The sequence below is a fragment of the Anguilla rostrata genome, chromosome 8 (assembly GCF_018555375.3).
Source record: "Anguilla rostrata isolate EN2019 chromosome 8, ASM1855537v3, whole genome shotgun sequence".
Taxonomy (NCBI): Eukaryota; Metazoa; Chordata; class Actinopteri; order Anguilliformes; family Anguillidae; genus Anguilla; species Anguilla rostrata.
In genome coordinates, this window is record NC_057940.1 from 35447165 (window position 1) to 35586259 (window position 139095).

Below are 139095 nucleotides of genomic sequence, written 5' to 3' on the forward strand. Positions count from 1 at the left end.
GCGCATCTTGAACAATGCCTCTCATCTTCGCTTTGCAAAATTCTATTTCATTAATGTGAGACACTTGCAGTGGGCGGCTGAGGATATAATGAAGAAATGGATTTTTCCCATTACCTGTATTATAAGTTGACATATTTTTGTGAAAATTGCTAGGTGCAGTGAGTTTTTTTTAAAACCCAGTATGTGTTAAAATGAGTCAACAGAATGGCAAGAAAAACTGGTTTTCCAGTGTGTAGTGCATGCAGTTTCACAAGCAGGACATGCATTTGAGCAAGAAGCCAGCTTTCAGCCACCGGTCTTGGCTCTGTTAGCATATTTGGTTACTGTTCTTCAGAATAGCCACATTTACAGCACAAGTACATTTTCAGTTAATTTTGAAGGATGGCAAGCCTGGCTTGTGTGTACCTGTGCAACCAATGGGAACGTGGCGTTGCTTGCTCTGCAGGTCTCGATGCTCTTGCATTTGCCTGATCTAGTTTGAAGCTACCTTTAAATAGACTAGCGGGATTTGCTGCAATTGAACCAGATCACACTTGGCACACACCTATTTTTGATGGAGCCCTCATTTAGTCCTTATAAATATGTATTCCTCGTGCCCAGGGCAATTTTGTTTTTCTTTTCAACACAATGTTTTTTTTTTTCCAGATTTAATAAGATATTCTTACATATGTGGGATGCCCAGGCCAATGTAGTGCTGAGAATGTGTAACGATTTAAATGTTCCCCCGTGTTTAAACTTGTAATGTTTGGTCCTAGTCCGTTAACTCCACCTCGGTCATTAGTTTCAAACCCCTCCCCCCCGCCTCACAGGATAGATAATGTGTAAAGGCTATTGCATTGATGCTGTGAAAACAGGATGATGAGGGACAGAAGGGGAGAATAAGTGATCATTGAAGATGTCTGCTATAATGGAACTGTACAATCTACATGCCTCAGAACTTTCAATGTAAACATTATGCAACATCACACGTTATCTCTCACTCACACATGCGCACACACACACACACACACATATCACACCCGCTCACATGCGCAGACACTCACACTCACACAGACAGACACACACACACACACACAAAATGCGCAACATGCTGCTAAAACAGTATTATATAACACATTTTTTCCAAATCCGTTGGTGTAGACACTGAGGTCTCTGCGTGGGTTGAATTGTACACTGTAGACTAATTACGAAACTTAATATTCATAAATAAACATTGTTAAATAATTGGATGAGCGTGTATTGTCTGGCTCGATGGCTGTGAAGTCAGCAGTTTTAAGAGTTAGACTTCATTTTCTTTGTCTCTCATCTCTCTCCCCATGTCCCCCCAAGTCTGTGTTTATTAGGTGACTTTGTTTAATTTGTGTTGTCAGTTGCACTATAGGACATGACATGAAATCAATAACAAAAAACCTCAACATCCATTTACTTTGTTTGAAAACATCTGCCTGAAGCATGTTAAATGAAAATTTAAAAAATAAACTTTATATGTAGAGAAAATGGTGTAAAATGGTTGGTAATTTTCTCTAGACCACAAAGGGCCCAAAGAAATCTGAACACAACCAGCAGATGACCTGCTGAGTACATTATGTTTCAGTTTTCTTTCAGTAAGAGGCACCTTACACTCCAAAAACCCTCCCCACTCCCACCCCACCCACTCTATACATGCTCACTATGGGTAAGGATGCATGTGGTTAATATTTACACACACATCACATCGTGTGATTTGCTGCATGTATATGAAGGCATTTGAATGACTTATAGAATATAGTTCATTTCAGAGCTTGGAGTTAAAATAAAGCACACTGACAAAACAAAACGACTGGCATGTGTTACAGAACCAGCTAAAAGAAGAAAATAACCGATGAACTACATTTTCCCCACTCCTGGCAAATGTCAATCCATTTTCCCTTTTCCCTTTTCCCTTTTCCCTTTGCACGTCCTTGTTATTTATAACCTCGTCCATCTTTCTTTTCTCCAAACACCCCCTGGCTCTGTTCTGAAGGACAGAGTGTCGGTTGTTCTCTGCGCTAATCTCATTAAACTCAGCCGTTTACTCGCGGATTATCTCCCATACCGTCGTCTCTCCGTGCGGGAACTTCACCTCGAATTACCATCAGTCTTTTTTATGGCCTACCTTATAAAGCCAATTACGCCCAACACTCCCCTCTTCCACCCTGGCTACCGAACATGTAGCGTGAAAGTGCATGACCAGACATGGGAGAAGGGCTGTGGGCTAGCTTATGCCAAAAGGCTTCCTGGCACATGTACACTGGTTTTCCCTACAGTCTGTCCTGATTTACTATATCACGACCTGCCCTGAATGTAATGACTTTATATGGCAATTTTCATGCAGTAAACACACAGCTCTTTCTAATGGAGGAGAGCAGTAGAGATGGGTCAAAAGCATTTGATTGTGCAAATAAATACCTAATATAAAGATGTCAAAGAGAGTGTACTGATTTAGTTCAGCTAACGGTATACTCAGATGGAAGGAAGGCCTTTATAAGCTGGGTGTTTGTTCCTGTCTGTGTGCTGACGTTGATTTTCACCAGGCTTGCTACTCAGCTGGTTCAGTCACATGCGTCTAATTACCTCATCTGGCTAATTAGGTGATGTACCTCTGAGGAAACACTGTCACTAGATGATATCATGATCTGTCATTTATAATTTAATTAATCTAATTTGCTATAATGCATTGAATACATACTTTTTTAATCTGAGATGCCCTATGGCGGAGAGAAAACTTTTAATTTTGCCATTTACCTAATTTTTAAAGATTCTGTGCCACCAAGTCATTTGTGTGCTGCTTAATACCCATAGGGTAACTCAGACTAAAATATATTCAGCTGCATTGGCAACCTTTTCCATTTGTAAAGCTGAATGAAAACAACCAACCTGATACTTTTCAACCAATAACTGCTCTGAAACCAGGTAAAATATTTATAATTACAGGGAATATATCAGCTGTGAAACTGAAGACAGTTCATTTTTTTTCTATGAACTGTAATCTAATCCATACTAAAGGCATTGAGCAATAATGCACCTTCCCAGTACCAGAGATCATACCATTTGAAGATTGTAACAGACACTGCACATTTGCATTACTCCTAATAACACTATAGGCTGGTGGCACTGAACTGTGCTGATGCATTATATTTGACAGGGAAATCCAAGAGATTGTTAAAAATGATACTACAGGAAGACTGGCGTCATTAGCCTGAATCACCTAAAGTCCTGACTCCCCGTTTCAGTACACCAAAAATGGTAGAGCCACAAAGGCAAATTCATCCCATTGGCAATGATGTGTCCCCACAGTACATTCTGTCTCAGGGACTGACCATGTTGTCCATGTTGCAGAGAAATGAAGAGACTGGTGTTGTTACCCCTCTCCCACCCTCCCCTTTTTTAAACGACTAAAACAGAACCGTATAATTTCCTCCCTGTCAGTGCCACTGCATCGCTCTCCCTAATTTTCCAGTCTCCTTGATCCGTTCCTCCTCCCTCCCTCCCTATTACTTGGCTTCTTCCTGTGACTCATGCCCCCACCCCTCCCCCTTCTCTCACACCCCCCCTCTCGTTTCCCTCCCCTGCCTTCTCTCCCTCTCTCTGTCTCACACATTCTCTCGCTTGCCCTGCAAGGCTGAAGGCAAATACAGCAGGTAATGATGGAAAAGCTGATCTTTTTCTTGCTTTCTCTCTCCTCAGCTTTTCTCCATCTTCCAATTTGTCTGCATTTCCTTTCCACTCATTGCCCAGTGTCTGCTGATTTTATGCATCATTTCAGGTATCGTAAGGAATTATGTATGTGTCTGTGTGTGGATGCTCATTAATGTGGGTCTGAGTGTGCTTGCGAGTATTTAAATGCAACTTTGTGTGTATGTGTACGTGCAAGCGCACGCGTGTTAATGCAGTTATATATGTGTCAGTGAATATTTAATCACTACTGCCGGTGTGCGTTTTGCAGTCGATGCGTCAGAAAGTGTATGTGTGTGTCCATGTAATGTGTCTGTGTCAGCGTGTCTGAGCATCTGCTCTCTTTCCTCAGAAATCCAACACATTCTGCTACTCTCCTTCCATTCCCGTTTTTTTATCTGTCCATATATCTGTCTTTTTTTCTTCTGCCTGTCTCAATATTCTCTTTTTCAGTCTAAAGGGGGGTTTAATAATTTATGTCACTCTCCCCATTACTTCTATTCCTCCTTCTCTCACGCTCTATTTTACACTATTGCGATATTTATATAGGCAGTCTACTGCAATGAGCAGAGCCTGTGCCTGTGCTTAATGTACGTTTAAATATTGAATTATGGCACTGTGCTATATAGAATAAACTAGCTGCCATATATCCTGTTCTTAATTTTAGCATATCTGTCGCTGTCAGCTTATTTAAACTGTGGCTATCCTTCCTGCGAGTGTCAGTCACTCTGTGGTGCCTGCTGTGGTCCGGTGTGTTAGCAGCCCTGCGGACCATGATGCCCGAAGGCTTAATATGTGCCTTTGTCCATGTAACCGATACCCACGTAATGCCACGAGAAGTCCTTTCCAAATGCAATTCGGCTGCTGAAATTAAATCAGGAATACGAGAGTCGGAATTTATATGGTTCCGCATTTGCTAGCTCTTATCCAGGGCAACGTACATTCTCTGTGATTTATCCATTAATATTACTGGATGCCTCTGAGAGCAAATGAGGTTAAGCGCCTCGCTCAAGGGTACAGCAGCACCACCTGGGGACTGAACATGCGTTGTTCTGGTTTGGAGCCCAGATCCTTAAAGTACCCCGGGGACAGGCTCACTCGAATGCGTGTCCTCTCACACAGGATGTCCATAGTGAACATTGTGGCCAGGGAGATCCTCGACTCCAGAGGAAACCCCACTGTGGAGGTGGACCTGCACACTGAGAAAGGTGACCGGCTAGCCGCTAGTACACTGTCGGTCACTGGTTTATGTGTAAGTGCGTAAGCTTCAGGGTGACTGCGGGAGCCTTTTTCATAGCAGTGATGTGTCCTCATTTTGTGCTCACTTATTGTGTCTCAGACTTCCTGTGGAGCTGTCAGGAATATTGCTTTCTAATGATGTGTGCCAATGCCAAAACCTCAGGCATGTTTCTGTGTGGTGTACGGGATGATGGAAAAAAAAATGGAAACTAGAATCTATGCAAAGAATTAAAAAATGCATCCTGCTTATCAAAACTGACTTCAGAAGGAATAGTGTAAAGCAACATGAAAAATTTAACAGCAAGAAACCTCAAATTTTAGCGTGACATTACATTTTGGCATTCATCAGACACTTATCCAGCATGACTTACACAGATTACATTTGAACATACAGTCTATTTATACCAATGGGTATTTACCAAAGCCATCTAGTACCTTGCTCAAGGGTACAACAGCACTGCCTCAGCATGGAGTCAAACCCGCACAACTTTTGAGTTACACCAAATTTCCCGATTTGAGATATCAAAATTACTGTGACAATGTATTATTGACATACCCAGAATCACAGCATGTTTACCGGTGTGGGTACACTGATTGTACTATACTACAAAAATAGGCCATCATTTTTTGTTAAACTGCCTCTTTCCCCTCTGTCTTTTTCAACCCCCCCTCCCCCCTCGGCCCCCCCCTTGTGGCCCAGGTGTGTTCAGGGCAGCTGTCCCAAGTGGAGCATCCACAGGCATCTATGAGGCTCTGGAACTGAGAGATGGGGATGCAAGTCGATACAAAGGAAAAGGTGAGAGATTTACCAAACGTTACAAAAATAGGATCCACTTCTTGAATGATACCAAATATGTATTCATTCAGAGAGTTGTGTATATTGGCCTGCAATAGGAAGGCTTGGGGTTTATGGAATTGAAATATTCTGTGTAAAATGATAAATGGCAAGATTGTAAAGTGTTATTTTAAAAGTATTGCACGGAAGGAAGTTGGCCTCCAAGGGTGGGTGGGGAGAAGGACAGGATGCAGGGATGCAGGGTACAACAGATTTTTTTAAATAAAAGGTGTAAAATCTGTTTGCTTGTTAAGCACTGTTTAAATAGTTTTCTTTGCTAATAGAAAGGAGAAAAGAGATCAATGGACCACACAAAGATTATCAACTGATATATTATCAAGTCATAGTGCATTAGTGCTATACATTATACAAATCTAGACTCTTTAAACAAGATTTTGGGTAAATGTTGCATATACATTTGTGAAATTAATACAGTTTTTTTTATTATTGTTGGCAACGGTCTTCCAAGTACTATATTCCAAGAACATTTGTTTTGAGGTGGGTGAGATGTGGGCAGTTTATTTGTACTATTTACTTGTGTCATTTTTTTTTTTTAAACAAGCAAAGAAACAATCCGATGTATTAAAGTGGTAGGATACTTAAAAGCACACAAACGTCACAGGATGACAGGCTTATGAAAAAAGAGACAATTTTTGTTCTCACAAAATCTCAGCTTTGAAAGTAATTACATTGTTCAAGAGCAGCTTCTGAAGAACATGCTTACACAAGCAGTTTCTTCTATTACCAAATAATTATTAGTAATGTTTTACTGTTTTTGTCGGAATATTCATGAGAGCAGATCCATTAATGGCTGTAAGAAAAACAAGTTTTGCATTATCTTTCCGCACAGATGAGGATTTGAAAGCTAGAGGCAATTACATTTTCATCTCTCTCTTTCTCTCGCACATTCTCCCTCTCTCTTCTCTCTCTCTCTTGCATTCTCTCTCTCTCTCGCTCCCTCTTCTCTCTCTCTCACACACACATTCTTTCGCTTTCTCTCTCACTCTCTCTCTCTTTCTTACTCTCCTTTCCCCCAGGTGTGCTCAAGGCAGTGGCTAATATCAATGACACTATCCGCCCAGCTCTCATCCAGTCTGTGAGTTATACGCCCCAAGCTGTTTCTGAACTCCTTGTGAACCCCTTGTGTTGCTGGCTGCTGTGACTGAGCAGTAGAATGGAGGCCTCGCTCCTGCGAGGGAATCTCTGGACAATGGCAAACCCAGCTTAGGCTTGTAGAACCCAGTGCCAGGCCTCAATATGATTAGCTACCCACTGGATTTGAAATGTACTTCCAACAATGAGGAGAAAGACCTCCTTCTGCTAGACTGAGGTGGACCCAGTGGGAGGTCCATCTACTTGAAAAATAACCCCTTAGCCACTGGAGACATTTGGCCAGCTGACAAATGTGAACACTTGTGAATGTAGATTATATATGACGAAGTCAGAAGTGTGTATGAAGGGAGTTATATTATTACACTGCCTGCACAAGTATACAGTTCTGAATTGTTTTACGTGCAGGGGATCAGTGTGGTGGAGCAGGAGCAGCTGGACAACATGATGATTGAGATGGATGGCACGGAGAACAAGTGTGAGTCACATGATCCATCATGAATTCCTCATATACTAAACTTCTCAGGCAATCTCCAGTACACATTTCAGCACATCAATATGCAAAACCAAAACCATTTCACATAATTAATTACCAGCTTCTACACAGGCAGATCGGAAAAAGCTACACAAACTGTATGTGTCAGTAATCAGAGGGAAACAAGTTAAGTTTTCGTTTTAAATAAAGCACTATTTAATGCATGTTACTTGATCTGTATAATCGATATCTGACAAGTCAATGAATATTAAAAGTACATTCATAGAATTCATAGTCCATTCACATGCTTCAAACTTTTGTGATTTTCTCTTGCTTATTGGCAGTTCTTTTGCAGTCATTGTGTATGTGATGTAAACTTTACACACTCTTTCTCTGTCTCTTTTTCTCCAGCTCAGTTCGGTGCCAACGCAATCCTGGGTGTTTCTCTCGCTATATGCAAGGCTGGTGCGGCAGAGAAAGGCGTTCCCCTGTACCGCCATATCGCTGACCTGGCAGGAAACACAGAGCTGGTGCTGCCGGTTCCTGTAAGACAAGATTAATATCAATCCTGCGACTTTTGAATGAATAAAAAGTAGCAGTATAGTCTGTCTGCTAAAGTAGTACAGTAACAGGTATAGCAGAAGTGCTGTATAGATCAGGAATCTCTGAGATTACCAGCAGTCCCTGAAGGATTCCTAGCAGGCAAAAGGAAAGACACTCTTCTTTTTAAAGCATATTTTGTTTAAATTCCAATTTTGCAAAAGGTAGATGTTTCATTACATACATTACATACATACATAAACATTGTCTAATTTATACGTCTTGATGACACGATTATTGTTATCATCTTATGTTTATATTGTGCTAAATATCCACATAGCTATGTAGATTCATAATAAAATCACTAATTAGCCATGTTTCCATGTAGTAGTGTGTTGCATAACCTCTGCATTACAGACTGTAATAGGCATTGAGTGAAGGTCAGTAGTTTTTTGTCATTTTATTGACCATGAGATGGTCATTTTAGGACAGTCTTCAGGTAAAGTAGTTTGGGAATCCCTGAGGTAGATGAGTGGGAGGAACCCTTGGAACTGCAGTGAATCCATTAAAAGATTTTAGTTAGTCTGGAAAAAAACTAACAACTACAGCATCTCAGTGGGTTCTTTGCTGTATTTTATTTTTTTAATTCAGTACAGAAGGATATGATGATTATTTTTATAATTGTTGTTAACCATCTGTTTTTTTGTTTCCTTTCTGTCAGGCTTTCAACGTGATCAATGGAGGGTCTCACGCCGGGAACAAGCTGGCCATGCAGGAGTTCATGGTGCTCCCGGTGGGGGCTGAGTCATTTCGGGAGGCGCTGCGTGTGGGCGCTGAGCTCTACCACACCCTGCGGGGGGTCATTCGTGACAAGTACGGCCAGGATGCCACAAACGTGGGGGACGAGGGCGGGTTCGCGCCCAATATCCTGGAGAACAGTGAAGGTACTCAAGAAGGCCTGCCATTTTTCTCCATTATCATTGTTCTGCACTATTGTTCTTATGACTGACTGTTATATGAGTCTGACACTCTCTTGTCTCACCTTCACTTTATTCAGTCTGCCCCTGTTCTCTTTGTGAATCAGATGTCAGATCACTGAGTCAGACCAGTTATCTCGTGGCAGCTTATTCTCTGTTGTAATCAATATTATAATCTAGATTCAGCAGGGAGATGGGCTAGTAAGTTTATGGGTGTGTATTCACAGTGCCTCTCTCACCCAGCCTTTCTTCTGCCCTCAGCTCTGGAGCTGTTGAAAACAGCCATAGAGAAAGCAGGCTTCACGGACAAAGTGGTGGTTGGGATGGATGTTGCAGCGTCAGAGTTTTACCGTGATGGAAAGTATGACCTCGACTTCAAATCCCCCCCTGACCCCGACAGACACATCAGTGCAGAGGAGCTGTCTGAGATTTACCAGAGCTTCGTCAGCAATTACCCAGGTGAGGCTGTGTGTACCTCTGTTTACCTGTGTGCCTGTCTGTGCAGTCCTTGCATCTCAGCTCTGTCATGTTTGGGTCTGAGTGCTTGTTGGAATTCATAAATAAGGCACTGTGTTCCCTGCTTTCACTAGGGCTTATTAATAAAAGGAGAAGCCCCTTGAATGCTTTAACTTGGCTTAACAGCAAAAGATACGTAAAAGGGCGTTAGGGTCAGGTTACTCTCATAGCCCAAATGGTATATGCTTTAGTGAATTTAGCAATGTGTACTGCAACATTCATCTTTAGTGCATAACAGAAATGACAGGGCCATTAAACGACTCACACATACTGACCCCCAGCAACCTTCTCTGTTCCAGTTGTGTCCATAGAGGACCCATTCGACCAGGATGACTGGCCTGCCTGGTCACAGCTGACAGCTTCCATGGGGATCCAGATAGTTGGGGACGACCTGACAGTGACCAACCCCCGGCGGATTGAGAAGGCCGCTGAGGAGAGGGCCTGCAACTGCCTGCTGCTCAAAGTCAACCAGATCGGCTCGGTCACCGAGGCCATCCAGGCGTAATGATTCTGTCCTCACTACTCACCTGCATCCTGTTGGATCTACAGTAGATCCCTGTTCATAAACTTTTCCATTTTTCTGCCTGTCATAGATTTATAAATGCAATTAGCTGTTCCCATAATGACCATAGATACTGGCAAAAATTATTCCTGGAGTACTTAGTTATGGTGTAAATCAGGGGTGTGAAACTCTAGTCCTGGCAGGCCAAGGTGTCTGCTGGTTTTCAGTTTGTTTCACCACAAATTATTAATTTAAGTCATTGATTGGCTTAATAGTCCACACACCTTGTTCTTGAGGCCTTAATTGGCTGCTGCTTGAAATGAAACACAAATACCTGCAGACACTGTGGCCCTCCAGGACTGGAGTTTGACACTGCTAATGTAAATGCAAATTATGTTTAAAATCTATAGTAAAAAAATGTCCCCTTTGACTGTGCTAATGCCGCTGAGGAATAGTGTTCTGCACAGCCAGTGTAAACACACAGTGTTAATTCTCTGTGTCAGGTGCAAACTGGCCCAGGCAAATGGCTGGGGAGTGATGGTCAGCCACCGCTCCGGGGAGACAGAGGACACTTTCATCGCTGACCTTGTGGTGGGGCTTTGCACTGGACAGGTAAGCACAGCGCCTGGATGTCACACACACCTGTAAACGCATGGAAATTTCTTTTGCACACGGTCTGTTTCTTACTGCACAATTGATTCCCAACATCTCTGTCTTTCTTGCTCTCTCTCTTTCTCCCTCTCCCTTCTTCTGTGTTCCCCTATGTGCTTTCCCCCAATTAGATTAAGACTGGAGCTCCCTGTAGATCAGAACGCCTGGCCAAATACAACCAGCTGATGAGGTCAGTGTTAATCATTTCTGGCCACTGCAGTCAATTTACTGTGTAATGGTGTCAAATCCAGCCGTTCAGTGTTTACAGTGTAAGAGCGATCAGGCTCTTTGATATAATTAGCCTACAAAAGATAATTACCATACCCCCTCTGCTCACCCATGCAGTGCACTGATGTCTGTTCAAACTCCTGGATCCTGTGTGAGACAAAAAAATGGAGTATTAATGCTCTCTTCCAGCATGTACTGTAGATAATTTTACTAGAATAGTGATTAAACTATTATAACTGGTTGATCATCTTTTAAATCATTTGAACAGATTATTCTACAAAAATCATATCAGTGGTTACCTACCTACCTACCTCTCTCTCTCTCTCTCTCTCTCAGGATCGAAGAAGAGCTGGGTGATCAAGCTCGTTTTGCTGGGCATAATTTCAGAAATCCCAGCGCTCTCTGAGACTTGCATAGACAGCAAAATTGCTCAGGCACACTGAACCACTTTGATATTCACGAAGACTGACAGGCAGACATGAACAGACAGAGGCCGGCACAGGCCGAAACACACTCACAGAACAAAAATCTAATAGCAAATAACTGGCACTCACCGACAAGTACGGACTGTCGGATGCTCTGATTGGCTGTTTCGTTGCATGGTTGATGAACACTAGAAGACTGACTGCTTCACTATAAAATAGAGAAAAATAATCACAAACAGTGTTTAGCACAGTCTCGCGCTACATTTGTGACAGAATTGCACTTCCTCTCTTTTCTGCCTTTCTCCTCTTTGCTTGCTCTGTATTTCCTTCTAATTACTGCTGCATTTTATTTTCTGTCTCTGAAGCTTTCATGGTTCCTTTACTGGTCTGATCTTTCCTTCCTAATCAGCCACGGTTTTCCCCTTCCTGTATTCTCTGTCCCTCTTTCCTAATGTGAGCTGAATTACTGAATTGAAATTAAATGCATCATAGATATATTCAATAAAATAAAGAGAACTATTTATGATGGTTACATAAACCACAGCTACTGTGTCTGTGCATTCTGTGCATTGTGCATGGATGTGATTCAGGTCATCTCAGGATCTCAGCATCTTCAAAAACTGGCAATAAAAACATGCAAACTGAACTCCCTTCAGTTGGAAACAACACAGCAATCAGCTGCATGCTATGCATGCATTTGAGTATTTCTAAGGCTGGTTATCAGGGGAAGACACCACACTGTAGCTCTGCCACACTAGTGTACAGTTGCCATGTACTTAAGTCTTATTGCCTACATTTAAATGATATGCTACTCTGTTGGCTACTATGCAAAAGACAAGTGAATATAGTAATGCAAGTAAAAGGAACATCATAAGATTTCTTTGCAATATAGCTGAATGTGCTGTGTTTCAGAAGCGTGTAGATAATGCTTTATCAGGCGTCTATTCAGGGCAAAACATGGAGAATATGTGGGAAAAAAGGCAAGCTTGGGAATTGGTAGTGTATTTAGGTCATAATAATACACATTCGACTGTTGTGCACCAAAGTTTCAGTTGTTACACGTTCATTTTAAAGAATTACAGAAGGCAGCTAATAAAATTAAGACTTCTCCAGTAGGTTTCCTTTGTGAAAAGCATTTGAGGGGATGCTGTTTTCTTACTTTTCTACATATGTTTGTAGTCTTTACTTTAAGGATCATGAAATGCAAATAATGTACTTTGGCTAACATAGCATACAATGGCAACACTGGTACTGAGATATTTCAGCAACAACAGCATATCATATTGCAACAAGCAATTGTAAAGGAGTTTTACACATTGTAGTGTCCCTGTATAAAATAAGCATACATGCTAAGATATTGTTCATAGACTAAATTGTGCATTTATAATATGGAAACTGGAAAATGGAAAATGGAAAATTGCCCTGAAAATGGGACAAATATGTGTGAGATATTTATGAGAGTATTATCAGGCTGCCTGTGAGGTCATGCAGATGATCATTTTCTCACAGCCTTATTATTCTTTAATAGCTACTCATCTGTCAGCAGTGCATGCCTCTCTATGTTTAGCTCGTAAGCTATGGACAGATGTCCACTTCTGCTTCATTAGCAAATTCATTCTCATTTTTTTCTGTATTTGATATACAGCATGTAAAAATGGCACTATATATACAGTGAGCACCATAAAGTTGACACAAGACAGTTTTTTTCTTGATTTGGCTCTGTACTCCACAATTTTAGTATGTCATCGAACAATTCATGTGTGGTTAAGTGCAGATTTTCTACTTTCATTAAAGGGTATTTTTATAGATTTTGGTTTCACCATGTAGAAATAACGGCACTTTTTATACATAGCCCCCCCCCCCTTCAATTTCAGGGCACGATAACGATAAAGATTGGGACCAATGACTTCACAGGTGTTTTTGTTTCGTCAGGAGTGTTCAATTGCTTCCTTAGGACAGGTATATGTGAGAGAGAGTGTGAATGTACATTACTGAGAAACGCAGAGCTGGAGCACATCTGATTGTTGGAGCACTTGCCCTTTCGATTATCAGCGTAATTTCATGTTATGCAAGGGCTTCAGGTTGAATCCCACAACAGCCCCCCTCATGATGCACATGTCCCACTGACAGTATCTTCATGTAACCTTTGTTATGAGAGCTTGGCTCGTAGCATGTTCTCATATCTGTGAACAAATCTGAAAACATATATGTATACTGTATATAGCCAGCCATCTGTTGTGCAGTATGCTACTCTACAGCTGAAACAATTACATACATTGTTTACATGTGTGCTATTGACTAAACTAATTAGATATTTAAATTGTACAGTAGTGTTCATCAACTACCTCGCCCTGGGAGCCAGATTATTTTTTTAAAAATGTGTGTATAAACAGTTTCCACATGCAATTATGTTTCTATTTTTTTATTTTTTTATTTGGCTCTGTACACCAGTTTTATATTTGTAATCAAGCAATTCACTGGTTTTATTAAAGGATTTTTATTCACTTCACCATGTAGGTTTCACCATGTAGAAATTTTTTGAGGCATATTTTATCCATAACCCCTTCCCCATTTCAGAGCACATGTTACGTAAATGAAAGTTGAGAACATTGTCGCATATCCATTGCTTGCAAGCACTACTTGACAAATGAGTCAGAACCTGTGGCAACCATACATACCCAAACCATAACACCCCCACCATGTTTCACAGATGAGGGGGGGTGCTTTAGAATCTGGCCAGTTCCTTCCTCTGTAATGTACATTCACGCCCTCTTTCACATTGTTGACCTTGGCTTCATTTATTATTGGGCATTATCTGTGGCTCTTGGTTAGCTTACCTAGCTAAAGTGCTGGTTAATGAATCAGTGATGGGCCCATTGGTTCAAAATCTTGGACTTTCTCCAGAAGCCTGACCATGTCATGCTGGGAGCTCTGTGGATCAATACACAGTTTATTTAGGGATGGAGGGGGTTAGTTGGCAGGGTGTTCCTGTAAACACTTGCGGTCTGACCATACCAGTGGCGCATGAAGTGCAGTCCTTCAGTGCAATGGCTGTGCAGCTTAGCTTAGCAGCTTAGCTGGTGCATAAGAACGAAGTACATAAGACAAGCCTGTGCTCTCCTAGACTCAGGGTATTGAAATGGGATGGACTTGAGGAGTAAAGAAAAATGACAAAAAGTTTCTAAATAATCACCACTATCCTTATTTAACCTTTTATCTTGTCTAATGATAACAATGTAAGTTTCACAGGTCATCTCACTCTTCTCAGGCTTCAAGGTTTCCTGAAACATCCTCACTTCAGGTCTGTTAATTGGACAAATTGTTACTGTTTAGAGTCAACAATTGATGAACAATTTCTGCAGGCGTTGAACCTTGAATGTCTTAGTTTCAGCTTTGATCAATGGAGCAATAGTTTGAGAAACCTTCTGAGTCAGCCGTAATTATCAAACATGAAAAACAGACCCTGAATGTCTACAGCAAAAAAACACATAAATTTAAACATATGTGTGTGTAATCATTGTTTAGTTGTGCCATTATTTTTATTGTGTTCGTTAGCTACAGTACTTTCTTTAAAATCATACAGATCTTTTCAGTAACAGCTTTGTGTTTCAGTTTTTTCTGTATCCATGATCGATAAACGAGGCCTTGGAAGGACAATTTATTTTGGCAGTTATTTTTTGTCCTTTTATCAGCTCCCGTCGATATCATAAAAAATAGTTTCACTAATAATGTGCAATACATTTTTAAATCAATACTCATGTTGAAAAACTATGCTGTGTCTCAACAGATTGCAAATGCATACACAATTTCTGAAAGTGGTATCACTGAAGATGGAACAGCTACAAATAGGTTTTTGTTTTCAATAAATCCATTTATTTAAATGATTTCAGAATTTTACAGACACATGTGATCTGCAGGTGCTAATGCATCTGTCCTACAGTACTTTGCCCTATCAGCTAAAGGACCTTATCTTACCTGTGCATTCTTGGAGGCCAGTGTGCATTCTGTAAATTAGCTGCTGAGCAGTGAGCCTTTGGAAGGCAATGGAAGGTTGCGAGTAACTGTTTTACTGACGTCAGTGGGCAGCACAAGCTGTCCACTGAGGCCCTGGACATGAAAATGGAGGGACACTTGCAATGGGATATTAGGGGAGAGGCACAGATGGACACCAGCAGTAGATCAGTGGGGGGATGGGCAGGGGTAGAGGGAGATCCTGAGGATACATTGTATATTAGATGCCATGAATTCAGTTAAAGGAATGTCAAGTTACGAAAGCGAAGAGTAAATAATTAAATTGTTTAAAAAATGTAAAACATGATGATTTTTATACTCCAATCATATATCATTTTCTTTCACTTTTGCAATTCTGGAAATGTTAATTTATGCCCTGAATGAGCTTTTTTATATGAATTTTGATATAGAAATAAAAACATGTAGAATTTTTTTTGTGATCACCAAAATTAATGAGCCAGATAATTGTGAATGAGAAGAAACACTCATAATTATTTTGACAAATGTTGATTCTACCAAGGCCTATATCAGCTTAGTACATTAGAATGTTTACTTCACAATCTCAGTATATTATACATATGAAATGGCACTGTATACTACATGTATGTGTGAGAGAGAAAGAGCGTGAAAGAGAGAGGGGAAAGAGTGAGATAGAGAGAAAGAGGCAAACAGAAAGACCTCAAGACAGACATTTCACATTGATAAGTTAAGGACAAAATGGAAAGGGTTGGATCTGTAGGTATTATAACTGTAGCACTTGTAGTGGTGGAAAAGAGATTTTCCTTGTAGCAAAACTACATTTAATCTATTTCCATGCAAACAGTGTCCCCTACTGGACCAGCAAGCGTGTCAACAGAGATCTGAGTTGCACAGAAGCACGATTTACTGTAGCCGTTTTTAGCAAACTATTAGGCAAATATTAATACTCAAAAATATTAATAGAGTTGTCAGTTGTGCCCTAAAGTGCCATTTGAATATTCTTTTCTTAAAAATGTAACTGTTCATATGGATTCAGAAATATAATGATGAATAATGAAATGCCATTAACTATACAACATGCACACATTCAGCTAGATTATTACAGTGCTGTGAAAAAATATTTGCCTGGTTTCCTCTGTTATTGGATGTTTGTCACACTGAATGCTTTTAAAGCTTTAAACAAAATACAATATTAGACAAAGGGAACCTGAGTAAACAAAAAACGCATTTTAAAAAAATATTATTTAATTTATTTAATGAAAAAGACATCAAACACCCATTTCACCAATATGAGAAAATTGCCCCCTTAAACTTTAACTGGTTGCACCACCTTTAACAGCAACAACTACAACCAACCTATAAATTGATATCAGTCTTTGCTGTGGAGGGATTTTAGTCCACTCTTTACAGAAGTGCTTTCAGATAAATTGTTAGGTTTTCAAGCATGAACCACATTTCAGGCCACAGCATCTCTCTTGGGTTCAAGTCAGGACTTTGACTAGACCACTCCAAAACTTTAATTTGGTTTCTTTTTAGCAATTCAGTCGTGGACTTGCTTTTTTGTTTTGGATCATTGTCTTGCTGCATAAGCAAATTACACTTCAGCTTCAGCTCACGAACAGATGACCAGACATTCTCCTTTAAAATTTCCTAGTACAAAGCAAAATTCATGTTTCCTTCAATAATGGTGACTCCAGGTCCCAAGGCAGAAAAGCATCCCTACACCATTACACTACCACCACCATGACTGTTGGTATGATTTTTGCACTTTGAAATGTTGCATTTGCTTTACTCTAGACATATTGGGACCCATATCATCCAAAAGGTTCCACTTTTAACTTATTTGTCCATAGAACATTATCCCAAAAGGCTTGGGGATTATCTAGTTGCTTTTTTGCAAATGTGAGATGAGGATTTATGTTTCTTTTGGTTAGCAGTGGTTTTTGCCTTGCTATTCTGCCATGAATCCCATTTTTGTTTAGTCTCCTTCTTATTTTGGAGTCATGAACACTGACCTAAGCTGAAGCTAGAGAGACCTGCAATTCTTTAAGATGTTCTTCTGGGAACTTTTGTGACCTCTTGGATGAGTGGTCAATTTTGGCACGGCCAGCCCCTCCTGGGAAGCTTTACCGTGGTTCCAAGTATTCTCCATTTGGAGATAATGGCTCTCACTGTAGTCTGGTGGAGTCTCTGGTGGACCCTTAGAAACGGCTTTCCAGACTGATATTTCAACAGACTTTCCTTTGATCATGGCATAGTGTGCTTGTAGAAACAATGTTCTGACTACTTCACTCTGGCGGTAAGGTTCAGTATGTGTTAGGTTTAGATTCAACAGGGTTAGCTGCAATCATGCTTGGCTGTGTAAAATCAGCTGAAAATAATTATCAATTACATTGGCTGATTGAGTAACTAAGGAGGCAATTACTTTTTTCACATGGGTGATATGGGCATTTGATAACTTTTTATTAAAATGTGTTTTGTGTTTACTCAGGTTCCCCTTGTCTAATATTACATCTGGTCTAAAGATCTGAAACCATTCTGTGTGATACATATGCAATAATAGAGGAAGAGGAATCAGGAAGGGGCAAATACTTTTTCATGGCACTGTACGCGTATTCTCTTTGCAGTGTCCTCTTCACATGCGGCGGGTAATTAGCGAATGCATATGGAGAAGCAGAAGAAAAACGTGGTCATGTTCGGCTTTTTTGACACTGGAACTGCTGGGTGCAGATTTCAAGCAGGCGCTCAAATTGCTAGTTGTCATGATGTACTTAAGCTCCATTGTGCAAATTTTGAAAACGACTTCTCTTGAAAAATCCCATGCACTGCGCTGAACACTTTCCAAGCATTTCCTCATTAATGTTCAAAAGAGTCCATAATCTCACTCATGGTCGTCTGTAGCTTTGCATTGTTGCTTTGTGTTGTTCCCCACATTCAAGCCCTGAAGGACCAGGATTAGTACAAGTGGAAGTGATAGGACTCAATGGTGTAATCACGTTTGAGACCACAAATATTCATCATTAAATGAAAGGAACCCACAAAAGTACAGAAAGCAAATGGCAAAAGGGTCCAATGCCAAAGAAGGGCTAGACACAAGTCTGTCTCAAAGAAGGCTGAAGATGTGCAAGGAAATAAGGACAAATTCAGCCTGTCAATTTGTTCACTTAGTCCTTTATTTTCTATTAAGAGGTACAGTCTGGGGCATGATTGATAAACTGTAAGGAATCCTCTTTATGCCTTAAGCATCAGCACTATAGTTACACACAAAAGCCACTTAAGGATATTCAACAGTAAGTGACAACACACAAAACTGGTAAACCTAAAACATAAGTGTGCACATTTTACATGCTCAGTGTTGTTTTATCAAGTGCAATTCTTGTTTTATAACAGATTAGGGTGTGAAAATTATACACTCATTGTGTTCAGTATACCTACAGTAAGGTGCAGTACAGTGTGAGATACCTGTCATTTAGAATGGAAATATTAAAGGAAGTGACATCACATATAATCCCTGGTCAAATGGAGGCGGGGGGGGTTGGAATGACTAGTGATGTGCAGGGCTGTACTTGGTCATTTGACAGAAATGGCTGCCGTAGGTGTTCTTTCCTGCGTTTTATGCACGCGCATTGATTATGTTGACAAACTCCGGCTTCAGGGAGGCTCCGCCCACCAGGAAACCATCCACATCATGCTGGGAGCCCAACTCCTTGCAGTTGGCACCAGTCACTGAACCTGAAGAAACATATCGGGGAGATTCACACACAAGCCACCGAAAACTGATTCAAGATCAGCCCACCTACCCATACTCTTGGCCCAAACCATTTTGAGTGGAACCGGGGCACTGAGCCAGGATCCATGGGGTTATCTAATGTGAAACTAATGGTGAGTCTGAACACTACAATTTCAAAATACATAGATGTCAAAATCTTAAAATAATTTAATGGATTGCTGCAGGACTTAAAACTAATACAGTGGAAGGGAAACAGCCATTTAACAGTATATTAAATGGGAGGCCTTTATTTTAGGCTGCACCTGAGTACCATTTTAACTCCACTGTAGGTTTTCAAACAGAGCTGATGAGCACTCATTTCACTGAGAAATGTGGAAACAATTCACTGGAAACCTCAAATGTATCTGGCTGCTTCTCACGATTTCCACATTGTTGAATCTGAAAAAGACCAACCCTGCTCCTGGAGATTTACTGTCCTGCAGGTTTTCACTCCAACCAAAACAAAGCATACCTCACTCAACAGCGATAGCAGCTGGTCCCAACCTCGACCCCTTATGTATTCAGGTTTTTGTTCAAACCCCGAGTTGCAATCCCAGAATTTTAACAAGCCATTAATTATCTTAATTAGGTGCTTTTCATGTTTAGAGGAATTATTTACCCTCTTAAGCCATATTATGCCAGAAATAGCTATGCGTCATGGATAATAAAAATCCTATTTTCACATGGTGTTTACTGCGTTATTTTGCAAACAGTTACATAAAAAAGGTAACAAAACTTAAACCAATAACGTTTTTGTTAAGTTGAGTGATTAAATTAAGTGAATCAATTATGTGGTTCAACACGTTTCAGTTTGTTCATAATTTTTACTTGAACTTTTTAACACAATGCATGTTTGGCTCATTATCATATGCTTTGTCTGAATTCTACGTTATCTACCAAATTGTTCGTTTTAATGGGCATGTGTCCACACTTTCACCAGTTAGGAGCCTGTTTCACTACAGTCTTTATTTTGATTAGTTAAATAATTTTGTTACCTCCTTTTATGTGATTGTTTGCAATGCAGCATAATAAGCACAACATGAACATCTGACTGTTATTCTTCGTGGAATGCTTAGCGATTGCTGACATAATGTGGCTTAAGAGGGTAAACAATCCCTCGACATGAAAAGCACCCAATTAAGAAAAATTAACAGCTTGTTAAAATTCAGGGATTGCAAATGTGGTTGGAATAAAAACCAGCCTACACAGGGGGATCGAAGTTGGGAATCACTGAGCCAGAAATTTCACTGAGCTGCTAATTAGTAGAATCAGGTGTGCCAAATTATGGTAGAAATGAAAACCTACAGGACGGTAGATCTCCAGGAAGAAGGTTGGGCAGCCTTGGTCAACTGTTTTGATTTGACCTTTATTTATGAACTGTATTCCATTCCACCAACAGTGGTCTTCCACCACAGTTATGCATAATTTTATATCTAAATAACTGGTCAAAATATATTATGCTAATTTCTCTGTTGTTTTGCACCCGCAGAGTCGAATTTCTGTACTAATGTACCAGAGTATCGACAAATCTGTCAAAAGAAACATGAAATTATCACACTGGGTGAAGAGCTGGTCACAGCTGGATAGTTTTACGAGGGAAGCGAGAGGTTTTATCAGTGCTGCTTTACTGTGAATTTTAAAAAACTGTCGACGTTCAAAATATTTCTGTTTTTTTCATTTATTCAACCTGTAAAATGTGTGATGTCTCCACAGTTCAGCATGTGATGGATGGATACAGGGAGATGTGTTATTAAGCGCAGACTACGTGAGATGGTTTCAAGGCCAGGTGCTGACTGGCTGCAGTAAGAACAACCCCTCAATTTTAAATGTACAGTTCAGTCATTTGGCAGACACTTTTAGCCAAAGCGACTCATAAATGTGCATCTTACGTGGTGCACAAACAGCATTTGAGCCAGGCATGGTTAAAATCAAATAAGTGCCACCCTCGAGGTGCATTCTTCAAGTCCTGCAAAATGAACGGCTGTTTACAACAATCCTCTGCTGTTAATTACTCACCTCCAGATTTCACAGCCTTAAAGTTGCGCTACAGTATATACTGCTAGCATCTGTGGTTCTTTGCTAGCTTCACTAAAATGCAGGGCAGTGACAAATGAGACCATGTTGATATTTTTCTTCTACGTATCTGGTAATCAATGCCTATCCTCGAACTTGCGTTGTCTCTCAATTAATGAAAGACCAACTGTGTTTAATATTAAGTTCTGACATATACCTTATAGCCAGTGGCAGTTGGTTAGCTGAAAATTGGTGGGACAGAAAACTTCCCCTTAAACTGATTATTGGTCTCAACCTCTTTTCAGTCATTTTGCTTGATTATCAATACAACAATTAGTTTACAACTGCGCTCTCCTAAATGAGGCCATTCAGTTAGTAATAAAATAATTTTTATTTTCATTGCAACACAGCACATTTTATGAATGTTACTTGTGGATACATGTAGACCTCTTCCTTTTCCGCACTCTGAGAATATTCACGGCAAAGAACTGCAACGCATAGATCTTAATCTTGAAGCGCAGGTTCTTATTGTTTGTTATGCTGAAATCTAATGCGGTAGGCAACAGAGTGCTGTATGTTTTTTTTGAAAAGTGTAATTAAAATGGATTTTTCTAAATTGAATTTATCATTTAATCTCTCAAACACGAAGTGAAGAAGCTGTGCGTAACTTTCCAATTGATTAGACTGGCACGCCTGTTAATCAAGGAAATTGAATCAAAACAGATTGAGACCAATGATTAGTTTAAAGTAAAGTTTTATGCACCACCAATTTTCAACTCACCAACCGCCATTGACAGTAATTCCTCCAGCCCCCTCTCAAAGCCAAGGTATATCAACTACTGGCTAATTAAACACAACCCTCACAGTTGGAGAGGCACTATCTTACCACAAACTTACCTCTGAACTTTGGCCAAGAGTTAATGAAGAATAGTGCAGAGGCGATAGAATGAAGCAATACCGCACTGTAGTAAATAACCAGACGCAGCCGGAGGATAACATTACATTACATTACATTACAGGCATTTAGCAGACGCTCTTATCCAGAGCGACTTACACAACTTTTTACATAGCACTTTACATTGTATCCATTTATACAGCTGAATATATACTGAAGCAATGCAGGTTAAGTACCTTGCTCAAGGGTACAACGGCAGTGTCCTTACCCGGGAATCGAACCTGCGACCTTTCGGTTACAAGCGAAGTTCCTTACCCACTGTGCCACACTCCGTCCCCATAATGCTGCAGCCTGTAAGACAAGACTAGAAACTCTAGAGCACAGCATGTCCCCTACTGACCTCCGTAGATGATTCTGACAGAGGCGGCCACTTCCTCTGACACGTTGGCCTTCAGCCAATGCCGCAGTTTTTCATGAACCTCCTGGGCCTGAAGAGAGAATGAGAGGAGTGGAGAGAGAACTTATTAGGCTTAATAAATTCTGGTAACCAATTACTAAGACGCACTGTACTGAGCATTCCAGCGTTCAGCTAATTGAGATTCAGACTCAGACTTTTAATAATTGATCAAGCTGTGCAATCAAGCTTGGATGGGAGAAAAAAACCAAAATGCCAAGATAGCAATTTGGGGCCGGTGTTTCTTGACGCTACCTTATACGACACACAAATGCACACGTGCGGACTCGCACATGCGCTCACATTCACTCAGGCACACGCAGAGCCACAAACGGACACACAAAAGGACAGCTGGCCATTCAATGGGGTTCAACAAAGCGCAGAAAATGTTGTCTGTAAAGCGCATTCACTACCGTGCAGTTCAATTCTGCGCCAGCATAGTGCAGGTGCACACCAGTTTCCATGTTAGACTTACTATCTGCCTCTTACTATAGCACATGCAAATCAATATTTGTTAATGTAACTCCTATCTTGATGTGTTAAAATGACATTTATTAAGCGTCCAATGGGATAATCCTGCACGTGCAATTGGTTTTTAAGGCCTGCCTCCATCAATTACAGGTGTGTGCAGAACCCTACCTGTTGTGGTGAGGCAGTCTTGCCAGTACCAATAGCCCAGACCGGCTCATAGGCCAGAACAACTTGGCTCCAGTCTTTCACGTTGTCTGAAACACATCACAAATTTTCATACACCTTTGATCTGAATAACTGGAATTACTAAAAATGATTTTTTTTAAATTATAGTTCTATTACTTGTGACAGATTATTTTTATGTCCATTATTAGTGATTAATTATTACATGTCTTTTCATGATCATATAATCTGCTTTCTTGGATTTAATAAGCATTATTTTACTTTTGCCTTGGTACTACATGTATAATTGTTTTCAAATAATTTTTGTGCATTCTGAGAAAACAAATTCAGTAGGAAACCTCTACATCCCAAATGAAATGGGTCAGTTACACAATTAGCTTAACACCTCTGGTGCCCTCTACCTGCAATGGCCTGGGTCTGTTCAAACACGACCTTCTCGGTGATCCCAGCCTCTCTCTCATCCAGCTTCTCACCGATGCAGGCGATGACACCCAGGCCACTCTCTAGTGCGTGAGCCACCTTCTGACCAATCAGCTGTCAACACAACAGGGATGCAGTCAATCCAAGGGAGATAGGTGGTAGGCATGTGAGAGCAGGCTTATGCAGACAGAGGCCAGCAAAGGTGTTCTTTTTTCTTTAACCAATGCCAAATGCAATGGAACCTAATTCACCCAACAGTTTCAAATGTCATGAGTCTACAGAGAAAAATACCCTTACAGAATTGAACCGGTAAGGTGACAGTCAAAAGGAAACTACAACTACACAGCCACGGCTAACAAGTGAAGCAAATACCTCATCGCTCTCCCCAAAAACATGTCGCCTCTCCGAGTGTCCCAGAATCACCCACTCCACCCCACAGTCTTTTATCATTGCAGGGCTGTGAGAGTAGTAGAGCAAAAGAGAGGAAGATAAACAGGACTGAGGGAGCATAGACTATCATGCATCGTGTCCACAGTACATTACATGTACTTGTTCTGTGCTAGATACTGCGGGTAAGATTTAGACAAGGCAGCTGCAGTACCTGATCTCCCCCGTGAAGGCGCCCTTCGAAACCTTGTAGCAGTTCTGTGCAGCCACCCCAATCGTAGAGCTCAGATTCGACCGGGCAAAGTCAAGGTAGATAGCAGGGGCACCACAGACCACCTCTGAAAAATAAAAGAGGGCCATTGACAGCAATATAATACAGGCCAGATGAAGACAATCTCCTTTTTTTTCAACTTTAAAGTGACTCTTTAAAATGTCAACTTTATAGTTATACCCCTTCAGACCTTCCATAGCAGCTCTAGTGGGCAAGTATAGCTGGCAAGATTAGTCATACTCTCACCAAGTATATTAGTAGGTCATAGCATTCTGAACCCAACATGGATGTTACAAATTTCTGATCCACAATCTGACTTTACAGTACTGATTTACACAGTGGCATAATGGGTCAGGTTTGTGCATGTTCAAGCATTTTAAAAGGTTGTGCTGCACATTTCCATTGGTTGGCTTGCTATCCAGAACCCAGGTAAAGGCACTCCCAGAAAATCTATAAAGGTATAGGCCTAACCATTATTTGTAGTGCCAGACACTATAACTATAACAGCATTATGTTCCCCGTTTCCCTTCCTCACAAAACGGTCAAAATTCACAATGAAAAGGGGTTTGGTTTTCTATTCTGTGTCTATGAAAAATGATCGTTTGCTGTATCGAGTCATGTAGTCAGTAATAATGGGGCCGTGCACTGGGTTTTCCTAAATGATTAACGCTGGTTACGTTTAACTTTGTATCTATTTCATATGCACACGTTCGGGGTATCTGTGATGCACATGCTATTTTTTTCTCGCACTAATATTCAATAAGACAATAACGTCCTGAATAACTATCAGATTCTAGAATGTTGTCACAGGATAGGAACCTTGCGACAGAATAAATATTGTGCAAGACCCCGTGTCTTTGCCGTTGAACAACACAAATTGATCGGAGAGACGTTGTGCACAAAGCAGAAATGGGAGGGTCAATCCCAGGTCACTCGACGTGTAAACGTTACGAAACGTGGAGCAATGCAGTGGTGGTGAACATTTCGATTCAAGGGACCACGTTACAGGAAAATCAAAAGTGCACAGACGTGTCCTCAACAAAACCTTTTAAAGAAAACTCGTTCTGCTCACGCGATAAGAGCCGACCGCATAGCACACAGGACAGTGACCACATGGATAGTTAGATAAGGTCAACCATCCAAGTGCGCTACTTTATTCGAGTTTAGGACAACATTCTTGTTCCTTAATAAGAGATGACCCAACGCTACTGGGTCGCATTGTCGGCTCAGGCCATTCGATCGTGATGAAGCCCTTCCTTTGCATCAGTCTGACGAGCTGAATCTTCATAGATCAGTAAGTCAACTAGCGAACATGTGTAATTGATCTGGATTTAAAAAAAACTCAACGTTAACATCACGCACTTGAATTTTGCAAACGACAACTAGTACCGAGTCAATGCTGCTAACAAATATAAGCTATGAAATATACGAATTAATTTTATCCTGCACGTACAGCTAGCTAGATAGATAGCTAACTTATCGTTATGACGCCAACTTGACTGAAGCTAGCTAGGTTGACTACCTGTTACTGGACCACAGAAATTAAGGCTCCGTTCGTACGATAGCCTGCTTGGTTGAGCTAATGTTAACAAACCAAATATAACACGGTATCTAACTACGTGAATAACGTGTACTTTGATGTCAAGCACGAAAGCGCCCAGCTCTCAAGCTAACAAGTTATCTGCTGAATGTACTTGCTAATGAAAAATAGTAATAACTTGACCATGTTGTTGATAGGTTCTAAGCAAGTTAGCTAGTTAACCTTACCGGTGTCGGGATTGAGCTGGGCAGTATTCAGAATGTTGATAAGATCGCCTAAGCTCTTTTTGTCACCATTCATCTTCCAGTTCCCACCGACAAAAAACCTTCTTGGGGACATGATGCTTTCGAGGAGCCCCGATACAGGCTTTGCAACTGGACGTGAAGTAAGCCTGTGCAAATGAATGACCTTCACTGGTGGAAACACTCAATGCTGTTGAAGCGATGAGTTAAACATATGAACTTCCCTCCCTGTTTTCCGCTCTTGCAGGTACATAATTGGTGGTCCATAGACACGCCCATAAAGTATTTCCTTTTTTAGCATCTGAGGGTGGGACAAAGATGACCGCGACACGAAACAGGATTGACAGGTGCAAAGACGATTAGAGAAGATGCTTTCTACTAAATGTCCGTATCTTACAATCTACGCAAGCGCAGTAAAACAATTGCGCAGCCTAGGGGGTCACACCCCCTATGGCTACTGCTGTTATATTCCACCTTTGAAACAGGCAGTGTGGAAAGTGCCAAAATCAATACCTATATTTGGGCCACATTTTTGTTAATTCTTAAGTTTTTTTCTTCTTTCTGAAATCTATTCAATTGAAGACATCATGTTACATGATCATGTCCCAATACCCCTGATATCCATGAATTGTCATGATACAGCAGAAATTGTGTGTTTGTTTTGGCTACCATGGCTAATAATATGGAGAGCTGATTTACTAAGACACTCAATAGCTAATATCTGGATTTAAATTGGCTAGTTTTTATGCAATAATAAAAAAAAATACCCTCATCCTAATTAGTAGTGGTGCTGAGCCAAGGGATCTATGATGAATCACATAAAGCTTGCAAAACTCTAACACACACAATTATTGTGTAAAAATATGTTTGATCAAAGCATTGTCTGTTTTTGCTCAATAAGGTGTGTGTCAGAGCTCACAGGTGTTGCTTGTCTCTGTAGCACATTTACAAGAAAGCAGTGGTATCTAAAAACATTTAGAAGTTATACGATTTTCTGTACTCCCAAATCGTCTCCCTCTGTCATGTTACTGATATACAGGTTTTTTTCTGAAAAGAAAGCACTAAATGGTAATTGTATGTTAAATAAGAAAGGTCTGAGCTTAGACCATGCTAAAATGTATAGTAGCTGGAACAATCCAGGCCCCAAAGGCCATTCGATCAAATTAAAATGGCGATCCAACCTCAGTCCTGGGGAACCCCTGTGTATACTGGTTTTCATTCCAACCACAATTCCAGAAGCTGTTCATATTTTTAATTACGCGCTTTTCATGTTTAGAGGGATTATTCACTCTCTTATGCCACATTATGCCAGAAATAACTATGCATGCCAAGAGGAATACATCTGTTCACATTGTGCTTATTGTGCTACTGTATATTGCAAAAAAAAATTTCATGAAGAGGTAACTCAATTTTGAATAGATCCAATTAAAGACTGAGGTGAATCAATAGGCTCCTAAATGGTGAAAGTATGGATACATAGACACTAAAACCAACCATTTGGTTGATGAGGAATTCAAAAACAAAGCAAATGATTGTGAACCAAACCCGCATTGTGTTAATAAGTGGGAAAAAATGAAAGAACTAAAACACACGCGTTCAACAATCTAATTAGGAGCCTATTGATTTGTCTAAGTGTGTAACTGTGTGCATTATAGTGCAAAAAATAGCACAATGTGAACATGGGATTTTTATTCTTCATGGCATGCAATAGCTACTGTATTTCTGACATAATGTGGCTTAAGAGGGTAAATAATCTCTCTACACATGAAAAGCATAATTAAGAAACATTAACAGCTTGTTAAAATTCTGGGATTGCTACCATGGTTGGAATGAAAACAGCATGCACTGGGGTCCTCCAAGATGGAGGCTGGGAACCACTGGTGTAACGACAAGGATGTAATGAATACCAATCTTCTCACCATCTTTGGTATCTGTATCCACCGGCTAATAGTTATTTATTAGATCCAGGCAGACAGAACAAGGCAGCAGTCTTCTGTTTGGAGTTCACCAGGGCAAGGAATGGGTTAGACATCTTTATGTAGAATAGACTCCAGCTTGCAGTAGTCTCCTCCCCAGAGTTTTAAGGATCCATCCTTTCTATCAGAGATGAGGGGGTAGTGTGACAAAGGTATATATTTTTCCAGTCTGTTTTTCCTTAGAAAAATTAGATAAACAGACTGAAAAAAAATATATAAACTGTACCTTTGTCACTACACTGCTCATCTCTGATAGGAAGGATGCTGCTTGAGATTGATGAGAGAGGCACACATAAATTATATGAGCTGTCAAGGGCCATAAAGCAACCTAATGGAATGCTCCAGACACTGGCAACTCTCAAAGTAATGAGCACAATTAAATAGTGGAGGTACAGGCTGCTTGGCAAATAGCACAGAGCTGCAAGTTATGTAGAAAATAAACCAGCGGATAGTTTGATTATTGATACACAGGCATGACATTGTGCCAGTTGTACTCCAGATGGATAGCCACAGATATGAAGATAAATTTCCACTGCCTTCGAAGGGAGTCAGACTTAAATGCATTTTGTCTAATGCATTTTATCCAGATTTTCAATCCCACCAAGTATCCATTAATTCCATTTCTTCTCCATTCTATTCCATCTACTGTTCCACTGATCCAGGTGCAAGACCTCTCGACATATCCGTAACATTTTTCTTGGGATTTGACCAATATTTACATTGGACCTATATGTGTGTGTGTTTGTATGTGTGCGTGCATGCTTGTGTGTGCCCGTCAGCCTAAATTATACAACAATCTCAATGATAAACAATGAGAACATCATTATCATGGTGTAATGCACACATGATCTTTAGGCAATGCAACAACACCTGTCCACTTTAGTATGACAGTAATCCCAAAAAGAAAAACCTTTTAAAGATTTAAATGTTATACTTAGCATTTTGTATCATGATGAGTAAGAACACATGGCATCTACAACACTTTATAGTTACATTGTTCAGGCTCAGATATAGTCTGTTTAAAATAAAAAATGTAGGATTTACAGTGCACTATACAGGTTTTGACATTTGTTTTACAGTGTAGGATTTTCACATTTCATTTATCACTTTTTGTTTGCTTCTCTTTGAGCATAAATAACAGAAGAATGCTTACAAACACAAATGCCACCCATTAAATGAACTGAATAAAAACGATTAACAAGTAGGCCTACCATGAATACACGCGGTACCCTCAACTGAAGTGTTCTCTGTAACAACCGAGGAAAAGTTGTGGGATTGTTTGCGGTTAATACTGTGATGATTAATTGATATGTATTGATTAAAATATTTTCCAAATTACTTGAAAGAAAATAAGAAGCGTTTTCGGTTGTATTTATTGATTGACATACTTGTGGTTGCTTCATTGCACTGTTTAACCGTTGACATTTGCTGTGTCCATTTTCCTGCACGATAGGGGAGTGACATCATTTTGCGGTGTGGACGCGGAAAGGGAGGGAACAGCCTAAGGTACAGGCGGGCCGGGCTATTACTGGCTGCTAATAAAAACACGCAAACAAAATTATATTATCTTGGCGCTAAATCCACTGTACATGCAAATCTGGCATATGTTGCTGCGTGGACAAACAGTAAACGATGGCGAATAGATGAAATCACGGGCAGGGCACTTATACATTAGCAGAGTGGGACAGGAGAGAGAGAGAGAGAGAGAGAGAGAGAGAGAGAGAGAGACGCTGTGGGGGCGGGCAGAGGAACGGAGAGAGAGGGCGGGGGCATTGATATTATAGAGGCACTGTTTTTTTCATACCGGTTTGCTTAAATCAATAACTACATTCATAATTCGATTTTTACTTACATGTCCAACTTCGAACATTGATACCATATACCGAAGAAAGAATATTAATAAAAAAGAGAATATAAACAGCTCTTCATTTACCTGTCGATTAGGCTGCATTCGTCTCCGCGGAGGAGACAGAGACAGCGGGGATTGCACAGCGGATGCTGCGAGAGCGAGCAGTCGAGTAGGCTACCAAGACAGATTACCACGGTAGGATGTTCTAAAGAATGCGGTTTACCGCATTTTTAAGCGTCATCTGTGTTGATGACATTATTAAATACTAGACGATTAATCCCGACGCCGTGCGTGAAGATATTACCATATTCTGCTGTTTAAAATCGATTAATTGTTGTCGCATACACGTGTGTCTGTGGGTCTGTCCGTGCCCGTTTTTTCTCTGGCTAAATATAAATTTGTCTGTGTGTGTCTCGTTTATCAACGTTTTCTTAAGAGCAAGACTATGTCCCAGTTTGATTTATCATTTACATTTTGATTAGTATTATAGGCCTACGTGAATATGAAATAAATGGTTATGGCATTAATGGTTCGCATTTACCGACGTATGGACACATTTAAATACAGGCAACGCAAGAAATATTTCCAGTGCAATTTATTTTTGTCGATTTGTAAAATATAAAATCGTTTGTCGATGACCTGCACGCGCACACCTGATACGTTAGCAAAAATATATGTAAGCATGCTCGGTAACCAATATGTGTATCATTACGTGCCTAAAAATATTGCATTACATTTAGAAGCTTTTTTCGCTTCGCTTTTTACGTTCTAGCTTTCTGGCTGGTAATGAATAATGTCCTGTATATTAAAAGCCCTACCTGGTTAAAAAAAATGTCCATGTGAGCTAACGGGGATATCAAGGTGACTGAGCATTTATCTGACAGCAGATGAAATATATTTCAGCCAAATGAGATGTCCAAGTCAAGAGCTAGTAATGTTTCTGGGAGCAGTAATGATCTTGATGTATCTAGGCTGTGTGCTATTGTTTGTCACACTATCAGTCCATTCATCTAATACAGCTCTATGAGTGCCAATCAGATCAGGTTAATGCAGTTATATTAATATATCCCCATGTCTAAACCTCTAATTTCCTCCCTCAGATGGACGGAGTGAATTTTATTTCCTTCCTTCTCCTGTGCTTGACCTCCGTTACCCACGGTAACAAAGGTGAGTTCACAATGTCTTAGTTCACCTTTACCTTGCCTTAGAACTGTTAACTTACAACTGTGAGAATTTTAGTTACTGTAGGATATGAATGGTGATGATGCAAAATGTAATTGTGCAATATTTCTAGTTTTATCTTCATGCACCTTTCTCACCCAGTTTGGACTTATATTATAGTTTATAAAAATGTTAGTTTATTGCTTTGGCACTTATGGTGATATTTTCTGCAATCGTTATAATCATTATGAATTATAATGTACGTGTTTGCATTGTTTATCATTTTTTGTCCGACTGTGTATTTTATAACTGCCACTGCTGTAGTTATGAGTTATGAGACAAGGAGAAACAGTGACAAAGGAAGTCTGGAAGGTTGAAGGAGACAGAGGGAAAGAGGGAAGGTGATCGCAAGAAAAAGATAACACCGCAGTGACAGGAGGAGAGAAACAGTTTAGCCGAGAGAATAGAGAGAGAGACGGAGTGTGACACAGACACAGCGACAGCCAGAGAGACAGGAGGGTGATGTGTGACTGAAAACAATGTCTAGTTCTGTTATCCAACACGAGAAGAAGAGCAGAAGGGATGTGACAGAGGGATGTCATACCGAGTGGAGGAAAAGAAAGGATGAATGGATGGTGAGGGAGAGTGGATGGTGAGGGAGACCAAATTGGCTGAAAGGAAATTGTCTGTCGTTCCTTGTCTGTGCTCTTCGGCGTCAGTTATGGCCAAGACTGATTAGTTGAAGGCACACTGTCCACTGATCTTCCTGTCATTCTACACATCTATCCAGTCTACTCAACAATGTCTCATAAGGTACAATGAACATACCCAAGATATTCACTCACCGACTTTCAACCAATAGAGAAGTGCAAACGTGCTCACTTCAGGCCAGACCTTGGGAGGAACGCTATTTTCAATTGAACTGCCTCTAACTGACAGTAAATTGTATTATAGTAGATTAGGAAAAAAAGGACACACGCAGTGTAAGAACAGCATTGGAAAGCCATTATACTCTATACTGTCTGCAGTTTCTATGTCTATTGATCACATTGTAAATATGTAGTAGGCTGTATGTAATAAACTGTAATCTGGTTAGACTGCCTATGTGACATAGATATTAATCAGCTTAAACTATTGATCGACAAGCGCTGGATGTGCTCTCATCTGCTGCAAGCTAGGTGCTCATGATTTCTATGCTAATCAGAACTCCCCCTTCAACCTCGCAGCCAATAAGCACAAGCCATGGATTGAGACAGAATACCAGGGAATCGTGATGGAGAACGACAACACGGTGCTGCTGAACCCGCCACTCTTCGCCGTGGACAAGGACGCGCCTTTGCACTACGCAGGTAGCCATTTCTGCAACCCTCACGACCCCTCTCTCCCTCCTCTTCTCAGCATCCGTCAGTGTGGATGTTCTACTGTGTCCCTCATTGGCCAGCTCTGACAATGACACTGCACCGTGTTCATAAGGCCTTTGGTTGATAGACTAATTATAGACGATTATTGACATGCTTACAAACCCGAATCCCGTGATGGCAGAATTCAAGTGGGGGGTTGGGCCCGGTAAGCGTTTGGACGGGACCCCCTGTCACTGCAAGGACCCCATTACGGTGGCAGGGAAACTGTCTGCTGAAGACGATTTTCTCTGGCTGAAATGTTAAACTGGCCTGACCTCACTTATTGTGGTACTTATTGCAAAAAAATGGGGGTTGTCTCCCAATCTCCCAATTTGTCTATCTCAGTCTGGCCTCGAAATCATCCCACAGTTTATTCGGTGTATTATAATCATCCCTCTCCACCTCTGCTGATGCGCAATAAATGTTATGGTGCAGAATTCGAGGTGTGACTCACCCAGGTGGGTGCTGCACATTGGTGGTAGGAAAGGTGAGTCATAGACCTCACTCTAAAATGTTAATACCCATGAAAGGTGACTTAAACACCAAATGCAATTTAGCATTTTTATTTACTGTAAAGATCACCAGAAAAAGACTCAGGCCCTTCCATCATTATGAGGTTAATAAAAACCATTATGAGGTCCATAAAACCCATTTTCATAGCTCCCCTGCATCTGGCCATGTTTCCCCCATTTTCTCCATATGGTCTCAGCATTTCTCAGACTATAAGGAGAAAATGGGGGAAACAAAATGGGTGGGTGAGGGTGGGGGTGATTTGTTATCAATTTTGATAACAAATTAACGCAGATTGCTAATGCTCATACAAGATATGTCAGTGAATATGTATAGATCTGTTACATGGAAATATCTAAAATTATTTAAAATGTTCATTCAGATTATTTTATTTAGTTTACTAAATATGTTATGATAACCTTTTGCTCATTGACAAAATCTATTTAGTAATTATGTATTTATGAAATAAAAAAAAAACTGGTTCTATTCTTCACTTATTTAATGGACTCAACTGACTCAAAATACTAATTTCTAAACAGAAGCCTTTACATATTAGTATTATTTAGTAGTTTTATATGTTTTATATTTTGCAGCTTTTGCTGTGGTCAGGGGAATTGAAATTACTAAACAAAAACTGTTGAGGTTCAAGGATCTGTCATGTTGTATTGGTTTCCCCTCTCTGTTTTTTTCCATTACTATACTGGTATGTTTATTGATTGAATGGCCCCATTCTTCCCCTTGCTCCATGTCCCAGGCGAGATTTGTGGGTTCAAGGTTCACAGTGGGACCTCGGGCTCAGGTGCAGCCAAGTTTGAGGCGGTGGTTCTGGACCGGTCAACAGGGGAAGGGCTGGTTCGCTCTAAGGAACCTCTGGACTGTGAGAACCAGCGAGAGCACAGCTTTACTATTCAAGCCTATGACTGCGGAGAAGGCCCCGATGGGGCCAACAGCAAAAAATCACACAAGTAAGAAACTACACTTTCCACAGCGCTTTTATTATGAAGGCTTGTATGTGAGAGTAAAGAGGGTGAAATTGTGATGTCAGACTGGTGACTCATCGAGTAAAACTGTTAAATGCATTTCATTTCCAGATTAAATAGAATGCCCTTGTCAGTTTTCTTATATAATGGGGTGTACTTCCAGCTATCGTCTGGCGTCTATGTCAATTAATTTACTGCACCGTTAAAGTGGAGTCTTGAACTTGGACGCCATGACATTTAGTGAGTGAACTAGCAACGTTGGCTAGCTATGGCATTTATTAACCCTGTTATGAATTACATCGTGTTTGCTTAGCTTGCTAAGTAGAGTTGGCAGACTGCAGGCGTCTTGTACTGTGTGTACATCTTGTACTTTCACTCAGTGTTTCAGTAATGCAATATCCTGACTGTGTCAGTGCATACATATATATGAATGCCCCCCCCGCCTTTCTCTCTCTCTCTCTCACATTCTCACTCTCTTCTCTCTCTCTCTCTCTCTCTCTCTCTGCTTCTCTCACATTCTCACTCTCAGAGCCACAGTGCATGTGCGTGTCAACGATGTGAACGAGTTCTCGCCGGTGTTCGTGGAGCGGCGGTACGAGGCGTCCGTGCCGGAGGGGCGTCTGTTTGACCGCATCGTGAGGGTGGAGGCCCTGGATGCCGACTGCTCCCCGCAGTACAGCCAGATCTGTTTCTATGACATCATCACTCCGGACGTGCCCTTCGCCATCGACAACGATGGTGAGCCGTGACCATTTCTCTCTCAATATAATTTTATTCCGCACAATGTTTTGATGGACGGTCTTCCCTGGATGGTGTGTTTGCCACAGTTTCCATATCAGTGCCGCAGTTTCCATATCAGAGAGATGATCAACAGTGAATTGGTGCCTTAAAGATGCAATATTTGTGCGTTTGAGTGAAATGTCCCCTCCTACTCGCATAAACAGTCAGGGGAATTGCATTGCATTAGAGATGCTGAGGTTTGCAGGCCTAGTTTAACGCAGAAAGTCTCTTCGCAGGGAACATTAAGAACACGGAGCCCTTGGACTCAAAGCGTCAGAGGGTTCACACCTTTTGGGTGACCGCGTTCGACTGTGGCAAGAACCGCGCCCAGGCAGACGCCCAGGTCATCGTCACCGTCAAGCCCTCCTGCAAGCCTGGCTGGATCGGTAATCACAAATTCACACTCAGTGTCCTGCTGTTATGGTGTTTTAATAGCACTGGTTGTCTTCCACACTCAGGTTATTGGGAAAACCAAAGTAGAGATTTGTGAGTCTTCATGAACCCCAAAATGGGCAGTCCTATTATGGGTTGTGGGTGATTGGCTGATCTGAATTATTTTGTGTCAGGTCATTGTGTTTTCCCACCCAGTAAGGACTTCATTAAACCTTGCTCTCCCATCACATTTTCCCCATTAGCTGTGGTCTGCTCACTTGTTATTTAGAAATGCTCCAAACATTCTGCGTTCCTCAGGGTGGTCAAAGCGTGTGGAGTACATTCCGGGGTCGGGCAGCATCCCCCTTTTCCCCAGCCTTCACCTGGAGACCTGCGAGGAGACGGTCTGGAACATTCAGGCCTCCATAGAGCTGCAGACTGGCCACATCGGGAAGGGGTGCGACAGAGACAGCTACTCTGATAGGTCGGTCCGCAGGCTGTGCGGTGAGTATCTTTTTTTGTTATGTAAGTCATGTGATCAGATGATTGGGCTCCCCATGGGTGAATTTTGTAATAGTCCTTCTCTGCACTGGGCACTTCAATCTAGTGTGCTCTGCAAACTATACTACACACTGCACTGGATGTACTTTTCCTCTAGTGCAAACTTCTCTGTATGACATGATGTGTTTTTATTTGTCCACTGCTAAATCTGCATTTGTACAATGACAGAGCCTCATTTCCCGGAATGTTTCCAAAGGCACCAAAGGCAATAATGAAAATCATGGGACTCTAGATGTGAATTAGAAAGAAAGAATTGGAGCTAAAATTGTAGTTTCAGAGTTGAATTAAATACCTTTTGGGACACGGTTTTCTTGTGCCACTCATGTGTTTACCAGTGTGAAATTAATAGCACATTTTTCATGTCAGTGCACAAATTATGTATTAATGGAAAGCTCTTGTAAATAGCTTTGGCAAAATTACAAGGAAAAGGATTAGCAAGTCAGAATGAGTGCTTTTGGCATTGATGTAAAATATTCAATTTTGGTCTTCAGGTTAATTTAGTCTTTTCTTCCCCTTCCAGGCGCATTAAGGGGGGAAGTCGACCTGCTCCCGCCCCCTTCGCCTGCAGCCAATTGGACAGCAGCCCTCCCCACCCTCCCTTCCTCAGATTCGTCGCTAATTTTCTCCTTCAATGGCACAAACCATGTTGCCGTTGTGCCAGATGCAGTGGCTGCCACAGTGTCCGGTGACCACTTCACCCTGCAATTATGGATGCGAAGAGGCGGAGCAAATGCTCATGCACCGACCAATCAGGCGAGAGGGAGCCACCGAGAGGAGGAGACAGTCATCTGCAGCACTGTCAGGAATGGTCAGTCCTGTTGATCAGTATAATCAGAAATTTATGGCATAGCAGTGGGCAAAATGCATTTTTCCTTGTTAGTTATGTCATCTTTGTGTGTGCATGTACTGTGTGCAAAACAGTAATTGTGATAAAGTTCCTCCTGTCCTCTTTTTTCTTCTGAACTCTGTAATCAATCAAGTAATTGGTCATGAATTTAATCTCTCTTTCTCTCTTTCTCTCTCTCATTTCTCTCAGATGATTCGTTCTCTCACTACTCCCTGTCAGTGCATGGCTGCCGCTTGTCTCTGTTCTATTGGCCTGATGTCACCGCTGCGCGTCCCATCAAGTTCCTCTGGAAACTGGAACAGGTCACTTGGGAATGCTGGGAACGTCAGAGAAATGGGGCACTGCCAAGAATGGGGATTTAGGGGGGTCAGAGGAGGGCCTAGGCCATAAAACTCACCTGGATTTATCTGGGTACAACAGGGCTTGCTAGAAGTAGACTAAGATGGCCGGTTTAAGGGAATTTCTGGTGAAAAGTTTCTTCTGCATCTCTGTCGCCTCGTTAGTCAGTCATCGCCATGTGTGTGTGCCAGTGTGTCCTTCAGACCTCCTCTCCCTGCCCCTCTCTCAGGTGTGTGACAGCGAGTGGCATCACCTCTCCCTGAGTGTCCAGTTCCCCTCCGTCACTCTCTACGTTGATGGTGTGACCTTCGACCCCGCCCTCATCCATGACAATGGCGCTATTCCCAACCCCGCCCCCCATCAGCGTGTGGTCATTGGAGCATGCTGGGGTACCTGTCGTTCAACCCAACCAAACCACCCAAGTTTTATGGAGCGTGTTTTAGTTGTTTTGGTCTTTGTCACAATGTGAAGGCTTTCCTGCCTTCAAACTCTGGGGTATGCATGAGCAATAACTGTCATTCCCTTCGATGAGGAAATGGAGCAGCTTTATTCCAAAAGATGGGATTATCTGTGCAAATGAGAGGGGGGCTCATGTGGGGGAAAAAGAAATCAACGCCAAGGCTGTTGCACTCTTAATGAGATATTCTCTTCCTGTTTGCCTTCTGGAGTCTAGGCAGATGTCATGGAAGCCTTTCGCACTAGTGTGTGTGGCGTAAATAAGACATGCATCACAAATGGGTGATACATCACAAACACAGCGACTTAAAGCCTCTTCTTATGTACCTTTGCATTGGCTAATCTTAGCACTGTTTATGCCAGAATTCAGCCAAACATCACAAAATGTGTCAATTGATGTACAAATGTACAAATAGTCAGGTAGTTATGACAATGCTAAAGTTAGTCACTGTATGTACTGACGCACACTCCCTCCCATTGATTTGCTATCATGGAATAGAGCTCTAATGGTAATAATGGCATATCTGTCTTTTTCTATCTCTACACCAGAAGAGAAACCAAAGGATATTGTGAACAACACTATTCCTGAGAGCAGAGACACAGGTGAGTCACTGTTAAGCTTTTCAGTAATTCAAATATTAGTGGGTATTTCAGGCATTATTAATGAATTAATGTATTTATTTGTTTGGACATACTAAAAATGTATAAATCGGCTTGGTAAATGGTTGTTGACTTGGCATGTGTCTCATAAACAAGATTAGTGTTGCACGCTATGTTGCACAAATTTCCAAGACAAAGAAATATGTTTTTCTGGAGCGCAGCCCTGGGTGTACTTGAAGGACGGCGTCCAACGTTCTTTGTCTCTTGCCCTCAGGGAAGTTTGTGGGAGGTTACCGGGGGCTGTTGTCAGGGGTGACCGTGCGTCCAGGTAGTGTGGAGCCGCACAGCGTGGTGGAGTGCCTGTATGCCTGCAGGGAGGGGCTGGACTTTGGTGACCTGGAAACACTGGGATCAGGAATGAAGGTAATGAGCTGTGGTCTGCTGCTGCAGGGCTCTCTCTGTTCTTTTGAGTGCGGTGGAGCGAACAACCAGCGATGATTAAAAAGAAACTTTCTTTGCCGTGTGAAGCATTTAAAAAAAAAGTTTTTTTACCGGCTTATTTTTATATTTCCCTCATTTTGTATTGGGAATGCCCAATCACATTTTATTAGTGCTCATTGCTGCAACCTCTCTATTGATTCGTGAGAGTGCAGACAATTAAGTGGCCTCTTCCAGAATGTTTGACCTCAGCTTGGGGTTCCTATCTCACCATAGTTAGGCTCCCACAGACAGCAGGTGGACCTGCAGGTGGTCAGCAAGGGTCACTGGTGCACAATGAGACGCTGTAATCCCAGCCGGCTGAAATCCTCCCATCCTCGGGCAATGTTAGAGCCAGCTGGTATGGCCCAGATTCCACACCAGACCATGAGGCCCATCCGCGCATTGAAACAGTGCCTTCCTGTGTTAGGACAAAGACAGTACTTTTTATCCTCCCTCTCTCAGGTGCATGTAAACCCGAGCCAGTCCACGCTGGTCCTGGAAGGGGACGATATTGAGAGCTTCAACCGCGCGGTGCAGCAGGTCACCTACAGAAACTCCCTCCGCTTCGCCACTCCTGGGGTCCGCCCTCTCAAACTCACCACCTCCCTCAGGTAGGCTCGCCTCCGTACCTGTCTGCAGGCCTGCTTTACCTCTGTGCATCAGTGGGGTGACCACAGCTGTGCAATGTCTGCACCTACTGCTGAGCCAATCAAAGTGCATTTGTGTGGAGCCTTTTGTACAATTAGCGTGGGAAATGCTGTTGCGCAGAAGTCTGTCCTTTTTATTTTAATTAGTTGCCGGGGCGGAAGTTGGAGTAGACTGACTGATGATGATCTTGTGATCTAAACTTGTGTCAGCTTTTTGCTCTATTGCTAGCACGATCAAATAAAACATTTATATTTTTGCAGCCTCTTCTCAAAGAGTTTTTCTTTTATTAATTCTGCGATGTGTTAGCCGCCTTTTGTACACTCCCATTGTCACAAATCACTGGCCAGTATAAGTTCACCCGAGGAAATTGAGAACACAGATAACCTGGAGTCAGCTGAGAAAGGTCAGAAATGAACTGTCCTAAATTAAAGATAGAGAAGTGAGTCCTGTTCCTACACACAGTGATGCACTAACTCCTCCTTCCTTCTCTCTCTCCAGGTGCTTCAGTGAGGAGAGCTGCCTTTCTCTCAAGCAGCTGGAGGGGTACCTTGTGGTCCTCAAGCCTGATGCCCCCCAGATCTCCCTGTCTGGCGTGGGACCCCACCTGGCCCGGCCCGCCCCCGAGTTTGAGGGGCCCCGAGGGATCCCCCTGTTCCCAGAGCTGAGGATAACCTGCTCACTGTCCCACACCGTCAATACCGCAGCACAGGACATGGAGGGAGGGGGTGAGTTATGGAGCATGCCCAGTACCCTCTGAGACTGCTCAATTGCAGAGACCCTCTATGCTAGTCAGATCAAGCACAGACAGCATATGTGCCCATGGGATAGTTAAAGGATGCCATTTTGTGATTCATTTTTAGATGTTTTGATGACATTCTATTTCATAAAATAAAATTTAAAAAGTATTAAAAAGTATTAAAATGAAAAAATAAAGTTAGTTAACTTACTGCATTCTCTTACTCGATCTTTCCTTCACTATTCCTGCCCCCCTCTCTTTCTCTCTCTCTCTCTCTCTCTCTTTCTCAGCTCTCATGTCTGATGCCGTGGCCCACACTCTGGATGGCTGTGAGGTTCAGCCCCTGGGGGAGGAGTTAAACCCAGAGAGGGAGGAGCTTATGGTGGACATGGAGTCACTAAGAGAGAGAGGGTTGGACATCATCAACACGACGGCTTATATAGCAATCACAGGTGCGACTGACTGCTCATACTCTTTAATGCTCTGCCTCTCTGATATGGTAATGGATGAGCCATCATTGAAGCTAAGCCCAAGTGTAGACAGAACCCTTTGACTCACACTTTATTGAGTAGATACTCTTTCTTCTCTCTCTTCCTCTCTCATCAAAGTGTAGTCTTGTCTTGGGGCACTGTGCCAAATCCTGTCCCTCTCTTTCCCAGGAGCTGAGTCAATCTCAGTTTACGAGGACGTCCTCCGCTCCATCCGCTACCGGCTGGCCAAGGACTCCGCCCGCTTCGAGAGGCGTTTCCGCCTGTCCTGTTCGGAGATGAATGGCCGCTACACCAGCAACGAGCTCACCTTGGAGGTACATCCAACCACCCCCCACCCCCCCCAAACACAGGCGTACCCAGAGTCCTGGCTCAATGTTGATTAAACTGTTTCTGTTCTCTGACAAAAGCACTGTCTCACTGTGGATGTTGTCTTATGTTGGGGCCAGTCTGTGGAACAGCTGGGTGATGAACTTACACCCCAAGTTCTCCTCGGGACAACTCCCCTCTTCTCCTAGCATCTGTCCCTATGGCCATGTTCAGTGCTCTTCAGTGTTGTATGTGCTGCCCATTTTAACCATCCTGAGACCTCAGCTTCTCCTTCTGTTACCTATCCCAAACTTCTCTCAGGTCAATTTCCTGCACTCCTTGGACAGTCTGTACCACCCTTCACACCTTCTGGCCTCAGAGCAGCAGTTCCTTCACCCGTCCCGCCACTCCGGAGAGCTGAGCGGACACTCTCTCCCCAGCTCCCAGCACAACTCTGGTACCCGACCGCCCCTCTTCTCACATTCTAACGCCAAACCCCAAATTTACACCCCAGCCGTTGTGCCTGTCTGCCTGCCTGCCTCTTCTCTGACTCACCATCCAGCACGTGCTTTCCCACCCACGCCTTAACAGCTCTGGCACTTGTGTGTCAGTATGTATATCTGCCTGTTTCTAATTCTGGAGCCCCCTCCACACCACAAAGCAGATGTCTTATCTATCTTTATCACTGATTGTGTGTCGTCACCCGTTTTTATTCTTTTTCAGTTGTGCCAGGGGCGGCCACGGTTATCATTATGGTCTGCGTGGGGTTCTTGGCTGTCATGGTGATCCTGGGAGTGTTCAGAATCCGTTCCATCCATCGCCGTGGAGATGGGGTCAGGGGCGGAGAAAAGGAGGGCGGCGGCCAATGGGATGACTCTGCACTCACCATCATAGTTAACCCCATGGAGGTAAAGCAGCAACTTCAAATTCAAATTCATTTGCTATGTGTCCATGATAATGTGCAACACATGTACTATGGGTCACTAAATGCAACTAATTTAAATTTAATCTAAATTTGGACTGCATTTATATAGCGCTTTTATCCAAAGCGCTTTAGAATTGATGCCTCTCATTCACCCATTCACACACACACTCACATAACAATGGTGAAAAGCTGCCATGCAAGGTACCAATCAGCTTGTTGGGAGCAATTAGGGGTTAGGTGTCTTGTTCAGGGACACTTCGATACACCCAGGGCAGGGGATGGAACCGGCAACCCTCCGACTGCCAGACAACCGCTCTTACCTCCTGAGCTATGTCGCCCCCAAATGCTTTTACACAAAGTTTTTCAGAACTGTTTTTGTTGGTGTCACCTGATTTGAGAAAGACCCAGATGGGGCCCTCAATGACAGCTTGCCTCGTCGTTACCACATGAGAACACTTCATTAATAATGCAGTGAAACCTTTGTAAATTGCAGAATGTGCCTTGATGCACATTTAGACCTTTAACACGTTATCCCAGCTGTTTGCCCTACTCTGTAAAAATCCAAAATGTTTCATGTTTTTTTGTGAAGTTCACCAAGTTTTATATGCATAATAAAATTGGCAATCACCATTCAAAATGTAATAAATTTACACAGGCACTGAATATGTAACTACTAAAAGTTGTGATGTGGATGCTTTTGGTGCATCTCCCTGTTTCCTATCATACATGCATAGCCTACTCCTCTCTGTTTATCTCAGACATACGAGTCAAGGATGGGCGTGGCCACTGATGTGGAGGGAGAAGATGAGGAAGATGAGGAAGGGGTGGAGTCACCTGGCGATGCCAGTGATGATCAGCAAATCATCATCAAGAAGGAAGGGAGAGACTCTGTCCCCCGGCGTTACTGAGTCAATCACAGCCCATTCACTACACACAACCACTACAACACAGAGTATATATATTCAAACACGTACAACCACACACAAGTATGCCACAGCAGAAACAACCATAGAGTGTACATTCATAAGGACTATGCATGACGTGCACAATGCTACTCAAAATCAATGTTGTCCAATGCACAAATAGTGTTAACAGCTCAGCACTGGCTGCTTGAAACATGCTGTATACCACACAATTAGCTGACCTACACTACACATTATTTATGGTAAATGGTAAATGGACTGCATTTATATAGCGCTTTTATCCAAAGCGCTTTACAATTGATGATTTATCAATCAGTTGTCGACCACTGGAAAAATCCCTACAGAAATGTCTATGGCAAAAAAACCAAATACACAACACATTTAGGTTGGGAGAATTTTGACAGATATATTTTTTTCCAAGCCTTACCTCCCTGTTATTATCCTCTTTGTGTTTTCCAGAATTCTTGCAAATAGATTACAAACAGTTCTTCTGTTTTCACACAAAGACGTAGAAATCATCTGACGTCATACTGTCACAAAATTGTTTGAACAAAGTTTCTGCTATTGCATGTCTGATGGAATTCCTGTAGAAATTGGTTCATGTTTTTTTTGGTATATTCGGTAGAGGTTAGCATTTCAGAAATAAATGTTGAAATCCTCTAAGCCGAAACATACATTAAACAATCATATTAAACTCTAAAGTATTAACTATAATCTACAAAAAAACATACATCTTAAGTAACTATTACACACAAATACTTTAACTACATGATCCCCAGTTGCTGCACAAATCACACATCCCTTTGCCACTAGATAGAGCGCACAAGTAATAATAATAAGGTGTGACACATTGATGTGGTTGTTCTAGATGGTACAACTCGAGCTGTGTTCTTCAAAACACTTCACTGACACAGTCTTCACTGCTGAACAGTTTCCTCCGCACCGACTGTCCGCTATCTTCACATCACTACCCCCACTGTATCCTGAATGTCAGCTCAGCTTGGGCACTTTTGATTGTACTGAAATTTTGTAAATATTATTATTATTACAGTATTATTACTATTATTTTGACGAGCTGCAGTTCTCCCACTGTGCCTATGTAGACAGAGGTGGCGCTCTCTCTCTCTCTTTCTTTCTTTCTCCCATAAAAGGGGAAAGAAATATTCAGTATTAACATCAACTCTACCTTTCTCCCTGATTTCAACATTCACCTGTGCTGTTGGTTATGGCAACAACAATAGTAGTAATAGTTATGATTACGGCAAGCTTGCTTAGTGTCAGTTAGTTTGTATGTAAGCATTTGGACTTCCGTGAACTGAAGGGCACATTGTTGTGATTTAATAGTGTCTCTACCTTGCTCCTTTGTTTCCCTCTTCCACGGCTTTCTTAATCCCTGACATTTCCAGCCGGTCTTTCTCCTTCCCCCCTTTTCACCAGTTCTTCTCTCTGTTCACACTTTCCGATGTTTTGCACCCTTTGTGTTGTCCATGTAATTATCGGCTCCTCCTTCTGCTTCCTTTCACCTCTTCCTGTTTACCTAGGTGTCTGTCTGTGCGTTATTGTGTACAGTGATGACTTGTCACGAAATGAAGCCTGTGTTTTTTCAATGTAATATGAAACTGAAACAGTTGCATTAATAATGTATTAATATAACTATGATAATTATATAGTACCCATGAAAAAAAAAACTCATTATACAATGATTGTGAGAAATTATTATATTGAGCCATTGTACTGATACAAAAACATTTGAATGATGTGTATATGCTGTTTGTATATTGCCATACACAAGCTGATGGTATCATGTTACAATTAAATAATCAAATAAACTATGGTGAACTGTTGTCTGTAATCTCTGTTTCTGACATTCTGTAAATATTTTGAATGTTTGGAATTTAATACACACAGAGAATCTCACATTCATGCAAATAATATCAAGGACAAGGGTGGGGTCATGACTCATCATTAGAGAGTCGATCAGCTCTGTCGTGGTCTTTTGTGGTGATTATGGCGTTACTTTGAATGATTTTCTGGCCACTACGTCACATATCTTCAGCTGACTTGGATATTTTACCCCAAATGGAAGTACCTTCTGCTTAGAAAAACAGTAGTTCTAGGGATATTCTGAAGCGCTGATGCCATCTCTCTTGTGAGCAGGTGAACTGAGGAAGAGCTGGAGTACTGGACTTCAAATTATGGTGTGCTCGCCACTGAACAAATAACTGCAACCATCAGAGGTGAATTATAAAGGAACTGAATGAAATGCACCTCTGCACTGGTACCTTTCCTATTCTGACCTTTGACATCTGACCCCCAACCCACAACCCCACAGGAGGTTGCTACAAAGAGCCACTGTGTGCTACAGATTCAGAATATAACTTTATTTTAAATGAAAATAATAACGAACAGAAGACTTGGTGCCATATTCATAAAACATTGCAGAGTAGGAGTGATGATCAAGGATTTTTGCATTTAGGCAATACTGTCTGTGGTCTATTTTTTGGTGACACGGAAATTTAGCTCACACATAAATGCAGACAATTCATTGCAGAATTCTATGTTTATTAGAAATGTATTTTCAATCAACCATTTTTATTAACAATCAGCCTGGAGATGTGAAAAGTAGCATTTAGGGGGTGTGTTTCATACATTTGTGGTTATTATGCAAGACATACATTTCATTTCCTTACAGTACATTACCCAGAACAGTACAGTGTAGCTGCTTGAAGGAAAAAAGAGCTACAATGCAATGTGCTATAGTGTATTGCTTTGCACTGCACACAACGTCAGACAATGTAACAGCACCAGTATTCACTCAATAGATGTAGCTGTATGAGGCATTATTCCAACCACAGTGGGAAAAAGTCACTTCTAGCCTCATCTTTTTTTTTTTAAAGAATGATTTTGAAAGAGTGAGTATACCATATGCACACCCACCAGTGGATACATGGTGAAATGGTACTGTACATCAGTTCTGCATCCTAATTAATCTACTAAAAATATACAAACAAATATAGCACCACTTAGCTACTGGGAGGGTAGAATCTTAAATCGCAATCCAAGATCTTAAAGACAAAAAAGACAAAACCAGTAGTGCTAAATCTCATTTTGATTCTGTATGTATGTATGCTTTCACTCAGTTTTGTCAAAAACCTATCAACAAAATAATATTTTTACATAAATACAATAAGAGCATATTTATCATGTTTAACATATTACTTATCACTATTTTCCATGGTCCTTGGTGAAATATTGGTGTTCTTAGCAATGTAACCTTGGTGTATAATGCATCTTTGTGCTGTTTCAGATGCAATTAATATTTTCTAAGGAGTCCAATTCTGCTTCTTCAGAAGGACTTCTCTGGACATGTTTCATTTTCTCCATTACCTTGATCCCTTCCCTCTCTTTCTCTTTCTTGCTCTATCTCTCTCATCCTCACTTCATTTCTGGAGGACCAACTCAATTCCAGATCTTCAGGAAGCTATCCCAGGATCCTGTGCAGACGCACATACCATCAGGGGGCACTCCTGTGCAACTCACTCTGTTGTCATGACCAGACAACACTCCTGTTTGAGAAGGGAGGAAGAGAAGATAGTTATGCTTTAACACACTATTGCACTCTGACAAAAAAAACAATAAGTCAATATGTCATTTTACAACTACCTATGCTCATCCAATGAACTGCACACCTACATGACCCCACCCCATTAGCCACACCCATTTACCGTCTCTCCATTTGCCCCTTCTCCTTTCTCATGCCACGCCCATTTCTTTCTCTCACTCACCTCGTGTCCACAACCTCTATGCCCCTGTCCATTACCAAGCACTCTTCCGAGTCCCTCACCCATCTTACTCACCAACTTTCTCTCCCTTGAAGGTATCCCAGATGTTGCAGTTGAAGTCATCGTACCCGGCCAAGATCAGGCGGCCGGAGACGGACAGGGCCAGCGAAGTGACGCCGCAGTTGATGCTGCTGGACTTGTAGGTGGTCAGCTCCTGGTCGGCGCGCAGATCGTACGTCTTGCAGGTGCAGTCGTCAGAGCCCGTGACCACCGCGGTGCCGGTGGGGAAGAACTGGCGAGGGAAGGGGGGAGAGCGGGAGGGCGGTGAGAAAACAGGCTCTGCCATGCATTTCATAGCAATAGGAGGTAAACGCCATGCTGAGCACTGCCAATTCTGAACCTCAGACATGAGATACAGCAGTCTGCCTGTATGCTGCATAAACCCAATCCTGCCCAAATGTTAAGTGTTAGTTAGTGCAGTCATCTGTGCATGTGCACACAAAGAATTGTGCATAAGAGTTGAACTGTGTATCACGTTCAGGTCCGGTAAGCACGTATGCATATATGTGCAGAAATATCTTAGCGCGCGTGCTTGCATGACTGTGCGTGCGTTTGTGTCTATGTGTCTGCGTGTTTGTGTGTCTTACTGCAATGGCGTTGATGTCGCTGGTGTGGCCATCGAAGGTCTGCTTGCAGGTTCCATCCCTGATGTCCCACAGCTTGGCCAGGCTGTCGCAGGCTCCGGAGATGAATGTGTTCATGTCTGGGCTCAAGGCCAGGGACATGCAATCCCCCAGGTGGTTCACGAAGACTGTCTTCTGCTTGCCGGTCTCAATGTCCCACAGGGCACTGGTGGGGTGAGAGAGGCAGGGTCAGGAGCACAAGACGCAGGGCACAGCAGTGCTACAGACAGACACAGCCCCACTGATAAAAGCAGCCATAGTGTCTGTGAGTGTGCGGCTGTACAGATGTGACTGTGTTCATGGCTATGAATAACTATTATCAAACGAGTATTGTACCTTATCGGACCTGTGTTTTGTAGTTCCAATGACCTTCAGTACGTCGCTTTGGATAAAAGCGTCTGTCAAATAAATGTAACGTAATGAGAAGGAAGAGGATTACCAAGTGGTGTCACCGGAGCTGGTGATGATTTCATTGTCATTCAAGAAGCGGCAACAGGAGAGGTAACCTGGATGTACACAAAGACAAGGCTGAGTGACTTCAACCGCTGAAGATTTTTGACAGGAGCTGCCTAACCCGACGGCACTGAAGCAGCATGAAGTAGAAAACTGGCCTCTGCTGAAGCCTAGTAATCTAGCTAGATTTTATTGCTTCTTTTATTGCTTCCAGCTTGTTTGCATAAGAGGCACTTGGTGAGTTGCACACCATCATTTTCAGAGATACTAATTCAGACAGTGGCAGGGTATAAACCCCTTCAGTTAAAGAACGAGATTCAGATGACTTTAGAGGATGGGAAACATGGTTGTGTTGAGTATATTAATTGCTTTATATGTAACTTTAAACAGCTTACCATTGTGTGAAATGGCAGGATAAAATAGGAGCAGGACAGGATATTTTACATGTCAACATGTCTATTGCACCTAGACATTGTTATTTCTCTTGATGTCTGTGCCCAAGTGATCAAACTCAAATGAACTTACAAACAATTTGTCCTTCCATCAAGCTGGAATTAATTAATCAATCCAAAGAAAAAAAATCTAACTGCCTACCACTACTTGACTCAGCGTGTTAGCTATTCAGTGAAGAACTGTATAATTTGACAGCATGAGGATAACAACTCAGCTGTGACTCAGCTGGGAGCACGTAGGCAGAACTAAAACTAACCAAAGCCTGTGTAACTGAACTACAGCTGCTGCCGACTGCTGAACTGCGGGAGCTGATAGAAAGCAAAGAGCCCTCCCAGCTTCCGCTCTTGATTCACATACCTGAGTGGGCATCCAGCTCTTTCATCACTCTGACGTTGCCATCTTTGCCCTTCAGGTTGTAGATCGTGCACATGTTGTCCAAGCCCCCACTGGCCACCAGCTCTCCAGAGGGTGCAAAAGCACATGTCATCACCCATGAGGACTTCAGGGGGATGGCATTCAACTGCAGAGAGGGTGCGGAAAAGGGGAGGGGTCAAATCAGTCGCGTATTTCACTTACTTCCTGAGTGGAGAGGAAAAAGATCCATATAAAGTGAGTAGTTATGACATTTTTCATTGGTTTAAAACTAGCTAAATAATACATTTAAAAAACAGAATAAAGAAACTCTCCTGAAGGTAAATTTAAAAAAGGTCAAATAAATCTGTCCTTTCCTCATATTAAGGTATTCTGTCACTAGGTTAGGCTTCTGTCACAAACATTTTGAAGATGTCGGTGATAGAAGAATCTGTGTTTGCATTCATATTCAATACCAATAGAATTTCACAATATTTCTCTCATAAAAGGTCAAGTTTAAATCAAACATTTGTCATGTCTTGTTTGATATCTAAAAACAAGAGAAGCATTATCATATTTTATTATAAATGAGTACATTTTTTAAGTACATATATATTTCCTCCCACTGCATTTCACTTGCAAACTGAATTCAGTGTGTTCATGTTACCTTGTTGGAGGTGTGGGCATCCCACACAATGAGCTTGCCATCCTGGGAAGCACTGACCATTAACCTGGGTGAGAGAAAAAAGAAATAAGAGGAAGAGGGAGACTGATAAGAAAAGAGGGAAAATATGGCGGCAAACTGACTGTGCATTTTGATTTTCATAACCTATGATCAGGACATTTTCCACAGGATAGTATTCGATTACTGTTCCATGCTCACATGTGTATGAAAGTGTGCAAGGATAGAGCAAGAGAGCAAGTGAGTGAATAAGTGAGAGACAGAGAGTGAGAGTGAGAAAAAAAATGGGGAGCGAGAAGGAGTCAAGAGTCTGGACCATGAATGTGCCCATATGCAAACTGATGTCCAGGGGTGCATGGACCTGTGAGCACTGTGGTCAGGCCACAAAATCAGATTCTATGGGCTACAGATTTTTCTAGGTTTCCAGCATTTCATCAGCAGAAGGCCACGAGAACAGGGCTGTTCTTAAGGAGCCTTACAAATGACCCAGTGGAGTGATTAACCAGACCAGGTTAAAACCTAGTATATGGCTGGACCTAACACACGTGATCCGGCTGACCAATGGTGTGACTTCAGAACTCGGCCGACCAATGGTGAAACTTCATCACTCACTCAGTCACTCACTCAGTCAGTCACAGACATTCGCATTTGTAGGGCTGGCCCCGCTGTTGCGGTCCAGCCAAAAATGAATGATCCTGGATAAAGGATCAGCACTACTATACAGGATCAGTAATGTCTACCCTGAATATGATGGAGAAACCGTATGTACATCAGGTAAATCCCTGCGTGGACATTTCCTATTTGGAGTACATAGAGATCTCATACCTGGAATCAGTGGCCCAGTGCATGCCATAGATTTTGGCCAGGTGACCCTTTAGTGTCTTCCTGGTCTTTGGCTGGATGCGCCCAATATCTGGAGACCCAGACGCCACGGAGTCCAGGGTTGTGTCCGCAGCAGTCTTGCGTGCCGACTTGTGGTGGGAAGGGAAATAGTCACTGTTATTTGGACACCGACGACAACAACAAACATGCTGCTCAGTGGTAATAATGATCAGGAAACCTCCTTCAGCCTTCGAGATGTGTAATATCTTAACATTTACGAAGCCACTGCTTTGGAGGAAGTGAATAATCCCAGTCTTATTATTGATGCATGTATTCTACTGATAATTATATTTTCATATTAATATGGACAGGAAAATGTTAGTCTTGAAACACTACTTGAGCATCCAATTGTTGATAATGTAATTTGACAGTGTTTTTGCTTTTAGATGATGGTTAATTTTAATATTAACACCTTTTAATAGTTGTGTAAGACGATCTGGATAAGAGCATCTGCTAAATGCCTGTAATGTAATGTAATATAGCACATTAATGAGATTGGTTTTGCCTGTTATGATGATGCAATGATTACTGTTCTGCCCAGTGCTGAAGGAAGTACAAGAGGAAGTTTTTGCTTCATGCTTCATTTAACTTACTGCAATTTGATCTTTAAGGGTTTTGATCTCCTTGCGCAACTGTTCCAAGTCACCCATGGTTATGGCAGGTAGGTGCTGTCACTGACGAAGGAGTGTGATCAAACAGGTAGAGGCCTAGGTAAGAGATAAAACAGCTCTTCACTTCCAATACACACTGAGTTTGTGTTATAATTACCATCTTTAATTACATCCATATATTTAATTGTCATTTATTTTCAGGATTAAGTCTAACACATGTTTAGTATTATTATGTAGCTTCCTGCTCCCTGCCCATATAGGGGCATCAGTACACTCATACACCTGAAATCTATGTATTCAGTCAACAATGCATTTTTATATGCAAGGGTGCATACACACAGTTACACACATATGCACTTTAGTGCCTCATACAAATAATCTTAAACTAATTACATGAGCACATGCACTCACACACACACATCCAGACTTGCCTGCAGACATACACATACACACACATGTATATGCCCAGTCTTCAAAGATGGTGGGTTTTCACTGATATGTACAGTAACCATCTATGCATGTACATCAGTCTAGTGTTTTTATCATGGGCAAATTTCAGGGAACGGGTTAAAGCATATGGCTATGGTAGACCGTTCAGCCCTTGTTGCAGGAAAATGTGTGGCCATCTTGAAAGTTGCAGCCATCTTGGAGTTTTGGCATGCTAAGGACCTGTATTGCATGTATGTATAGTGTATAGTGTATATGTAACACATGATGTCTCCTTCTGTCACCTCTCTCTCTATTCCCAGATTTCCCCACATTTATCTGTGCTAAATGGCATGTCAGGTGACAAGGCAGACCAAATGGATTTGCAGAAGACTGTGAACAGTGAGTAAGAGAGCAATAAATACAAATGCACAGCATTCATGTGAATGTCTTTGGCCGAGCAAATCCTCTTTACCTATATGTGCAAATAAACAGATGTGAATTAGACCCCCCATACTAAATAGTGAAGAGGTCTCTACCACAATTAATATGATTACCGGATTAACAACAACATTTTAGGACATTATTGCATGGCATTTGGAATTCTGTTGTATTTAATATTTACTGCATAATACAGAATTAAGCAGACAGAACTGTACCGTTTCCACAATAATTACTGCAATGCCCATCATTGTTATACCTTTCGTTGTACTCAACTAAACATGTTGGACATTGTATGAGTGTATTGGACACTGGGGGGCATTAAAGCCAGCAAAGACAAAGGGTGGAGAGCTACAGTGCTTAAATCCCTGGAGGAGATTTTAAAGAGAAGCCCTTTGAGTCAAATCCCCTGTCATCCGATTACTGACTGCTTTTTACGACAGGATCAGGGAGGGAGAGAGGGAGGGGGAGGTGGGGATGGTGCTTATACAAAAATTCTAACTTATGCTTTTTAATTCATACATTTTTCCTGTCTCCTGCTGAATCGTCTCCTATGATGTGGATGTTGATTCTTTACTGTGCTTTCACCTTTATACTTCCTGACAAACACTGCCTTCTGAGCTAAGCTAAATTACAATTGCAAATGATTACTTTTGCTTCCATTAAATTAAAGCAAAATATTAGTTCAGTATTGCTGAAATGTATTCAATGGAAAACTTAAAATTGTATGATACTGTCTTAATAATGGCAATGTCATACATTACATTATTGGTCAAAATGATATCAGGTCTAAGCTATAAATTCTTAAGTTAAGCTTCTCATATTTGACACACTTCCTAGTATAAGGATGCATTTCAATAGTGGCCATCAAAAACCATGCTAATTTATTGCTTTAAAGTACAACTGTGAACAACATAATTAGTCTGCATCTTGGTTTCATGACTATCTGTAATTTAAATCTTTTAACCCAAAAAATGGCATGCAACCAATTCTACAATTAATAAATATGGCAGAATTTAAGAAATTACTTTATTGGAACTTCTACATTACCCATATTTTCTCATCATAATTGTACAAATTCTTAATTAACATGAATCAGTTCATTTGCAGAAAATTGGTCAGTTACAACTAGTTTTGCATATTGATTAGCGCAAGCATTCCACAAGGTGTCAATCTGATAGTGTTGTCATGCGACTTGCTATTTCTAAAAACATAGAGTGTTTATAAAATGTTGCAATTCATGTTATTTCAAATTGTAATTACTGGTACTCCTGAAATAACTTTGAAAAGTATTGTGGAACACTGTTATGATGGAACACAAATCATACAAAAGTGCAAAAAAAAAAAAAAAACCCACTCACCTTTACCTTTGCTAGGGGATTATTTTACTTTCTTCTGAATTTCTCTTCTCTTTCCTTTTTGTGGTCCAACTTTTTCTCCTTATTCCAGGACTTGTTCTCTCACTCTTTCACTCTTACCCTCTCCCACAGACTGACTGATGTGTGCCTGCGAGACTCTCTCTGTCTCTACCTTCGTCTCTGAGGACCAAGGAACATCTGAGGATTGAAGGGGATGAAGAGAGATCAGGGCTGAAGGGATAAGATCTAAGATGGAAATAGAGAGGAAAAAAGGAAGAGAGAGAGAGAGAGAGAGAGGGAGAGGGAGAGAGAGAGAGAGAGAGAGAGAGAGCATAAGGGAATGAAGGTAAATGGATTGAGTGAGGAATCAGGTCATGAGGTCAAAAAGAGCAAGTTAAGCAAAGGACAGAGTAGAGGAGGGAGAGATGTGAGGTGGATGAAAAGAGAGAAGTACATGAGAATATCCAGCAACAGTAGTCGGTTCGGAGATACAGAAGAAGACAGGAGGAGATGGAGGTGTGTGGCATGGAAGAAGAAAGCAAATATGTGAGCCAGGTGGGGAGCAGAATTGCATGGAGTTTATAGTTTTTTTTACAGCCAGTGAAAGCCATCCAGAAGACTAGATGGATGACCTCTAATGCTAGCAGTCACTGTTAATTAGCTTCATTAGCATCCTTATTATTGCCACCGCGGTCCACTATTGACAATAATACTGCTTCGATAATTATAAATAGTTTTAGGCATTATCATCACATTTGCTGCAATGATTCATACAGAGACATTGAATATATCATGGTTCTTGCTGGATGAGCAGGTGAATGTGTTTGGGTTTTTTTTCTTCAGGGGGTTTAGGTTGAAGGGGTTGAATTATTTTGTCAGTGTTAATTAGCTCAGCCCGGTTAATCAGGATTTAATTGGATATCCGGGGGAATCTGCAATCTCATTAAGGAATTAGAACAACCAAAGATGGACATACGTCACCACAGACACAGAGAGAACGAGAAAAAGGAGAAAAGAGAAAATGGACAAAGTGTTAATGAAGGAGGTACACAGAATGACTCCACTGTTCAGCCTTTAAAAATATAACTCTAGGCCCAGACTCAGCACACCTGTACTCATCTTCAGAAATGAGAAATGCCCCACAGGCTCTCCTATGCACATTTCAATCTGTCAAATCAGGACAGGGTGTTTTTCACAAAACGGTGTTCCTGCCATTGCCAGGTTAGCTGGACTCTGACTCTCACTCTGTAGGCACATGTGCTCTGTGCATGAAACACCTTTAAAAATGTGGAGCAGAACCACCATGAAGACACTGTTCAAATTATGATCATGCGGAAAAACACTCCTCAAAGAAGGGCAACCATTCCATAATGTGTGAAAAAGGAGAGCTTTTACCGTGTTAAAACATTGTATACACCTGTGTGCCTTCAGATACAGATGTGGCAGAAAATAAAATGTTCATTCACCACAAACAAAAAAAGTATAAAAATACAATTTGCACATAACCTGTTCACAAATAAAATGTCACTACAAGATGCTAAAATATTTTTAATAATAATTTTTAGTTCATATACTAATTGCATTGAATGTCCTCTATCAGATTGAAAAAAAACAACTAAAAAAATAAATAAATACATACACACACCCTAGTCTTTGTGCAGGTGCTGGAGTTATAGGCAAATTCAATTTAAAAAATACTTTTTACACTAAATGTCTGCTGTCAGCTCTTTGTAAATATTTCTCTTTGAAAACATGTAATTAAATCTACATGTGAGTACTTGATCTCGAGCAAGGAGAAAGCACCAAGTGAAAGGAAACATGGTGCTTAGCCAATCAGGCTCCTGTACGTTATGGTGCTCACATCAAGCTACTTAGCTCTGTTTCTTCAACATTCAGCTGCACAGAATTAAATAAACCAATATTATAGATCCCCCATGCACAGAATATTATAATTCTAATAGCTAACAATAGAACAGCTAAATTTTTAACTGTAACTGTATTATGCAATGCAGGAAGAGCGATGAGCTCTTCAAATTGCACTGTGATTAAATACCTTGAGGTTTGGCAAGTGTTGACAACATGATCGTCACTAAGCATGGCTGCCTGGGCTCTGAAGATGATGGAGATAATGTCATTCAGGATATCTAAAATAAGAAATATATTTGTTATCACCTAATCAAATGACATGCAAAGTGCAACTTGTACTCACACAACAGGTTTTTTTCTTTTTCTTTTCTTCTCAGCGAACCATATTTCAGAATTCAGAAGACTTGACTGGTGCTGTAAAGCAAATCTATTAACATCAAACACAGGATACTCATTTGAATTTAATTTGTTGCAGCACAACTATCTATCTATCTATCTATCATAATTTGTGACATTTCCAAAGTTTCCAAATTTAATGAGAAATCTAAAATTGACTAGATATTGAGAGAAATGTTTGAATCTCATATTCAAGTGAAATATATTTTATACCTTGTTTAAAAAGTGACAATTACTGAAACTCTACAGCTACAAATTGCTGCAAAAAACATGGACCCACAACAAAAACCAGCAACCTTGAGACATCATGGAATAGAACGAGCATGGTGTTAAAATGTAGCTGAGTATGATTCAGGACTGCACTGACATAAAATGCTGGCATGTCTCTTTGATTGCATTATTAATGTATTCCAAAATGTCAAATCAAGTGTAACGTTCACTGAAATTAAAATTAATTTAAATGTATGAATTTAATGTATGAACTTCAGTCATTTGTAGAAACACACCAAATGCTTTATTTGAATGATAACATTAATAAAGGTTAATAAACTCTTATGAACTCCTTATGTACAATTTATTGACTTCTGCTTTATCAGGCAGAAGAACTGAACTGCAGATAATGGTAGGGTATTTGTAACTGATTAGTAAATAAAACCATGATCAGAAAAAGACAATGTTACGTGATTGGAGGGCTCCAATTTTCCAATGAAGGACTTCTGTTTCCCTTGTATACACCATTTGCTGCAATCACTGATTGCCACCAGCCTGCACCAACATCCAGTCAGCTGTAAGCTGCGCACTCAGCACTCAGCTATGCAGACATGTATGGTTGTGGTACTTGTAGTTGTGGTTCAGGTCCACAGGATAAAGGTGAGGGCATTATTTTGTGCAAAGTAAACAATATACAATATGTTCTATAGAACTGAGCAGTTACAGGCCATGAAACCTGTACAGCAATGCTTTCCCAAATGAACCAGTCCTGGAGCAAAGTCATACGGGTGGTATCTCTCCTTGCCTGTGGCACACCTCACCGTCATGTTGGGGTGGACAGAACCCTGAGTCACCACTGAACTTGCTTGCACACTGTTACCCCTTTCCAGATGTTCAGATGTCCCGATGTTTATTTGGCTAAGGCAATGTCCAGCAGGTGTACCTGGAGCAGTTTAGGAGACAGAAACATATGCATCCTAGAGAAATCTGACAATGGTCATCACTCTTGTCATTAACAACCCTGCTGACACCATCTCAGTTGCCTGTTGTTGTAGCTAGAGCATTTTTGACAATACATTATTAATCCATAATAATGTTTTCCCCAGCATAATGTTCCCACAGTTAGAGGTGCCTGAATGTGCAATTACATGTGCAACCATTCTACTTTATGTGGCATACTACAAATACATATGCTTTTCATGTTTTTCTAACAAATTTTAGGGAAGTTTTGACACTTAAATGTTATTTTTGGTATAAAATATCATATAAGTCAGTTATAAGACAAAATAACCTTTAGATCAGATAATGACCCAGTATTATTTTTTGTACATATACACAGTGAATAAGTGGAATACATTACTGTCTTTTACATAACATTATGACTTTTTAAAAAATATAGGTTAATAATTAGGAAAATATATGCATTATATGAAAGCACTCTTGTCCTGTTTTTCTTCCTCAAAAAGTACCAATATTTGTTGGTACACAACAAAAGTTGTGTTCAGCCTAGTCCCCCTGAGTATAAAGAGGTTAGCATTAACCTTTCGCTCTGTCTATGTCTCACTCCACCTCTCTCCGTCTCTCTCCCTCACTCTTATCCTAACGAACTGTGACAGAAGCAGGCTAACAAACTTCCTGATCACTTTCTGGTAACCAGCTCAGGAGGAAGAGGACAATTACATACCCTCGGCTGGACTGGCCCAAGAAGTGGTACACTGATCGTGGAGCAACGAGTGTAAGAGGGGTAAACAAATTTTTTTCTTGGTGCGAATGACCCTGACACCACAGTACTTGAACCTGGGCATTCTTACTGTCACACTGTCTCAGGTGCAAACGATGCACTACAGTGACAAAAAACACAGTGGGGGGGAGGGTTCTGAGATAAAGGGGAATGAAGGGTCTTTGTAATGCCAAGGAGAGGAAGCCTAATGTGTGTAGGGGATTACCAGTGTAGCAGAGCTGCTGCTGTGTGCGGGAACTTGCACAATGACATTGGACCCCCTGCTGCCTAAACACAAGGCCTATAAATCACTTTACCAGGAACCTGGGTTGCTCACACAGAGCAGAGGTTTGCAAATACAACCCTGCCTCGATACACTTGACTACGCTAAGATTTTAGTTTTTCCCAAAGACTGAGATGTCACGTCTATGCTGTGTTATTGTAGGAACATGTAGCTTAATTTAGCATGTCATAATCAAGCATTAATACACAGTGGCCTAGTGACTGGAGATTTAAGCTGGAGAGGGGATATGAACACTATGTAGGATGAGAGGGAGCGGAGAGGTTAATACACCAAGAGGCCAATGAGCTTTCTTGTCAGCCCATGCAGGTGCTGAACATGGATTGTTGCACACAAAGAGCAAGGGGGTTAATCCAGTGGACACCAATTGACTTGACTTGACATTATAATGCATGGGCCTACTTCTCAGAGTGCAATGGAGGGGCAGTACTGGCAATAATGGGAAGAGAGACAAGTAACGTCAGAGTAAACACTGCAGGTATACAGTAGGCACGTACAGTACAGTCTCAATTTCACCCCTCAGTCTTAACAGCTTAATTAGAGCCATGAACTAGATTACAGCTTCTTTAGGATCAGGGAGGACACCATTGCATATATGAGTTAACTCACGATCATTACAGAAATCCTTATAATACAACTGCACAGAAGATCATTGGAGATTGATTCATAAACTTGTCTTTCTATCCCTCTGCTCTTTATGTCCCTCTATTTTATATACACACACATTTTAATGATCCCATGACAACAAAGTTGTGTTTGTGGTTAAATTTTTAGTTTCTTTTTTTTTAACATTGCATTCATCCACAAAACACATAGACTTATCTCAAACCAGCCGGAACACCATTGGGCGTTGACCACAATGAAACTTGAATGCGAATTGGCCTTCATCACCCACCAAAAGACTGACACAGAAAAGATAGGAGAAGCGCTACAGACCACATTGCCAACTCTACCACCCTATTGCGTCAGCATTGTAAATGCACTTACTAACGAAAATCGACTAACTAATCAAAATTAACGACAACACAAAAACGTTCAGAAATCGCATTTTTTCCACAAAATATGATTCATGGTTATTTTCTGTCATCTGTATTTTTGAATTTTATCTGTAACAGATTTTGTAATAATATGTTTTGTGTTCCAATAACAAGGGCTATTTGAATAAAAACCAGGATGCAATACACGGACCTATAATTAGCTATCTTTCGTAAAAGGCCCAGGCAAATAAAAGCTTGTTAGATCTGTGATGCAGGTGCCTGCAACGCCACTCCCTGCTGCACGGGGGCGATGACGTATTAACTGAACAATAACAACAACTTTCGCATTCTCATCATTGGCAATCTGACGCTACCGTAATTACTATAATTTTGCGCAAAAAAAGCAGACCGATACAACTCTTGTCTGTACATTCAAAGTAATAACACGGGATTTTAGCCAAGTGTTCAACATAATTGAAGTGTAAATCCTAACATAAACAATAATAATATCAGTATTTATGATACGTAATCCAAATGTATACTTTGTTCATGAAATACATCACTTAGTGCTCACTGTGTTTGTATTGACGCTCATACTCTCAGTATTACGATTGGTGCCCGCTAAACCGTGCTTGCAAGTGGTACTCAAACCCAGCCTTGTATCAACTGATGACACAGGACTGGAGATAGGGAGGTGGGAGAAGAATCATTGGAAGAGGAGGGAGTGAGCGACTGGGAAAATAGGGAGTTGGCTTAGAAAAAGGGAGGGTCTGAGAGACAGAAGCTAGCAAATAATTTAGTAGAGAGATGGCTGATGTGAGCGAGGTTTTGATGTCGGTTCTGTCCACTATTCGGGTTCCGAGGCCCGGAGATCGTGTCCACAAAGACGAATGCGCCTTCTCTTTTGCAAACCCGGTGAGCGCATATTTTCACAGCTAACTCTTTCGTTTTTCTTTGATTTCACAGCTTTACTTTTACACTATGCTGTCTGCGCATCTCCACGTTTGTTTGCCTTGTGCATTCTCATTATGCTCCATCACTGTGCTGTGTCACTGTGGGTGCAGTATCCACATTACATCGGTTTTCATCCATTTTGATCTTTGACCAGACATTTTTTGCACTTTGTGTTTCCCCCCAGCTTGGTCCTGGCTATATTTTACGTATCCCCCTTTTCCTATTCTATGGTTAATATGTCAAGTACAGCCATCAGCATCTGCAGTCATCAAATTGTAGCTCGCTAGCGGCGACACCTTATTGACATCCTCTGTTTACCTGTGTTGCAGGAGGCAGAAGGTGGTCTATATGTGTGTATGAACAGTTTCCTTGGCTTTGGTGCTCAGTATGTGGAAAGACATCACAATAAGACTGGCCAGCGGGCGTATCTGCACATCAAGCGCACTCGTAAAGCACAGGTGACCACCTGCTCCCTTAACACAACGACCTTGTTGTCAATGATGATGCTTTCTGGATGCTTAATAGCATGTTATACTGCATTTTAAAGAAGCATTGTCCAATATTAGTAAAGAAAACTAGACTGTTTTTTTCTTTTTGAAATCGGTGGTGCACAGTTTCTGTCATGATACACATCTTTCATACAATGTTAGTTTTTTACTGGATAGCTCATTCGCATTGCATATCTGCCTGTTAATCTCTTGTAACACTTAACAACATGCTACACTACAATAGCAGCTGACGGTTCTTTATTTTGCTTTGACAGATAATTTTAGCAGATTTGTTATCATGACGTGTAAAATCGTATTCTGTGTGATGTGCTTACAGACAGATGAGGACACAAATTCTGACTCACCAAAAAAGAAGCCGACACGGTTGGCTATTGGTAAAACGCTGGGTTTAAACTTATCTGTCCATCTTTCTTTCTTTACTGAATTCAGATTGTGGTACAGTCTATGTCTGTGATCTCTGGAAATGAGCTGGACATAGAGTACGATACTCTTCCAATCATTCTCTCCCTCTGTTCTCCTTTCTCTCTGTCTTTCCCAGGGATAGAAGGAGGATTTGATGTAGAGCAGGAGCAGTATGAGGAAGAAGTCAAGGTTGTCCTCTTTCCCGACAAACAGGAAGTGACTTTGGAGGACCTGACGACCATGCCCGATGTTGTGAGAGAGCGGGTGAGGCCTGTCAGGTTGAAAAGGGGATCACACTGATGCCAGACTTATATTTAATGAAGAAAAAGATGCATTTTTTTGTGTGCCTTGCATGGATCTCAAAGCACTGTTCAGTTGACTTTCACTTCGTATTCTGTAGGAGGTGTCAGGTGGACTCCCCTCAGCCCTGCTGAGGCAACAGGAGCGATGTATGTTGGGTTTGAGCTGATGGTTGCCCCTAAGTGGCCTCAGCCCCCAACATTAGGAATGAAGTGATGGGCGCTGAGTTATCCGCTCTGCTCACAGGTGTCCCTGTCCATGGCGGGGCTGATGTCGGCAGACTCGGTGGGCCACGCCCTGCAGGTGCAGCAGTGGGATGGCGAGGTGCGGCAGGAGTCCCGGCACGCGGCCGCGCTGAGCCAGCTGGACAACGGCGTCAAGATCCCTCCCAGGTACAGAACCCAGGCCTCGGTGCTCTGTCTTTGTGTCTCTGCTGGCCAGTGTGTGTGTGTGTGTGTGCGCGCGCACGCGAATGTGCGTGTGAATGTGCGTGTGTGCATGCATGCATGTGTGTGTCCACTGTCAAATTTCATTTTAAAGTACTGCGTCCGTTCGGGATGGAACAATTAGATTTCAGTCGGTCAGTTCAAGAAATTCATTTCATTTCAATTTCCTGAATTGACTGACCTGAAATACAATTGACCCCAAATCCAACCCCAGTAGTATCTACTACATCGCTAAAGAATTCAGTGTTGACCCCCCTCTCCCTCATTTTAAATAATTTTAGGTTAATTGCTATACTCAAAGGAATACACAGAACCGCTATTGCTTCTGGTGCTGGATCCGATGTGACCTCAGAACCTGTGCACCCATAAGCCCATACCCCACTGGACACCCATTCTCTTGCATAGGCGATCTCACAGCCTGTCTTCTCTCTCTTTCTCTTTCTCTGTCAGTGGGTGGAAGTGTGATATGTGTGGCTTGGAGGAAAACCTGTGGATGAATCTCTCAGATGGGAAGGTGCTCTGTGGGCGCAGATACTTTGATGGCACTGGGGGCAACAATCACGCTCTCCTGCACTTCCAGCAGACTGGATACCCCCTAGCCGTAAAACTGGGTACTATTACCCCCGATGGAGCAGGTGAGGATGCTAGCGGGGCCTTTGGATTCATTTGTGTGTGATATGATTGATTGGATAAGATGTGATATGATTACAGAAGAAATTCCTGTTTTTATTAATGCAAATTATGAGGATATATCTTCCCCTCTAAGGAAACCTACTTAGTTACTGAAGTTGTGTTGGTGGTCCAGCAGGGGACACTCCCATCTGGTAAAATTCCTCAATGTAGCGATAGAGGCAGTTTGCTGAGCAGAGGTGATTCTAGAGACTAGAGGAGCTCTAGGCAGAAAATCCTATACGGCTATTCTGACAGACTTCCACTGTCACCATATTACCCAAAACTCCTAAAATGGCCCGGGGCCCCAGTCAGTTGCCTGCCTTGTCTGTTCATTAGATTCCCCAATGATGCTGTGGAAGGTACTGTCATGGAGACTAGACATTAAACCCTAACTAACTGTGGTCAGTAAAGATCCTTTGACATGTTTCAGGAGTAGGGGTGTTAACCCCAGTCTCCTGTTCAAATGATCAGAATGCCCCCTATCTTTGTCTGTTCCCTAGTGACCTTCATTCCCCAGGGTTTCAAAATAAAAGTTATTTATTAAAATATGATTTCCCATTTTAAAAAATTACTATGGAGTATATGAGTTAGATAACTGGGTCATTGAGACTGTTTGTTTCTGATTATTTCAGATGTGTACTCTTATGAGGAAGATGACATGGTTCTGGACTCGAAGTTACCAGAACACCTGGCTCACTTCGGCATTGATATGATGACCATGGAGAAGGTACTTTAATGACTTCAATGAATCGGATCCTTGATTTAATGGCACAAACTGACTGAGAGTATAGCATCCACATCACTGCACCAGGACCTTGGGTTCTTTTGGTTGAGATGAACAGTGCCATCTACAGGACTACTAACTGCTTGTCTATCTTTTATCTAGGCCTGTATTCATAAATGATCCGAGAGTAAGAATGCTGATCTTGGATCAGATGGCACCTATCCATATTCTAACCTTATCCACTATGAACCACAAGGTGAAAACTGATCCTAATTCAGACCTTCTAATCTCCTCCTAAGATTTTATGAGTACATATAGGTCTTCTCAGGTGGCTCAAGATGTAAAGGACCGACCAAGTCACACCCAGAGGCACTTATATTTTGCAGTCTAGGACAGGAAAGCTGCGGGATGCCAATGCGTTTGATGGTTCTCTCCATCTCTCCTGTGTCTCGCAGACAGAGAGCACGATGGCGGAGCTGGAGATCGCGGCAAACCGGCGCGTGGGGGAGTGGGAGGTGATCCAGGAGTCGGGGGCCATGCTGCAGCCCCTGACGGGCCCCGGCCTCACCGGGATGAGGAACCTGGGGAACAGCTGCTACCTCAACTCGGTCATGCAAGTGCTCTTCACCGTGCCAGACTTCCAGCACAAGTCAGTCCCGGATTTTACCCACCTCAGACACAGTGTGAAAATGCATAGGGAAAGAGAAGGGCTAGAATACAGGGACAACCAATCAGTAATCACCAAATCCTAAAAACAATGGCATATCCACAGCATAAACATCTTGAGTGCATAAAGACACTCTGTGAAGGTTTAGATCCGTTCTAAGATGATAGTGCAGTATGATGACTTAGTGGAAAAGTAGCAGGCTACGAAACAAAATTGATTTCAATTTATGTTGATAGTATTTTGGTAAGGATGCAATAAGATTCAGTAAATCAAACAGGGTTAGACATATTGGGGCAGGGTGTGACATTCCTCTCCGTGTGACCCCTCTGTCTGTACACCGTGCCTGTGTGCTCTGCAGGTATGTCTCCAACATCGAAAAGATTTTTGCCAACGCTCCAAGCGATCCCACACAGGACTTCAAAACGCAAGTGTAAGTGTTTGTAACATTACACTGAATATTTCACACGGAAACACATTTGTGTAGAATTAAGTATTGTAAGCAGCTTCTGGCACAAGATAAAGAAGAAAGTAGCGGACTCCACTCCCTGTCTAAGTGTCCTCTCCAAAGTGTCCTTAATGACTGGTGTTCTAAATTAAAACACTACAGGGAGTGCAAGGCCGTGGCAGTTGTACATTATTGTCTTTTGTTTTTAATATTCGCCACTGATTGTTACTCGATTTGTTGTCTCAGGTGAGCCGACACTTTCTGTGTCAGCTCTTGTAGGCATAACGGAAGTTTTCACCTTTCCTGTCAATGTCCACTTGGAGGAATTAAAACGGTGCCGGTGGATCTATGTCTGTGTATACACACTCCATTTCTCCGTCTGTGTTTCAGGGCAAAGTTGGGCCACGCTTTGTTGTCAGAAGAATATTCTAAACCTACCTGTGACTCTGAAGATGACCCCAGTGTGAGCCCTAAACCTACACTTATGGACACATGATTTTATGCATTTTGAAAGTCAATATATTTATTATAAATTCTATCTTTGGCTTTCAGGGTTATCAGGTCGGCATAGCGCCACGAATGTTCAAAGCATTAATTGGTCGAGGACACCCTGAGTTCTCCACCAATCGGCAGCAAGATGCTCAGGAGTTTTTTCTGCACTTCATTAACATGGTGGAGGTACATGCATTCGATTTCCTGTAACTTCCTGTGAGCTTTGTAACTTTTTCATGCCTGTTAGCTGAAACACTGTATTTAACATGTTAAGTTCCTTTCTCACCACCTCAGCTGATGTTATGCATTAGGAGTGCTCTTACTTTAAAGAAGTAGACAAAAGTGTTGCAATGAAAGGAAGAGGGCACATGGTCTTTAATTTCTAGTTCCACTCCTCCGCAGCGGAATTGTCGTTATGGGGAAAATCCCTCGGAGGCCTTTCGCTTCCTGGTGGAGGAAAGGATCGTGTGTCAGCAGTCAAACAGAGTCAAGTACACACAGAGGGTGGACTACATCATGCAGTTACCTGTGCCAATGGAACAAGCCACCAATGCAGGTGAACACTACATTTCCCAGCAGCCTCTGGCCTTTTGATTTTTTTCTAATGGACCTTCATTGCTAATGCAATGTTCATGTCATGTAGCACTTTCTGACAGCTCCAATATCTCCAACCGGGCAGTAAAATACACACAAGTGTGTGAATGGCGAATGAAAAATGGCTGCCACGACGAACTTGGCAATCGTTCAAATTTACAAATCATAATATAATTTTATATTTGCACCCATTCGCCTCCACACACTCTGTTTGTGATTAATTGTTGAGCCACTACCTACTACAATTGGGTGGGCGTTCTTGTTAAGAACAAGAAATAGAGCGAGCTACCATCTGCTATAATGATATTTCTGACGAACTAGAGCAGCAGGTAGACGGCATTCACTGGCGTCAGTAGATATTGGATCAAGCTTTAACATTATCCTCATTATTCAATGTTCATAGATTCCAACTTGTAACTCTTCCAAACAAGTGCGCATCAACCAGTGTGCAATGCTTGAACACTTCAAAATCAGAGTAATGGGAAGTCGTCCCATCATTGCAATTTCTCCCATATGACGTGAACACGGCATATATTTTGACAACAAAATGGAGACTTGCTGACATTTGCTGTCCATCAGATGAGCTGCAGGAGGCGGAGCAAAAGCGTGTGGAGGCGGAGGCTGCTGGCGTGCCCCCGCCTCCCGCCCCCAGGGCTTCTATTCCATTTGAAGCCTGTCTGGCTGCCCTGAGTGAACCCGAGACTCTGATGGACTTCTGGAGCTCAGCTGTCCAGGCTAAGACCACTGCCAGCAAGTACGGGCTGACTGACAAATGACTTCACATGAACAGTCACATATCACTTAATATTGCTGGGGGCTAATGGGGATCGGTAATGTTAGCTATAGTTTATAACCGACAACAAGAGATCTACAATATGTTAACGGTGGTCTCAGTGTCTGAAGGGTGATGTAGGGAGGTGGCTGGTGCTATTTACATAACATGTTTACAAAACCCACTGTCCTGTAGAAGTGTGCATGAAAATACAATACCAAATGTACAGTAATACTTAGTATCTAATAATGTTTGCTGCAAAAAGATACTTTATATATATATAATATAGTCCGCATGTGTTTGTCAAAAGACTTTTTACTTTTTATGAGTTCAGTACTATAATAAACCAATGGGAATGTCTGAGGTACCAAGCCAAGTCAACAAAAGCAACACAGCCCAGGCAGCTGCCATGTAAATGCTTTAGTGGGTCAACCCAGAATCTTGCTTGAGTTTCATTCTCATAGAATCACACCATCAGCCCTTTAATGCACATGCATTATCCATGAAGAAAGAAGAGATTATGGACTTCAAGATAGTGAATAGTGTTTCGTGTATAGTGTTTCTGTAGTGTTCCTGAACAGCAAACGGGTAGAGGCTCTGCACTGCTGACTTGTCCTTAATTTTCTTAACGTAACTGTCCTGTGTCTTGCTTAGAACAACCCACTTTGCCTCCTTCCCGGATTATCTCGTCATCCAGATCAAGAAGTTCACCTTTGGCCTGGATTGGATACCTAAGAAGCTTGGTAAATGCGGTCTTTCTCAAAAGTACCTTCACTTAAACTGTCATTTGTAGTCTGTGCCAAACATAAGTCATGTTCAAATCGTTGCCTCTCAGTAAGTAGCACTATCTCAATAGCTTTTACAGTTTGTTGTGGTACAGTATGAACCAGGCCTACAATGAGCTTAGTCATTCAATGGAGGGAAGTAGTTCAGTGCCTTGTTGATTAAGGAAACTGATAAATTTTCTTGCTGTAAAGACTGCCACTGCAGTATGAACGAGAATGTATCTGTCCATGCGATTAGCTTACTGTGACTGGGAGTTTGCAGTGGCAGGACACAGTTGGCTTTGTGGAGCACGCTTATGTTGGCCAGGGTTCCTTGGGTTACTGTTGCAAGAAGGTCCCATGAGCTGCCCAACAGACTGCCAGTTATTGCCAATGAAATGTGCTTCTGCTCCTTCAGTTGGTGCTAGATCCATTGTAGTACGTTCTCAGGCTTAACGTGTGGGACACAGTCAGTGGTTCAGAGGCTAGTGTACTGGGGCAATGCTTCAGCTTTCAGTGCTACCTGTGGGTGCATGGACACAATCAGCAAATCCATAATTTGATGAGAAGTGGGAAAGTAATGCTAGTCACATTATTTTGTTATATGAAAGTACTGTAGCTGTTCAGACAGGGATGAGTAACTCTGATTGCTGTTTGTTTGGTTCCAGATGTGAGTATTGATGTGCCTGAAACACTGGATCTGAGTTCGCTCAGAGGGACGGGGCTACAGCCAGGGGAGGAGGTGCTTCCGGAGGTGGCCCCGCCTCCTCTCATGACCCCCGACGTGGAGGTCAAAGGTATCCTGGGCTCCCACGGCAACGAGGATGACGACTCGCTCTACTCCCCACTGCTGTGTCAGTCTGTCTGTCTTTTCTTGTCACTTTTGTCTGCGTCTCCCATCTACCCACTGCATACCTCTTTGGCTCTTGGCTTCCCTCTTTCTCTCTTTTTCCATTTGTTTCTGTTCCTTTTTCTGCTTTCTGTTTCTCTTTCCCCACTGCTCCTTTACATTTGTGCCTAGTCATGCCCAGGAAATGAATTTGGTCCAGCGTGCCACTGAGAACCTACTGTATTGACACACCTTTTTTGTGAACAATTTTATTTTTCTTCTTCTTTTGTTTTTTTCATATATTTTTCACATAACTCTAATAATTGGAGACAATAATACTGTATTGAAGTGCTTTATTGACAGAATTTGCGTTTGTATTGCCAAATCATGGCAAGGAACATGAGAAACACCAGATGGCAAACAGTAATAGAATAATGTAATAGAATTATTAAAATATTATCATTAATATATCCCCATATTCCTATTTTCCAAGTGTGTTTCTGTAGCAATCCTCTGACTGTCAGTTTGAATTGTCAGTTGTACTACTCAGTGTGCGTGTTGTACTAACTTTTCCTCTCTTTCTCTCTCTCTCACTCAGCCCCTGTAATGGATGACTCCATAGTGTCCCAGCTGTGTGAGATGGGCTTCCCCCTGGAGGCCTGCAGAAAGGCAGTCTACTGCACTGGGAACACTGGGATCGATGCAGCCATGAACTGGGTGATGGGTCACATGGATGACCCAGGTGAGCGGGAAGGGCCCATTCAGGGGGTCTGGAAGAAGCTGGGGCTGTGTTAACATCAACATTCTGATAATCATTCAAGCCAACCTGAAATATTACTAAATTGTGCTTGCTTCCCCCCCCCCCATCTCCCTGTCTGTGATTGGCTGCAGACTTCTCCGCCCCCATGGTGTTGCCGTGCGGCAGCTCGGCGCCGGGGTCCACGCCCACCGAAACGATATCCGAGGATCACTTGGCAACCATCGTCTCCATGGGTTTTGGCCGAGATCAGGCCACGCGAGCACTGCGGGCCGCGGTGAGTCCCAGTACACACACCGATGAGTACACACGCCGATGAGTTAAACACACCGATGAGTTAAACACGCCGATGAGTTAAACACACCGATGAGTTAAACAGGCCGATGAGTTAAACACGCCGATGAGTTAAACAGGCCGATGAGTTAAACACGCCGATGAGTTAAACAGGCCGATGAGTTAAACAGGCCGATGAGTTAAACACGCCGATGAGTTAAACACACCGCTGATTTGTTACACAACAGAGGAAAAAGCACAGACCTTCTGTAGCGAGGAAATGGCTGTTTTTACTGATACAACTATGTATTATATTGGCATTCCTGGAGAGTTAAATGTGTACAGTTTAGATTTTTGTAAGTCTGGCAATGGTTGGTTTCTTTTTAAATGAGAAATTTCAATGAAACTGTATTGATAAATCCATTAATAGGAATGATTAAGTAAGGCTTAATTAGTAACTAGTTTAAATTAGCATAAAGAGCCGAAACAAGAATGGAGAGACTTTTTAGAGTGCTAGGACATGAGCACATATGAGTTATGCCAATACATACAGTACAGAGCCTAACAATGATAACATTGTCTTACAGAATTTGCATTGTACCAGCCAATTATTTGTTGGAAAAATGCCTCATAACTTATCTTTTCACATTGCATATATAACTTATTTTTTTATGTGAGCCAAATACTTTGTAGCTGCAGAATTTCCAGAGCATTTCCTTAGCATTAGCATAGCATTTCGATCATGTTCTGCCTAACCAGCTCTGTAAAAGCAGTTCTAGTGGAGAGCTCTTTCTGATACCATCCAAGATCATTCTCTTGTGATTCCCTCTGGCCCCGTCTCTCAGAGCAATGTTCTGGAGCGGGCCGTGGACTGGATCTTCTCCCACCTGGACGACCTGGAGTCCATGGATGTGTCGGAGGGGGGGCGTTCTGCCGCGGAGAGCGAGGGCGGCAGGGAGCCCCCCCCTGGACCCCGCGTGAGGGACGGAGATGGAAGTCAGTCGCAGCACACGCCCGAGAGGGGGAGGGAGGACGTAGGGCTGGGGGAGAATGTGGGCAGTGGGCTTTCTGAGTGAACTTCCAGTTGTGTAATCCTGCCATGTGCTTTCAACATGCTTGCTTTTGAGTGAATTTAATGCCCAAAAACAAAAAAGCTACAGAATGAATCCCTGTTGAATCAATCACAAGTCCACTTTTTGTCTAATATTTGTTAAAAAATGTTTTAGAAAGAGTTTTAATCATTTAAATCATATATTATTTCAAAACATAAATAACAAGGTAAATAATAAGATGTGCGAATGTACATCCATAAATGTCATATTTATGCGCTACAATAATGTACTAATCTCTCCGCTTTCTCTTTTCCTCTCTTATCTCATTCTTTCTAGAGTATGAGCTGTTTGCCTTCATCAGTCACATGGGAACAAGTACCATGTGTGGTCACTACGTCTGCCACATCAAGAAGGACCAGCAGTGAGAATTTATGCTTTTATTCAACAGTCCTGACTCTCTCTGGTCTTCATTCAGTGCACAGCAAAAATGCATTGCAAAAGTACACATATGCTGTCGGCACAAAACAGCTAAGTATCTCAGCCGTGCAAGTGACACAGCGAAGAGACTTTAGATGCAATTAAAGCCATTTTTATTGTTTTATTATTTACTGTTGGATCATTTAAAGGATTTAATTTCAGTTACACAGCCACTGAAAATGGGCTTTGGCCTTAATTCAGGCTGGTTGGAAGTGCCCTAACCAAAAGAGCTTGGCAGAGAATTCTGAGACCTCTTTAACTGCATCAGCAGTAATCTTCCCTCTGATGTTGTACTAAATGGCATTTGTTATGGTTATACTTGAAAGATTAATGCAAGGGAAGTTTCAGGCTGGACATGTGAACCGTTTAAATGTTGACTTAGTTCAGAGATTAAAGTTCTATGTTCTATGGATTTCTGTTTAACAACTTTGCTCCTGTGTCTCTGCCTCCATAAAACATGCCTCTACATTAAACAAGAGACCAACCCTTGGTGCCCCACGGGTCAAATAATAGACTGATAAAGGATTGGTGAATGTGGATCAGCCCATCTAAAAGTAATTCCAGCCTCCATAAGACCTGCGCTCCCAGCTGTAGCCACGCCACTTGAGTGCCTGGAGCAGACATCGGGCCTGTTCATTGGCCACACCGGCAGGCTGGGAGCGACTGCCTCTCAAACGCTTCTGCCTCAGTGTCCCATGATGCCAAGCGCTCTGTTGGAGCCAGCAGTGCTGCAAGGCCACCGGAGCTCTTGCACTCTCTTGAGAAGACTACATCTCACCCAAAATGCCCCCCACCCCCCTCCCACATTTATACAGTCCAAAGAATATTGCACTAATCAAGCTCTAATAATATCATATTATGTTTTTTTTTTTTTTTTTTAGGTGGGTGATCTTCAATGACCAGAAGGTATGTGCCTCTGAGAAGCCCCCCATGGACCTGGGATACCTATACTTCTACCAGAGAGTGGCTGAGTGAGAGAGAGGGGAGAGAGATACCTGTACTTGTACAGGAGAGTGGCTGAGTGAGAGAGAGGGGAGAGAGATACCTGTACTTGTACAGGAGATTGGGTGAGTGAGAGAGATACCTGTACTTGTACAGGAGATTGGGTGAGTGAGAGAGATACCTGTACTTCTACCAGAGAGTGGTTGAGTGAGAGAGAGGAGAGAGAGATACCTGTACTTCTACAGGAGAGTGGCTGAGTGAGAGAGAGGGGAGAGAGATACCTGTACTTCTACAGGAGAGTGGCTGAGTGAGAGAGAGGGGAGAGAGATACCTGTACTTCTACAGGAGAGTGGCTGAGTGAGAGAGAGGGGAGAGAGATACCTGTACTTGTACAGGAGATTGGGTGAGTGAGAGAGATACCTGTACTTCTACCAGAGAGTGGTTGAGTGAGAGAGAGGAGAGAGAGATACTTGTACTTGTACAGGAGATTGGGTGAGTGAGAGAGATACCTGTACTTCTACAGAGTTACTGAGATACCTGTAGTTCAACAGGAACATGACAAAGTGAGAGAGTGAGAGATATACCTGTACCTTTATATCAGAATGACTGAGAGAAACCTATCCCTGTGGGAGAGTACCTCACTAAATGACAAATACCATCTATAGGAGTGACTGAATGCAAGAGAGGGGGGCGAGAGACTGGTACTCTCATTTAGTTTGAGAAAGAGGTTAGAGGTACCTGTACCTCTACGGAAGAGTGACAGTGTGAGTTAGAGGACTGAGAGGGACCTGTGCTTCTGTTGTAATGAATGAGCAAGAGAGAGGGGTTGTGACAGAAGAGGAGCTCTGAGGCAGAAAGGAAGGAAGAGATGCAAATGGAACAGATCTAATCGTACGACTGGCACACACACAAGCGAGTGGCAGGTTAGAGGGAGGGATGGATGGACAGTAGGAGGTGTCCACCCTTTGTCACACCTCACTGACATGCCTCTCTCATGCCTCTATCTCTTGTCTCTATTGCCCCCCCCCCCTTCCCAAAAAAACTCATCAGCTCTCCAAACTCAACCTCTCTGTTCCTCTCCCCCCTGGGCAGCAGCTTTTGTGTTGTGTTATAGCTGCTTCAGCCAATTAAGTTCCTGCTCTCCCCTATGAGATATATATTTAAAAAACCACTGACCAGAAAAATTAAAAATGAAAACTGAATCCACTGTACACACTGTACATGCACACTTCAGACAAAGCAGTGCTGCTTCTTCTGGCAAATGTGGTATGAAAGAGTGATAACAATGAGAAAGAGTGTGTTGCTGTGTCCCCCATGCTGTGAAAAATAAAAATGTATCTCTTCCTTGAATGCAGCCTGTGTGCTTGTGTTTGGTGTCCAAAGGGCCAATGGGGAACAGAGCCATTTTGAATGTTGTGCTCCGCGCCCCCACCCACACCCTCACATTCCAGTACGATAATAATATCTTCCAATACACACTGAAAATCTACCTCTTCAGATTGCACTGTGGCTCCCCTGAGACTCTTTAGGATTTAAAGGTATAGCTATGCAAATAAGTTATGTTGTCAAGTGGTATTTACAATTCAAATTGTTAGGCTGACATTACATTTACTGATTATACATGGGCCTTCTGTGATATCACATTTTGGACATGTGCATTCAATCACATTCACCCAAAATGAGACTGCCTGCTAATATCCCACCACTACCCCAAGGAAACAAAATATTTTGCCATTGCTGTTGGTAGTTTAAAAAATAATTACTGTTGGTGTATAAATTGATGGGCTAAAAGGTAATAAAATGCCACTGAAAATGAGGAGGTTTTAATTTGGGCCAAAGAACATAACTGCATAACTGTAATGGTCTGCCCCTGGTGAGTTGCAACATTAAGCATGAAAAAACCAGATATTTACAAAATCAAGGAATTATTTAAATAGGAAAACCAGTTACACAGGTAGTGTATTGGGTAAGTAAGAATCCACTCGGCAATCACTGGGCTCTTTATAAAGGATTTCCAAGGGGTGCTGCCAATCCTACAATAAAAAAAAAACATAAAAGGGCAAGTAAGACACCAGCCTCATGCCACTATGGGCACCAGCAAGAGTGCTGAAGACAGCAATAACTCGCACAAGACAGCTGGGAGTAATTCACAAAAACGTGTCTCTTAAACATTAAAATGAAACAAGGCCGGCCATTGACACAGGACTATTTTGGACCTGTAAGAGGGAGTATTGCTTGTTACCCTGAGACGTTCTCCATATGTCTCAGAAGTTATGTTGTAATTTGTTCCGCTCCCTAACAGATGAGGAATGCAGGTTCCATGTGATTCCTGTCGAGATTGGCTGTCAAGAAATCTCCACCCCAGAACAAGCAATTCCTTCGGGCTACACTGTTTCAGAGTGCTAGCCAGCTGCTGCTGCTGATAAAAAACATAACTCCTCACTTCCCCTCTGGCATGTTTACATGTACAAATTTTTTAAAAGTCCATCGAAAATGAATTTCTTTACTCTGATGTAGGCCCACTTGATGCGTCTTTAAGCAAACAATGGAGAGCGAGGTGGAGAATCACAGACGACTTTTTTCCCCTTTTTCCTCTTCTGACACTCCTTTGCCAGTAACCTTGTCTTAGTCGCGTGGCCTTCGGGGGCCTTGAAGGACACACCTGAGGGCAGTAAAATCGAAAGCGAAGTTTAGCAACTGCTTTATTCCCCTGTTCCACATACCCCCAAACCAAAGCTCAGCTGCGGCAGTCTGTTTACGATAGCTGATTCGACCACTGCATTTTTTCCATTCCAAAGCTTTGCTGTGCGCGCCATTTGGGGCCGTATCTGTGGGTTTGATGACAAGAATATGGTGAAGATTAGATTATAAGGGCCTATTGAGATTTTTTTTTTTTATGCAGGGCAAAATTAGTAAATTATGTCAGAGCTTGTGTGTACGAGTGTTTGTATTTTAATAGTGATATGATTGTAAAGGCATGTCCTATGCATGTGATTGTGTGTGTGTGTGTCATGATGATGTAGTCATAAAGGCATGCTATGCATGGTTGAGTGTCATGAGGCAGTTATTAAGGCATGCCATGTGTATGAGTGTGTTTTAATAACACACTCATAGATTGGGTCCTGGGAGGGGGGAGGGTGGTCTGCTGTGTAAAGGGATTTTTCACTTAGTTCTAATGGAAAATATACACTTTCTACAGAGTCACTTAGTTCTAGTGGCAAATATACACTTTCTATGTGTTGTACTGGTGTGCTTCTTTGTTTTATTTTGTGCAGTCCGCTGATTGGTGTCACAAATGCAAATAAAGAAATTGTTTCTAGTCTGGATAGTTGTGATTGAAAGTATCAACTGAAATTTTAAACCACGGACTTAAAAAGTAAGGAAAGGGAATGAGGGGGAGCAACATGTTCTTTTGTTTGTAATTTCCGTGATTCACATTCTCGCTCTGCTGCACGTTACCCCTCGTTCCCTCCAGTGCCGGCTCCGCCTCGACTTCCCTGCATATGTTTCTCATTTGTCATTTACATAATGTATTGCCTCGCCAATTATTCCATCTCTCTCTCGTTCTCTCTCCCCCTGAATGTTGTATCATGATTCTCATCAAAGAAAAAAGAAAAAAAAAAACAGGCGGAGGAAGAGGTACAGGGTCCCCATCCATTTGATAAAATGTGAAATAATCTGATAATGCAGGCTAGAAACATGCGTGATCCATTTCAAACTCATGTCCACAGACTTTCCTACCTCAGTTATATGTCTTGCTTATTTTGTTCATGTCTGAGTTGTCGACCCTATGGAGGGAGGGGTGATGCCGGGAAAGAGAAGATGTCAATATAAATCATTGCAGGAGGCTGTCAGTGAGTCAGGAGTGTTGGCTAGTGTGTGGAGCTGGGGGTGTACCTGGGTAATGGGAAGTGATGTGTGTGAGGGTCCTGCACCCACCCACTCAGAGTGGGAGAACGGCCCACGGGTGAGGTGAGAAAACACAGCCGACATTTAATCGTAACCCTTTGTTCTCTGCATCGCATTAGCAGTCTTATAAGATACTGTTGTAGCTTGCTGGGTAATATATAGAATATGTTCTGAAGATGCACTCCAGAATCTTATAAAACCTCACTACACGCTCTCTAAGAAGTACAGTGCCTGTGACATCAGTTCCTCTTTCTGTGGTTGGTCAGACATGAGGCCGAACCTAATGGAAAATATGACATTAGTCTGAGCAGATGACACGTACACTTAATTAGACGATAGATTTCAGTGTGCTTACGAGCGTGCAGCACATGCTCACTAAGAACCAGAGCGTCTTACAAAATGGCCGTCTTTCTCAGCAGTGACAAAATACAGGATACTGCACACAGCCCGTGTCTGCCTGTCTCGCTGTCCTCACACAGATGGTGCAATTCAGAAGAATTTCCAGTAGAATGCTGGAATGTATTCTCACTTGTATTCATCTCATGCTTACTGGAGCCAGTCAGGCAATATTTTTTGTGAGGAACCTTGTAAACCACATTAGTCACAGCGTGACTAATAATACTATGTGTGCCTGTTGTGACCACCCTCTGTGTGTGGCAATATTTGTTCTCGTGACCTTAACTCTCTCTGCATATAAATACATATCCTGTTAAAAATTATTTTTAATTTTTTAAAAAAGTTGAATATCTACCTTCATCATTCACAAAGTTATTATTTTGCACAAAACAAATTCAAAATGGCAGCTGGTGCATTAACATTATATTGAACATACGTGAAATGGATGACAGAATGTGCCCAGCGGTCACCAGTTCCTTTTTCCAGACAGTTGCATTCACACTTCCTTCGTTGAGCTTGTTGCATCATGAGCTGGGTGACATGTTGCGACTCGTGGTCACTTATATATGTACGCCAATGAGTGTATACATTCATTCTGATATGTAGAACTGTGGATAAAATTATATCAAAAAATGAAAGAGGGTAGCTTTAAAGGAGCAGAGGAGCTGTGTTACAATATGAAGAGGTGGGTATTCAGTCTGTGTCAGATGATGGGTAGGGTTTCTGCTCTCCTGACCAGAGATCTGGACATCAAGATACTTAAGTGAGTAGGAGGTAGACACTCAACAGGCTAAAATATTTCAACATACCCATACATACATTTTTCAGTATACTGTAATCTGAAGAAAAACATGTTTTCAATGTACAAAAATGTTGAGTTACGCACATGTACAAAGTGCTGTCTATAAGTCATTAATTCAAACTTGCGAAATCTAGGCCCGCCATTAAAAATACCGATATTAAAATTAGGCCAGGTTACAGGAAACAATATTGGCTATCTTAGCTCAAACACATTCACTCACATTCATTCCAAAGCAGTGCTACCCAATGTTTCCTAAATGTTTTTCAAGTAACTTGGCTCTGTGTTATGTCATCTTAGCATCTGAAGAGAATGTGGTCATTCAAACTTTGTGTGAGAGAAGGAAAAAATGCTAAATCCCCTAAGTTGTTTGTGAATTCTGTCTGCTTACATGAGGTCCAAAAATACATGTGTTAATGTTAATGTTATGTCTTCAAGGGCTGAGAGTCTGTGGTCATTGTGTTTAGTTCTATAGGAAACCCTGAAAAGTGCCAAACTCTCAGTGCTGTATAGGTATGGGGCATGCCGCCCCACCAAGCCATAACTAGGCAGGACGGCATACCTCCCAATATCTGCATAACTTACGTCAAAAAACTTCCAGACCTAAACATTACACATTTATTCATTTGAAATATCAAAAGTCACAGGGGCACATTGCAGTGAAAAAGAACCATACATACAATAACATCTTGTGTTTTTCTGTTTGGACAGACCATTTGTACCATCATATGCATTTGTGTGTGTGTGTGTGTGTGTGTGTGTGTGTGTGTGTGTGTGTGTGTGTGTGTGTGTGTGAGTGTGTATGTGTGTGCACGTGTGTACGTGTGAGACGTACGGCTCACGGACGGCTGGTTTCACAGACCCAGTTAAAGTGGTTGTCACATTTTATATCATTCCAGTTCTTCAGAGCATTAAGATCCTTGTATCCGTGAACGCAGTCCTCATTCAGTCCTAAGTTGTTGGGTTCTCCGTCATCCCAGTACCTTAAACAGTCCCAAATTCAACATACAGAAATGAAAATGCAGTCGAGTGCCTGAGATGCTAAACTCATGCCCTGGCAGTCATGTGCTACTCAGTCAGAGGGCTAATATGTGTGCTGGGAAAGGGTCATCAGCAGTCTTACCCCACGTCGAGCTGGGACCCGTCCACCCATAGCCAGGTCCTCTCTTCGGATGAATTCCTCAACCCAATCCAGTATTTGCTATGTGTATAGTGACTGTGCACAAACACCTGGGAAAATGACAAACATATGTATGCACCAATGGAAATAAGTATATTTCGGAAGCATAATGTGTCATAATGGTTTGTCTGCGTTTCCCCTTTTGGGCCACCAGAGGGCGGCACTTAAGTTTTTAGTTCTGTTCATTTACCCTGTTTAATTGTATTATTGTTTTTTGGTTGTCTCATTTTCCCTTCCCTCTCTGTGGCCTGATTGTGCATTGTGCCCTTCTGTGTCTCGTCAGTGTCTTGTCTATTTAAGTTCCTTTCTTCCCTGACTCAGGTGCTGGATCCTTGTGTGCTTTTCTGATTGTGTTTCAGTATGTGCTCCCACGTGTACGTTTGACTCTGTGTTTTGTCCTGAGTGTTTTCTACCCTGCCCGTGTTCTGTTTTTGCATTGTTTTGGATTTCTGGATTTTCTCTGTTTTTGCATTTAAAGAACTTTGCTTTGTCCTTTTGAGACTTGCCCTGCGTGGCTTTGTTTTTGTTTTTGTACTTATTAAAAGTCAAATTCTCGGTTTGTATTTACCCTTTTGGATTTTGAGTGTTTTTGACTCTGTGTTTGGGTCCTGGTCCCGTGCCACCTGACAATAATGTTTGAGCCATTCCCATGCCCTTACCAAAATGGAATATGTTGCAATCTATTGTAATAAAATATGTATGATTTTTGAGCAGATGAAATGTTAGAGTGTACAGGTTAGCACACAGATGACAAACGGCCTTCCACTATGTGCACTATCCTGAATCTAATAAAAACCTGGACAGGCTCAAACTGCAGTGATGTAGGAGTGTTACTCCCATCCCCATTGAGGTGTTTTATATGCTTTTGGCTCCAGAACCCTGAGTCTTTACCTGCTCCTCCATGGTGTCTATTACCACAAGGTCCGCTCCCTGTCTTTTGCAGAGCTTGCGGCTGTTGAACCAGTCGTCCTTCTCACTGGAGAAATGGTAACATCGGGAGGTGAATTGTACATAGCCCACAGGACACTGTTTGGGGACCTCCACTAGAGGGAAAAAGATATGGACGAAATCTTCAACAGTGCAGTGCAGTGCAGTTATCCTTACTCCAAAAACTGAAATTGGCTTGCTAGTTTTCAAATAAGTAATCTGTGTTATTACTTATTTGATTGACAGATAAGATCGGATGCTGAGTCGTTTTTATTACAGTTGCTCAATCTCTGTTCAATATGAGTCTGAAATGTCTTTTAAACTTTGCTAAGTGACTTAAATTTTCAACATAGAAATAAGCATTGAATGCATATCACAGGATTGATACTAACAGCAATATACAAAGCAGCTATTAACACACTTCCAATACATAAAACTGATGAAATATAAGCATGCATAGTAACTGTACTCACACACAGTGACTGGTCATAATCCTTATTGTAGAATATTTTATTTGTCATGCTTTAAATCCTCAGGAGTCAAGACATCTCCATCTCTGCCCCCCCCCCCTGCAGCTGGCTCTTAATTTCTGTGTAGTTCCCTTTTTCAGCAACACCTGGAGATGTCTCATTGTCTGCTGTGACATGACTGATATATCTTACATCAGCAGGCAATGTTCACCTGACCCTGATAAGTAGTGATATGTCTCTTATGACAAGCGGCAGCTTTGCAGACATCGGCATTTTCCAAGTGGAGGTGTTTTGCTCACATTATGATTTTGATCATGTGGTGGCTCCCTCATTTCTCAGATTCCACTGATGGAATTTTTGGCATGCCGCATCACCCTAAGTAAATTGGCATTTATTTATCCATTTTGACTTGTGACAGCTGAGATTCATTTATTTTAGGTTCCCTCCATTGTTAGAGCAACTTTGCACGGCAACTGTCTTCATTTTCTGATGTCTCATTGGCTATACAACTACTCTGTTATCCCCTGTGGCAGAGGCAGTGCATCAGCTGAGCAATGAATACACTGTACATTGACTGGTGAGGCTCCTATTGATTTTCAGTCTGGAAAAGAAATATGTGCCAACTTTGGAAATCTGATACGGAAATATCTGGTCTGCCCTTTCAAAGCTAAGGAAGAGACCATAGGTAGGATGATCTGCCATTACAGTGTGCTTGGTAATTCTCAGCTGTTGATGGTCTTGCTTTGTCTCACTGATTGTTCTACAAGTTCTACTGACTTGGGGACAGGGTCTGGTCTGTACTGCACATAGAGCATACACCAGGCAGTCTAAATGGCAGTGTAGTGCAGTAGTTAGGGAACTAGGCTTGCAGGTTTGATTCCTAGGTGGGGCACTGCCATTGCTCCCTTGAGCAAGGCATTTCTCCTGAATTGCTCTAGTAAAAATCCAGCTCTGTAAGTGCTTTGCATGTTAAACATGTGATTTCTGTAAGTCTCTAAACGTGCCTACTATAAAGCCGAATATAATTCAGTGTAAAGCCCTAGTATGGAATTGGTATGCACCTTGTTTGAAATATTTTATGGATGTGTTTAACATCTTCTCTGATATTTTGTGCATTAAGGAAAAAAATGTGTCACAGTATGGTACTCACAGTAGACAAACAGGATAATGATGACAATCACTGAGAAGGCACATAGCAGTCCCAGACACACTGTAGCTACTTTGTAAGGGGGACAGCACAGCCTGCTTTTAGCTGTGGACAAAGACATTGGGGATTAGACAAATGAAAACCTCAAAGAAACCTTCATGGAAAATCATTCATGGAATATTTATAATGTATATGTAAATGATGGACAGTGGAAGGAAAAATCTGTTACTAATTGATGTCACTTCCTGTAATTGGGATGAATATGTGGCTATTCCCTGTCTCATCACTTGCAGGCTGCCTGATTTCAGAGAGAGTGAAGGGAAGTTGCAGTTGGCCACATGTGTTTTAGTAGAAGCACATGCTAACTGGCTCTCTTGAATCAACAGACAATGTTACTGTTGGGGCGTCTCCCACCTTTCAAATGGCCCAAAGGGTGGAAGACAAAGTCCAAAAAGAGCATAAATCATGGCTGCTATTTGGCTCATTTGGTTAAGGCACCACACTGTGGGGCATGGTAGCTGGTAGAGCGATGCCAAATGGACAATTGCATCACCCAGAGTATGGGAAGGATCAGTCAGTTAAGGCCTGTGGACTGCATGGCAGAGCGGCATATTAAACTGACTAACTCAGTTTCCTCTGAACTAAGCGTAGCTGTGGGCTGCACTGTGAAAAGAAGAAACGCTGCTATCATCACGTATTTCCACAGAGAACCGCAGGTGTCTACACTCTTCGAATCGGCAGTGGGGTTTAGGCATGAGCACGGCTGTGATTGCGAATAGTTAGCCATTCCAAATTTGGGTGTGAATTGGACATGTTCAGTCCAACTTTGGCCACTATTTAAAAAAAATGTTTAAGCGAATAAAACATTGCTCAATAAAGCGTGATTTGGTGAAATAAGACTTTGAAATTTGTGGTGTATAAAACAATTCTACAAGAAAAACACCATAGAGAAAAACATGTAAAGTTGGAGATGTGTTCTTGGTGATGATAAAATTTAAAAAATTTAATTATTATGAATAATACCAATTGAGTTATGTGGAATTCACAGTTCTGTATTTAATACAGATTATTTACAGTAGTTTCACCTCATAAGCTAGGGAAATTCATGTGTACATCCTGTGTACACCCCTTATGCAGTATCTATTTCATTAACACTGGAACATAAAATAGATTAAATTAGCCTGTCTTGGTCCTTTGCAGTACAATTTACAGTAGATTGATTTATTTTCTTTTGTTTGCATTACAAAAAGTAAAGTAAAGTTTTATTTCCTCTTTTCACTCATTAATGTATGAGTATATGAAACACATTTATTCAATATTAGAAAGCAAACTGAAACCTAGAATAGCCCTATAGACAAATGAGCTCTTACCTGTTTTTTGTGCTTCTTGAATAGGATTTGAGGTTGGCTTCAATGTGCTGTATTCATTATTATCAGGCAAGATTAGTCCAGTGTAGATACCTCCTGTATTTTCATATTCATCATCTTTTGATCGAACTGACATGTCCATTGTCTGAGCTGTTACCAGGAAGCTGTATGTCCTCTGACTTTGATTTCTTTTGATATTAGTACTTTCAGTCTGTGCGAGCTCCTGATGCCTGCCTGTTCTCTATTTAAATGTTGCCCTGCTGTGTCCTCAAACTGTGGTTGCACAGGGGAAGCTGTCCACTGAGAAGCTCCTTTTGAGGAAGTTTGGTAGTTTCAAAAACTTGCACAAAGAATACCAAACAACATATTGTTCAGGTGTCCACATACTTTTGGCCAAATAGTGTATATTGGCTAAAGATGTTACCATAATTGTAAAACTATCTATCTTCGACCATGTTGTGTTGATGGGATTTACATCTCTGCCAAAACAATTGTTCAGCAAAATATATGGCTGTTTTAAAGACAAACTGATGTAATGTTAACATTTGCTTCAAAGGTTAGACAGCCTGTCTTACCTAAGTTAACCTGGAATGGTCATGTTATGTGTGAACAGACTTGACACAGAATTTTTCCATATAGGATACCTATTGGCGCTTCTCCATTGACCAGCACAGCACGGTACAGGACGGCAAGGATTCTTATCCTACCCGTGCCTTGTTGCCTGTTGCGCTTCTCCATTACACAACAGACCCATGAAGGTAGGAAGCATGGGAGGAGTAAAACGGAGTAAAGCGTCCTAAATGTGTAATAATTAACTTTTGCAAGTATTTCTATACTCTGTACTCTCGTATGTTTTCTTGTATGGGGATGGGACGATATGAAAACAATTTTCACCATCCACCACGTTTTGACAATGTTCCAACACTCTCGTCATCACTGCTTTATGTATCACAAAAACTATTACACTACTAACGCTAACATTACAGTGTTAAATATCCACATTATATAATACCACTAACCTATTTAAAGACACGCAATTTCAAAAATAACGTATATAACCGAAATATTTGAGCAGTAATATTTACATAGCAATGGATGACATTTTATTTGTGTTCAGTAGATAGAGACAGACATTACATTACATTACATTACAGGCATTTTTCAGACGCTCTTATCCAGAGCGACGTACAACAAAGTGTATAACCATAACCAGGAGAAAGTATGACGAAACCCCTAGAGAGAAGTACCGGTCCAAGTGCAGGGAACAACCGCATAGTTCAACTTAGACCCTGAAGGTTAAACTGATTAACACTAAACAACGAGAACGGCAACAACGCAGTCTATGGAAAAAATACAAGCAGTAGTTAAGACAGTTAATGCACCTAAGTCACCTACGAAACAGCTGCCTAGTTACAACCCTAAGCTTACAGTCATTTACAGGGGGGTAGGGAGGGATGGGGAGAGGTGCAGCCTGAAGAGGTGAGTCTTCAGTCATCGTTTGAAATGGGTCAGTGTCTCAGCTGTTCTGACCTCCACAGGGAGGTCATTCCACCATCGTGGGGCCAGAACAGACAGGAGACGTGTTCTGGAAGTGCAGGTGCGAAGAGGGGGAGGTGCTAGGCGTCCTGAGGTAGCAGAACGGAGGGATCTGGCTGGCATGTAGGGTTTGAATATCTTGTGGAGGTATGCTGGGGCTGATCCCTTGACTGCCTGGTATGCTAGGACCAATGTTTTAAATTTGATGCGAGCTATAACAGGCAGCCAGTGGAGGGTAGTGAGCAGGGGAGTGACGTGGGAGTGTCTGGGGAGGTTGAAGACCAGACGAGTCGCAGCATTCTGAATGAGTTGCAGGGGTCTGGTGGCAGATGCCGGTAGTCCAGCCAGAAGAGAGTTGCAGTAGTCCAGGCAGGATAGAACCATTGCTTGGACCAGGAGCTGGGTTGAGTAGGTGGTGAGAAAGGGGCGGATTCTGCGGATGTTATACAGGAAAAATCTGCATGCCCGGCTTACTGCTGCGATGTTCTTGGAGAGGGACAGTCTGTTGTCCATCACCACTCCGAGATTCTTGGCACAGGGTGATGATGTCACTAAGGTGTCCCCTAGGGAAATGGAAAAGTCGAGGAGGGGAGAGGATAGAGCAGGAATAAAGATTAGCTCCGTCTTTCCCGGGTTGAGCTTCAGGTGGTGATTGTCCATCCAGCTCTGTATGTCCCTCAGGCAAGCGGAGATGCGGGCAGGGACCTGTGTGTCCGATGGGGAGAAGGAGAGAAAGAGTTGCGTGTCGTCGGCATAGGAGTGATAGGACAAGCCATGGGCAGATATTACAGGACCAAGGGATCTGGTGTACAAGGAGAAGAGAAGGGGACGGAGGACTGAGCCCTGGGGAACTCCGGTGGCGAGGGGACGGGGTGGTGATACCTTACCCGCCCAGGCAACCTGGAAGGAACGGTCAGAGAGGTAAGACTCAATCCAGTTAAGGACTGTGCCGCAGATCCCTGATGCTGCCAGGGAGGACAGGAGGATAGAGTGCTCCACAGTGTCAAATGCAGCGGAGAGGTCTAGAAGAATCAGGACAGAGGAGAGGGAGGTTGCTCGTGCGGCATGGAGTGACTCACTGACCGAGAGGAGTGCAGTCTCGGTCGAGTGGCCAGGCCTGAAGCCAGACTGGTGGGGATCAAGCAGGTTGTTGTGAGAGAAGAAAGCAGAGAGTTGGTTAGATGCAGCATGTTCAAGTGTTCTATCCACTTATGTTTTGCTCCAGAAAACAATGTCAAATAGGTCTATCAGCAAACATTTGGTTTAGCTATGCCCAGAAGTCCTCAATAATAATAGTATTTTCCAAGAAATTACGAGAAATCGTTGACAACATTTCGTTACTTGCAGAGTCTTTTCTGCTAACACAGAGTGAATTCGTAAGTGAATGCGATGATAAGAAAATTTTCGGTTATGCTGAACTATAAAATGCTATTCCAAAAGCAAAATCATACATGTAATACATCGTTAGAAAGCTTATACTCTCACCTACTGAAATTGTCAATCAAGCCAAATTGTACTAAAAAGGGCGACAACACCGTAAACAACAGGTGTGGTATTATGCACAGCTATTTTGGAAGGTACCCAGGCATCACAAATGCGCGTATATTTCACAAACGGATTGTCCAAGACAATATATGACCACTCAGTCTCAAAAGGGACATCTCTACGTGTAAAATCAATCGTAAGGTTGTAGATTTATTTAGTCCCAGATATTGACTGTAAAATTCGCTAGTTAATGTTACTCTCTCTTGCTGTTGTGGTATTTAAAAATTGAGGTTGCTGCCCTTGAACAGACATGAACATGGGATAAGGTATTTGTGACAATTTCCATTGACCAATCAACGGTCTGCAGTATCGAATTGCAGCACGGATAGTACCTTTGGTACCTACCACAGAGCAGGAGCTAAAATCGGCACAAGGGTAGAAATTTGCAAAATCCCCTGGCTGTTAAAAATTTCATAACTTTGAAGATATATTGAAACTACAAAGGCCCATGGCTTCTTGGTGTACGTTTGTATGTTGGTGTTTGTCCCTCACTTATACGACAACACATTCCAAACTAATACTGATGTCCTTCATCATAGATCATCTTCTGGCAGATTTAAAAACACACTAAGAATTTAACTTTTCTTTTGTATCCCTGTAACATTTCTTTTCAGTTACCTGAATTATTTCCGATATGTTAACTCATATCTTAAGGACATTTTGATTTACAGATTCTTACATTCTGTATTCATTTTAGGCACTGTGTTGTTATTTAACAGTGTTGAGCTTGATGGTTTAGTTTAGTTCTGGATGCACTGAACCCGGCTGTGCCATATGTAGCTTTTTATTGGGCCTGCTGTGTGCATGTTATTATTTCAGTTTTGTTCATGTTTGTCGGTTCTCATAGTCCATTCTTTAACTGTGAAGAACTTCCTCACACTTGACAGTACAGTTCCTTTACACTGTCCTGCCTCAACAGCAATATCCTCAGCATGTTTTGTCAGTATATCTACATACAGACTGGGAAATAACAAATATCTGTACATTACTGCAAGGTTTGAAAACACACACACACACACACAGATATGAGTGAGGTCCATAATATTTGGGACAAAGCCATATATATTTTATCTTTTCTTGATTTGGCTCTGTACTCTATAATTGTAGATTTCACATATGCTCAAAATGTAGATTCTCAGCTTTTATTAAAGGGTATTGTAATACATTTTGGTTTGACCACATAGAAATAACAGCACTTTTTAGACTATATATTGAAAACTCTTTTATACGTGCACTAGCAAAGTGATTGAACATACTTGACTAATCAGAAACACCTGTGAAGCCATTTGTCCCAAACATTATAGTGCCCTGAAATGGGGGAGCTATGTATAAAATATGCTGTTATTTTTACATGGTGAAACCAAAATGTATTAATACCCTTTAAATGTATTAACAGCCTTTAATAAAATCTGAAAATCTGCACTTTAACCACATGGGCATTGTTTGATTGTAAATCTAAAATTGTGTTTGTCCCAAACATTATGGAGCTCACTGTACTAATGCCGGGCATTAGTAGCTGTATCAGTCTCAAGAAAGCACTTCAAGAGTTCTTTTGAAACATTGTTATTTATAGACAGTGAAAAACAGAGTCCAGCTCCCATTGCTAACACATTTTGAAAAAATATACAGTATTTGTAGCAGATACTGGCAAATCAGCAATACTATTCTCTCTATACCCACACTAAACAGAGTTACATAACATTTCCCAATATGTATTCAGATTGTTCAAAAGATACATCTCCTTACTGTCACTATCTGACCTGCACAGAAACTACTGAGGCTCCAAAATGGGCACCATTTTTATTGGCTATAAAACTGCTGTCCTAAAGTCTTCTGGTTCTGAAGTCAATGCTTGGGCACATTCCCATTTTCCAGCGCAAATGCCTGTACCTAACTGATCGGAGCCTCACATATCCACGGGCAGGACATGTTGCAAGGTGCATCGTTCCAGCTTCCCAGGGTCAGTATGCTTGCATTGCAAGTCTTCACCATATAGCCACAGTCCTCATCATTGTTGTTGTTGGGCTCGCCATCTATCCAGAAGCTAAAAGGAGAGCATCAAGTAGTTCCACCACCATGCAGTTAATATTGTGTGAATGCCCAACATGGGCAAAAGATTAACGCAGTGTAATCACAGTGGTAGAAAAATGAAATGGAGCAGGCTGAAATCTTTTCTCTACCTGGTATCCCTGCATTTTACTTGATGGAGAGTGCCATTTAAGCAATCTACATCAATCAGCATAAAATAGCATAAAAAATTCAATATAGCATTAGGCGATCCTCTAGTGGAAATTCCTGCTTGATTCCAGCCTGGTTTTAAGCTGGTCCACTTTGTTTTAAGCAGTTCCAGCTGTTTTGAAGCTGGTTTGGAGATGTCCAAGCTGGCAGCAGAATGGTTGATATATCAACCATGCTGGTAAGACCATGCCCAGCTGATAGGTCAGCTTTGCACAGACCACAGACCATCACCAAATTATTGGTGTCCAGCTGGAGCAGAAGCTGGTTCCAGGTAGATTCCATCGAAGGATGGTAATTTCAATTTTACAGAGTTTTCCACTCTGTAACATCCTCTTTTTTCACGCCACATTACAGAAATAATATACTTTAAAATTAACAACATATCAAACAACATATCAAATAAGCATCATGGAATTGGAAACAGTTTAGTGTACAGTTTAGTGGGAAAAAAACACTACCTAAGAGAAAAAATTGAGAAAGAACATTATCAACAAATTTCCATGGATTATTCAGATCGCCAGTCAATTTATTGCTTAACTAATGAAAGTAAGTAAATACAAGTTGAGCAGTGATTGGTCTAAAGCAGTGGTGTCAAACTCGTTGCCATGGAGGGCCGTGTGTATGCAGGTTTTCATTCCAGCCTCAGATCTTGATTATATAATTAGTTAAATTATTTGCTGAATTAGGGATGCAGGTTTGTGCAAAATGGTGACCTGACGTCTATGGTGACCCGCATTGTCTAAATAAAAATTTTCTTATATTCTGTGCTTCAATGCAGTTAAACGCATATGGCTGAATGAGTAATTGGACTCAATTAAGGCAGCATTAATTGGTTGGAATGAAAACCTGCATACACACGGCCCTCCATGGCAACGAGTTTGACACCACTGGTCTAAAGGCAAAATTTTAGCCTCCTCCATTTCCAGTGCATAGGCTGCCAAAGTGTGTCATAGGCAGCCACGGTTACATATTTAATCCACACTTTGCTGCAAATCAGGACTAAAAACAACATGCCAAGCACAGGCAATGAGAGTCAGCGCATTCGCATTTTAGATAGCAGACCGTGCACCTACCCTCTAACAAGTTTGGTCCCGTCCACCCAGAACCAGTCACCCTCTGCCTTTTCATCACTGACCCCAAACCAGTACGCATTCCAGTAACCTGGGGCCAGCTGGTTAAACAGAAACGTCTACAACACAGACACATGACGCAGAATCAGAAAAGCTGCCCACATTCCTATTCCTCTCAGTACAGTGTTTCCTCGAGTGTCCTCCAAGTGAGGACAAGCATTCTCACACTAAATCATCTCTCATTGTTTTTATACAAGTCCAATAGAAACAGTAGCTGCTCTATTCGCGTTAAACATATTATATCAGAGTTGATTTTTCGCTGAACATATTTCAGTGTGGCTGGCCTTGGTCCTGCTGATTAATACATGGGGCCCTCAAATCCCTTCCATCAACAATCTTGAAAAAATGTTGCCTTCTCATTCCTAGTTTCAGTGTTCACACATGAGAGTCCAGCCAGTGCTACATTATCTCCATTTCTAGCTCTTTCCATCTCTTAAATGTGGTCTCAACTTCAAAGATGCGTCACTGAGAAGCATACATAGATAGGTGGAGTTGACAGCAGAAACTGCTTATTGACTGCATAGCACCAGCGGTTGTGTTTGCTGCAACAATACAGAAGTCGACTCCTCTCACCTGTTCCTCTGGCGTGTGTATAATGGCTAAGTGTCCCCCCCTCTCTGCACAGTATTCCTGACTGTCGTTCCAGGACTTCCTGCTGGAGGAGATGTAGTAGCAGCTGGTGTTGAATCCAATCCACTCTGGCGGGCAGACCTTGGGTTTCACCTGCTCCTCTATTCTCAGACAAACCAAAAATATATAAAAATTCAGATTTCGGTAATAATTAATCTACTCCCTCATGTTTGGTCTTTAAAAAACGGAAAAGCTTCTGAGAAGATTCTGTGAGAAATGTATGTCACAAAGCTAAATATGGGCAAAGTCTTCAACAATGCAGATATGGTCAGGAATTATCCTTACTCCAGAAACAGAAATGAGAACTAAAGGTTGGCCTGCTAGGTTTCACATAATTAATCTGTGTTATTACTTATTTGATTGACAAATGAGATCAGATGCTGAGTCCTTTTTATTACAGTTGCTCAATCTCTGTTCAATATGAGATTGAAATGTCTTTTAAACTTTGCTAGATGACTTAAATCTTCAACATAGAAATAAGCATTAAATGCATATCACAGGATTGATACTAACAGCAATACACAGAGCAGCTATTAACACACTGCCAATACATAAAACATATGAAATATAAACACGCTGGATGGTTACTGTACTCACACACAGTGCCTGGTCATAATCCTTATAGTAGAATCATGCTAGCATGCGTGTGGAGTGCAATAATGACACATATGCGCAGCATCCTCTTACATCATAGTGTTGCTTGATGTTTAGCAGGTCTGCTGTCATGGTCCTGTGTTCCTGTCTGCGTTTTCCCTGTTTGGCCGCCAGATGGCGGCACTTCGGTTTTGTGTCCTGCTCCCCCTGTGTTAATTGTATGATTGTTTTCAATTGTCATTATTGGTTCTTGATTGTCTCGTTTTCCCTTCCCTCTCTGTGGCCTGATTGTTCATGGTGCCCTCCTGTGTCTCTTCAGTGTGTTCTATTTAAGTTTCCCCCTCCCTTGACTCAGGTGCTGGATCCTTGTGGTAATGTCAGATTGTTTGTTCGTAAGCCTCTGCTCCATGTGTTCTTGCCTATGCCCTGGTTTCCTAGTGTTTTTGGATTTTTTCCTTGTTCCTATGTTTTGAAGTTTTCCTTGTTTGTTTAAGGTTGCCCTGAGAGGCTTTGTGTTTCCTTTTGTTCCCTCGTTAAGTAAAGTCTTTTGTTCTCCTTCCGTTTTGGAGTTTTGTGTTTTTTGCCCTCTGCGTTTGGGTCCGAACCCCCCACGCAATCCCAACAGAAGGATCCAGCCAGTGCCAGACCCAGTAGAGGTTTTTTTTTTCCCCCTCTCCCTTTTTTCCTTTTTCTCTCCTCTGGGGTTTTTTTGTTTTGTTTATCATGCCACCGGGGTGGTGGAGTGACCCGGAGGACTCGCCACCCAGCGACTGGGAGGCCTTCGCCCTTGAGCTTCCCAGCGCCCGGGGCGGGCGGTCACGGAGGCGCCGTGGTCGGGCTGCCTCCCGGTCGGCCAGACCTCCAGCTGCCCAGCCAGCGGTTCCCGGCCCTGCATCTTTCGAAGGGTCTCGACTGGCCATCTTTCCAGGGCCCGACCCGCGGGGGTCCCGCCGGTTCCGTCCGGCTGCCCAGCCGGGTTCCCTACGGCTGGGGTCCGCGTTCCTGTCTCCTGCCCAGCCGGGTTCCCTACAGCTGGGGTCTGTGTTCCTTTCCCCTGCCCAGCCCAGACGGCAGGGGGCTCCGCCTGCTCCGCCCCAAGCCCCGGAGGGGCCTTCCCGGCCTGTGCCACCCCAAGCCCAGGAGGGGCCTTCCCGGCCTGCTCCGCCCCAAGCCCCGGAGGGGGGGCCTTCCCGGCCTGCTCCGCCCCAAGCCCCGGAGGGGGGGCCTTCCCGGCCTGCTCCGCCCCAAGCCCCGGAGGGGGGGCCTTCCCGGCCTGCTCCGCTCCAAGTCCCCGAGGGGGGGCCTTCACGGCCTGCTTCGCCCCACGCCCAGGAGAAGCCTCCTGCTTCGCCCCGCGCCCAGGAGAAGCCTCCGAAGCTGCCCAGTGCTCCTGCCCTGCCCAGTGCTCCTGCCTCCCTTGGTGTTCCCTCGTCCCTTGGTGTTCTCGCTCCCCCTAATGTCCGTCCTTTCCTCGGTGTTGTCGCTCCCCCCAGTGGTCGTCCTTTCCCCAGTGGTCATCCTCCCTTTGGTGTTGTCGCTCCCCCCAGTGGTCGTCCTTTCCCCGGTGTCCGTCCTTCCCCTAGTGTGGTCGCTCCCCCCAGTGTTGTTGCGCCCCCTAGAGTCCGTGCTCCACCCAGTGTTTCTGCACTACCCAGTGTTCCCAACCGTGCGTCTGTGTGTTCTCCGGTCCCCTTGTCTAGTTGTCTGCCCGCCTTTTTGTCTGCCTGTTTGCCCGTATGTGTGTCGGCCAGTTTGTTGGCCTGTTTGTCTGCCCCCCAGGCCGTCGGCCCATCGGACAATGTGTTCTCCCGCCTGTCTGCCTGTCTGTCTGTGTGTCAGTCTGCGTGTTTTTTGTCTTGTTTACCAGTGTGTCAGTCCCTGTGTCAGTGTTTGGGTTCACCCCTTTCTCTCCCTGTCTGTCTGTCCCTTAGTGTGTCTGTCGGTGTCGCAGTGTGCCTCCCCGCCTGCTTGTCCCTTTGTCTGTCTGTGTAAGTCTCCTGGTGTTGTTCCTGTGTCTGTTTCATGTAGGGTCGTGGTGTTGTCCGTTTCTGTCTAACCCTAGTCCAGTGTTCTGTCTTGTCTCGTCTTGTTCCAGTCCAGTGTTCTGTCTAGTCATGTCTAGTCCGGTGTGTCTACCTCGCCCCAGTCCAGTTCCTGTCCTGTTCCTGAATCCCGTCGAGTTCCTGTCCAGCCCCAAGTTCCACTCTAGCCCCGAGTCTTGTTCTTGTCTTGTTCTTGTCCTCCCCAGTCCAGCCCCGAGTCTTGTTCTTGTCTTGTTCCTGTCCTGCCCAGTCCAGCCCTGAGTCTTGTTCTTGTCTTGTTCCTGTCCTGTCCAGTCCAGTCCTGTTCCTGTGTTCTGTCCCTGTTCTTGTCTTGTCCAGTCCTGAGTCCTGTCTCCAGCCCCCACCCTCTGTTGACTCCCTCCCCGGGTCGGCCTCCTGGGACGTCAGAAGCAGTCCCTTGGGGGGGGGGGGGTACTGTCATGGTCCTGTGTTCCGGTCTGCGTTTTCCCTGTTGGGCCGCCAGATGGCGGCACTTCGGTTTTGTGTCCTGCTCCCCCTGTGTTAATTGTATGATTGTTTTCAATTGTCATTATTGGTTCTTGATTGTCTCGTTTTCCCTTCCCTCTCTGTGGCCTGATTGTTCATGGTGCCCTCCTGTGTCTCTTCAGTGTGTTCTATTTAAGTTTCCCCCTCCCTTGACTCAGGTGCTGGATCCTTGTGGTAATGTCAGATTGTTTGTTTGTAAGCCTCTGCTCCATGTGTTCTTGCCTATGCCCTGGTTTCCTAGTGTTTTTGGATTTTTTCCTTGTTCCTATGTTTTGAAGTTTTCCTTGTTTGTTTAAGGTTGCCCTGAGAGGCTTTGTGTTTCCCTTTGTTCCCTCGTTAAGTAAAGTCTTTTGTTCTCCTTCCATTTTGGAGTTTTGTGTTTTTTGCCCTCTGCGTTTGGGTCCGAACCCCCCACGCAATCGCAACATCTGCAATTGTTTAATCAGATCTTTCAGGAAGACACCAAGTCTGTGAGCTAATGCATTGACCAGCCCCTGGAACTGCTCTTTCTGGCATTCTCCCTTCAGCTGTTGTTTTACTGTCATGCTTTAAATCTTCAGGAGTCAAGACATCTCCATCTCTGCCTCCCTCCCATTCTCTCTTTGTAGCTGGTCTTCCCTTGCTGTCAGGTTACTGCAGCTGGTTCTTAATTTCTGTGTGGTTCCCTTTATCAGAAACACTTGGAGATGTCTCCTTGTCTACTGTGACATGACTGATATATCTTACATCAGCAGGCAATGTTCACCTGACCCTGATAAGTACTGATATGGCTCTTATGACAAGCGGCAGCTTTGCAGACATCGCCATTTTCCAGGTGGAAATGTTTCACAGACAGTACAATTTTGCTCATGTGAACGGGGTTTCACTCACATTATGATTTTGGTTGTGTGGTGGCGTGAAAGACACCAGGTGGCTCCGTAGGTTCTCAGATTCCACTGATGGAATACTTGGCATGCCGTATCACTATCAGTAAATTGGCATTTATTTCTCCATTCTGATTTGTGAAAGCTGAGATTCATTTATTTTAGGTTCCCTCCATTGTTAGAGTAACTTTGCATGGCAACTGTCATAATTTTCTGATGTCTCATCGGCTATACAACTACTCTGTTATCTCCTGTGGCAGAGGCAATGCTTCAGCTGCATCTCAGCAATGAATACACTGTACATTGACTGGTGAGGCTCCTATTGATTTTCAGTCTGGAAAAGAAATATGTGCCAACTTTGGAAATCTGATACGGAAATATCTGGTCTGCCCTTTCAAAGCTAAGGTAGAGACCATAGGTAGGATGATCTGCCATTACAGTGTGTTTGGTAATTCTCAGCTGTTGATGGTCTTGCTTTGTCTCACTGATTGTTCTACATGTTCTACTGACCTGGGGACAGGGTCTGTACTGCACATAGAGCATACACCAGGCAGTCTAAATGGCAGTGTAGTGCAGTAGTTAGGGAACTAGGCTTGCGGGTTTGCTTCCTAGGTGGGGCACTGCCATTGCTCCCTTGAGCAAGGCATTTCTCCTGATTTGCTCCAGTAAAGATCCAGCTCTATAAGTGGTTTGTATGTTAAACGTGATTTCTGTAAGTCTGTAAACATGCCTACTATATGGCCGAATATAATTCAGTGTAAAGTCCTAGTATGAAATGGGGATGTACCTTGTTTGAAATATTTTGTGTATGTGTTTAACATCTTTTGTGATATTTTGTGCATTAAGGAGAAAAATGTGTCACAGTATGGTACTCACTGTAGACAAACAGGATAATGATGACAATCACTAAGAAGGCACATAGCAGTCCCAGACACACTGTAGCTACTTTGTAAGGGGGACAGCACAGCCTGCTTTTAGCTGTGGACAAAGACATTGGGGATTAGACAAATGAAAACCTCAAACAAACCTTCATGAAAAATCATTCATGGAATATTAATAATGTATATGTAAATGATGGACAGTGGAAGGAAAAATCTGTTACTAATTGATGACACTTCCTATAATTGGGATGAATAAGTGAAGCAAATTAGATTATCCCTTCAGGTCAGTGAGTCCCAACCACATTTGGCTATTCCCTGTCTCATCACATGCAGGCTGCCTGATTTCAGAGAGAGAGAACGAAACTTGCAGTTGGCCACATGTTTTGGTAGAAGCGCATGCTAGATGGCTCTCTTGAATTCACAGAAGATGTTACTGTTGGGGTGTCTCCCACCTTTTAAATGGCCCAAAGGGTGGAAGATAAAGTCCAAAAAGTGCATAAATCATAGCTGCTGGTTGGCTCATTTGGTTAAGGCACCACACTGTGGGGCATGGTAGCTCCATAGGGCAATGCCAAATGGACAATTGCATCACCCAGAGTATGGGAAGGATCAGTCAGTTAAGGCCTGTGGACTGCATGGCAGAGCGGCATATTAAACTGACTAACTCAGTTTCCTCTGAACTAAGCGTAGCTGTGGGCTGCACTGTGAAAAGAAGAAACGCTGCTATCATCACGTATTTCCACAGAGAACCGCAAGTGTCTACACTCTTCGAATCGGCAGTGGGGTTCATGCATGAGCACGGCTGTGGTTGCGAATAGTTAGCCATTCCAAATTTGGGTGTGAATTGGACATGTTCAGTCCAACACTGGCCACCATTTTTAAAAAATGTTTAAGCGAATAAAACATTGCTCAATAAAGCGCGATTTGGTGAAATAAGACTTTGAAATATGTGGTGCATAAAACAATTCTACATTCGACTAAGAAAAACACCATAGAGAAAAACATGTAAATTTGGAGATGCGTTCTTGGAGATGATAAAATTTAAAAAATGTAATTATTATGAATAATACCAATTGCGGAATTCACAGTTCTGTATTTAATACAGATTATTTACAGTAGTTTTACCTCATGAGCTAGGGAAATTCATGTGTACATCCTGCGTACACCACTTATGCAGTATCTATTTCATTAACACTGGAACATAAAATAGATTAAATTAGCCTGTCTTGGTCCTTTGCAGTACACTTTACAGTAGATTGATTTATTTTCTTCTTTTATAAATGACAAAAAAAGAAAGTTTTATTTCCTTTTCTCACTCGTTAATGTATGAGTATATGAAACACATTTATTCAATGTTAGAAAGCAAACTGAAACCTAGAATAGCCCTATAGACAAATGAGCTCTTACCTGTTTTTTGTGCCTCTGGAATAGGATTTGAGGTTGGCTTCAATGCGCTGTATTCATTATTATCAGGCAAGATTAGTCCAGTGTAGATACCGCCTGTATTTTCATATGCATCATCTTTGGATTGAGCTGACATCTCCATTGTCTGAGCTTTTACCAGGAAACTATACACACTCTATCTTTGATATCTTTTGATATTAGTACTTTCAGTCTGTGCTAGCTCCTGATGCCTGCCTGTTCTGTTTAAATGTTGCCCCGCTGTGTCCTCAAACTGTGGTTGTGGTTGTGGTTGTGGCTGTAATGTTAAAGGAGAAGCTGCCTTTTAATCTCTAACAACCTCCTTTTGAGAAAGGATAGTAGTTTCCGTTTTCAAACATGCACGAAGAATAGAAAACAACATATTTAGAAACATTTCTCCATACTTTAATACTTAATTTCCTTTGCACATATCCATTCATTTATTTTACCATTCATATTTTAAAGACATACATTCATTTTTTATGTGACTAATATCCAATAATGCCACATGTTAAACTATATTTATCATTCTGTAGTCACAAATATGCTACATGGCCAAAAGTATGTGGACACCTGACATCCAACATATCATCTAAAATGATATGCATTAATATGGAGTTGGCTGCTATAACAACCTCAAGTCTTTTGAGAAAGCTTTACACTAGATGTTGAAGCATTGCTGCAGGGATTTGCTTCCATTCAGCCAGAAGAGTATTAGTGAGGTCAGGCACTGATAGGGCGATTAGGCATGGCTCACAGTTGACTGTCCAATTCATCCCAAAGTTGTTGGATGGGGTTGCGGTCAGTTTGGGGAAGGCCCTTTCCTGTTTCAGCATGGCAATGCCCCCGTGCACAAAATGGATGAACTGAGATGTCGACTGCGAGCCAGGCCTTAAGCCCAACATCACTACCCAACCTCACTAATGCTCCTGTGGCTGAATGGAAGTGAATCCCCACAGCCATGTTCCAAAATATAGTGGAAAGTCTTCCCAGAAGACTGGAGGATGTTACAGCAGCAAAGGGGGGGACCAACTCCTTATTAATGCCAATGGTTTTTGAATGAGATGTTCAACAAGGACAGATGGGTGTGATGTTCAGGTGTCCACATACTTTTGGCCAAATAGTGTATATTGGCTAAAGATGTTACCATAATCGTAAAACTATCTCTCTTCGACTATGTTGATAGGATTTACATCTCTGCCAAAACTTAAATTATTCAGCAAAATATCTGGCTGTTTTAAAGACAAACTGATGTAATGTTAACATTTGCTTCAAAGGGTAGACAGCCTGTCTTACCTAAGCTAACCCCGAAGGGTCATGTCATGTGTGAAAAGACTTGACACAGAATTTTTCCATATAGGGTAGAAATTTGAGAAATCCCCTGGCTGTTAAAAATGTCATAACTTTGAAGATATATTGAAACTACAAAGGCCCATGGCTTCTTGGTGTATGTTGTGTTTGTTCCTCACTTATATGACAACACATTCCAAACTAATACTGATGTCATCCAATAAACTTTCTATAACTGTGAGAAAAACAATCATTCACCATCTTCTGGCAGATTTAAAAACACGAAGAATTTAACTTTTCTTTTTAACTTTTCTTTTGTATCCCTGTAACATTTCTTTTCAGTCACCTGAATTATTTCCGATATGTTAACCCATATATTAAGGACATTTTGATTAACAGATTCTTACATTCTGTATTAATTTTAGGCACTGTATTGTTATTTAACAGTGTTCAGCTTGATTTTTTTAGTTTAGTTCTGGATGCACTGAACCCGGCTGTGCTATATGTAGCTTTTTATTGGGCCTACTGTGTGATGCATGTTATTATTTCAGTTTTGTTCATGTTTGTCAGTTCTCATAGTCCATTCTTTAACTTCCTCACACTTGACAGTACAGTTCCTTTACACTGTCCTGCCTCAACAGCAATATCCTCAGCAGTATCATGTGTGGAGGGTGTCCAACCATGTTTTGTCAGTACATCTACACACAGGCTGGGAAATAACAAATATCTGTACATTACTCCAAGGTTTGAAAACACATGTATTGTTATTTCTACATGGTGAAACAAAAATGTATTAATACCCTTTAAATGTATTAACAGCCTTTAATAAAAGCTGAAAATCTGCACTTTAACCACATGGGCATTGTTTGATTGTAAATCTAAAATTCTGTTTGTCCCAAACATTATGGAGCTCACTGTACTAATGCCGGGCATTAGTAGCTGTATCAGTCTCAAGAAAGCACTTCAAGAGTTCTTTTGAAACATTGTTATTTATAGACAGTGAAAAACAGAGTCCAGCTCCCATTGCTAACACATTTTGAAAAAATATACAGTATTTGTAGCAGATACTGGCAAATCAGCAATACTATTCTCTCTATACCCACACTAAACAGAGTTACATAACATTTCCCAATATGTATTCAGATTGTACAAAAGATACATCTCCTTACTGTCACTATCTGACCTGCACAGAAACTACTGAGGCTCCAAAATGGGCACCATTTTTATTGGCTATAAAACTGCTGTCCTAAAGTCTTCTGGTTCTGAAGGCAATGCTTGGGCACATTCCCATTTTCCAGCGCAAATGCCTGTACCTAACTGATCGGAGCCTCACATATCCATGGCCAGTACATGCTGCAGGGTGCATCGTACCAGCTTCCCAGGGCCAGTATGCTTGGGTTGCGAGTCTTCACCATATAGCCACAGTCCTCATCAATGTGGTTGTTCGGCTCGCCATCCATCCAGAAGCTAAAAGGAGAGCATCAAGTAGTCCCACCACCATGCAGTTAATGTTGTGTGAATGCCCAACATGGGCAAAAGATGAACGCAGTGTAATCACAGTGGTAGCAAAATGAAATGGAGCAGGCTGAAATCTGTTTAATTTAGCACTGTTTAAATCACTTTTAATCTTGCTCTCTACCTGGTATCCCTGCATTTTACTTTATGGAGAGTGCCATTTAAGCAATCTACATCAATCAGCATAAAATAGCATAAAAAATTCAATATAGCATTAGGCGATCCTCTAGTGGATTCCAGTCTGGTTTTAAGCTGGTCCACTTGGTTTTAAGCGGTTCCAGCTAGTTTGAAGCTGGTTTGGAGATGTCCAAGCAGGCAGCAAAATGTTTGAGATAGAAACCATGCAGGTAAGACCATGCCCAGCTGATAGGCCAGCTTGGTACAGACAACAGACCATCACCAAATTCTTGGTGTCCAGCTGGAGCAGAAGCTGGTTTCAGGTAGATTCCATCGAAGGATGGTAATTTCAACTGTTTTCCACTCTGTGACATCCTCTTTTTTCATGCCACATTACAGAAATAATATAATTTAAAATTAACAACATATCAAACAACATATCAAATAAGCATCACAGAATTGGAAACAGTTTAGTGTATAGTTTAGTGAAGAAAAAAACACTACCTAAGAGAAAAAATTGAGAAAGAACATTATCAACCAATTTCCATGGATTATTCAGCTCGCCAGTCAATTTATTGCTTAACTAATGAAAGTAAGTAAATACAAGTTGAGCAGTGATTGGTCTAAAGGCAAAGTTTTAGCCTCCTGCATTTCCAGTGCATAGGCTGCCAAAGTGTGTCATAGGCAGCCACAGTTACATATTTAATCCACACTTTGCTGCAAATCAGGACTAAAAACAACATACTACCAAGCACAGGCAATGAGAGTCAGCGCATTTGCATTTTAGATAGCAGACCGTGCACCTACCCTCCAACAAGTTTGGTCCCGTCCACCCAGAACCAGTCACCCTCTGCCTTTTCATCACTGAGCCCAAACCAGTACGCATTCCAGTGACCTCTGACCAGCTGGTTAAACAGAAACGTCTACAACACAGACACATGACACAGAATCAGAAAAGCTGCCCACATTGCGACTCCTGTAAAAACCCCACAGTACAGCGTTTCCTCGAGCGTCTTCCAAGTGAGGACAAACACCATTGCTGCACAGCAAAGTTTCTCACGCTAAATCAGCTCCAAGAGTGTTTGTATAAGTCCACTAGATACAATATGTACTCTATTTGAGTTAAACATACCACATCAGAGTTGATTTTTTGCTGAACATTTTTCAGTGTGGCTGACCTTGGTCCGATTGGGCTGATTTTACATGAGGCCCTCAAATCCCTTCGATCAACAATCTTAAAAAAATGCTGCCTTCCCATTCATAGTTTCAGTGTTCACACATGAGAGTCCAGCCAGTGCTACATCATCTCCATTTCTAGCACTTTCCATCTGTTAAATGTGGTCTTAACTTCAAAGGTGCATCATTCAGAAGCATACATATGAAGGTGGAGTTGACAACAGAAACCGCTTATCAGCTGCGTAACACCAGCGGTTGCGTTTGCTGCAACAAGACAGAAGTCGACTCCTCTCACCTGTTCCTCTGGCGTGTGTATAATGGCTAAGTGTCCCCCCCTCTCTGCACAGTACTCCTGGCTGTCCTTCCAGGACTTGCTGGTGGAGGAGATGAAGTAGCAGCTGGTGTTGAATCCAATCCACTCTGGCGGGCAGACCTTGGGTTTCCCCTGCTCCTCTATTCTCGGACAAACCAAAAAGATATAAAAATTCAGATTTCGGTAATAATTAATCTACTCCCTCATGTTTGGTCTTTAAAAAATGGAAAAGCTTCCGAGAAGACCATGCGAGAAATGCATATGTCACAAAGCTAAACAAAATATCTCCATTTCCACCTACCTGTCTTAGCTGTAAATGTGTTCCACTCTGTGTACCTGCTTAGTAGACATCAATATCCAGAGTAGCACATCTTACATTATTACATACTATGTACTATACAGCTGGATAATTACATAAGAAATTGAGCTATATGTATCTTCCTCTAATGTACAATGGTAGTGCCCATCTGGAAGTTGAACCTGAAACCTCTGAGCCCAATGCCCAAACCATAATATTATATTTTTCTCTGGTGTGACTGTATTCATCATTCACCTACATACCAAGTTAACTTATCCAGAAAGACCTGAAGAGTTGAACTTTTTGGTCAAGCCTACATCCGTCATTATCATGTCAATTCCTAATAAATGAGTAGTAGGCCTCGACAAATTTTAACTTGCCACAAAGGCTAGTGTTTCTGCATTTGCTTTCTTTGCCATTCCTGTTTGGAAAATGCTGAAAAAAGAAAATCCATGCTGTAGTGCCTTCTTGAACTGACTGTTTAAGGAAAAGCATGTTACTTACAGTGATTACTAAAACTGGAGCTGGCTTTCCTCAGGTACAGTGGTCCTAGCACTGAACTGGGTCAGTGGAAATGGAGCTCATGCATTTGAATACAGCACACTCCTTTGAACTTATAACACGTGGGAGAGAAGCCGCAGGAACAGTAAGAGATTTTGCAAGGCTGTGGTGTCTTTTCCTGAAGCAATGCAGAGAAAGGAGAAGAGCTCTGTTCTAATGGAACCACCCACTTATTCCAGGTGCAAAGCTGTTTTATGACTTTTTTAAATTACCCAACAGCCACCAAACTAAGGTTTTAATCAGCTCCGACCCCGACCTCAGGGTACAATGCAAATGATTTTGGTGGAGAGGGTGGGAGGTTTGAATCCTCAGGGCAGTGGGGCAAATAAAAGAACTGGACAATTGCTCAAACCAAAATTTACAAGCCCAGGGGATCGTACAGCACAGGCACCAGAGATACATTATACAACACTGGCATCCCATTACTGATCTACAAATAAGTAGCCCAATAACTTCAGTACTTAATGGACACAATAATTGGAGTCAACCTGCTGGGCTCAAGGAAGGTCACACCTTCACAAAGACTGGTTTAGAACTTCCCTAACCCTGAGTGTTCAAGTGTTAAAAAAGCAATCACAATGAAGAGCATTACCCAACTCAAATGACACAGCTACCACGTTCACGTCATGCTAACTTTCTATTGCTTAAGTCTCACTTCGTCTTTTTGAGCTGTTCGCTGACCTGGACATTCAATATATTCTAATAACAAAAAAAGGGAATTGAGTTCCTGCTGACTTCTTCAGAAGCCAGCTGTTTTAAGTACTGTCATAATACTCATAAACAGTATACTGTGGACCAAACAGGGAATACTCTTCCAAATGAATCCCTCTGTCCCAACCTGGACAACACTACAGCCATTTATGCATCATTTTAGGGGAGCCTGGCTCACATTCAGCTCCTGCAATGAGGTGCACTGCTGCACCATTGCTTTTCATTAAAGTAATTTCAAATGGAAAACGCAATACCAAGTGTAAAACTGCAACATTAACAGATCAAAGTGTGAGAATTCAGGAGACGATATATTTAGGTCTCTCTCTCTCTCTCTCTCTCTCACACACACACACACACACATACCTAGCACCTTGACCCTTGCTTGCAGTCTCTCCTTGTCTTTTTCCACATCTCCCTTCTCTTTCTGCAGTTTGCTGATTACGTCAGACAAAGCTGAGACATTGAAGGAGAGGCGTTCCATTGTGCTCTGTGCTGAGGTATAGTTCTTCGAGAGCATGCCGTGCTCCTCACTCACACCGAACAACAGGTTCTTATCTGCAGGGGGAAGTCAGAGAACACGACACCCAATTAGGACTGACAGCACTTCCCAACCATCTTCTATGGAAGACCAACGTGACAAAATTAAATAGGTTAACGAGGTTGGCTCCAATTTAGTTAATTCTTTACCCGGATATAGCCTGGCTATCTCCTAGTCAGCTAGAAAACTTTCACTTTTCAACCAAATAGCACAGGTTTTCAGACATGCGGCGAAATTGGGAGTTAACCTGAGCTAACCTATTCTGTTTATGTCGAAACACCTCTCAACATATATTTCCACCCATCTGAACGTCTAGATTCAGGCTTGTGGTAACCGGGTCACGTCTGATACTATGAATCCACTTTTCTCTCCTCGTTGGCTCGGGTCTTTTATGCACGGGAGGCCATAAAACTTAAAATCGATGTTCTTGGCTTTATTTGTACAGCCTACCACATAACAACTTTTCGGCATTTTCATAGTCGTATAAATCTTCTGACTGCTAATATTAACTCTATTGAGAGCAGCGGATTCTTTCCCGCCATCGTGGGGGCGTGGCCTCTGTAATCACGCCTGACCGATGTTGACTGACAGGCCGAATAAATTAATTAAAGAGCCAATGTGCAAAGTTGCTTCGGAAGTTGCTTCCTTCGGAAATAATAACGTCATGAAATAAATAAAAGAGGCATAAAATAATGAATAGATATTTATTTAATTGCTTATTTAGCCTATTTATTTCATTATCAATAAGTTTATTTCATTGCATATTAATTTATTTATTTCATTATCTATTTATTTAATAGCTTATTTATTTATTTCATTTTCGCTTTCTTTTATTTCACATTTTTAAATTCTATTTTCTATTTATTTACTTCATTCTGTCACATTTGGTCTTCCACAGTCTTCCAGTCTTCTGCATGACATGTGTACCCATGACTTGAACGCCAGGTGGTGCTGTTTTTGCACTTGTTCGTGCAGCATGGGAACTATTCATGTGAAAAAAGAGTGTAGAGACATTCTAAAATTGGTTAAAGACATTTACAAATATTGAGACATGGACAGACGTGAGTATAAACACTGAGGAACATGCAACATTTGCGGGAAGATGCGTGTTCTAAGAGGTATGATGATGAGACATACTCACAGTGGGCACACAGGACCGCAATGGAAATTAAAAACACCACACACAGCACACCGAGACACCCCGTAGCCAGTCTGTACGGGTGAGAGCTGGGTGCACCTCCAGCAGAGCGCATGGACACTGAAGAACATAAATAATGAGACCAAAACATATCGATTCACACAGGAATTACATTCACGTACATTCATCCAGTCAGAGGTTATTTTGTTATTTACAGGCCAATTTTGCTGTAAGAAGCTCTGACAAAGTCACCATTGGTGAGTTCCTGCTGAACATTTTAAGTTGCACTTAAGTTAAATGTAGGAACTATAATTACTCATTATATCGTTTAAGTAAGTCATTCTGTAGCGTGTTACAATATCATCAATGCATTGTTGTTCATTTGAAAAGCACGTGGGGTTATCAATGAAAAGAAAATATAAAACATCATAATGATATTTTGTCTGGTGTTTCAGAACTACAAAAGTTTCTACAGAAAAAAAAAAAAAATATATATATATATATATAATCATTTTATTTGGACAACCAGAATGGCAGAAATAAATCGAAAACGCAAAATGATAGACATGTCTAGCCCATCACGTTAGAAAAGACAGCCTGTAGAGGTGTAGGCCACGTCAGATTGTTTAAATTCTTGGTTCAGAATATGGAATAGAATGTGTGCGTTTGATGTTTTCCAGTGTGATCTTTCCCACGTCTTTATATCTTCGGGACAAAAAAAAGTAATCCTACTGTCATTTTATGAATATGTCAGCAGCATGTTTGGACAAGTCTGACTCAAACGACTACCCTTTTACTGAACGTGATTTTTTTCCTTATGAGTCATAGGGAGGGAGTCCACGGCTACAGTTTAAATTTTTCTAGTTTAAATTCCACGTGCTAAAATATGAATATTATGATTTTCATAACAGCAATGACCAGATTGTTAACAATATTGACATCAATACTGACGCCAAAATATGACACTGTAGCCTGTGAATGTATCTTCATTAAAAGTGCAAGTTCTGGTTAACACCAGAGTTACTCATAGGTACTTAAGAAGTAACCTTTTTGAGTAGTGATGGTGATGGTGATGGTGATGATTATGATGATGACAGCTGTCGATATTGATTATGGTGCTGTGAACCATGACATAATTAGGGCAATACTACTCTTGAAAAACAATATTACAAATGGATGCTAAACATTCTGAAAGACCGATAATTCGTGAATTAGGTAACTATTTCTATTCGTTTTACGAATTAATGAGTTATGTCAAATCGTTAATACAATTTATATGTCAAAGAGAACAATTATGTGACCGACAGAATTCGAAATAATAATGCAAATTCACGTGACTTACCCTGAACGTCTGGATTTCCAAGTTTGTGGTTTTCCTCCTCATATGGCGTATCTTCATCTTTATTTATGAGTTTAGAGTACATACCGTCGCATTCCACTGACCCCATCTCTGCCGACATTGCCATGTTACGTACTCTAAGAATCGAAGATTACTATGCTTGCAGACTGTCGATGGTGTCTTCTATTGAACTTCTTTGCAAGTGTGTACCTTGAAAACGTCTGTATTACTGACAGAGCTTAAAGTAAAACGTGAAGCTATTACAACCCCCTCATAAAATAGGCAGCTCAAAATACGCCTTGTGGGGGCGTGTGCGTGAGTTTATGTATGTTTGCGTGTGTGTGTGTGTGTGTGTGTGTGTGAGAGAGAGAGAGAGTGTACACGCGTGTTCACATATGTGTGCATTGGCGTAAGCAAAGTGCGTCATGCGCAAGTGTGTTTTTACCACTAGAGGTTGCAAGTACACGAACCCCCGTTTTACCCAATGATTCATAGAGGACACATTAGCCTTCTGTAAATTATGAATTTGTTTGCTTTTTTCGTTTGACCTTAACCTTTATGTACATGTCCATGAGAGTTTCCCAGTTTCTGAGCTGTGGTTATTAGCCAAGAAGACGGTTCGCCAGGAACTCTAGGTCATTTCAATAGAAGTTGATGCGCCTAATCCTTCCCGGAGCAATTCCATTAACCGTGCTGTTCAACAGAGGTAATGTAGTTTTTATATTTTAATCTGCCAGTTTTGCAGGTTTGCCCAAAACAACTCGTCACCCCCTATTTCCTCATTCTGCTCAGGATATACCCAGCGACGATATTTCAGTCAGTAAAATCTGTATTTATGCAAAATATACAGTAGCAAGAAAAAAGTTTGTGATCCCTTTGGAATTACTTGTATTTATGCATTAATTACTCGTGATATGAGGTGTGATCTTCATCTAAGTCACAATAATATACAAACACATTCTGCTAAAACTAATACACAATCAATTGCACTTTCCATGTCTTTATTGAACACATTGCTTAAACATTCCCTGTTCAGGCTGTAAAAAGTATGTGAATCCTTGTATCTAGTTACTGGTAGGACCTCTTCAGCAGTAATAACCACCAACAAATGTTTCCTGTAACTGCTGATCAATCTTGCACAATAGTTAGCAGGAATTTTAGACAATTTCTTCTTACAAAATTGCTTCAGTTCATTGATATTTCTTGGGTTCCTGGCCTGAACAGCCCTCTTCAGGTCATGCCACAACATCTCAATTGACTTAAGGCCTGGACTCTGACTTGGCCATTCCAAAGCATGAAATTTCTTCTGTTTAAACCATTCTGTTGTTGATTTACTCATATGTTTTGGGCCATTGTCTTGTGGCATCACCCAACTCCAAAGGGTTCACAGTTTTTTTCTTTCCACTGTATTAATACAAAGCCTGTTTTTGAGGTACATGTAGCGTACTTGCATGTTGCAGTAGCATCAGATAGATTTTTGTGGGTGTAGAGAGGAATTGTGAATGAAGCAACTTAAATGCTAGCTAGAGAAGAGCGGATGAATGAGATGGGTGGCACGGTGGTGCAGTGGGTAGCACTGTCACCTCGCAGCAAGATGCTCCTGAGTTCAAATCCGGCCTGGGCCTTTCTGTGTGGAGTTTGTATGTTCTCCCCGTATTCGCTTGGGTTTCTTCCCACATTTCAAAGACATGCAGGCAGGTAGGTCAATTGGAGACTCTAAATTGCCCGTGAGTGTGAGTGAAAGTGAGTGAAGTGTGCTCTGTCCTGGGTATAATCCTGCCTCTTGCCCAATGGATAGGCTCCAGCACCCCCCACCCCCCGAGCCTGCCCAGAATCAGCGGGTATGGATAGTGGATGGATAGACTATCATATTTTAAGTAGGCTAAAACCAGATAGCCAGCGACTCCAGGCTGCATGGGTCTGTGCCAATTTTGGCTCAAAGTCATTATTGCCAGGCCGGAGTCAGCACAGAACACTAGTCTGAAGATCCTAGCAAAAAAGATAGGACAGCAGAAAAAAAGATAATGTTAGTCTCTCCAGCTATCAAAGGCAATACTGTATGCAGCTGTGGTTAGAATTGCTGGAGGAATAAACTTGCAATTACGAGAGTATATGTCAGAAATGCAAAAAATAAACTTGAAATTGTGAGAAAAGTCAGAATTGTGAGAAATAAAGTCAGAATTGAGAGAAATTAACAGTAGACCTATGCAGTGGTCGATAAAATAGCGCAGAATAAGCTTGCAATTACAAGGGGAAAATAATTTGATGGGAAATAAATACACAATTGCAGGAAAAATTGGAATTCTGAGAAATAAACTCAGTTGCAAGAAAAAAGTCTCCAACTTTTTTGTTTCGGAAACAGGTTTTCATACAATATTCAGCTGCAACTGTTTTATCTTCCTTGATCATCCATCATTTTCAAGATACATTGGCAACTGAAGCAAGGCATATTTCTCAACTGCAGCTTGCTTAATAGTTTTATCCATATTCCTCTTAAAACTGGTCATCTTGTAAATGAGTTCATTGAAAGCATTGCAAAAGAATTTTTGCCAAATCAAAGGGGGATTTTGAGACCAGTCCAGGAATGGGACATCATGAAATCATACAGACAGTAAATATTTCAGTATTAAATCAATTCTGATATAGATTAGTATGATTAGCAGATTTGATCCTTGTTAGACTCATATAAAGTGTCTTAAATTTCACATTTACTGCATAGTTGTATGCAAATTGTGATTGTTTTCACATCATTTTGTCTTCAAAGACACATATGATGGCAGCTCAGAAACAAAAATTAATTACGAAAACATTCTTCTTTTCCTTTTTAAATAACTATTTTAATAATTATTGTTTAAAAGTGACCCCCTGCGTAAGCACTAATGGAAAGCAATGGCCGGTTTAGAAATGCTCCGCACATCCAACTAACCATTCTCTTTTTTTCCAAATCATTCCCTCTCTGTTTGTTTCTGTTTCCGGTAGAGCCTTCATAAGTTCTGTTTAAGGCCTCAGTGATCCATGTGCTGTAGCTTTCTCTGCCGAGCTACCGCTCTCCTTGCCCTGCTGGAGAGCTCTGAGCCTCTGCGTTTTCTCTGACATCCTGTAGATGTCCAGTGCCGGAGAGGTAACAACTAATTATGTGTCTCCACAGGACCCATGCAGGGGGCGAGTATCTGTATTTCTCACTTGTGCCTGTGCAATGGAGAACTGAAGCTGAGCATTTTGAGCACTGTGAAAATCCTCGTTGTCCTTCTCCGACAAGGACTGGCATGTACATTACTCTAGTCTCTCTTGTTTCTAGCCTAGTCTGTCGCCTTCTGGAAACTGTGATTATAAAATTAAAGGGGTACATACACTCTCTAATGCATGCATGGTTTACATGTGGGACACTAATGGAAAACACATAGGAAAGTTAGCACAATGTTTATAAGAAAATCACACAAGAGATGAGTTCCATGCTTATGCTCATGGGGGTCTTTGTTCTTCGGCAGCTATTCAAATTTGACTTGAAGGTCAGCCAATCAGGTACAGCCTCCTTCGGCAGTTGGCCAATCACCACAGTAACAACTCTAAGCCCCTGGGAAGGAAGTCTTTACAGTTCTAAAAAAAAAAAGCTGATCATAATAGGAGGAGACATACACATTGTGCAAGCAGCTTAACAATCTTTATAATTAGTTCCAGCATTATAAGCAATAAGCAGTAATGCCACTGTTAATAAGAGAAGCTGGAGCACTGCATTTCCCATACAACTTCTCTTCTTTGAGTAATGTCACTGCCATCTTACATAAAAAGAACAAAGTAAGCTTTAGCTTGAAAAGATTGTCTGATGGGCAGTCACTTTTAATTACAAATGATTATATGTATTTTGAAGACTGAATTGCTTAATCCATCCATTTAGGTACATTGTGTTTCAATTCGTATGCGTGTGCACTGTTTCCTATTTCAACTAAAAAGTCCATGAATTTTCATATGCAATCATTAAAATGCACTCCATCTGGGCTGTTTTAAAACTGAGCATATCATTAACCTTGGGTGTTTTAATAATCAAAACATTTTCAGGCCAAGGGTAAAGCTCTTATGTGTACATCTGATTTCAACTCTTGGTCTAATTAACATGAATTGTATGGTGGAACTTACATTATCCTAAAGGCCAGGGATCGTTTTTTATTGCATAGGGGTTTTCATAAAACAAAAGGATAATTGGAACAGGCAAAAACAAGGAATTCTCACATGCATAACCTGTAGTGTTCACTTGTCTAGATTCAAGATATTAAAGGCATGTCATATGTACTGTGGTGGTCTATAGTATGTGGCGCTTATTACATTACTCACCATACTGACTTCTGCTGTGGCGATTTGATTAGAATGCCGCACAGCTGTGAGCTAAAATATGACCAGCAGCATATCCATCCATTCATCCATTATCTGTACTCGCTTATCCTGGGCAGGGTCACACGGGGTGCTGGAGCCTATCCCAGCATGCATTGGGCCAGAGGCAGGAATACACCCTGGACAGGCCGCCAATCCATCGCAGCACAAAAAGACAAAAGAGAATCAACATTCACAGTGAACTGACTTACACTCATCGTTGTCAGATGGGATGGTGCCAGGATTTCTTTTGTGCAGATTGCGTAAACTTGCAGCATGCCAACTGGACAAACAAACCGTCGCATGTGTTTGTGGTTCATGGTCGCATCAGCGATCTTTGGACCAACTTTGGAGTAAGTTAATCATCTGTGCTGTGATATACTGCACAATTTAACTAGCTTACTTGAAGGCCCAGTCTCACCCCTGTTCACACCCCATTGTCCTGGGCAGTTGTGAGCCATCCAGTCACAATCTGTCCTTGTTCCAGTTCCGTCTAACTTTGCCTTCTGGCCTGTTCTCCATGACAGGTTGTTTACATCCAAAACCAGTATTAACATTTTACTTGCTTACTACAGTCAAAATGGCAGGTCCATGCTAAGGCTTGCCCATTCTTTTTTCTCCTCTGTTCCCCATTGACATTTCTGAACACATGCACACACGCACACGCATACACACACACACACACAGGCACACACATACTTGTTTAATATATTCTGGTGGTGCCATAGTCTGCATATGTTGTATTTCATTTTTATCTCTGCAGTACATTCTGAATTTCAGTCACTCAGAAAATAACGACATCCTTTTATTGCTTTTGCTTTTATTGCTTATTATTAATTTATTTTTATTGATTTTGCCCTTATTGCTGCTACCGATGAAAAGATCTTGAGTAAAAGGAATCAAACCACCTCATTCATCATTTCAGACAAATTAAATGCAAGAATGGCTCTTGAACAGCAAGCACAGGCTCTACAGTGAGTTCATACTGGCAGAAACATATATAGGATAGAACAACTTTGAGTATGGAGAAAAACTACTGGAAAACTGCAAAATACTACAGATCACTGCCTTTTAATGTTTTCTAAAGAAACATTGTGAACATTTGCATGATTTAAAACAGACAGCTATAGCTCGAAAATAGTTATAATATGAATCAGAAAAGAGTGCAAACATAACCAGAACCTGGATGAGAGCTAGATCCAGACTTGAGAACTGAGATTTTGAATCAGAGCTAGGTCTAGTTACAGAACTGCATTTTCAATAGCAAGGCCATTTTTTTTATTATTTATAAACTTTGGATTCATCCATGCATTGTTCAGATCTCTGTGCTCTCTCTCTCTCTCTCCCTCTCTCTCTCTCTCTCTCTCTCGCTAGATTCCCTCAGGTCTGCACTTGTGCTTTCATAAGCTGTTGAAATTCCTGTGATTTAGTTGTTTTTGGGGGAATGTAACCCCCTTTAGCTCCAGGGCCACAGGACTCTCCTGCAGAGTAAGGGCCAAGAGGGCAAAGTGGGGGGAGAGGCATCAGCTATCACGCCAGTCCAAGCTCCATCATTCCCATCAAATTACTCTCTGCCCCCACCCCCCCCCTCAATTTAGGAATGTTAAGGGTGTCTCGCAAACACTCTGCAGACTAATATTCAATATTTAATGTAAGGAAAGAAAGGAAATATATTTTGGATGTCTTTGACAACTGGCACACGGTCACCAGTATTACATGAATGCCTGCCTTTATTTTTTTTTTATTTGTGTTGTCTGTTGTAATAAAGGGTTAATCCATTGTTCTATTTATTTCAGACAGCAGGCAGATTATTGCCTGGTAGAACATTTGAATCCTTCTAGAATGAAAATCAGATGTGGATTTGGAGCGAAGTCCAGAGCCAGACGCAAGCTTAGAATCAAGAGCCAGAATCACGAGAAGAGGTGGACCGGGAGAACAGCCCTCATAATTTAGAAACAGGAAGGAATGCTGCCACAGGTGACTTTCCATCAAAGGCGATCTCATTTTTAGCTCGCACCACCCGTCTTGCAATTTCTGCCGTTCGTCCAAATCAGACGGAAGCGTGGCGTGAGAGAGGTAATGAAGAAATACAAGAGTGGATGTGGAGCAAGAACACTTAAATCTGCTCTCTTCTGGTGGAGCAAACAACATAAATATCCCCTGAATTTCAGGGCCTGGTGAATGAGTACGCTGACACAGTCTAGTGCTAGGGTACGATTCTGCAATTTCATTTAAGGGATGCAACATGATTATGGATGTTATACGCGGTACCGATACAATTGTATTTTATTGTGCCCGCACTGTTTTTGTTCCAGGGGTTTAATGGAAGTCAGTTTAATTAGGAACAGCATGGCTGAGCTGGAGCCATTGCAACATTTTTGCGCTCTGGTGGACTTTATGTAGCGCCTCACCATGTGAGATATAGAAATAGAGGGGGCAAGGAAGTAAAATCAAATATATTTGGAAGTATCTTTTTTCCTTACTATTGTCTTAATAGTACTAATTTTTCATCAACACAGTTTTGACATAGAATGTCCTTTGAGTCAAATATTTTGCTTGAATAGAATATTCCCTTTGAAGTTCATTGAAAGTATCTGGGTTTTATACTGACTTGCCTTAACAATGACATCAAAAATACCACACAAACTGACATTAAGAAACTTTTATTCACTGTTGCTGTTATTGCTGTTTAAGTGAAAAAGAAAATCTCTAACTATTTGCAGGCATTAGAGTCCCTCCAAACGTTTTAACAGACTTGTGCAGATGTTTTGATGTGAAATCAATATGTTTATTCTTGCTTTGACCAACTGGATTAAAAAAAACATAACAGAGTGAATAAATTAAGTGGTCATTTTGGTTTCTTCATCTCCTGATGGTACAGCAATCAGGATCCATATTGACTTGGCTAGCCAAAAAGATGGAGCAATAACTGGAAAAGTAGGACATTTTTTCAACTGTTTGTTTTTCATTAAAAGCCCAGATTATGAGTTTGTACAACTAATTTTATTATTCAAAATGACTCAGCGGCCAAGGTCTCTGAGATAAACTTCCAGTTCATTGCACATCATGTGCTCTCCTGGGTTTGTTGGTTCATTTATTGGCTTGGTAAGCAGATTTGTTGAGTCAAAAATGGGTATACTTCTGGGATAAAGTTCATGTTGATCAACATTTTGATCTTTCCCCTGTTTAATTTCTGTTCTTCCTCTTCTTGTCTCTAACTCCCTCTTCTGCCCCTGCATGTCATCCTCGAAATTATCCACCCACTCTCAGGCTCCATCCAATCAAAATGCAGGAAAGCCTTGTGACTGTGACACATCACTCTGTTTCCTCACAGATGTTCACAGAGCAGAAACACACCCTTCAGAATAATGGAAGTGTTACCAGTTATTCTGTGCTGGAGAATAACGCATAGCGCATTCTTAACAAGTAATGACATGCTCATTTAGTTGCCAAATGGCTGAATAATCCATTAACACTAAAAGACCGAAAGTCTGTCATCTAATTTAATATTCTCTTAATGGTTTTGCTAGGCATTTTTTAATTGTTTTGTGTTAATCTCCATCCTCCATTCTGTGTTGCAGACTGTAATGGTGAGAAAATAAAGTCAATGTCAAACGAAAGATGGATTTATCAGCTACTGATTCTGACACACCTCATCAGCATGACAAAATACGCATTAATGACAATGATACACATTCATGTGATATACAATAGAATATCAATAAAACTGCCTGGAACTGTGCTGGACCTGGCCATCTGAACCACTATGTGTCATCATGTAAAGTAAAACGTAAGGTTAATAACACTAAACAAAAAGCAAGCAATTTGTAATACCATGAAATAGTTAAGGTCCTAGCCATGTTCGAAAACTTCCAGTGTTGACTTCATTATTTTATTCAATTAAAATGGATCTTATCGAACTGAACATAATAGACGTAGTCAATTATGCGCAGCCTGAGACTGCTGGCAGAGTCAATGATGGCAGAGTCAAGGCAGTTAAAACTCAGCTGCATGAGCCATGAAGAAGCAGTCTCTGCACTCACAGTTACACACAATGTTACAGTGCTATTAGGTAACTTTGAGTTACTGAAATCTCTCTCTCTCTCCCTTTCTCTCTCTCTCCCTCTCTCTCTCAAAATTCTAATTCAAATGGCTTTATTGGCATGACGTAACACTGTACATATTGCCAAAGTAAGCGTTTAAACATTGAAAAGCCAAACATTAATTAGAAAACATACTACAGTAAATAGTAGAAAATATAGTGGATGGAAGTAGAAAATAAATATAGCCATCAAAAAGCTGATTGTTAATATCAGCACAAAACAAAACAAATAAACTGTCATCAGATATAACAGCAACAATGTGTGTCAGGTAACTGTCACTCACTGTCCCTCAGTTTATGGCAGGCAGCAACATAGACTGCTGCTAACTCACAGCTCTTTGAGTCCTCCCCTAGTAGGACTGGTAGTTTTTCTTCATCTAATAGGTTAAGAAAACCTTTTGTTATTAATCCGAATTTTTAAAAATGTGCTTCTCTAAGATGTTTATACTTTTCACATTTGGTGAGGAAGTGTAGCTCTGTTTCAGGCTCACTGAGGGTGCAATGGCAGCACAGCCTTTGCTCTGCAGGGAACCAGGTTTTCCTGTGTCTCCCCTTTTCAATAGTGAGGCTGTGCTCACTCAGTCTGTACTTTCTCTCTCTCTCTCTCTCTCTCTCTCTCTCTCAGAACCAGCCACAGTGTTTCAGGTGACCTGAGCAGATGGGAGCTGTGAACAAACTCACAGCTACACAATGCTGAGGGTGTGATTGCAGCGTAGCATATGTTCCTGTGTAAGCTCTACTTCTATATTAGTTATCCCTTTCAGTTTAAAATTGATCATTCTGAAAAAAAGCCATGGAAGGATATTGCCGTTTTATGATGCTCCCCATTTGACTCCAACTAAAGCGCCCATTGAATATTTCCTAGGAGGCACCTAAAGTACAGTACTGTGCAGAAGTCTCAGGCACCCTAGATTTTTAAATATGTATAGTATATATTTGGTCTTAGATGTTTATTTTTTGTGTTCAGTTGAAAAGAGAAAATTTGAGATTTCCAAACATGAATTTTCCAAAAAATGAAATTTTATAGATACATTTTTGTAGTTTGTTAAATAAAGTAATATTTTAAGTAACAGACTATTTTTCAGATAAAAACTTGATCAAGGGATTTCCTGGAGGGCCAGAAGCAAGCGAAACTACCAGCATCTGCAGAAAAACTGTGGCAAGTTCTCCAAAATGCTTGGAACAGCCTACCAGCCAATTTTCTTATAAAACTGCAGGACAGTGTACCTAAGAGAATTGATGTAGTTTTAAAGGTGAAGGGTGGTCACACCAAACATTGATTTTATTTAGTTTTTAACCATTTACTGCTCTTCATATTATTTTTTTCGATATTTATAACCTTTCATTTCATTATTTTTGAAAGCTTCTTAGCTGTACAGCATTTTCTTCACAGGTGCCTAAGACTTTTGCACAGTACTGTATATACAGCTTTTTTGTTCATCTGTTTGTAGTTTTGTTCATTATTTAATTACATTTTTTTACTGGCGGAGAAAGGCAGTTTTTTTGTTTGTTTTTTATGTTTTTATTTTTGGTGCAGCAAGATAACATTTCTTGCTTGAAGGATCAATCCAGTCAGTTCAATCAATTGTAGTATCCAACAAGTAGCAATTAGTTATTGTGCATTGTGTCCTCAGACATTATACTCTCTGTTCTATTACAAATCCTGATTTTTGTGGGATATAATTTCAGTTCCCTGCCAAGACAATTACATGGGAAAAGCATTAGGCTTACTTCATTCTGTCTGCTATATGTTTTACCAAGAAATATTGTGTACCCACCATGTAAGTAGGCTTTTAGGTTGTCGTTTGTATTCATTTAAAACAAAGGACACCACAAAACATTTACTGAGTGGTAACAAAAGTGTTAACAAACGTTCAAACATTTGCCTTCCAAAGACAATTGAATTCTGTGACTTGTATATCCAGCTAGGAAAAATGGCTGAATTTAATTTTCAAATCTTTTATCAAATAACTTTTTTTCCAAAATGTTAATTATGGGTCCAGTTAGGCTTAACTGTATGATGGCCACATACCAGCACAGGATATGTTCTTAATTTACAGCAGATTGCTCCCAAGTCCCACTACAGTATATTCCAAGTACAGGTAGTCTCAAGACACAGAGGAACAGTTTTATTGCATGTGTCATTCACTCTGAACCACACTATCACATACAGATTACATCTTACAATACAAAGACCCACACATGAGAACCAGCAATACTGCCAAACCATGATTGACATGAACACTATAAAACACCTGTGTGCCCCCCCAAATAAATAAATAAATAAATAAATATTACCCACCACAAAAAATATAGAGGACTGAATCCTGCTTTGATACAATGGAACAATATTTATGGCATAATATTACTTTTCAACATCGGACTGCTTGCATGTTAATGTGCATTGAGTTCTGATTAAATTAGCACTGGTTGAGAGTGTCTTGGCGTACTACTGCTGAATGAACATCCAACAGAAATCATAGTGTGTTACTGATCTGTGTTTATAGAAATCGTCTCCAGCTAGAGCAAGCTGGAGTTGGAGTTGGAGTCATTTAATTAACATGGTACACAACACAGTAGACTGTCAATAATGCTTTGGTTGCTTATGGCTTCTTGCTTTGCTGGCCGTTAATGGGACTTCAGACATGCTGCATGACGGAGACAGTGCTAGATTAAGTCTAGCTGCGATGGTTTTAATAGAAATTAATGGCCTTCTTTGAAAATTCTGCACTGTTGATTAAGGAAGTGTTTCTCAATGAGTGTGCCATAAGAAAGCTTTCAAACTGCAAAACTTTTTTGGTTAACAGTCAGATAAAATGAATGTGGAAAGTAAAGGCATCTGTTTGGCAAGTAAGCCTACAAGATGCCTCATATTAATAAGCGAATCCAAACCTTCTTCAATTACTTTAATAAACTTTGAAAACATATAGCCTGAAATGACTTCTTCATTTTCTTTTTCACACTATTTATCCAATTTGGGAGGCATTTCGTTGGAATGCAATGGTTGCTGGACATTAGCACACACATTTAAGGAACAGAAAGTGCTTCTTGGAAACAACTCTTTGGATGGTTTAATAATATGTTTTTAAAAAAATAAGCACATCACGTATGGCTTGGCCCCAAAAAGGGAAGTCACGGGGTACATATCAACAGAAGTTAACATATTCTAAGACAAGCAATAGTGAGGGATACATTGGGTAATATAAAGGCATCAAAACAGATGTAATATCAGGATATATGCACATATGCAGTACAGACGGAGCAGGATGAGCTGAGATTATCTTTACAAATTCAACTATGGACACCTATTTGTCTCACGGTTTAAAAAACAAAATAATGTACAAGTGCTATTTGACACGATCAAAATACAAAGTAGAAATGCAATCGTTTAATTTTAAAACAATCTTCTGAGTCTTCTTAAATGATCACCTCAGGCATTCTACAGAGGAGAGAAACATGTTTTTATTCCATTTCAAAAATAATGAACAAATTATCGTTCTTCTACATTACATTCACATTTATAGTAATTCATTTAGCAGGTGGTGTTATCCAGAACAATAAGGTTAAATGAACACAAGTATAGATGCAGAAAGTTACAGTGACAGTCAAATCAAAGGCTCATTGAATGACAAAACACTGCAATTAACCTTTTGTCCTGCACAAAGCTGGTCTGAAAGAGATATCATATTAAGTCAGAGGAAGTGCAAAAAAGTTTTTGTCTTGTAATGTATAATACAGTACTATAATGTGAACTGAAGTACCAGTGGAAACCAGGATCAGAAGATCCGTGAATTTTAAACAGAACTTCTGGCTAAAGGAAAATTTGACTTGACAGAACCAAAATGCAGTTTCAAAAGACAAGTTTTCAACCTTCCTCTAAAGATTGCCTGGTCATCAGAAAAGTGCGAACAGATGACTAACCATCGCTAGTTACAAATTTTCACATTGAGACAGAACAACAATGGAATGATTTCAAAATTAAACTATCTGACCCACAGAATGTATTTGAAGAAATTTTTGTTTAAGGTGCTGCCTAACTGTCAAATTATGATATTATTAAAAAGCCTTCATAGCCCCTTTGTTAAAATCCAACAAAAATCCATTCGCAAACAAAAGGATTGCTTTGAATGAAAATAAGCCAAAGAAAATAACTGCATTACTTGTACCAAGCACTTATAAAATCAGCCTTGCATCAATCAGTCAAAGTCTTATTTTGCACTTGGTAAGCCCAGCTAGACAATTTCCTGAGGCTTCAATGAAAAATGTTTACTGTATTCATTTTTGTTACAGAAATGACCAAATGTAAATGATATAGACATGTTTGAATATGAAGGCAAACTGAATCACTCATGGTACCATCCACACCAACGACAAACGTACACTAATGTTCACTCTAGCCCTCGGAGATCAACAGCATTGCAGAAATTTAATTTCACTTCAAAACTAGAAACCAGTTCAAATCCAAGAAATGTCGTGTTTTGAGATAACTGTGGAATGCGCTGTTCTTGACTGACCAATTAAGTGATAACAATGAATCAAAAACAATGCAACAATGAAAATGGCTCTCGAAGGGCCATAGTTAATGCAGAAATGAACATGCCCAGTGAACGCACACCAACACACTGTCCCCTCTCTGCCAACGTCCAGCTTAGCAGCACTGCATCTCTCACCTGTCTCTGACAGAGGGAGTGCTCTGTAGTGTCTGTCTGCTTCCCTCTGGAGCCAGGGAACAAGGGAGAGAGAGAGAAAGAGAGGGAGCCATAGCAGGGGAAAGAGGCGGGGGGTGCCAGGAACTTCTGTGATCATAACTGTTGGTGTGGGAGAAGCAGAGGGAAGGAGGTTTTGCACAACGTTTCCCAAATTCAGAAATATATTTTCCTATTTTATAATGCATACCAATTCATATAAAATGTGAAGGTGCACAAAAAAAATCTATAGTTTTGTATGAGTGGCATGGAAATGATAATGTCTAATCATATGCTCCTTTTCAATTTTTAATGTCTACTGAATAACATTGTCTTAAAATGGAAAATATACAGCAATATGTAGATACATACTTATAGCAAGAGTTAGGCTTACACAATGCAGACCCTCTACACATAGTCAATATAGTATGCACATAATGGCTAAATGACACCAGATTGCTGTTGCTTCCACTCTAGTCTAATTGATGGTGATATTCACAGATAGCACTTACCAGAGTTTAGCTGTTATGATGATTGCTGACACAATTAACACTGAGGAAATGGTCACTGTGACATAGAACTGAGGGTCAACTGAAAGAGACAGAGGTCAGTGTAACCTGTCCCAGTTAACAGGGAAACACATTTTCTATTGCTCTTCCAAAAGGTTCATTTTCAGCAGGCTCAAAGTTAAATGGGGGGTGTCCAGAAGAATTTGGTTTGCACATTTATGTGATCACAGCATGTAGGTCTGGATCCAGTCAACATTTCCCTTAGTTTTGACTCATTATTCTTCATTCACAGTAAAATGTCCATTGTCTGACAGAGTACATACAAGTCCAATAGGGATACAGTAGGATTATGTATTCTGTAAGAGCTGATTTAACACTGAACATCTTTGTTTTCTTCACATGCACAATTTGACCATTTTAGCAATCACCAAAGTGTTGAAAACGTCAGACTTAGATATAAGTTTTGAAGAACCCAGGCCATTGTCTTGTGCACCTACCTTCCTCTGGTTCCTCCTTATTGAATTGTCCTTCTCCAGCTTCATGGTTGTCTCTCTCTCTCTCTCCCAGTAAGCTCTCTTGCGGTCCACTGGTTGGAGCGCTCTGGTGTTGTTTCCAAGGCTTGGTTGCCTTTTGATAATGATCCATTTGTTGGCCAGACACAAAGAGGCTTGTCTCGTCTTCGTTCATCTCTGTGGGACCCCAAACGACCACCCAGAGTGGGGTGGGAGTGGCCTGAGTTGTGACGGACAGCTGAGATGAGAGCGAGCCTCTCTGTGTCACTTTCACCTGCTCCCTTTCATCCCCTTGCTTCTCTGCACTTTTCTGCCCCTCGTCACATGACACGGGGCGAATCGCCACTGCAACCAGCAGACAGCAGAGGGCAGCCATTCGGGTAACAGGAGAGAGGGGGCTGAGACAGAGAGAGAGAGGGGTTAATTAAGTACAGTGGATGGACTAGGTTGTATTCTACAGGGGGAGGGTCAGTGAAGCCATATGCGAGCCTGGCTACCTCTCTCGCTCCTTCTTACCATCTCCCCATCGCTTCAGCTGTTCACAGCAAAGCTGCTCTTTCTGTCATCTCTCCTGAATGAGAATAAGAAAGAGACAGGTTTACTCCGACAGTGGCTGATCAAGGAGGTGAAAGGCTGGCACAGAGAGAGGTAAAGAGGAGTGAGTGAAGAGGATTCCACATGTACAAATAGAATCACACTCGCAAAACCCGACACAGTTTTACAATTTGCAAACATAAAAAAAGATGTTGAACACTTTCCACACATGGCTGAATAAACACAACAGAACATTGCATTAAGCATGGCTACACATGCATGCTGCTTCTTCACTTAGGAGACACACAAATTGCACTTGTCAAGATAGGCTGTTCAAATACAGGTCCAATAAATCCTATCATTTATGCATGGCCAAAGACACACACATGCATGGACACGGTATACGCTAACGTGCCTACCTCTCGCAGCAGAAGGAGGGAGTGAGGGAGAGAAAGGAGAGGTAGAGAGGGAGAGGGAAAAAGCATTAGTTGCCTTGGAAACAGAGACATGAGGAGTGTGAGAGGGAGGGAGAAAAAGTGGGAGAGATTTAAATGCTAATTATGCTTTTTTAACGGGTGTAATTAAATGTGACAGATACAGACAGAGAAATGGAATTTATGACAGAAATGGACTGGAGGATTACTAATGTTCTAATTGGTTGAACTTGGTTTTAAGGATCTGTTTATAGGGTTAGAAAGCAGATGATATACCCGTAATTGTCAATTAAGTATATCTATAAAGTGAATAACATTTTTGAAAACAGAAAATGGAGAGTTAGCGGATACTGTCGTAAACATTTTTTTTAAATACCATTTCACTCAAAGGGGGCAGGCTGTACCAGAAACATAAACATCAATATTAATAAAAGCATTAATGTGCCAACATCATGAGGACATTTTCGAAACAAACTACAATTATCAACCGCTTATTACTTACAAACAGACACATGGGGCCTCTCTAAGTGAGGAGATGGGATTATTCACGAGGCAGAGAGAGCGATTATGTACAGTACGCATTCATGTCACCGTGTGGGTAGAGAGAGAAAGAAACAAACACAGGCAGATGAGCGAGAATTTCAGAGACGGTGAAGCGCCAGTCAACAGACATGACAAACAAGATAAATGATCATGGCAGAAGTTCTCAGTTTGTCATGTTTATTTCATGCATGTGAAGAAATATTGACACGGAAAATAATCAGTCATCCTCGCTACGTCTGCCTCCCCGCGCTCACTCAGTCTGTCACATATCATCTCACTTCCCTCTCCCTCCCTTCACCAGCCCGGCCTTTTGATGGTGTTTTTCTTTTCCACTGGGAAAGCTGCAATACAGTGTGTGGTTTACGGCCTCTCTCTGCGGACCACTGAAATGAATATGAACTTGAATCGATATAAACCCTTGAAATTTTCAGCCTAACACGAGTCCTATTGGAGCAATGAGCATCTCGGTACACTATTTATCTGAGTAAGTTCAGTAGGTTCATTGATGCTGTGGATGCCTTGTTGCAATATGAAGCACGGTTAATCACATTCTCTAGAATTCTCCGTAGATCACGCAACTATACTGCTAATATAATCATAAACCAGATGACCACGTCATTTGAGAAGCAGCTGAGCAAAAATGATTTTGTTCCTTTCTGAGTTAACTGCATTAGAAGACAGCTATACTGATCAGTCTGTCACCTCAGAGGAATAAATACACTTGGCTGTAAAATATTTATTTCTACTTATTGCTGCCCTGGTTATTATTCCCAGTGAAATATTCCGAACACCTTGGATTGTTTTTGTTAATTTATTTAATCATTTGTATAATTTATTTTAGGACTTTTAAGCTGTGTTTATATTTACAGTAGCACAAATACATTTAATAAATGCCTCAATGTTATAGAATAAATTCTACTTCCCTTTTTAAACTCTGTGCATTGCAAAACATGAAAAATATATTTTTGAAGAATACTTGTTTGTTCATTAAAGAATTAAGATTTTTTATGTTGTTTTGTCTTCAGCATATTTAATTTAAAAAGAGACACTATGAGGTTAAAGTGCAGACAGTCTAATTTGAGGGCATCCATCCATATCAGATTATTCTTGTAGGAATTACAGCCCATTTATACATAGTTCCCCCATTTTAGGGGACCAAGAGCAATTTGTCCATAAATCTTCGTTCCAGAAGTACAGTTTTTCTTTTATGTACTTTAAAAAAAAAAAACGCAAACTCTAACCTGTCCATTTTGTTCTTGAGGCTTATCTGTGGTTTTCATCTTGTGGTGAACCCTCTGAGGTTTTCTGGTATAGTCATTTCTTTAGGGTAGCCTTTGATACATCTATGCTTACATCCTAGTAAGTGTTCTTGATCTATTTGACAGCTGAAAGGGTTTTTTTCTTCACAATCCAAAATATTCTTCAGTCATTCTTGCTTCGAGACAATCTACCAAACAGTTGATTTCGACACACTCAATGTTTTGGTTATGTCTCTGATCAACTTGTTCTGATTTTTCTGCCTCACAATGGTCTGCTTTACTCCCATTGAGACTTCTTTGGTCCTCATGTTGAGAGACAATAGTAACAGACCCCAAATGCCAATGGCAAATCTAGAATCAACTCTAGACCTGTTGTGAGCTTTCTTTGCATGAAATAATGATGCATCGACACACATCTGGCCAAGAAATAGCAGCGCAGCCAATTGTCCAATTACTTTTGGTCCCATAAAATAGGAAGACTATATATAAAAACAGATGTAAATACCCTACATTTTAAATTAAAAGCTGATAGTCTGCATTTTAACATCATATTCATAGTTTCATCATTTCATTTCATTTCAAATCCAATGTCCTGGAGTACAGAGTCAAAACTGTCTCACTGTCCAAATACATTACATTACAGGCATTAACAGACACTCTTATCCAGAGTGACTTACACAACTTTTTTTTATTTTTACATATACATTGCATCCATTTATACAGCTGGATATATACTGAAGCAATGCAGGTTCAGTACAACGGCAGTGTCCTACCTAGGAATTGAACATGTGCCATTCTGGTTACAAGACCAACTCCTTACTCATTATACTACACTGCCGCCACAAATGCTTACAGACTATACTGTGTGTGTGTGTGTGTGTGTATGGGACAAGTATGAGTAATGGATGAATCAATTACTTGTTGGATACGTGCGACTATGAGTAGGCTCTATTTATTCATTTAAAATATGTAAAAAAGTGAGGCATTAAAATAGAGCATATTTCTTTATCTAATACAAATAGAATAAAGCAAATATGTATTTTGAAACACATGTTTTGATTACTTTTGGCTTACTTTTTGTTGGTCAGCTGTTGTAAAGTATAAGCGGGACAATGTCCGAAGGGCTGGGCATTAGGCAGTTTAAATGCCCTGCGATGAGGCAAATTTATTAGTCCTGCATCAGGCATTCATCTACAGATCGTTTATGGCATGTTGTCACTAGATTGTAAATATTATTTTTGGTATTTTTTGAATTGATTGCTTGTATACACATGGAGTGTCGTAACTATCTGTCTTCCACTTTTCTTTGCTTTGTCCCCCGATGTAAATAGTTCACAACAATGATATGAATTTATTTATTTTATTTTATTTTTTTAAATGATTCATAAAAAAACAGGTAATCTATAGGAATTATTGAGAAAGATCTGGTATGAAATGGAAGGTGAGGTGTTGCATAAACTGGTGGAATCTCTACCAAGCAAAGTGAAGGCAGTAACCAAGGCATAAGGTGGACACCAAGCATTAACTATTTTTGACCAAAAATAAATACTGACACACTTTTTAGATTCATTTTTTTTTCATTATGTATTTCTGAATGAGGAGTATAAACAGAGTATCGTAATTTCATTAGCCCTTGATAAATAATGTCTACACATATAAACAGTGCAATACTGCATAATACATATTATTAAGTGACCCTGTGGTCTCGTCTAAATTTGGCAGATTAAAGCTTTGAATCTTTGAATATGCCACTGCATGTTACCACATACAGGCTTGTTATGGCTCACTGTCTCCCCAAGAGTTCTTTGGTGTAGACAGTGTCTTAGCTAGCATCAATCATTATTCATTATCTCAGGCACTCTTCTCATACAGACAGAAGCAGTATATTTTTCTGCAGCAATTTGGGCCAAAATTAAAGAGGGGGAGGCCACATCAGCAGTGCCCCACTAGGATTTGAACATATATCCTTCTGTTTTCAAGCACATTTGTAACAGTGAAGCCCACAATGGAGGCAGTGAGATGTAATCGATCGCAACTGCAACAATGACTTAAATCATTCAAAATAAAAATGACCAATAAAATAAAATGAAGACGTATGGCGATCTGTGTTTTCTTTAACTACTATTAAATGATGACTTCTGTGGAAGTGCACATTAAAACGTTATTATAGCTATGATGCGTTTTTAATTATATGTCGCCCCCTGACGGCCATTCGTCTTCATTTCAGTACAGTAGGGTGAAGCTATTGCCATGTCATGCGTTTTTCCCCCCAAATTTATCCCCGTTTTACGATAAGTGACCCAGTCTGAAATACAGTACTAACTCGTGTTTCCAAACATTCTCAGTGCTGGTTAGTCAGTACAGTCTAGAGCCCCTGATACATCACAGAAAGGGCAATGCATGCACAATGTATTCGTGTTGGATGAAACAGCTTTTAATAAATCATAATTTTCAAATTTACAAAAGGCAATCGGTGGCACTGTCATTTAAAGCTTTGCAACGAGCCTGAGTGATTCTTTTCGACCCAATTCACCGGAAGTTGCCTCAGCATTAACCAGTATGCTTTTGTTTCTTGACCTTATTCACCGGAAGTGGGGCGCAGACGATTCGGGCAGCCCCGCAAGTGAAGAGAAAAAAAAGAAAAAAAGCGAGAGAAAAAAACTCGGTGAATTTGTGGGTTCGGGCAGATTTGGACGGAGTTTCCGAACTGTCCCGGCCCTAGGGAGCCCCGGGAAGGAGAGAAAGTCGTCAGCATCGGTAACTTCTACTTATTTCCCACTTAGTTTATTTTTCTGTGTTCATTTGAGTGACTCGCATGAGCTGCTTCTCTTCTGTGTCTCGACAGCCGGAAGTCTGCTTGAGGCTGCGCCTCACACCGGGGCTTTGGCGTCGACTGTTTTTTTCGCTGTTCGTTTTTTTTATCCCCGAGTTTTTTTTTTTTCCTTTTTTTATTTTCACAGAGGCGAACGTGGGAAGGATGGAAACAGAGAGGATAGTTATTGTTTTGAAGCGGAAGTTTATTTAGCTATGCATATGAAAAGTTGATTTAAGATATAAAAATACAGGAGTCAGAATAACTGGCTAGCTATTTAATTCCCCACGAATTCTTAACTAGCTTTCTAGCTAGCTAATGTGTATGTAGCACAAACGAAAACAACTTGGCTACCTATCTATAAGCTAGGTGTTTACCTAGCTAGCTTTGTTGGTAGACTAGCTGTGTTGTTATCTCCCGTTACGCCCCTCTGTCCAGTACAGTAGCTAACTTCACTAGATGGGAAACATTAGCTTGCTAGCTAGTTAATTTGTAAAGCCATAGTGACAGTTGCTTGATGTGCCCTACATAAACAAACATCGCTAGACTCTAGTTCGATAGATAGCAATCCGACACACGTTAGCTAGCCAAAACGCCCCCAAAGCTAGCTACGGCGGTTAGCTATGACAAGCTTACTACCTATTAATTAATTTCGTTTGCGTGGTGGTGTTAGAAACGTTAATATACTAAGTTACTAACAGCAGCAAGTTAGCTATTTTTGTTACAGCAGCGGCCATATACTAGCTAACGAATCATAGGGTGGCTAGATCATGGCAAGAGTAACCCCTATTGAGGAGTGATAATCGAATCATGAGTTCACCAAGTATCTCACTGTCGTAATAGCTAACTTTAGTTAAATTCATGTATTATGGATAGCTAGGAACTGCTATTTGCTTCCATTAAACGCTGACGCTAACATACGATAGCTAAATTGTGCATATGTTACGGAATATAAATCATGACTAATGTTACTGTCAAATGTACATTACATGGGCAGAATTGATTCACAAAATGTTAGCTGTTAGATAATTTTAGCCAAAAACACGTAGCTAAGCGCGATAAATATCTGCCTGACAGGGTAATATGTCAAAAGGGGCAATATTTGAGAATGCAAAATAAGTTAAAAAGATAATGAGCTTGAGACGCATTTCAAAGACAGTTAAATAAAACTTAAATACTGTACAACCAAAACGTGAGCATCAGTTTGTATAATTGTATTAAGAGCTCGTACACACACACACAATTAATAGTTATCTATTTGAGAGACCTGGATGAACATACTGAACAAACTGGAATAATAATCATCACACCTAATTACATTTACATAATACTTTTGTATTATCATACATAACATCTATTTTCAGTCACTACTGTTGGAACCACCGTGGTGAAGTGCCAGAGCTATTAAGCAATTGCCCCATATAGTGTAGAGGCATAGACACATTTAGACTATTGCTAAATTTCCTTTATGGTGTTGATGAATTTTGTTTCTCAACTGCAGGAATGATGGAAGATTCCCATTTTAACTCATCATACTTTTGGTCTCCCGTTCCAACAGTGCAAGGACAGGTATGGACGTCACCACTGGTAAATAAGAAAGCGCGATGATTATTTCTTCAAACAATGAATTATTTTACTTTGGTGGCTACCACGGGTCGGGTGCATGTTATTTGAGAAGATGAAGCAGTGGTTAGTCCTTTGAATGATTCCTCCTTGTAGTCTGACCTGTGTGTGTGTGTGTGTGTTTGTCCTGCTGCTCTTTAATCTCTGTGTGCCCCATATCCCCCTCTGTGTTTCCCTCTGTCCCATTCTTGCTGGGTCTGGACCCCTTCTCCCGCTGCCCCGCACTGATTCCCTGCTCCAGATTGAGAACGCCATGTTCCTTAACAAGATGAAGGAGCAGCTGGGCCCGGACAAGAACCCCTCCTTCCCCCACTCCTCCTCCCACTACCCCACGGCAGTGCTCACCGTGCCGGGCACCGTCTCCATGGACGCAGGGGCGGCAGGGTCGCGGGCGCCCAAGCAGGAGGGGGGCGGAGGCGCCTCGCTGGCGGGCGGGGGGCACCTGCACCCGCCGCACACGTCCCAGAACATAACGGTGGTGCCCGTCCCGTCCACGGGCATCATGACAGCAGGTCTGTGGGCTCTGTTGAGGTGCCTCTCTTGTGTGTGCGTGTGTGTTTGTGTGTGTGTGAGTGTGTGTGTGCGTGGGTGTGTGTGCCTCTGCGTGTGTGTGTGTGTGTATGTACACACGTGTCTCTCTCCCTCATAGTTTATGTAGCTAAGCGTTCTGAACCAGTCTCTGTCCATGTTTGTGCCTTTATTTATAAACTGGTCCCAGTGTATCACAAGTCATTCTCAGTCACCAATGGTCTCTCTCTCTCTCTCTCTCTCTCTCCCTCTCCCTCCCTGTTTCACCCTCCCTCTCTATCTGTCTCAGCTGGGCTGGTGATTACCACTCCTCAGGGCACGCTGGTCTCTCCTCCCTCCTCATCGCAGTCTTTTGTTTCCGGGCCTCCCACAACCACCATGATAGTGTCCACGCTGCACCCCCCAAACGCAGGTAAAGCCCTGTACTGTAGCGTGTTGTGCTGGGAGACAGTGGGCGGTAAATACGCTGTCAACGGATGGTCTATTTTCCTGCATCTGCAATGCAGTAGGCCTATAGCAGTCTGACACCAGCCAATGTACCGGTGTGTATGCTAATACTAAAGCTTTCTGGCTTTCTGATATTAATGCTAACATAGGGCATGTGAATATCCTGAACTAACCCTCACATTTACTGACTGTGGGTGACACCACCCCCACAATGCACTGTCACCTGTACTACCAGGACTGCACTATCACCCATGGTAACCGTGGACCGACTGTCCAATGAAACCAGCAGTAACCTTGCATCCCGCACCTAAGGCAAAAAAAACTTTAATTTAGTTCTGTTTATAGGCATTGTGCAAGTTCAAGCATGCCGAAACTAAAGTCTTTGGTGTGTGAAGGTGTTTACGAGCAACAATAACTGCTCTTGCGAGCGTACAAAGTGTATCGAGACGTTTTTAGAAATGTATTCTTGATCGAGCGTGGTGTAGGGATTGAAAAGACGAGCTGATGAAGGGGATTGTGACTGATGATGAAGAGTTTCCATTTGAACCGCACGATCCGGCAGCCGTTTCCCACAACAAGCGGCGAAGAAGGAGACTTGGAAAAAGACAGACACAGTAGCATTAACATTTTCATCCACCCAGACAAAATGAGCAGGCAGGATAAACAACATAATTGGAGGGAAGCAGCTCGATGGCTTGGCAGGAACGGCAGCTCGTTTTTGTCTGTTTGGTCTGTTCTGTTCTTGCAACACTTCAGAGCAAACTAGAAAGAAAATATTGATTGTTTTTCCTTAAATCGTAGCCATAGCCTGAGGAGGCTGCACATACTTAGCTGGGTTGTAATTTTCAAAAATCACACTTTGTGTTTGAATCTCACTTTCCAACAGCAAATCGACAGCAACCGCAACTCTGTTGAACTCCTATAATAACATTAACCGCATGGTGCCTTGATACTAGATGTAACCCAGTTTTTTTACTGTTAATGAGGCTACTAACCATCTGGCTCAATAACACCAGCTATAACCCAACTTTGTGCTGATGGTGAGGCTAGCCATACGGCTCACTAACCCCAGCTGTAACCCAACTTTGTGCCGATAGTGAGACTAACCATATAGCTTGTTAACACCAGCTGTAACCCAACCCTGCGCTGATAATGAGACTAACCATATGGCTTGCTAACACCAGCTGTAACCCAACTTTGCGCCCATAGTGAGACTAACCATATGGCTTGCTAACACCAGCTGTAACCCAACTTTGCGCCCATAGTGAGACTAACCATATGGCTTGCTAACACCAGCTGTAACCCAACTTTGTGCTGATGGTGAGACTAGCCATCCAGCTCGTTAAGGACAGCTGTAACCCAACTTTGTGCCCATAGTGAGACTAACCATACGGCTCGCTAATGCCAGATGTAACCCAACTTTGTGCTGATGGTGAGACTAACCATACAGCTCGCTAATGCCAGCTGTAATTGTAACTCAACCTCACGGGGAAGGTGAGGGACGAGAATGAATGCAGAGTGTTGAGCATGTTCTCTTCTCTCCGTTTCTGTCAGAGACAGGCCGTCCCTCCTCTCTCTACCTCTACAGCCACAGTGAGTACCCTCCCACCCCCACGCACCATCAGCGCACAGCACAAGCAAACACTATTTACAGCATAGCAACAGCGGCCATCACTTGCACTATTTGGTATGATTAGCGTCGTGGCGAGGCATCTATTAAAGGATGTGTTATGTATGCTAATCTAAAGAGCCACTTCAGAACTGTAAATACACCATGCCAGAATGCAGCAAAACTCCCCCCCCGCCAAGAGCAGAAACTATAACTATTTTGTGAATACAGGTGTTGCGGATTATCGGAGACATTTCAGTGCAACTGATTGGAGTGGCAGTAAAGGCCTTTCTTTTGCCAAAGTTTTTAGTTAATATGAAAATTAATGATACAGATGTCGCACAAGTATTGTGGCGACGAACTTGTTTTGTGGAGGGGGAAGTAGCATATCACACAGCATAGCAAAGCAGCAAAGGGCTCACTCTGGAAGGATTTCACTGGTCATTTTCACAGTCAAGTGCACTGAGAATAATAGAGCACCCAGAGGCTAGCCTTGGAATTGCAGCTGTGCTCTTATTTGCGTAGTGCCACCGTTCGAACGTTCTAGCCTGAATGAAAGGCACTTACGCATAGCCAGCTGTATTCAGAAAACCTTCAGGACATAGTGCTGTTATTTTCTACTTTGGTATCTGTGGGCTTTGATGTTAAAGGATTACACTACTGTGTGGAAGCAGTGAAATAAATAGTTTGGAAACGGGTAATTTGCTGGTGACGGATGAATTATGTCAGGCCCTGATATGGCAATGTTCTTTTGGGAACATAATGTTCATTTTGATGGAATTCCAGCTACAGGGATTCAACCAGAAATAATATATTGGACATTTTTTTAGATTTGATGAATTAATGCATGTTTTCTTGAGCATCAATAAATATTTTGTTTGGGAATAAATAATAATATATGGATAGGTACTCGCCATACCCAGGTGGCAATAGCGTTCTGTCTGAACTACCATGCCTGTCTTCTCACCTCAAAAATCAAAAGGTCGTCCATTTGTGCATAGGAGCTGTTCAAGCTAATAGCTCTCTTCAGTAGCTAACCAGGAGGGCAGGCGTGGCAGGTTAATGCCCGAACATTTAGAACTGTTAGCACATGTTTTTCATACCTGTCGACGGCTTATTTCCTTCTTACCATCATGCTGTGTGTCCTGTTTATTATACAGAAACCTGTAAAAACGTGTCTCCATAGTTAAAAGTCCTTCACAGGAAATATAACTTGACAATAGAATCTTAATACCAGCTTTGGCCTGTCAGATACCACACCCGTCTCTTCCTCGGCTTGGAGATTGTTATTTTAAGCAGAACTTGAAAAGCCGCCTAAACATAAATAGTATGCGTTTATACTAGTCGTAAATTGCCGTCAAATTTGGCACACTATCGGTTTTGGTATTTCATCTTTCTCTTTTTACCTTTTTCTATAGCTTATTTATTCAGATCAACTTATATGTTTGGTGGCTATTTGTTTAATTGAAAAAAAGCAAAGTACATGTTTTATATAATTCTTTTGTTTTATAAAAAGATTATTTCAGATTTTTAGAGTATGTTTTTTATTTTGGTGGGAGGCTGCTGAGAGACTCATCCAGCTGCACACTGGGTTTCAGTGTGTGATATGTCCCAAGCTCTCATACCTGATCCTGGCAGCCTGATTGGCCAGTACTCAATCGGCCGTAGCCCCGCCCAGGGAGGGAATTTCCTCCCCTCAGTCCGGACCCGCAGCTGCTCCAGCACATCTGGTGGCTGCAGCCTGTAGCCCACCTGCGCCAGCTGCACATGCAGTGTACTACACCGACGCAGTGGCTGCGCATCTGAGCTGCCAGACTGCGGGGGGAAATGCTGCATGCTCCTTTCACGGCAGCAAGCACGGTCCTGTCACAGTGCCGAGGCAGGCCTAGGATAGGGCTTTCAAAATGGGAAAAAAGAAACAGTTGGTTCCAGAAGAACCTCCAAAACGTTGATCTAAAGGCTCGTCCCTCCAAAGACGCGGCCATGGCAGCAGATGTAGTAGTTGAGGAGGCAGAGGACTGAATGCTGTATGCAGATCTGCACAAACAGAACTGTCTGAAATGAAGCAGTTCTGCAAAGAAGAGTGGGCTAAAATTCCTCCAAAGTGATGTGAAAGACTGATGTCGAATTATAGGAAGCATTTTGTTTCAGTTATTGCTGCTAAAGGTGGTGCAACCAGTTATTACGTTTAGTGGAATAATTACACTTCACATGGCCGGTATGGCTGTTTGATCACTTTTTTCATTAAATAAACGAAATAATAACTTTTAAAATGTGTTTTGTGTTTACTCTAATATTACATTTTGTCTAAATATCTGAATCCGTTCGGTGTGACGCTTACGCAGTAATATAGGAAATCTGGAAAGGAGCACATAGTTTTTCACAGCACTGTAGTATGATGGTAGCTATTCAGTAGCTGTTTTCCACTGTCACGGAGGTACACAAGGAATTTGAACTAATGGCTTTAGTTTGAAGATGCAAAGGATTGTAGTGGAGCCCGTATTAAACTACAACCTGTGTTAAAAATGGCAATATTTTTGAGACTGATCTGGCAGCTGAATGTCACGATTTTACTTGTTGAGCGTGGCAAGTGTTTTGTAAGCTTGACTATTTGCTCTCAGCAGGACTCCCTTTCAAAACAAGATGATGCATATCATGGTATTTAAATCCTGAAAACCAAATGTCTAAATATATGATATGCGTGTGTTACTGACTTTTCTTGTGCCAAAACCTTGGAATTGAAATCAAAGCGATCCAAAAAATTGGATCTAAAATATGACGAAGGGGACGGTTCTTACTCTTCTGTGTTTGGATTTGGCTGAAGGCCTGTAGAGAGGGCTCTGGTTGCTTCTCACTTGCAGGCTGTGCCCTTGAGTGTCATGCGCTGCTGATGTTGACACTGCAGCAGGAGCCCTGGTTCAGACACTTGGGAGGAAATTACACATCGTGTGATGTCACAGATCTATGCACTACCAGCCTCGGAGGTGCTGTTCCACGCAGGAGTGGAAGTCTGAAGGCACATTAGCTTGTTGGGAGACACAGATACTCTGTCAATGTGCTTTTCAATGTGGTAATAACAATTGAGTGCTGTCGAAAGCTTGCATTGAAGTGAGCAGTTTTTGGAAAATTGATCATCCGTTTAGAGTTGTAGTACTCTAGCGATTTGGAGATGGCATTGCCTCTACTTTTCCCCCTGCAGTTGGCTCTCCAAGTCTGGCCTGGAGGATGATGTTACCGCTCACCTCAACTAGAGAGCTTACTGTGAAATGATGAAATAAACTCCACGTTAGGGGTTACTTATTAGGTGAAATATAATGGGAAATATAATGGGAAATGTAGTTCATGTGGAGTGGGAATCATTCCTTGAATCAAGGGCTAACTACTTCTGATTTTGCAAGGTTCTTCTCTTCTGCGGTGTCCAACCATGTTTCTCTTTTCTCTTCCCTGATTCAGACAAGAAAGAAAATGCCGGTGTTGCCCCAGCCATTGTCATGCCAACGCCCTCAAAGAGGGGCAGAAAGAAGAAGTCCGAGCTGGCTAGGACAGGCCCCATCACGGGTCACACACTCCCTACAGGAAGTGATGCGTTGATCCTGGCACACCTGGCAGCAGGAGGACAGGTAATAATGGTTAGATGTATGATCAGCAAACAGGCAGACAATCTGATGAATGACTGGCACTGTGAAAATCTTTCGAGTCTTCATTCAGCCGTTCATTCGTTGTTGTTGCAGCACCACGCGGCTGACCCTTACGACCTCTCTAACGATGAAGACGACCATGGCAACAAAGACGGAAGCAAAACTTACCGGTAGGAGAAAAGTGTTTATGTAGGAGGAGACCAATGTGCACCCAGTAAAATAAGGATTACTGTTTATTGTTACACAGCAGACATGACTGAGTGTACAGCTAGCTGCTCAAACTGATGGTCAATAAATAAGTCATTTGTATGCGGGGTGCATCACTGCGATTCGGTCCATCACACTGGTGGCCACAAAACCCTTCACTTTCACTGAGCCATTCCTGATCCTCACTACCCCACCTCTCCCTCCCTCTCTCTCAGTTCTGTTCTGTCTTCTCCATTGCATTCCACAGAGTTTAACTTTTTGGTGATGCTGTTTCCTCCTCTGACCCATAGAGTCCGGCTCACTGCCTCTACCCCCTCCACAGGTGCCGGATGTGCCCCATGACCTTCTTCAGCAAGTCAGACATGCAGATCCACGCCAAGTCGCACACAGAGGCCAAACCGCACAAGTGCCCGCACTGCTCCAAGTCCTTCGCCAACTCCAGCTACCTGGCGCAGCACATCCGCATCCACAGCGGGGCCAAGCCCTACACCTGCTCCTACTGCCAGAAAACCTTCCGGCAGCTCAGTCACTTACAGCAGCACACACGGTAGGGGTCCGTCTGCTGGGAGTGAGAGCCAGCCACAGCGACGCAGGCTAGCCCTGCGCGGGGAGCGTCTGTTTGTGTGCGCGCTGCGTGCCTGTATGTGTGTGTGTGTGTATGTGTGTTTGTGACTGTGTGTGACTGTGTGAGACTGTATGAGACTGTGTGTGTGTGTGCGCACTGAGTGCCTGTACATGTGGGGGTGTGTGTGTGTGTGACTGTGTGTGTGTGTGTGTCTGTGCATGTGAGTGTGTGTGTGTGTGTGTGAGTGAGTGTGTGTGTGTGTGTGTATGACTGTGTTTGCGTTTGTGTGTGTTTGTGACTGTGTGAGACTGTGTGCACGCTGCGTGCCTGTGTATGTGGGTATGTGTGTGTTTGTGCACACATGTGTGTGTGAGCGTATGTGTGTTGGAGAGGTGTGACTAGAGATTTCTGTATGACTACTGCGTGAGCGAAGTGTTACTGTGTACAGGGTGAGACTTTGTGGGGCATGTGATGTTCTTTGAAGTTGCTTTTGGAAAGTGAAATGTAATTTTGGGGAGCGTATATGAAATATTCATTTGGCGTTTCAGCTGAGCAAGATATTAACCTTCAAAGTGCAATGTTGTTGCTACATATGTTAGGGGTGGGTCTGTTTACTCAAGTAAATTAGTACTGGCCAGAATCTGAAAATCCGAAATAGTTTTTTGCAAAATGATCGCAAAAATAATTGCGATAGTAATGGGTGAAAGCTTGTACAGCCTATGTGTTGCGCTTACCAACAAACCCCCCCAAGCCCCCCCACCCGCCGGGCCACCACAGCGCCTAGCGTAGGACAGCAGGCATGCTGGAGCCGGGCCTGATAACAGTTCAAAACGAGCTTTCATCTTATCGAAGAGCGCTGCCGTGCAGGCTAGCCTACGCCAGAGAAAATCTGATGCCTTTACGTGGGTCCACTGCTGTAAAATGGGCTTTAGGTACAAAATGAAACAAAATTAAAGCGTGCTCGTGTGAATGCTATGATAAATTAGCTTGTCATTGTTTAGAGAATGTAGTAAAATGTCCCACCCCTAATATAAATACTTTCTGTATTTTCAGCTTTATTTTGAAAATATTTATGAGTGTGTGTGTGTGTGTGTGTGCGTGCACAAGCACGTGTGCATATGCAAATACACATAAGTGCATGTTTTAGGAATTGATATTAAAGTGGGCGAAATACAGATTATGTGGCTTGCATTTGCATGCTGTCGTGTACCTGGTGATTGGCTCTTAGAAACACTCAGAGTGTTTTTTATGTCGGCAGTGTCACTCTTCTCTGTGTCTATCAGTCTATCTTCTGCTTTGAGTTCAGCCTCTCTTTGCTTTTCTTCTTCTGTGTCAATGTGTTCATCTCTCTCTCTCTCTCTCTGTCTCTCTCCCCCCTCCCCCCATGCTATTCCTGACACTAATGTACACACATACAAAGACACAAATATTAAAACTCAGCCTGAGTGTCCATTCAGAGTAATGGAGAAATACACAGAGAAAAGCTCGTGAGATAAGAACATGAGTTTTCCATTTCCTCTCCTCACTCTCTTCCCCCTCCCCCACCCCTGCTGTCCTCCTTCCATCTTTCTTCCCGTACATCTTTCTGCGAGGAAATAAACTGATTTGTAGCGTCTGCGGTGGCATCTGTCCCTTCCCATCGTTCGTCTTTATGTTTCCCTCCATATCTTGTGTGTTTTTCCTGTTTTTCTCAAAAATCGTGTCCCCGAAGGAACTGCCTTTCTCTGCAAATGCACACCTCTGTCCAGAAACTTTTACTCTTGTGTATGTGGAACGTGCAGAATTTTCATCATTCAAATGAGAATGGGATGTAGGTCTGTCCTTCCGTTCCGCCTGTAGAACATTCCGGAAACAGGAGCTTCCGTTTTTGGAAGTGGCCGGTAGGGAGGGAGGGGGGAAAGGAGAGGGAGAGGGAGAGAGATGAAGAGGTGGATGTGCTTGGTGTGTGTTTGTGTCCTTCCTGTCCCGGCTCAGGCACTGGAGAGGTTTTGTTGTTGGGCTCACGGCCAGGGCCCGAGCAGACTTGGCGGGATCAAGCCCATTTGACCTGGGTGCTTGACACCTCTTTCTCTCTCTCTCTCTTTCCCTCCCCCTTTCTCTCTTATCTCCCTGCCTCGTTAGAAACCACACAGAGGGCAAACCTCACAAGTGCCCGCACTGCTCCAAGTCCTTCGCCAACTCCAGCTACCTGGCGCAGCACATCCGCATCCACAGCGGGGCCAAGCCCTACACCTGCTCCTACTGCCAGAAAACCTTCCGGCAGCTCAGTCACTTACAGCAGCACAGCAGGTAACACCCCCAGGGAACACTGACCCCACAGGACCCACACTCCTCCTTCCCTCTGTCTGTCTCTCCCATTACATCTCTCTCTCCCTCTCTCCCTCTCTCTTTGTATTCTATGTCTTTGTTTATTTTCTCCCTTTCGCTTTATTGCCAACTTTTAATATAGCGTCTCGGCAGTTTTCACAGATTATTGCACTTTAAGGGTTCACATACAAATGATATGTGGGGTAGGCTTGCTGCAGATATTGGTTTCGGTTTGTCTAAGCTGATCACGTCCCCCGTAAACATTAAGAGACTCTGAGAGCAGTGTTTTATGAGGAGTATTATTTACCAATTTTTTCAGTAAAAGATAATAAAACTAAGATAAAAAAACAAGATCCTGAATCTAAGCAAGTGCACACTGCCCTGTCTGTAGACTTTCTGCAGTAAGAGTACATAGTGCACACTACTCTCTGCAGACTGTAATATATGCTCTCTGCAGTAAGAGTACATAGTGCATACTACTCTGCAGATTGTAATATATGCTCTCTGCAGTAAGAGTACATAGTGCACACTACTCTCTGCAGACTGTAATATATGCTCTCTGCAGTAAGAGTACATAGTGCACACTACTCTCTGCAGACTGTAATATATGCTCTCTGCAGTAAGAGTACATAGTGCATACTACTCTGCAGATTGTAATATATGCTCTCTGCAGTAAGAGTACATAGTGCACACTACTCTCTTCAGACTGTAATATATGCTCTCTGCAGTAAGAATACATAGTGCACACTACTCTCTGCAGACTTTAATATCGTCTCTACAGTAAGAGTACATAGTGCGCACTACTCTCTGCAGACTGTAATGCATGCTCTCTGCAGTAAGAGTACATACTGCAGGCTATAATACTACATAGTCCACACTACTGTGTCTGCAGGCTATAGATGGTGGTTTCTGGATTGTGTCTCTGCAGGATTCATACTGGGGAGAGGCCTTATAAGTGTGTGCACCCAGGCTGTGAAAAGGCTTTCACTCAGCTGTCCAACCTACAGGTAATCTTATCTGTTTGTTAATTTTCAGGTCCATAAAACTTGTACTTTGCTTGGGAAATGTTAAGGTTCAGGTACCTGTAGTTCTAAACTACCAGTTATTTCTGTCCTGCGCTTGATGTGTTCCCACGGCAACAGAATGTGACGGGTCTAAACACCATTGGCCAGACATTGGCAGTATTTACTATTACTAATACTCATTTATGGCAGTGTTAATAACTGTTTTAAGTCATCAGTGGGCCAATGGCATCAAACTTTTGTTTCCAGCCCACTTGAAAACTTGATAATTCACACCCTGTCTCTGCATTGATCCTTGATCTGGGCTAGCACAGCTGGCTCAGAAAATGCGTTTTGCGGAGCTGCTGGGCGGCTCGCTCGGTTAAGGCACCGCGCTGTGGCGATGAGCCCCGTAACCCCGGGTCAGATCCGGGCCGTGCCAGCGCAGACCGCGCCCGGTAGTGCCGTATGGCCACGCACAGCTGTCCACTGAGTCACCCAGGCTACGGGAGCGTTTAGTCGGTCAGGGGTCCGCGCTTCATCTCTCTCTAGTGCCCCCTGCTGGTTCATCAGGCGCCCCGAGGCCGCATATGAAAGACCTTCCTCTGACTCAGTTCTCCGCGAGCTTAGCTGTGGGCTTCGGAGTGGAATGAACAGGCAGGAGACACCGTGCTTCTGAGGAGAACCGCGGATGTGCACACTGTCCGGAATCAGCAGTGAGACAGTGATCGCGCATGAAGGCGGCTGTGGTTGCTAATAGCTAACAGGCTGATGATTCCAAATAATATTGTTCTAAATTAGGCAGAAAATTAGACATTTTCAGCTCCACTTTGGGCACCGATATCTTAAAATAAAAAATAATGATAATAAATTACATTTGAACATTTAGCAGGCACTGTTGCGCCTTGTAGCTTTCATTAGAGGAAAAAAATAATGCATTTCAGATTATATATATATATATATATATTCTGAACGATTAGGACTCTGCTGTGGGGTACTTGTTTAGTTGAGTAAACCCACCTCACGCGTGGCCTTGTAATGCTGACACTTTAAATAGAATTGATTTTTTTGGATGCTTAGAAGGGCAGCTCCCTGCTTAATGATTGCTCTGTTTTGGACCCTCAGTCCCATCGTCGCCAGCACAACAAGGACAAGCCCTTCAAGTGCTACAACTGCCACCGGGCCTACACGGACTCAGCTAGCCTGGAGGTGCACCTGACCACCCACACGGTCAAGCACGCCAAGCTCTACTCCTGCGGCCTGTGCAACCGCTCCTACACCTCGGTACGCCCGTCTGCCCCAGACCGCTCCCCTTTCTGCTCCCAGCTCCGCCCCGCCTCACTTCAGAGCCCCGCCCACTGATAGCAGATCCTGATTCTTCCGTTAGTCTGGCTTTTGAAACAGTGTGGCTGGGGTCTGAGGTGGGTTACAAACCCATGCCCACCCCCTAACTTACACTGTACTGTACACCCACACCCCACTTACAACCTGGGGTTCTGCATGGACTCTTATGTCCTTTCTTACAGAGCCAGATTTTTACAGTCATTTTAGATTACTAAATTTACTTTCATTGATAGGTCATTGATAAACTGCTAAAAGGGGCAAAAATGTGAACAATATTAAATGTTCATTAAACATCCATTGCTCTTATATTGTGTGAGTGCACATATGCCCTATGTGTGTGTTTATAGGTTTCACAATATAGTGCCTGGCTGTAACTGTGAAAAAGATCCCAGTTACCTTTGATGTAAACAGTGTAAAATTGCCCTTAATCAGGCAGTAGCTGTGGATGTAGCTGTGGGTGTTTGAGCAGGAGAAGGGTTTACTGCAGTCTGGGTAATTTATTGCTCGTGTCTGTCCTCAGTGCCTATCCAATTGTTGCCTTTCCATTTGCTGTGAGCTATTTGTGTGCGTGTGTCTGTGCATTTGTGCGCGCACGTTTGTGTGTGCGTGCATGTGCGTGTGTGCATGCGGGCGTGTCTGTGTGTGTGCGTGTACATTTGTGTGTGTGTCTGTGTGTTTGTGCCTCTGTGTATGTGTGGGTATGCGTGTATGTGTGCCTCTGTGTATGTGCGAGTATGTGTGTGTGAGTGCCTCTGTGTATGTGCGGGTATGTGTGTGTGTGTGCCTCTGTGTATGTGCAGGTGTGTGTGTGCGCCTCTGTGTATGTGTGGGTATGTGTGCGTGTGTGAGTGTGTGTGTGCATGCGCGTGCATTGCAGGTGCTGAATACTGAATGAATGCTGTGCTTCTTTCCCCAGGAGACGTACCTGATGAAACACATGCGCAAACACAACCCCGACCCCCTGACGGTGGCTGCAGCCGTGGCCGCCCAGCAGGCCCAGCAGGGCCAGGGCGGCAGGGGCAGGGGGCAGGGCCGAGGGGCGCGGGGCGGGTCCAGGCAGGGGTGCGGAGCCGGGGGAGGCGGCTCCAGGCAGGGGCTGGCCCAGGGCAACTCCGGCACCCCCAGCAGCTACCCGCAGTCGGAGGGCGTGCCCTGCCCCTTTGACCTGCACCAGTACAAGACGGTGTCCGCCGGGGAGATCCAGTACAAACCGGTCAGCGTGGCCGACCTGGCCGCCCACAAGGACCTCTGCCTCACCGTCTCCACCTCCGCCATTCAGGTGGAGCACATGAACTCGTAGAGCTGGGCGGGGCTGGGGGGCGGAGCCAGGGGCGGAGCCGCGTGTAAAGAATGGGAAGGCTGCATAAACTGCAGGCGGGTGGCGCTGATATTTTCTCAAACAGGCTGAAGAGGGGGATGATGGGAAACGGTGAGGTCTGCGGAATGGTTGGGAAGATGGATTTTTAATCCTATGGATTTGAATCCCTTTGTTTACCGGAGAAAGGGAGCGGGGAAGTGGTCGGAGCGTAATGGAGAGATGCCACGGAAAGAAAAGGACTGAGCAAAGACACTAAATGGGGAAAGAAGGAGAGAATGAGAGGCGGAGTGCAGAACCTGAACTTTGTGTTTTTTTCTTATTTCTGTCTCTCACCTTTCATTTCATTATTTGCCTCAAATATTTCATTTTGTATTTTTCTACCGTGTCAGAGAGGAATTGGGAGGCGAATGAGAGTGAGGAAGAAGCTCTTGCTCTTTTTATTGTTAGCATCTGTCATTTTATTTTCCCGCTCTTTCCTGAAAAGCTCTATTGAGAACGGTGCTGAAACAGTGAAGAATGATGGTTATTGTGGTAACAACACTGACAGTTTTTGGTTGCCAGGTACTGTTCATGAATTTCCTTTAAGCTCTTACACTGACAGCATTATTACAGCTGTCATAGTTATGTTTCATCATCATCTTCATCAGGTGGAGGTAACTCTAGTCTTTCTTGTAAAATATATATACCTGTATATATCTAAGACAAACCTTCAAAAAAGGGAAGGACTTCTTTTGCTTCTAAAAAACAAAAAAAAAAAATATCTACCAACGTGAAAGAAATAACTCAAACAGAATCATTGATATGTATCTGGAGGTCAGCCAGCCACAACCTTGTGAAGCTCTTTGAGCTTTGTGAGGCTGTGATTGGCTGATTTTTGTTAGGTATAATTCTTGTAGTATTTCATTATGTGTCTTACCATATAACATGGTTCTCAGTATTCTTATTACTGTTATTAATAATATTATTATTGCTCTTATTACTATTATTACTTATAAACTGCAGTACTCTCGTGGATTCTCCATGCTGTATAGACTGACGCACCTAAAGCAACTGTTTCTCCTGACAGGACAATAAAAGCCACGCAGAAACAGACCCGGCCAGTGCTGTCCTCTGTCTGTGCTGCCCGCTATCTGTGCTGTCCTCTGTCTGTGCTCTCATCTGTCTGTGCTGCTCAATGTCGGTGCTGTCCTCTGTCTGTGCTGCAATTTGTCTGTGCTGCCATCTCTCTGTGCTGACCTCTGTCTTTGCTGCCCTCTGTGCTGCCCTCTGTCTGTGTTGCCCACTGTCTGTGTTGCCCACTGTCTGTGCTGCCCTCTGTCTGTGCTGCCCTGTCTGTGTTGCCCACTGTCTGTGCTGCCCTATGTCTGTGCTGCTCTCTATCGGTGCTGCCCTCTGTCTGTGCTGCCACACCGGGGTCGTCTGTTCTGCAGCTGAGTGCTCAGAGCTGTTGAATAGCTTGTGTACGGTAGAGTTTTGACAGATCCAACACCCTCATTTAGCTAGTTCTGTTCTCTTTTACCATGTGATTATGGGCTTTTAGATGCAACAGCCTCCACATGCTCCAGTCAATACATTACAGCCATTTACAAATCCCACTGTGCATAATAAAGCTAGGAAGTATTTTTATATTATTATCATGATTCATGTATTAATTCAGCATAATTAGTTTGGGTTAATTAGCATTTACTTTAGTTATTGCTTAATATGTCCACTAGATGGAAGCAGGGGTCATGGAAAAGTCCCATGTTCTTTGTGCATCTAAAATGCTATACCAGTTTCCTGGGTTTTACAGGTCTGAGTCATCACTTTACCAGGGAGCTCCAGAAGTAATCCATCTCAAGTACTCTTATCTCCCATCATTCCACTAGACCTGAGCTGCTGGGAGAAGAAGATCTTGTGACCGATTGCATCACAGTGTCTTTCATTGTTTCACTGAACAGGGTGCAGTGCAGGCAAGGGGTGGGGTCTAGAGGTGGAGCATACTGACGTGTTGCCATGGAGATGAGAGAGCCCGCCCCTCCCATGCCGGGAGCCTTGTGACCTGTGGATGTGAGCTGTGTATTAATAGAAACGTGCTTTAAGTGTATAGCAACCACTTAATGGGCACAGCCCACTTTGCAGTGAACACACAGAGGGCAAAGCAGAAAGCCCAGGAGATGTGCTGGCAGGGCTGGATGTGGAGAAGATTATGGAAAAATTCATTACTGAAAAATTCATTCTCAGGAACAAAGAACTTATATAACATTATGGTTTAATCAAGTGGGGTTCTGTCCAGCTTTATTAGTTTAATGAGTTATGAAGCATTTCAGTCAGTCGTGTGCGATGAGAATCTTCACTGCTTTAAT

At 42.0% G+C, this 139095-nt stretch overlaps 11 protein-coding genes and 1 long non-coding RNA gene across 25 annotated transcripts in view; 6 read left to right on the top strand and 6 right to left on the bottom strand.

Annotated features, from left to right (window-relative positions):
• The window catches only part of LOC135261541 (myeloid leukemia factor 2-like), a 5862-nt gene extending 4633 nt beyond the window's left edge, over positions 1 to 1229 (top strand). Inside the window, exon 7 of the mRNA XM_064347974.1 lies at positions 1 to 1229. This exon is cut by the window's left edge and continues 1011 nt beyond it. The gene's annotated coding sequence lies outside the window, so the exon portion shown is untranslated.
• A 2286-nt stretch (positions 1230 to 3515) lies between these two features.
• LOC135261537 (gamma-enolase-like) lies at positions 3516 to 11734 on the top strand. Its single transcript, XM_064347969.1, has 12 exons — positions 3516 to 3659; positions 4816 to 4901; positions 5633 to 5728; positions 6805 to 6863; positions 7286 to 7355; positions 7764 to 7897; positions 8614 to 8836; positions 9131 to 9328; positions 9685 to 9886; positions 10391 to 10499; positions 10670 to 10728; positions 11103 to 11734. The coding sequence occupies exons 2-12, from the start codon at positions 4817 to 4819 to the stop codon at positions 11170 to 11172; spliced, it is 1305 nt and encodes a 434-aa protein (XP_064204039.1). The 5' UTR covers positions 3516 to 3659; position 4816; the 3' UTR covers positions 11173 to 11734.
• Positions 11735 to 18336: 6602 nt separating this feature from the next.
• LOC135261542 (triosephosphate isomerase B-like) lies at positions 18337 to 26028 on the bottom strand. Of its 2 annotated transcripts, none has more exons than XM_064347975.1 (7): positions 25812 to 26028; positions 23988 to 24111; positions 23759 to 23843; positions 23368 to 23500; positions 22952 to 23037; positions 22259 to 22346; positions 18337 to 18913 (listed from the first exon to the last, which is right to left on the bottom strand). In XM_064347975.1, the coding sequence occupies exons 1-7, from the start codon at positions 25921 to 25923 to the stop codon at positions 18795 to 18797; spliced, it is 747 nt and encodes a 248-aa protein (XP_064204045.1). In that variant the 5' UTR covers positions 25924 to 26028; the 3' UTR covers positions 18337 to 18794. The 2 variants fall into 2 exon arrangements, 1 of the variants encoding a protein (XP_064204045.1); XR_010331978.1 differs by lacking the exon at positions 18337 to 18913 and adding an exon at positions 19241 to 21955 and having other exon boundaries at positions 22197 to 22346.
• Positions 25936 to 42403, top strand: LOC135261530 (calsyntenin-3). Of its 3 annotated transcripts, none has more exons than XM_064347951.1 (21): positions 25936 to 26073; positions 29256 to 29308; positions 29747 to 29846; positions 30752 to 30818; positions 32039 to 32161; positions 33477 to 33687; positions 34232 to 34440; positions 34719 to 34868; positions 35173 to 35358; positions 35936 to 36223; positions 36452 to 36564; positions 36831 to 36990; positions 37607 to 37660; positions 37932 to 38080; positions 38600 to 38748; positions 39284 to 39510; positions 39812 to 39973; positions 40181 to 40326; positions 40640 to 40775; positions 41042 to 41226; positions 42002 to 42403. In XM_064347951.1, exons 1-21 carry the CDS (start codon positions 26041 to 26043, stop codon positions 42149 to 42151), a joined length of 3051 nt encoding a protein of 1016 aa, XP_064204021.1. In that variant the 5' UTR covers positions 25936 to 26040; the 3' UTR covers positions 42152 to 42403. The 3 variants fall into 3 exon arrangements, with proteins under 3 accessions (XP_064204021.1, XP_064204023.1, XP_064204022.1); XM_064347953.1 differs by lacking the exon at positions 25936 to 26073 and adding an exon at positions 26074 to 26173; XM_064347952.1 differs by lacking the exons at positions 25936 to 26073; positions 29256 to 29308 and adding an exon at positions 26074 to 26173.
• A 2304-nt stretch (positions 42404 to 44707) lies between these two features.
• On the bottom strand, positions 44708 to 52505 carry LOC135261539 (guanine nucleotide-binding protein G(I)/G(S)/G(T) subunit beta-3-like). Of its 2 annotated transcripts, none has more exons than XM_064347972.1 (9): positions 52298 to 52505; positions 50046 to 50159; positions 49396 to 49541; positions 48556 to 48619; positions 47895 to 48057; positions 47071 to 47137; positions 46596 to 46797; positions 46024 to 46240; positions 44708 to 45732 (listed from the first exon to the last, which is right to left on the bottom strand). In XM_064347972.1, the coding sequence occupies exons 2-9, from the start codon at positions 50100 to 50102 to the stop codon at positions 45626 to 45628; spliced, it is 1023 nt and encodes a 340-aa protein (XP_064204042.1). In that variant the 5' UTR covers positions 50103 to 50159; positions 52298 to 52505; the 3' UTR covers positions 44708 to 45625. The 2 variants fall into 2 exon arrangements, with proteins under 2 accessions (XP_064204042.1, XP_064204041.1); XM_064347971.1 differs by having other exon boundaries at positions 52292 to 52505.
• Positions 52506 to 58407: 5902 nt separating this feature from the next.
• On the top strand, positions 58408 to 71179 carry LOC135261531 (ubiquitin carboxyl-terminal hydrolase 5-like). Of its 2 annotated transcripts, none has more exons than XM_064347955.1 (20): positions 58408 to 58673; positions 59042 to 59170; positions 59538 to 59595; positions 59760 to 59887; positions 60170 to 60315; positions 60820 to 61004; positions 61674 to 61768; positions 62221 to 62414; positions 62791 to 62862; positions 63268 to 63340; positions 63430 to 63555; positions 63772 to 63925; positions 64543 to 64717; positions 65390 to 65478; positions 66168 to 66353; positions 66927 to 67070; positions 67220 to 67362; positions 68204 to 68354; positions 68747 to 68831; positions 69769 to 71179. In XM_064347955.1, exons 1-20 carry the CDS (start codon positions 58566 to 58568, stop codon positions 69860 to 69862), a joined length of 2535 nt encoding a protein of 844 aa, XP_064204025.1. In that variant the 5' UTR covers positions 58408 to 58565; the 3' UTR covers positions 69863 to 71179. The 2 variants fall into 2 exon arrangements, with proteins under 2 accessions (XP_064204025.1, XP_064204026.1); XM_064347956.1 differs by having other exon boundaries at positions 66168 to 66296.
• Positions 71180 to 75537: 4358 nt separating this feature from the next.
• On the bottom strand, positions 75538 to 80313 carry LOC135261545 (C-type lectin domain family 4 member E-like). 3 transcript variants are annotated; one of them, XM_064347986.1, is made up of 6 exons: positions 80028 to 80166; positions 79072 to 79249; positions 78661 to 78762; positions 77005 to 77156; positions 76057 to 76163; positions 75538 to 75916 (listed from the first exon to the last, which is right to left on the bottom strand). In XM_064347986.1, exons 2-6 carry the CDS (start codon positions 79115 to 79117, stop codon positions 75772 to 75774), a joined length of 552 nt encoding a protein of 183 aa, XP_064204056.1. In that variant the 5' UTR covers positions 79118 to 79249; positions 80028 to 80166; the 3' UTR covers positions 75538 to 75771. The 3 variants fall into 3 exon arrangements, with proteins under 3 accessions (XP_064204056.1, XP_064204055.1, XP_064204053.1); XM_064347985.1 differs by having other exon boundaries at positions 79072 to 79315; positions 80028 to 80154; XM_064347983.1 differs by lacking the exon at positions 79072 to 79249 and having other exon boundaries at positions 80028 to 80313.
• A 4339-nt stretch (positions 80314 to 84652) lies between these two features.
• On the bottom strand, positions 84653 to 93660 carry LOC135261543 (perlucin-like protein). 5 transcript variants are annotated; one of them, XM_064347980.1, is made up of 6 exons: positions 93398 to 93515; positions 92443 to 92621; positions 91986 to 92087; positions 87047 to 87204; positions 86417 to 86532; positions 84653 to 85149 (listed from the first exon to the last, which is right to left on the bottom strand). In XM_064347980.1, the coding sequence occupies exons 2-6, from the start codon at positions 92486 to 92488 to the stop codon at positions 84996 to 84998; spliced, it is 576 nt and encodes a 191-aa protein (XP_064204050.1). In that variant the 5' UTR covers positions 92489 to 92621; positions 93398 to 93515; the 3' UTR covers positions 84653 to 84995. The 5 variants fall into 5 exon arrangements, with proteins under 5 accessions (XP_064204050.1, XP_064204048.1, XP_064204047.1 ...); XM_064347978.1 differs by having other exon boundaries at positions 92443 to 92687; positions 93398 to 93504; XM_064347977.1 differs by lacking the exon at positions 92443 to 92621 and having other exon boundaries at positions 93398 to 93660.
• Positions 93661 to 95672: 2012 nt separating this feature from the next.
• Positions 95673 to 102693, bottom strand: zgc:174904 (uncharacterized protein LOC564690 homolog). Its single transcript, XM_064347973.1, has 6 exons — positions 102412 to 102693; positions 101073 to 101189; positions 99757 to 99948; positions 97806 to 97963; positions 97142 to 97257; positions 95673 to 96169 (listed from the first exon to the last, which is right to left on the bottom strand). Exons 1-6 carry the CDS (start codon positions 102533 to 102535, stop codon positions 96016 to 96018), a joined length of 861 nt encoding a protein of 286 aa, XP_064204043.1. The 5' UTR covers positions 102536 to 102693; the 3' UTR covers positions 95673 to 96015.
• Positions 102694 to 102899: 206 nt separating this feature from the next.
• On the top strand, positions 102900 to 110393 carry LOC135261548 (uncharacterized). The gene is made up of 2 exons (XR_010331982.1): positions 102900 to 103114; positions 108570 to 110393. It is a non-coding gene; the product is annotated as an uncharacterized LOC135261548 (long non-coding RNA).
• A 2596-nt stretch (positions 110394 to 112989) lies between these two features.
• On the bottom strand, positions 112990 to 117585 carry LOC135261544 (uncharacterized). Of its 2 annotated transcripts, none has more exons than XR_010331979.1 (6): positions 117535 to 117549; positions 117079 to 117152; positions 116567 to 116979; positions 116073 to 116151; positions 115546 to 115683; positions 112990 to 114314 (listed from the first exon to the last, which is right to left on the bottom strand). XR_010331979.1 is itself a non-coding variant. In XM_064347982.1 (6 exons), the coding sequence occupies exons 2-6, from the start codon at positions 117106 to 117108 to the stop codon at positions 114293 to 114295; spliced, it is 663 nt and encodes a 220-aa protein (XP_064204052.1). In that variant the 5' UTR covers positions 117109 to 117152; positions 117535 to 117585; the 3' UTR covers positions 112990 to 114292. The 2 variants fall into 2 exon arrangements, 1 of the variants encoding a protein (XP_064204052.1); XM_064347982.1 differs by having other exon boundaries at positions 117098 to 117152; positions 117535 to 117585.
• Positions 117586 to 121900: 4315 nt separating this feature from the next.
• znf384a (zinc finger protein 384 a) lies at positions 121901 to 137842 on the top strand. 2 transcript variants are annotated; one of them, XM_064347957.1, is made up of 12 exons: positions 121901 to 122108; positions 123665 to 123750; positions 124028 to 124298; positions 124604 to 124726; positions 126316 to 126354; positions 129824 to 129990; positions 130102 to 130178; positions 130538 to 130762; positions 132902 to 133069; positions 134016 to 134094; positions 135214 to 135372; positions 136349 to 137842. In XM_064347957.1, exons 2-12 carry the CDS (start codon positions 123667 to 123669, stop codon positions 136730 to 136732), a joined length of 1776 nt encoding a protein of 591 aa, XP_064204027.1. In that variant the 5' UTR covers positions 121901 to 122108; positions 123665 to 123666; the 3' UTR covers positions 136733 to 137842. The 2 variants fall into 2 exon arrangements, with proteins under 2 accessions (XP_064204027.1, XP_064204028.1); XM_064347958.1 differs by having other exon boundaries at positions 121902 to 122108; positions 123665 to 123732.
• The last annotated feature ends 1253 nt before the right edge of the window (positions 137843 to 139095 follow it).

What these genes read in the sequence shown, in the direction of transcription:
- znf384a (XM_064347957.1), top strand. Translation starts at nt 123,667, where the DNA reads ATGATGGAAGATTCCCATTTTAACTCATCATACTTTTGGTCTCCCGTT. An exon ending in GACGGAAGCAAAACTTACCG is followed by an intron (nt 130,179 to 130,537) that starts GTAGGAGAAAAG and finishes CCCCCTCCACAG; the next exon opens with GTGCCGGATGTGCCCCATGA. An exon ending in GCAACCGCTCCTACACCTCG is followed by an intron (nt 135,373 to 136,348) that starts GTACGCCCGTCT and finishes TTCTTTCCCCAG; the next exon opens with GAGACGTACCTGATGAAACA.
- zgc:174904 (XM_064347973.1), bottom strand. Translation starts at nt 102,535, where the DNA reads ATGGCAATGTCGGCAGAGATGGGGTCAGTGGAATGCGACGGTATGTAC. An exon ending in TACACACGCCAGAGGAACAG is followed by an intron (nt 97,258 to 97,805) that starts GTGAGAGGAGTC and finishes TCTGTGTTGTAG; the next exon opens with ACGTTTCTGTTTAACCAGCT. An exon ending in GGGACCAAACTTGTTGGAGG is followed by an intron (nt 96,170 to 97,141) that starts GTAGGTGCACGG and finishes CTCTCCTTTTAG; the next exon opens with CTTCTGGATGGATGGCGAGC.
- LOC135261530 (XM_064347951.1), top strand. Translation starts at nt 26,041, where the DNA reads ATGAACTTCCCTCCCTGTTTTCCGCTCTTGCAG. An exon ending in GGTCATTGGAGCATGCTGGG is followed by an intron (nt 36,991 to 37,606) that starts GTACCTGTCGTT and finishes TCTCTACACCAG; the next exon opens with AAGAGAAACCAAAGGATATT. An exon ending in CACTGGGATCAGGAATGAAG is followed by an intron (nt 38,081 to 38,599) that starts GTAATGAGCTGT and finishes TCCCTCTCTCAG; the next exon opens with GTGCATGTAAACCCGAGCCA.
- LOC135261543 (XM_064347977.1), bottom strand. Translation starts at nt 93,536, where the DNA reads ATGGAGATGTCAGCTCAATCCAAAGATGATGCATATGAAAATACAGGC. An exon ending in TCCAGAGGCACAAAAAACAG is followed by an intron (nt 92,088 to 93,397) that starts GTAAGAGCTCAT and finishes CTTTGTCCACAG; the next exon opens with CTAAAAGCAGGCTGTGCTGT. An exon ending in GGGACCAAACTTGTTAGAGG is followed by an intron (nt 85,150 to 86,416) that starts GTAGGTGCACGG and finishes CTCTCCTTTTAG; the next exon opens with CTTCTGGATAGATGGCGAGC.
- LOC135261542 (XM_064347975.1), bottom strand. Translation starts at nt 25,923, where the DNA reads ATGTCCCCAAGAAGGTTTTTTGTCGGTGGGAACTGGAAGATGAATGGT. An exon ending in CCAGCTCAATCCCGACACCG is followed by an intron (nt 24,112 to 25,811) that starts GTAAGGTTAACT and finishes TTTATTTTTCAG; the next exon opens with AGGTGGTCTGTGGTGCCCCT. An exon ending in TGTCAGAATCATCTACGGAG is followed by an intron (nt 18,914 to 22,258) that starts GTCAGTAGGGGA and finishes ATGTTTCTTCAG; the next exon opens with GTTCAGTGACTGGTGCCAAC.
- LOC135261539 (XM_064347972.1), bottom strand. Translation starts at nt 50,102, where the DNA reads ATGGGTGACTTGGAACAGTTGCGCAAGGAGATCAAAACCCTTAAAGAT. An exon ending in CACTGGGCCACTGATTCCAG is followed by an intron (nt 48,620 to 49,395) that starts GTATGAGATCTC and finishes TCTCTCACCCAG; the next exon opens with GTTAATGGTCAGTGCTTCCC. An exon ending in CTTCAAGGGAGAGAAAGTTG is followed by an intron (nt 45,733 to 46,023) that starts GTGAGTAAGATG and finishes CTTCTCAAACAG; the next exon opens with GAGTGTTGTCTGGTCATGAC.
- LOC135261545 (XM_064347983.1), bottom strand. Translation starts at nt 80,166, where the DNA reads ATGGACATGTCAGTTCGATCAAAAGATGATGAATATGAAAATACAGGA. An exon ending in TCAAGAAGCACAAAAAACAG is followed by an intron (nt 78,763 to 80,027) that starts GTAAGAGCTCAT and finishes CTTTGTCCACAG; the next exon opens with CTAAAAGCAGGCTGTGCTGT. An exon ending in CATTATCCTGTTTGTCTACT is followed by an intron (nt 77,157 to 78,660) that starts GTGAGTACCATA and finishes TTTTCCCTCTAG; the next exon opens with TGGAGGTCCCCAAACAGTGT.
- LOC135261544 (XM_064347982.1), bottom strand. An exon ending in TAAGGAGGAACCAGAGGAAG is followed by an intron (nt 116,152 to 116,566) that starts GTAGGTGCACAA and finishes TGTCTCTTTCAG; the next exon opens with TTGACCCTCAGTTCTATGTC. An exon ending in ACTCCCTCTGTCAGAGACAG is followed by an intron (nt 114,315 to 115,545) that starts GTGAGAGATGCA and finishes TCTCCTCTGTAG; the next exon opens with AATGCCTGAGGTGATCATTT.
- LOC135261531 (XM_064347955.1), top strand. Translation starts at nt 58,566, where the DNA reads ATGGCTGATGTGAGCGAGGTTTTGATGTCGGTTCTGTCCACTATTCGG. An exon ending in GTGCCAGACTTCCAGCACAA is followed by an intron (nt 62,415 to 62,790) that starts GTCAGTCCCGGA and finishes TGTGCTCTGCAG; the next exon opens with GTATGTCTCCAACATCGAAA. An exon ending in GGAACAAGCCACCAATGCAG is followed by an intron (nt 63,926 to 64,542) that starts GTGAACACTACA and finishes GCTGTCCATCAG; the next exon opens with ATGAGCTGCAGGAGGCGGAG.
- LOC135261537 (XM_064347969.1), top strand. Translation starts at nt 4,817, where the DNA reads ATGTCCATAGTGAACATTGTGGCCAGGGAGATCCTCGACTCCAGAGGA. An exon ending in CTTCGTCAGCAATTACCCAG is followed by an intron (nt 9,329 to 9,684) that starts GTGAGGCTGTGT and finishes TCTCTGTTCCAG; the next exon opens with TTGTGTCCATAGAGGACCCA. An exon ending in GTCACCGAGGCCATCCAGGC is followed by an intron (nt 9,887 to 10,390) that starts GTAATGATTCTG and finishes TCTCTGTGTCAG; the next exon opens with GTGCAAACTGGCCCAGGCAA.